A 144,179-nucleotide genomic window follows, 5' to 3' on the forward strand; every position below is an offset into this window, starting at 1 on the left:
ATTAATCGGTTGTAAGATGCACTTTTTTGCAATCTGCTGCCGTTACTTAGAATACAGGAAATTAAAGTACGGTGATGTGGATGTACTGTAGGTAATAGGACTGATAACAATAGGTAAAAATTCCTAAGTTTATCCTCACTATATTCACTCACTACCATTTTTATGATGATGTGTAGCACTGCATGTGGCACATTTCAGCATTTTACCTTACTTTGTAATTTATGAACAATGGTCTGATGTTATCATCTTTTTTGCACATTAATAATGCATTTTAGTTTTACAATTTTCCACAGAAAAAAAGTTTTATTCAGCATAAAGTATGTGGGTACATTCCACTGTTATTTATATTAACTTCATTGGCATCATCAAAGGAAACTTGGCTTTTTCTTTCAACAAAAAATGCTCATTTATGCTAATTGCACTTATTATTAAACTGGCTTCAGATCACTTGTATCCTTCACCTTGCTTCTTTTTTAACTCCCAACTTTTTTCTCAGGCCTTTACCCCTACTTTCCATCTGTCCTAAGCTCTCCTCTGTCCAATTCTTTTGCTGCTTGTGTTGTACTTCTCCATCCATATGCCTCCCTCCTACTCCCTTTAGCTCTCCCCCTGCTGTCAGGCCTGTCCCTGGAGTGACCTTGCCTTAATGAGCTCCTGATCACGAGTCAGGAAAAGAGCTTTCAGTCAGGGTGTCTTCACAACAAAACAGGCATTGCATTGTGAGTCTGGTTAAAGGGAGAAGAAGGAACTGGGGAAGAGAAGGAAAATCACTGCAAGTTCAAAGGCACTTCTACACCTTTCAACTCAAAGTAAGTGCTGAAGGTACTTAGTGTGTTCTGTTCACAAACATGGAATTGCAGAAGCAGTTGGGGAGAGCTAGAAATGTACTTCAGCACTCTGATCAGCTCCTTCTGAGCTGGGAATAGAGTTTGGTGTGTGTTCTAATGTTCACTCAGCTGTTGGGCTGTGTGACTGAAGCATACTGTGATGACATATAAAAAACAAGAGGTGAAGAGGTTTTGCAGTGGTGAAATTAGCATTTATATGATTATTTTCTTTACTAATATAAAAATGTAAAGATGTATGTATGCAAACTCAGAAACAAAAAACTGACAATAAAGTTGAATAGAATTGATTATATTAACCACAACTGAGCAAGGGCTGGAGTATTTTAACAGCTAGCATTTTCATAATTTGTGATAATTGTGAGATCTCACTTTAAGGATCTGAATTAGTGGTTGGAGCTCTTTTTTGCCTGAGTTTATGCAACAGGTGTCTTCACATTGGCTTGATCATACATAGTACTTTGTTTTAGTGTTAGTTGAATATTTTAGTAAGAAATGTTTGAAAAACTGTTCATTAAAGTAAAAATCCTTATTTATATTACATTTGTTATATCTTAATAGTAAATTTTAAAACTTTACTGTCATTATTGTGTAACCAAATCTAATTAAATACAATACCTCACATATGATTTTCATTCAGTACACAGTTACAGTATAATTTTGTTTCCATCTATAACCCATTTGCAGGTGGATTTGGACAAGCTGGCAATAAAAGTTGTACCAAACACAACAACGAAAATTTTATAGGCAACAGTTACATTGTCCAGAATTGAATAATAAAACTATGCATTTTACCACATGGTCCAAATGTTTTCAGATATCTATTAAGAAATATTATTTTCTTTTTTGTGGTAGACATATCATTTTTTTGTATGAAGCATTTGTGAAATCCTACACAGAAAACCTTCCTGAAATACATTGAAATCTGTTGAAAAATGAGTTCAGATGAGCCCAGTTAGAGAGTATTTATTTTTTTTACTTTATTATTGAAGGCTAATAAATACAATTGTTATATTGATATTGAAATAATTCAATTGTTATGCATTTCTAAGTCAATTCCAATACAATGTTCTGTACAATTAATTGTACAGGATCTTTCTGCTCAGGAATGTCATCCCAAGTTAGAAATTGGCATGAATTGCAATGCAATTTCGTCATTAAATATTGCAGCTGATGCTGATTAATGAATGAATACAAACGGTATTTCAATGCATGGTATTCTGAGTCTGGCTGTTGCTCCTGAGGAAAGAAGTAATTTACAATTGAGTTACAATTTTCAAAGATCTACAGGAGCTTGTAGGAATTCAAGTGTGAGAACTACTGGTTCTAATAAGAAAAAATGAAATATTGGTTGCTTGTGGATTAACCTTATTCAATTGCCTTGGCATAGCTAGAGCCAGAAAATAGCAGAGCTGTGTATGTATTTGGCTAGGGAGAGTGGGGGAGTTATCACACAAGAGAAGAAATTGGGTCAAACCTGACAGGAATAGGAAACCAAGAAACCTCCAACAACACTCATATTGATTAGGTTAGATATGACTCATTAAACAAGTAGCCCATGTGGTTAGGTTCTAAAATAAAATAGAAAACATTAAATCTGTTCTTTCTACATTTCTCCATTGAAATCTGTTTATAAAAAGCATTTGAATTGAGAAGCAATTATGTTAATTTGAATGTTATGCCATCATACTGCGATACACCCAACATGTCTAATTGCTAGAGGTAAATTTAATCTTTAACATGAATTATTCTTCATATGATGAAGGAACCAGACAATTAGACAAATCCATGTCATCGGCTGATTTTGCCATCTTTTTACTCATTCAGTTTCTTGCAATCTGTGCACAGAGAAATTCCTTTTGACGGACTTCATTTATTTCCCATTTCCCATTCCCTACAAACAGATCACAGATGCCTTTGAACAAATGATCAAAAATACACCAGGCTTCTTCTGCTTAATGTCATTCCAAATGATATCTCTTTTTCTGTTTTCACTTGCCCAGTTGTTGTAGATTTCACCAGGCAATACTTTTAAAAGGATAGGAAGTGAACTAATAAACTGGTAAACTGTATCATACTATCTTTCTATCTTGCATCACTTAACAACAAAACTGACATTTTTTATGGGTAGGTGGACTTTAACCAGTTTGCTAGGCAGGTTTAGACAAAGGGTAAAAAAGCATGTATCAATAGAACAATTGTACATGCTGGTAATTAAAAACAGTATATTTGCCCTGAAATGTTCTGCTTCCGCTTTCCCTCTTGCTGAATTAATTTAAATATTATTAGTGACCATTATACAATACAAACAAATATTGTGTGAATAAAACAGAAAATATAAGAGGAAATATATTTCATGAAACATTTCCTGCCTCCTTTGTAAGTTTACACCAATTTTTTACAAGACTGCATTGTCTTAAAGTTCAGTAATATTTTTGAGCATAGTCATTTACCTTACTGTATAAACAGTGTCAATATCTTTAAGATGTGCATTAACGATAATATGTTTTTTCTTTGTCATGCAATCTGTTTTGGGGAACATCCAATAAATATGACCTGCATCCTTGATGCATTGTTTGATCATAAGAAACACACCAGCAGTGAGAGGTGATTGACTGTAACTCTGCTGTGTTTCAGTTATTCTCAATGAATGAGTTCTGAATGGAAAATAAGTGTTAAGCCTCCAGCATTCATCCTGTGAATTATTATTCTTCTGAAAACATTGACCTTTCGCTTGAGAACAGAAACAGCAAAAGGCCTCATAAGCTCTCTGCCATCCTCACACTTTGCTTTTCTAGACCAAATCAGGCCCAGTGCCAGGTCATACCACTGCCAGTGGCTGATAAAATGAAATACACTCTAAAGCAAGTGCTATGGTGAGGCACCAGGGTGACAGTCCCAAGATGAAAGAATGGCAGTTTCAGATTGTCGTGGTTCAGATGCCACACACAAATTCAGAGATTACACAGTTCAAACAGTTCAGGGTAAATTAATTGAGGAAGACAATTGACTTGAGATGTACAAAAGGAGTCAAAGCTTTATTTTTTCTGATTTTCCAAATTACTTTTAAAAGAAATGTTACCTATTTATCCAAAAAAGATTAAAACATGTTGTTTTCATTTTTTCAATAAGAGTTTTGACAAATATAAATATTGCTGTAATAAAGCTGGAAGTACTGAAACTTGTTTTAAATATTATTATGTGATATTGCTTATGTCTACAACAACTATGGTTTATTTAACAAAAGAAGCAGTATTTGCATTGGGTAGTATTCACATTAGTCTTTTTTTCTAACGATCTTTGAGAAATGTTGCAAAATATATATACAGTAACTACTGTATATAGTTATGTCTGGTATTACAGTGGGTAGTAAAGAAAAACAGCAAGTAATCTCAGTGACACAAACCACTAAAATCAGCATCAAGCATTTGCAGTTTCACCAGTTACTGTAACAGTCACACCACACACATTTGTTCTATTTTGTTGGTGAACAAAGGAGATCACACACACTAGCTACTGAACTTCCAGAACATGAGAGGTTGGTGTGAAGTGGTGTGGACAATGTATAGAACAAACCTGTGCACTTAAGTGGTGAAGCATTGAAGCCTGGCAGGTTTTTTGGTTTGAATCCTCAAGGAGTCTGTGGCTTGATAGATTCCACAAATTAGCTTTGCTCTACTTCAGAAGACTTTCTTTTCTTGGTTACTGCATTAGCAAAAAACAAAAAACAAAACAGGAAGCTGCAATTCATATGGGGTTGGAAGGGTTTGCATTGCAGGCAGCATTAAAAGTGAGGGGTCTGGAAACTGAGCACTGCCTGTATTGCAATGACAAAATATTCCTTAAACAAGCAAAAGGGATACAAATTTAACTCATTGCTGTGTAAATTCTTTGTTTTTCAATGAAGACATCCAGCAAGCTGTCTTTTGTGCTTTTGGGAGTAACATCAATCACAGGATATCCCAGTAATCAAGAAAAAAAACTGCACTTGGCTTATTTTCTTTATTATGGCTGAGTCTTTGAGAAGTGGAGCTGGTATTGATACAGTACACAAAGCAGTTTTATTGTTTATTGTTAACTTGAGAGTTTCTGGAGCTGTGGTGCACAGAATGGCAGGGGAACATAATGAGGTCTGTGTTTGTCCTTAAGTTATTTTTACATTGGGTTTTCTCAATTGTGGCTTGAATAAAATAACATTATTTATATGAATGCTTATTATTTTCATTAAGGAAACCACCAAACGGTATGCATGTACTGTAGTTCTATTTGTGTATAACATTTAGAAACAAACAGCAAAAAGCTACAAGGTACACAACACAATTTTCTGTAATTCAAAATAATATTGTTTGGCTGACAGCCAATATGTTTGTTCAGTTACAAGCTTTTATAAAATTAGGATTGCATTGGATCTGAAAATTAAAGTCACTTTAGGAGAATATTGTTTAAAATTCTGAGAAAAAAATAATTATCTGTGTACCTTTACAAATACTTTTTTTACAGTAGGACATCGCAGAAAAAGCAGAATATAATATATAAAAATATAAATAAAAGTAAATAAAAATCACAAAAAGAAACTGTCAAGCTTAATGGACACACTAAGTTAAATTAAATATAAGTATAATGAAACAACAATAAAACTGTAAAAAATGAAATTCAAGAGAATAAGCTTGTCTTTGAGGAGGCTGTCTTTCTGTGCAAAGGTTATTCAGTTTTTGCATTTAGGTCTTTTTAAATAGTTTGTTCTAAACAAAAACTGACAAAGCTACAGTTATATAACTTTGATGCAATTGCTGCCCTTCCAGAGTGGTAAGCCCCAAAGGCTAATGGGACCTACTTACGTATGTGTACAGAACACAGTCCAGCCTCACTCAGAATAAAATGTGACCTAATTTTTGTACACAATATTGTATTTGAATTAGTTGTGTGGGCTTACTACATTATAATGTAAAGTGATAAAACAAGCATGTTTGATTGGATTTAACTCTATGTGCTATTAAGAGCTAATACAGGGGAATACGTTTTTTTTATTTGCAGAAGAAAAAGTAGTTAAGAATATGAAGATCACAAAAATATAAACAATGCATTTTTAATAAGTATTCTAGTGTTATTGCATGATGAAAATGACATACAGTACACTGGCATTTATCTTAAAGCCTTAAAAAGGCTTTTCTCTAACGAAATTACCACATTTGTATACATGATAAAAGTTGTATCGCACTAAAGCTGGAAAAAAAATACTACTGGTGTTTACCTTGTTAGGAGTAAGCGTAACGTATTCGTTTTTATAATGAAGGGCTTGTAAAGTAGCAACTTCATATATTAAAACCACAGGTTCCACAAAGCAGAACAGATATGTTTTGTTCAGTTTAAGAGTTAAGTAACCTTCTGATCCCAGGCTGCAGTTAAAAACTGCTATAGTGTAACAGAGCTGTGACCAAACATGTCAGTTTGGTAGCTTGGGTACTTCTAGACTGTGTACGGTTCCTCAGAAGCTACTGTATGAAGTGTTTACAGGTTAAATTGCTAGATATTCAAGACACTATTGAAACTACCTGGCCTTTAACACTGATCAATTTGTGTACATTAAGATTCCATTTAATACTAAATTTACCATGCACTCGAGTTTATTTATGAAGCTTGCAATTCAAATCAGTTAGTAACTTTCACGGTAACAAAATTCCTGGCATTAGAAAAATATTCAAGCAATTTATTTGATCTTATTTGTGTGAAATAATCAATGTGAGAATTTGTTATTAAATGGGTGTGCAGCCAAATACTGTACAAACCTTGGCAAGCAATAGTATCATTTTTGTCAAGTGTAAGTGAATACTGTAAGGATTGTGATTTTCTTGGAAATCAGGTATAATTAAGCAAGAAAGAAAAAATACTTTTCAGAAACTCTTGAAATTCAGACTCAGAGACTCAGAAACCTATGTTATTATGCAATAGGAAAGAGCTGGAAAGAAAGAGTGCTACAAAAGTGTGGTAGAACAAATTTTAGTTTTTGTAGAACAAATCATTTGAGCATTGCTATTTTTTATGAAAGTACGCACATTGCAAGAATAAAAAAAACAGTAGAAAGGTGCCCTTTGGAATTGCTATCAGAATTGGGTTCTGTGAAGTGCACAGTTTAGGTACAGTACTTCACCTATGTCCAGTCAAGATCAAGTTCCCCTCTTGATACTTACAGGTATTTGTATACTTGCTCTCTCTGTTTGTTTCTCCCTTGACGTTACTTTCCCCTAGGGACAGAAGTGTTTGTGCTTGTTGTTTGTGTTTCTGTAATTAACACAGTCTCCTGTTTCTCTCAGCACACCGCAGAGAAAAAGAAAGTAAGGGGAGGGTCTTTTGAGACAAGAGCACAGGGGAAATGTATGATCTGTAGGTATATTTTGGTTGTCATTGCTTCTGAAGCTTTTGTGTTCACATCTTGGTTTACAGGCATGTTAAGGAAAGGTTTACTATAAATTCTGTCAAACATAAAATCATTTCAAATGAACTTTTTTTCAAACTACTTTTAACATGGAATTTATAAAACCTGAGAGAATCAGAGATTATAGACCTTAAAGATGACGATGAAAAGCAACATTAAGTCTTTTAAAAGAGATTGATAAATTTTATTCAGATAAATTCACAAATCCCATATTGTAAAAAGGCAAAAGAAAAGGGACCCTGGAAGAAACAAAGACATTTCTGTAGTCATATCTAAAGTCCTCACACCTACAGTGCTACAAACCTTAAATGAATGTCAAATACTTTATGCGGTGACATCAACCCCCATACTGTATGTGAGAGATTTGAATGCTATGAAAGTTTCAAATGTTTAACATGAAACTTGATTCATGTTAAATTTAGGTTCTGTTTATCATGTCACACTTATCATTATTACATATATTTTTGACCATTTACACAATTCAAAACTGATCTATCACTGCCTCAAAATTAATGGAACAACAGCGAAAGAGTGAAGAGGTTACAGTGCACCATATAATCTAATTCATGTGGTAGTATTTTGTTGATGACTGGAAAACAACATTTGCAGTTTGCAATTTGGATTGCTTATTAACAGATTGGGAGATATGCCAGTGCCTCAGCCTTAAAAGAACTCCAACAAATCCCAGATGAGATAAAGAGTAGAACATGTTCAACACTTTCTCCTTTTTAAAAACCTCATTAAACTGATACCATGCATACACTTCACATCTCAAAGCAACTATGACCCTATCAAGTAAACTGTCACTTTGTATACACATGTGCAATCTGTTATGTTCATTAACTGCTGCTTACCAATTCCCAAGTTGAATGGCTTTTATTATTATTTTTCAAAGAAGAATATCACTGAAAGTTACGAAGAAATTATATCTGCCAAGATGTAGTACTTTATTACTCACAGTTTCTTCCATACAATATTTAGGACATAGGGGAATAAGAAGCTTGGTCAGCAAATCCCTCTAACTCTTCATATAAACCAGTTTGAAATAATGAAATCTTGTGTGTTGGGGGTTATTTTGTGACTGTCCCGGTTTTATAAAGGGCCAATGTAATAATTAATGGTGTACTATTGTATGTTAGAAGTAGTAGAAAATAATCACAATCTTCAGTGAATCACTGCATTAAAAGCAGGTGTTCTGTAAGAACAAACATGTCTGAGTTATAGGGATTGGGTATAAAAAGTACTGTGCATTTTCCCATGGTGGCAGAAACTGTTTCTGTCTGTAATTGGGCTTTTTTCCAATTGAAAGAAAGGTTTAAGTCAAAACAGTTCTAACTTTATAAATACAATTACAGTAACATTACATCAGATTTTACAGTCCATTTCTGGTGCTCAAATATAAGTAAAACCAGGGCTCCTACACTGGAAATACAGTATGTACAATAACATGCAATAAACAATAACATGCAGTATGTGCAATAAAATGGTCCAGTGCTAGTGGAGAGAATTATAGCACTCAGTAGGTATGCTATAGCAGACTTTATGACATGTACTGTATATACTGAACAGAGTAGAAAGTATAGATGCTAGAAAGCGTAGTCCTGGCATTAATGTGTGGTTAATTTTAACATGAGCAGTTTCTGCAGTTTCTGTGAGGAGAATGAAGACATACAGGAGATTGTACAGCCAGGAAAAAAGTGTGGTTGTCATAGGTCATTTATCAATAGCCAATACATGTTGTTATCACAAATAAAGGACTTTGAGGTCAGCAAAAAAAGCATCTGAAATTGTTCTTCTGGCCTTAATATCTGGTGTTTATTTCAGCTGGCTAGTACTTAATTATAGGTGGGAGAATTACTTGTCTTACAGTTTGTGAATTTGATGGTGTATCTTTTGTTTTTTATCATTTTGTCCTTTTCTTGTGTATTGTGAGAGTTTTTATGGTAGCTGAAATAAATTTACTGTTTAGTTTTAATATAGTCAATGATATTATTGTTCTCTTTATGTTCTCACATGTTTTAGAGCACATAGACCAGAGCACAGCAGCAGCCAAGGTATGCAGAACACGGCCACACTTTGTGAGGTGTCAGATGGAAGGATGAAGTCAGAATGAATTAACACTGTTATCCTTTAGTTCGTGTTGACTGGCTTAGCAAGGTTTCTCAGGGACTTCAGTTCGATGAGGTATTCTCAGAGCCTGGCGTGGGAGGACTGATTAGCATTGTCACAGTCTGCCCTCAGAAAATAGCCTTCTAGGCTCAGAACTCCCAACTTGTCTAGAATATTTGCATAGATCTTGGTACTTTACTCTCATTTTGATGGAATTACCTCTAATCAAAACTAAATTTGGCAGCATTAGATTTTCCGGTGCAGAAACACTGACCTATAAAGAAGTGCTGTTTAGAAGAAGTGTCCAAGATTTTGAAGAATCAATACGGATTTTCTGATTTAGAAAATAAAATACATTGCAATTCACATTAAGCAGCAGTTTTAGAGTATTCTATGTGTTCTAAACAACTAAGAGCTAATTTTACCAGAAAGTAAACTAAAAAGGAACCTGACAGTATAGCATTATATTCATCATTGTCTCGGCCTCCACTAAGCAGACACAAGCCCCTGCTTCTTTCCACAGATGCCGACACACATTCTAATTATCCAACCACGTCCCTAGTCCTGCACCACACCATCCAGCCACCCACTACTTAAGGGCTCCTCACCTGCACCTCCTCGCTCAGTATTAAGTCCGTACTTATAGAGCTCCCCTTCATTATAAACTCTTCGTCTGAGAAAACCATCGTCTTGAGAAAACCCAGCTTCTCGACCTACACATCCTCCTGACCACGACTTTTGGCAACGCGACTCGGCTAAGTACACCCGGCTTCCCCTCTCCATAAAATTTCCTTGTCTAACATCTTTGGCTCAGCACCGAACAGGGTCCAATCCCCTTGCTGTACCCTCCGGCGCATTACAATCATGTCCTAGGGCCTCAATTCCTGATCTTACTGCAGGGGTATTTTTAAGTGACAGCATTCCAGCAGGTCAATATCCTCATGTAATGGTGGCTGTCATGTGAAATAAGAATACGACAGGCAAGCCATCGACACCTTACTTGTCAAAGAAAACCCCGATGATGATTTTGAGTAAGACTAGGATGACATGTGGCATCTAGGGCTCATAGACCAGTGAACAGGCATATGCTTCTCTGAGCACTTTTAAGTGGAACGGCTTTACAAGACAGCGCCTACAACCTGGCAAAAAGCATGTGTCACTGATATAAAGCTTTTATTGATTACAACACTGGCCATATTTAGCATGTGACTTTACCAGTAGAACTCCTGTTGATCATTCCATTTAATGACAAATGTTAATCAGTAAAACATTTACCTCAATCGTGACTTTCAATGAAATGTTAGAACACCTACAGAAAAGATCATCATTTTGCTGATAGACATCTTTTACAGAGCAAACATCTTTTATTAAATGTTACTGTATGTACAATTGCTCTCACTACATAAACAAAGAGAAATGTCAAGGTTTCTTTTTGGTATGAACAGTGCTAGAATTATTTCAGGTGTTGTGAATGTAAACCTAATTCAATAATTCATATATTGAATTATTATATCATTTAATTTTATTTTGTTGATAAAATTAAGTTTTACAAGGCTTTTATGTCACTTACTTAAGATAAGTAGGTGATGTAAAGCTCTGATTAGGTAATGGACTGACTTTGGCCTCCCACAGTTGTCTCTTTCAGTATTAAAGTATTTCATTAACAGAATGTAGTCTGTGTTTTGATCTGTGCTTGATCTGTTTTTATAATTAAGGCTCCTAGGTATATCTGCTTGCCACTGTGTCTTGTGAACACTTGTATCTTGCTTTTAAATGTAGCCCATAGATAATTCGTATTTCCATATATCATGGGAGACATAAAAAAGTTGTCAGCATGTTAAAGTATGTCAGTAAGCAAAAAAATTAAACAATACAAAAAAATACAAATAAGGAAAATGTGAATCTAGGACTACTGTTTGTCTGTGAAGGATATTATCAGAAGAGCCACAAATGCAGAATAGACTGTTTGGTCGTGTGCTTGTTTGGTTGTACTTTTCTGTTGTGCCATAGCTGGTAGTGGGAACAATTCACCAAAGCATGATATCCCCTTGAAGTTCCCCTTCCCCACCAAGAAAGGCATAATTTAGAGTAGCCAATAAAACTTAAATTGCATGTGTGTCACATATGAGAGGAAATCAAAGCATGCTGAGAAAACTTACATTGGGAAAATACACAACTTATACAAATTCACAAAAGTAAGACAGAATATACAGAAGAACTTCACAAAAAACCCACTGATGATTTGTGAGAAGGACTGGGATTACATGTGGCATATATACAGTAGGGCTCATAGACTAGTGAACACCATACTGCATGCTTTTCCTACAGGCTCCCTGATTTTGAACTAAAACAGGAGCCCTGGACGTGTGAAACATTAGTGAACTATCATGTTCACTATCATGTCTCTGTGCCGCCCCCAATGCATAATGTATAACTATCCATCTATTATCATGATCATTTATTTCTGTTAAGGGTTGTGACGACCCGGAGATTATTCCATAAGTAGAGAGTGCAGGACTCTTACATGGATGGGACACCAGTCATTATCCCCTAACACATATAATATTCTCACATGGAAAAATTAGAGCCACCAATTAACCTAGCCAGCATGTCTTTAGATGGTGGAAGTAATGGAAAGGAATTATGTGAGTAAACTGGAACATGCAGAGAAAATCCATGTAATCACTCAGAGAAAAAGTAAGGAGAAAGTGCCCAAAGCTTTAATAGAACCTGCTGTTGTATCAAAAAGCTGTGAGACAGAGGCATTAACAATCCCATTTAAAACTAATAAAGTGGTTCTTGTTTATCCATTGTGTGTATGCTCTGCTATTTTATTTTTTATTTAAATATTTTATACAATTCATATTACTAAAATTTATTTACATCATATTACATATTACTATTTTAAAATAATTCTCCACTCGGATAATTTGCTGTGATTTTGGTTTTGGGAGTGGGACAGCATGTTATTTCAATATGTACATAACCAAGATGAAATACAGTATATGTTTAGTCAAAAAACTCTGATTCAAAATAAACAATGCCACCTATGATCCTCCAAAATCACATACAACAGCAAATCTGGTGTCTCTTAGAGGTCTCCTATCCTTCTATTGAAAAGGGCCAACCTTTGCTTAGCTTCTGAGAGCAAATTAGTGGTGAAGTCTACTGTCATACAGACAAATCGAGACAAGCCCAACAGCAATCATTTTCAGTTTAAGTGAGAATGCACTTTCTTTAGCTTAATGGATGACTGATACATCATAAGCATAAGGAACTGCAACGATAGATGTGGTTGTTGGAAAATACTGGGAGCTAAAGTCTATTTTCTCATATCTTGTGAGAACACGTTTTGGCTGTAGTTGGGGTTTGTCTTCCAGCTGAACCTTTGTTCTGAACTCTATTCCATCTGAATTCTATTTCTAACAATGAGAAACATGTGCTGTGCTTTAGGAGAAATGAATGTTTTCACAGGCTGTAGTCAAATATCAATATATACTGTATTTACAAGAGAGATGGATTAGGACAAAATATTTTGTCTACAAATTCCACAAAAAAAGTCACCATCAGATACTAGGTTTGACATTTCCATTTGGGTAAACATTTTGATTTAATATAGATTTTAATGTAACTGGCATAGATATAACTGAAAGTGGTATATACAGTAAATAACCAGAAATTAAAGTATATATGGATATGATATATATATATATTCTATATGTTTAGATATTTTTTTCTCAGTGTAAATTTAATTTTGAGGCAGAATAAAACCCTCACAGGAGTATCCAGTTATTTTACTTTAAAAACAAAACAAAGGGGAAAAGGCATCACTTCTCAGTGGCTCAGTTCTGTATGTCATTTGCAGTTCTCATACTGTATCAAGTATTCACCTGGTAGCCATATGCTGCAAGAATTGTTCATCACGTCCCCATCACAGTTCTTTAAAAAAGGTGCAAAATCATAGACGTTTCCACTTATTTGAGAAATAGAACTTCTAGAAATTCTTTCTAGATATGGAAAGATATAATGTAAATTTAAAAATATCTTTATAATTATTTATTCAGATGTAGATCTACCGTTATTCTCAGTACACTTTAAGTGCAGAAACGTTCATATAAACATCTTTCATAAAAAAGGGATCATTAATTATATTAATTAAGTATATAATTAAGCTAATTCCACAAGAAAATGGATTGAAATAACTAAGTCAACAAACAAATGTTGCTATTTACATATCGGGAATGAAATACACAGAGATACGAAAGAAGTGTTTCAGCATTTGCAGAAGTATACAGTAGCTTCCTCTGCAGACTGGTACATTAAAAACCACCTCATGTTGATAAATCACTAAGGGACTTTAAGTAACTGGTGCCCACACAGAAATTGGTGATCAGTTGGTTGTAATTACATAAGACCTGTGCTATCTGAAGGTCATTCTTTAAACAGATTTTCCAGGTTGTCCCATTAATAAAATCTAAAGTTATTTTCCCATGATTCACAAAAGCTGTCATGACTAATAGACTGATAACTTAGTTTTACCCGTGCATTTATGGTAAGTAAAAAATTAATTGCAAATTACAAACATTTCAAAGAAGTTTGCTTCAAACATAATTTTTACCATTCGGAACAGATGTTAAAGGTTACAAAGTAAAAGCTTCATAGATTAAAAACGACAACATCTAACAAAAAGTACTATTATGATTTATTTTAAAAAAGCACCATTTTGTAGCAATATTGTACTTGTGCTGATCATTTTGTTGTTTTGTCAGTAGTTGATTGTCATATACAGTACATGCTCTTTAACCCCTGGAGCACTGGTTTCTTTAATCGTGCCTTTTTGTACCCCAAATTAAGAGTGTTCCAGAGTTACCAGAATTCTAGGTAGAAAATTTAAAAAGTTATACCATGGAAAAAGCAAAATTGAATAAAACAATATCAGAATTCATAACTATAGAAGTTATTCATTTAAAGTATAGCTATTGTCTGCTCTTAACCACTTCTTGTATTTTTCAGCTGTTACATTAGTATCCAAGGCAACAATTTTTAGTAAATGCAGTTTGTGTAATTCAAGTGAAATTAATCAAAATTCTTTTTAGTCCACCTAAATAGATTGCAGCCTATTTGAAGTTAAAAACTCCAAACACAAGCAGCTTATTTTATTCCTCTTGAGTCAATTTTAAATTATTTCAAATTAAAATGTTTGAATCACCATTTAACTTTATACTCTAATGTATTGGAGCCATTAATTATCTCTTGCAGCATATCTGGTGCCTGTTTCATTAGTACAATCATATTCAGTATCAGCTTAGATTTAATATATTTACTGTAATATTTATTTTTGCGAGGTCTTAAATTTAACTTACTATGTATCTATACAGTGATGCAGTACTCACTGTATTTACCATGTCTTAATTAGTACCAATCCAAGATACAGTAACTGTAGGTTGTACAGTATATACATATATATACATATGTACAATATATAAAGTTGTACCTGTTACGAAGCGTTTTACAGGACCCTATGCAGACAGCAGAATCCGGAAGGGTGTGAAACAGACATGGGGAGGAGACAACGAGGAACTGGGCTGGTAGATGAACAGGGGGATGTGACGAGTGTGCACTGGTCCAGGGGAACAAGTCCAAGGGGGTCCATAGGGGAAAGTCCAAAAGTTCAGAGCCAGGTAATCCAAACAAGGCAAAGACAAGGTTAGAAACCGGAATGGGATCCGGTGCAGGGATGGGGAATAGAAGCGGGGGTGACGAGGCCAGGCGCTCTGAACCATGGACTTGGCTATGTCAGGACGTGGGTAGGAGGCCTATGCCCTCAAGCCGCAGGCGTAGGGTGACTTGGTGGTAGGAGGGCCTGTGGGCCTGCGGGCGTTTATCTTCCAATGCAGAACCCGGAATAGAGTGAGCGTCTGGCTTTTAAGGAGGGGCTGGATTGGAGGCAGGTAACTAAATGTGAAAGAGCTGGAGCACCCTTAAGAGGAGGGATTACAATCGTGACAGTACGTCTTTATCTTGTCCTTTTTCTAAAACTAATGCCATTCTTATTACCAGTGCTAATATCCATCCCAGGCCCAGTGGTACAGTACATGAAAGAAAGACTGAAAATAATGTACTACTGTAAATAAGACAGTTTTGGTGTCGTAATCATATGAATGAGCCATAATCAGGATGATATTGATTTGTCACTACTAATGTTTTCACTGCAATGTTTTTACTTGTGTAATTCTGTATCTGTAACATACAGTATACAGATTTTTATTAGTTTATTTATGTTATACTTTTATCCAAACCAACTTATATTCATGAAGTGTATTAAAATAAGTCATTTATTTAGCCTTCACCTAAATCTATACAGTACCTTGCAAATGTATTCAGCCCCTTTCAATTTGTTAAATTTTAAATGATGTACAGTATACACATTTTTAAATTAATATTTCTAATCAGAACTGTAATGCTCAAAACTGATTACGTTATCAAACATTTCTCTGAGAGAGAAGCCAAATATCAGCACAAAGCTGAAAGAAAAATCCAACACTAAAATATGTTTGTACTGTATACAGTATTTATTCACCCTCTTTTCTATAGCTAACATAGGTATACATCATCAGTAGGTATCACTAAAATATTGAAAACATGAGCTTTATGGTATTGATTCCAATTTAAGACAAATTTCAATTTAAGACAAAGAAAAGATATATTTTAAATTTTGCTGGATAAAAAATAATGCGTTTTCTAGACTTTATTTCTATACTCTATTTTTCTTAGTCTTATGATTCTGATCATTATTTCTTGTTGTATTTCATGAAATAAATTACAGGAAATGCAGTACCTGGCCCACGGTCACTAACCTCCTAGTAACATTATGTATTTGTTCAAAGTTGGCTGGCCTTGGCAGGCATACTGTAGTCCAACACTGAGGTGCTCAGCATGATTTTATATTAGATTTTGTGTCCGGGGGAAATTATATTTTCTGTACAGAATAGGATTGAAGGCATCTAAAAATAACAATTTATTTAACAAGAGAGTGCTGTATCACTGCAAGCATGTTGGCTATTACTGTAGATAGACTCCATTTCTTGTTGAACTCTCCTCTCTATGGAAATCAGTGAAAACATTCTGTAAATCTAACATTCTGTCATAAATAATACAGTAACTGCTGAAAACGTTCAATAAGTGCAGGACAGAGGTACAGTATACGCGGAGCAGCAACTGAGACATTCAAGCACCTCCACCACAGATGATAATTTCGATTGTATTGAATGTGCAATTGTGAAAGACCAATGGAAAATAGAGCAAATAAACTCAACATTAACCTGTGTACTATGCACAACATATTCTATGGGTCATCGAAATACTGCAAATTGTTCACTTACTGGGTTCCGCGGAATCTCAGACCATCAGAAATCTGGATGGGTCTCTGCTATATTAATGCTATATTAATATATTAATATCAGGCTGCTCACTGTTACCTAAAAGATTTTACAAATGGGAAGTGCAGTATTAAACCTCCTTGACTGGATACACATCGATTTCCATATCTTGGTCTCAAAGAAGTATCTATTATCCAGAGGAATTGCTACCAAAGGTAGGTCTTGATTTTAGGAAGTTGATGAGAAATTCTACTACACTGAATCAAATGTATTGGCATAACAGTGCTTACTAGTTGCAAACAACTTTAGTTTTCACTATATTTAGATATATCATTTTCATCAGTTGCAGCTAACAAAATAATAGAAAGATGCTATGCAAATCTTGAAGAATAAGAAACAGCAAATTCCATCCATCCATCTATTTTCTAAACTGCTTTATCCAGTACAGAATAGTGGGGGAATAATAATAATAATAATAATAATAATAATAATAATAGTAGTAGTAGTAATAAAAAATAAACTTTATTTTATATAGCGTCTTTAAAGGTAGCTTCTTGAAGCACTTTACAGAACAGCAACAACAACAATTAACAATAAACAATAAAAAATAAAAAATACACAAGATAAATATGATGAGAATATGCAGAGGAGACAGTAGATGCTGGTGCTAAATACAGTGAGAGCAGAGGGGTAAAGAATGGAACCAGTTAAGTAAAGGCTCTTCTAAAGCAGAAGATTTTGAGTCTGGATTTGAAGGAGTTTAGAGAAGCTGAATCTCTGATATCCTTGGTGAGAGAGTTTGTGAGCTTAGGGGCATAACATGAGAAGGCCCTGTCACCCAAAGAGTGTAGACGGGCTTGGGGGACAGTTAGGAGACCAGAATTAGAGGAACAAAGGTTGCGAGATGGGGAGTGGGGTGATAATAGCTTAAGCAGGTTCTAAGGTGCAAAACCATGCAGAGTATTATAGGTGAGCATAAGGATTTTGAAGTTGACACGAAACTTGACAGGAAGCCAGTGCAAGAACTCCAGGATAGGAATAATGTGATCACTTGCATTAGACTTGGTCAGGATTCTGGCTGCCGAATTTTGGACATACTGGAGTCTGTTCAATGTGGATTTAGATACCCCAGCAAGTAGAGCACTACAGTAATCAAGACAAATGTGTTAATCATCTTTTCAGCCACTGTTAGCGATAACAAAGGGTGTAGTCTAGCGACATCTCTGAGGTGAAAGAAAGGTGTTTTAACAATGTGCTGCACATATGGGTCGGATGTTAAGCATGAATCAAATATCACTCCAAAGATTTTCTATTTAGACTGAAACTCAAGTACAGTACCATCCACAGACAGGGTTACAGGATTGGGTTCATAAAGCTGATGGGGGTGCCAAGAAGCATGACTTCAGTTTTGCCACAATTAAGATATGATTTATTGTTCCTGAGGAAATTTGTGGACACACAGCGTTTCTGTACATTTAAATATAATGCACCCCCCCCCCCCCCAGAAAAAAACATTGCACATCACTCTATTGCACATGTATAACACATAACAAAATCTAACATTTATAACATTACAAAAGATATTGCACACAAGTGGATTGTAAAGGTCACAAATTGTGTTAATCCTTGCCATTTGCATTGACAGCTTTAATGGATAGTGGAACAAAGGAATGTTTGCATCTGTTTGACTTACATTTGGGAACTCTAAAAGGTTTACCAGAAGGAAGAAGTTGGTATTCAGAATTGAGGATGTGGGAAGGGTTTTTTCTGCCTGTTTGATTATGGCTTTTTCAAAGATTGTCTGCAGGGAGGGGTGCTGTTTCACTCGCATGACCTTCAAAGCTGTTTGAATGAGATGGGTAATTTGTGAAATTTTGAGTCATCCAAGTTTTTATGTCAGAGATACAATTAGATAGAATAGAGACAGCCATATCAGTGTCAGGTTTGGTATGGATGTATATTTGAGTATCATCAACATAGAAGTTGAGGCCATGTGATCTTAAAAGCTGATCAAGTGGAAACATATAAATGCTGAAAAGTAGGGGACTCAGTATTGGGCCCTGAGGAACACCAGACCAATTTCAGACCTAAATCCACCAAGAGAGGCAAAATAAAAGCGATCAGTGAGGTAAGACTTGAACCATTTGAGAGCAGTGTCAGACACAGTCTCAAGACGAGAAAGTAAGATGTCATGGTTAACAGTGTCGAAAGCAGCACTAAGATCAAGAAGAATGAGCATAGAGAGAGAATCAGAATCAGAAGATATTAAAAGATCATTAGTAACTTTGACCAGGGCAGTTTCTGTGCTGTGAAGTTGATGGAAGCCAGATTGGAGGGGTTCAAAAAGGTTATTTACAATAAGGTGGTTATGTAATTGAAATGTGACAGCACGTTCTAGAATTTTTGTAAGAAAGGGTAAGTTAGGGATGGGGCGAAAATTGTTTTGATTGTACAGAGCCATGTTTGTTTTTTTTGGCACTGGGGTAATTGCAGCAGTTTTGAGGACCACTGGTACAACATCAGTGCTCAAGGATTCATTTATTATATTGAGGACAACTGGGGAGAAAGAAGTGAAACAGGACTGAAATAAAGTGGTGAGAATGGGCTCTAATATAGAGGTGGTGGATTTCATTTGTGAAACTAGCTTACTGAGGGAGGTAGAATTGAGAAGAGAGAAGTTGGAGAGAAGGGAACCAGAAAAGTGCGACAAGCTGGGGGGAGGTGTGGGAATGATATGTGTTGTGGAGAGAATGTGATGCCGGATGTTGTCGATCTTGGAGCTAAAGAAATCTAAAAATTGCAAAGTTGTGATGAGGGAGGTAATATGGTTGGGCAGTTAGGTCTTAGCAGTTTGTTTATGGTGGAGAAAAGATGCCTGGGGTTGTTGTGGTTATTTTCAATAATGTGAGAGAAGTAGGTGGATCTAGAAGACTCTATCGTATCCTTATATTTAGACAAGTAATCATTCCAAGCCTGATAATGTACGTTTAGGCCAGACAGATGCCACCTACGATCAAGTTTCCGGGAGACTGTCTTCATAGATCACAGATGGTCAGTGTACAAGGGGGCAGAGTGAGATAAAGAGAAGGTGCAAGTTTTTAGGGGAGCAAAGGTGTCGAGGGTAGATAAAAGAGCACTATTAAGCAAATGTATTTTGTCCTCTGAAGGATCAGAGGTAGAGAAACAAGATAAGGAGGACAGAACAGAATTTTCAAACCTAGGCTGATCAATTGATCACCAGTTGTGGAAATTTACAGAGCGTAAAGTGTTAGAAACAGGTCATTCCAGATTAAAAAGAATAGCTAAGTGGTCAGAGAGGCCTAGATCAAGGGAAGAGCAGTGGAAAACAAAAGAGTCATTTGCAATGATTAAGTCTAGGGTGTGTCCTTTGTTATGTGTAGGGCTACGAACAAACAGAGTTAGATCAAAGCATCCCAATAGAGCTAGAAAATCCGTAGCCAAACTGAAAGACCTTGAGTCAATGTGTAGATTAAGGATACTCTTAAATCTGAGGCATACAAATGAAAGTAAATCAGCAAACTCACCTAAAAAGGCTTCTTTAGGTTTGGGTGGTCTATAAACTGTGGCAATGGGAAAAGAGATATTTAAAAACAAGACACTTAAAAGAAGAGGGAAGAGGTACAGTAACAGGACTTAAATTGTAAAGAAGATTGTAAATAACAATGATGCCCCAACCTCTGCCTGAGACACGCAGAAAGTCAAACAACCTGTACCCAGGAGGTACTAGTTGGTTAAACAGGATACCATTGATTTGTCTGTGCCAGGTTTCGGTTAAAGACAGAAAGTCCAGCTTTTTATCTGCAATAAAATCACATAAAAAGAGTCTTATTGTTCATGGGTGTTTAGTAGAACTGATCTGGCTAGTCTCGAGGATCCAGGGGGAAGGAGAGTGGGTTCCAAGTGCAGTAGTGAGAGTAGATTTTTGAGGTATTACAACCCCAAGCTCTTCCCAAGTGCTTTTCAATTTTGAGCATGGTTTGTGTTTCTGTATATGCAATGTCTTTCTTACACCAGCAGTCCTAATGCTTTGGTCTGTCAAATCATGTTTTTACTCTTCCAGTATGGTAAAATTATAGCCTTCACACCTTGGAGACTTTGGTAGAACAGCACTCTGCAACTGACACAAGGTGTTTCCATGACTGGAAAATGTTATTGTCAGTGCTAGTAATAATGCTACTGCTATGTAATTCACAGAAGCTGGGTTGTCATTAAAATAAAATGAACAAGTAATAGGTTTATTCTATGCTGAAAAAAAGAAGAAACGTTGTGTTTTCTTTCTTCTTTTTTTTAACATGGAATAAACCTATTACTTGTTCCTTTGCAGCCTACGCATGCTGACGCAGCTACCCACCTGAACAATTAAAATAAAATAGTCTGTTAATTCAGGTGCCTAAGTTGATTAATGGGTAGCTTAATTGGTGTACTTTCTAAAATAGTGGTAATGATCTTAAATTAAACTCTAATACCCAGCACAGCAATACTTTAAATTTTAAATTTATAGAATATGAAGAAGTTAAGAAGTTACACCCAGGGTGTATTTACTGTATTTGGTATTCAATTTGCATTACTACTTCTTCAACTGTTTTCATAAAATAAAATAATAGTATGTTGAGGATACTGTATTTCTCATTTGTATATCTATTCTGATTCAGAATCTATTTACTAAGTAAAAATAATTCCTGTTGTGGTACGTTCTAACTTATATTGCTCAGTCCTAGTTTCATGTTGTTGTGTGGGCCTATTGAAATGATAAGTCACTGCACTATGATGAAAGATACAAGATATTTGATACAAAACTGAAAAGTACCGTACAGTATGTGCAAAGTCCTCATTTGTATTAAAGAGTGTACTTTTGAATTCAGTTTTACTTGATCCTAAAATAAAATGTACTGTAATGCATTCTCACTAGACATTGTTTTACTATAATTCTGCCTACAAGATTCCACTCTAATGCAACATTCTGGAATTCTGCAAGTCAGAAGTGTGATCTTTTTCGTTTTTTAGTTGAAGAATTGCTCTTTACAAAGTTTGGTGACACCCAGTCAACCATCATTAGTGACAGAATTCCAAAAAACACTTGTCAAATTCACAATTTTTTCTTTAAGTTCATCCTGAATTCTTTCACACAATCACTGTTTAGCATGCATTGATAAATATAGGGAGTAATTTGTAACAATTAAAACCTAGAGCAAAATTTTAACACCTACTTCTAGACCTTCATGTCCAATTATGATTAGTCAACTGCTGCATATGACCCACATTACAAGACAAAATGTTAGAGCTTTTTGTCCTATGGTGCTTTCAGTTTTCGTGCTAAAGTACTCTAGCATTGTTTCTGATCCATGATAAATTTTTCTAAAAAAAACTGCCATTAAAATCTCTGATCAGTTCCACAGTTCCACAAGCTGAATAATCTTTCATAGAAACAGTGATAATATAACACCTGTTAAAAAAGTATTACATTAAGGACTTGAACATTTTTAGTTGGGATCTCCTACTTTTATATTTCCTTTTAGTGAAAAAAATATTAACAAAAAAAACTTGATAAATTAGATATCACACCTTATGGGGGAATGTCAGTCTGTTCCCCAAAATCTAACTTACCCTCTTAAATACAGACAGGCGAGGCTGAAACACTCAATTGAGAAAGAGCCCCCTTCACTCTCCAATGATCCCCTAACCATCTACCCTTCAACCCTACCACTATGGTTGCCATGGAAATGAAAAGCTTCACCGAAAAAATGGGGGCATCCTACCTCTGGTCTTTTCATTGACATCTGAAAGCAAAAGAAAGAAGCTCATTCATCAGGGAGAGAAAGGCATGCTGGGAAAAAAGGGCTGACCTGGATTTAAGAGAAGGAGTAAAGAGTGTGGCAAAAGAACATCTTTATCATGAAATAGAGAGCATTCAGCCAGCCAGAAGAGAACAACAATTAGGTATGGCAGTGAAATATAATTTGTTACCTGGGCCCCCACTTTGTCATATTTAATTCATGAAATATTTCAAGAATGTTATTTTTTTCTTTATCAGTACAGTTTTCAAGGCAGGTATGTAGACTGCTTCATATGGTTCCCTTACGCATTGCATTGAAGAATTTTTAAAATACTAGTGTTACAAAATACGGAAATATAGAAATACACAAAACGGATGGAATGTGATTTAAAAATAAATAATCATAACCCCCTAAATTGTAAAGATTTTGAGAAGAATATATCAGAGCAGTTGGAGTAAATAGAGGCAAAGGATTCTTAGTGAGAACTTTAGTGAAAAGACAGCTTAAGTGAAAACAGAAATAATTCAGGTACACTGGGTTAAACATTTATTTATGACACAACACAAACTAAACAACACACAACATAAAAAAAATATAAAAGTTACACTATTTACAAATAAGGCATGTCGAAGGCCTATGTCCTGACAACCAGAGATACCCCAGACTGCTACCAAGCATTCGAATCCTATATAACAATTAACAAGCTCAAAAATAGAGATATAGCCAACAGAATGCAGCCTAGAGTTAAATCTCTCTCTATATAAACCCAGATGCAAAATGAATGGGAAAAATATCTCCCTATTCCAAAAACGCATTAAGTAATCAGGGAAGGCCATATTTAACCTAGGGATTCTCTATACAGGAAATCTGAGCTTCTCAAAAACCAAAGAAGGACAAGTTCTCTTAAACAAGGTTCAAATGCTTAACTGTAATCAGGTCTTAAAGGTTGATGTGAACAAGGACCCACCCCGCCTGACATTGGCTCCTCTCCTCTTCCTTTGTGTCTTTTTCTCCTTTCTCCTTCCTCCGTTCCTCAAGTATTGATGACTCTTAATCATTTACACAGAAATTAATTAACAAAGGTTAACAAAAAGATTCCTTTAATCAGTTTGTCTCAGACCCTCTCCAGTCAATAAGGTTGAGACCCACTTTGCCAGCTACTGTATCGCCCTGCAGCTCCCAACTGATGTCTTACTGAAGCTAAGCAGGTATGAGACTGGTCAGTACCTAGATGGGAGACCTCCTAGGAAAAACAAAGGTTACTGCTGGAAGTGGGGCCATTAGGGGGCATTCAATCTGTGTTCTGTGTGGGTCCTATTGCCCCAGTATAGTGATGGGGACACTACATGTATATTGTAAAAAGATGTTCCATTTTGGATGAGACGTAAAACCTATGTCCTCACTCTCTGTGGTCTTTTCTTGAAAAGAGTAGGGGTTTTACCCTGGCATCCTGGCATCCTGGCCACATTTCCCATTGGCCTTTTTCAGTCACAGCCTCCTAATAATCCCCATCTATGAATTGCCTTCATGTTGTTCCAATGAAAGCTGATGTGTGGTGAGCATATTAGTGCACTATGGCTGCTGTCAAATCATTCAGGTGGGTGCTGAACAATTGTGGTGGTGGAGGAGAGTCCCCATTACCTGTAAAGCACTTTGAATGGAGTGTTATACTGTAAGTATAAGCAATTATTATTAATTATTAATACCCAAGGTCCTTTCTTGCTTTGAAGCTCCTGAGAACTATAAATGTTAACACAAGCTAGATGTTTGACTATTGTCCCTAGATTCTTCTCAGTAGTCACTTCCAATAACTGTAACAATAGATAGCTATATTTATTTATATGTGTATGTTTGCTATGTGTTGAACAAGCTCTACTTGAAATCCTCTCCAGTTTGCTGTATTGATTTTATCTCCTCACGTTTTGTTTTTTGCGGAGTGATAAAGTATTTTCTTTTTTAATATGTTGATTGAAAATTTCTAAGCTTTTTGCTACATCTTATTGCTGTAGCATTTGCAATGTTCATTTTTTACAGGTCAGTAAGTGTTTCAAGTATAGGTTGCCTCAGATAAATAATAACTAAATAACACGTAATGTAGTAACTTCTACACTCCTACATTTCTACACTATTTTTTTGTATATAGTGTATCCTATTCTTATCCTTTATAAAGGAATATATTGTCCACATTCCTGAGGACAACGGAAACCACATTTTAATCAAAACATAAAGGCTCAAACTAAAAACTTCTAATGCTAAGATTACAGTAAATGTCAATACAAACTCAATAGTAAAAAAAAATCAAATGTGTTGATTGCCTATATACTCAGACCCTTTAACTCAGTTTTTTGGTAGAAGCACCTTTTAGAGCAATTGCAGCCTTAAATGAAATCTTTCTGGGTAAGTCTCCTTTTGTACACTGCCTTGGTGCAATTTTTGACTATTCTTTTTGGCAGATTTGTTCAGGCTCTCTCAAGTCAATAGGACTGACTTAACAGGATTTAATTAAGCTAAAATGAACCTGTAGTAAATGTAACGCTCAGCATTTAAACCAAAAAGATCCAGTTTAGTGTAATCTGCCCAAACGTTTTGTAGAATCACTCAGGTGCTTTGTTGTAGACTCTGTAACAGGGTACTCTGAGGTAATGAACAGACCTGTGGTGATCGTTGACTGCTGACCGCATATCTCCATCAACAACTAGACTGTCAGCAATGAGCTCTCTGGGGAATACTTGTTTGCTTTGTAACTATCGTCTTGAAATAGGAGAAATGTTTTATTTCTTTTCTCTTTTTATAGGAGAGAACAGGATTGAGAGCTGTGATGAACACTTGATCAGTCACTTGTGCACCCCATATAGGGGTCTCTCTTAAGGAGAGAATCTGTAGCTAATGACAGACTTGTTGCTGTCCTCACAGTGGCATCCTTCATGAGTTTCCTTTCCTGGCTGCTCAGTTTGGAGGGATGACCTGATCTAGGCAGTGTCTGGGTAGTACAATGCACCTTCTACTTCTTGATGATTGAGTAGACTGTGTTCACAGGAATATTCACAAACTTCAGCATTTGTACCCCTCTTCTGATCTGTGCTGTTCAATAACTTTATGCATGAGTTGTTCTGAAACTTCTTCTGTCTGCATTGTTGACTCTTTGCTTGAAATTCACTTCCTGACCATTGAAATCAAATTATTTTGTTCACCTTAATTAACTTAGGTTTTCCCCATCAAAAGGTTAGAATGATCATACAAGCATGAATGTTCAATTTTGTGATATGAATTATTAATTTACTTCTTTCTTTTTGTTTTCTTGCCTTAAATGTGTGGAGTAGATTGTATATATAATAAATATTAATTGATAATTCAAACTGCCCTGACTTCAAGCTTTAAAGCTAAAAAATGTGCAAGAGTATGATATATTTGCAAGTCACTATAAATACATATTGTGATGTTCTGGGGTTCCAGTAGATTGCTAGCCCAGATACTTTTAGCAGAGTGACAGTCATAGGTTAAGTGTTTACAGTATGTGCTGTTGCCATGGTGCTTTTATCTTCACGAAGCACCCTTAGAAATAAAAAAAAAAATACATTTTCAGTTAATACAGTAGGTCTATCTGAAAGCCTGGGAGCAACACCATTAACTAATCATTAAATAATGGCAACCAAATACCTCATAGATCCTTTAAATCGATCTCTGCATTTTCCCCAAAATCATTCTGAAAGTACTCCTTTCCCAGTTAGTCCATTGGTTATAGAAGCTTGTCTGACAATAAAAGCTCTATCATAAGACCAGGTCTCACCCAGAGCCATGCTTCTTCCTTTTTAAAGTCTGAGAAACAACCTAAATTGAAAGAACTGTGATCCACAACCTAGACTTAAAGCTCATTTTGGATGTCTTCTCTCAAAATGCCTTCTTAGATCCTAAGATTGTGTTTTCTACCTCGCATTATATGGGAAGATCCTCAAATATACAGTACAAATTTTAGCAAGCAAGATTAAAGGGTTTAGAAACGTACTAGTTCCATTGTCCATAATTCCTCTGTAACTTTGCCCCATAACGTTTAACAGTATATTAAATAATAAACTAAATGTTTTCTTAATTATATTCATTGTTGAAAATAATAGTGAAATATGTAGACTTTCAGTGATAAGCAATGTTTTGTAGGCTTGGGAAGCACAAGATAGACTTCCCTGACCTAACTGCCTACAATCCCTACATCTGAATCTGGTGGAATGTACAATTCAGTCCTACATACCATTATCCTTAACACAAACTCAACTGAAGGCTTAGGCTAAGAATACAGCAAAGCTCTTGTGGAATGTATGGCACATTCTTTTCAAGCTGTGCTTCGATTGTTTTTCTTTGCAAATACAGTATGTTTGGTCAGAAACCAAAATGAGTGAATTCTAAATACTAAATTATACATTTTGGTCAGTGAATTTTTAAGGGTCAGTACATGGTCAAGTACATCAACATAAAGTCTAAAAAATCAGGCGAATACAATAAAAGTATAGCAGCTGATTATTGTGCTTATTTACTGTAGAGCAAGAATGTTTGGCAAAAAATAAATGGTCTATTTGACTTTTTACTTTTTTTGATAGCCTAAAAATTCATTCAGATCTTTGCATGTAATGTCATACATTTCATTGCCCTTGTGTGTGTTTAAATCTTGTTGAATGGGTTGTAAAAGTCTCTTCCCTGAATACTGGCTGACACTGAAAAAAAGGCTACAGGAGCTCCGTAAATAAAGAGTGTTGTGTGTGCTCTTGGTTATTGCTGCACGAACCCCACATTCCCTACAGTGCAAAGTGGAGCGAAACAGACTGGCCGTGACAAACACGCTAACAGTTTCGTAAGTTTGATTGCCTGTTTGATAGTTGTAGTGTTTGAGTGAAAATGATGAAGCAAAGAGACCGAAATCTTACCGTTACCACAAGGAATGATTATTTTTGTGTACTTTCGCATTCAAATTTGCAATGCTAACGTCTACGTGAAAAAGAGAAATATAGAACAACCTTTCAAAATTGTACACAAAACATATAACGTGGATTTTCCTGCTAAAAGTGAGTTATGGAAAAGAAAAGTGAAAAAAATTAAATCTCAACTAGCAGCAGTTGGTTTTCACGAGGCCTAATAGTAATACGAGGGAAAACGGCAATAATCGCATCGTTCCATGTGAGCCAGGTCCTGGCTAAACACAAAAAGTCATTAAGGGATCAAGAAGTAATTTTAAAAAAGCGTTTGCTGAGGCTGCTGACTTGCTGTTTGGAGATTTCAAAAACAAACATTTTTGGGAAGGTTCAGACAGCTGTTGCCTTAAATCAAAGAGTTTCTCAAGTTGTCTAAACATGGTGAATATGCCCAATTAGAGGATGACCAGTGGCTTCTGGATTTAGTATTCCTCACAGACTTGACTGAACTGCTGAATGAGCTGAATGTTGAGCTGTAGGGACAAAATAAAAATGTCATCGACATGATCAGCAGTGTCAACACGTTAAAAAAATTATAAGTGTTCTCAAGTAAGTTTCTCAGTGCCAATGCTCACATTAAGGTAGGATATTTTTTTTTTCGAAAATGGGAAACATTACTTGTTCACTGCAGCATGAGTCACTTGCTTTTATTTGCTGTCATTTTAGTGATGGGTATTGTTAACTGTACTGATGTGCCCACAGTCTGTTTTTCCTATATCAGAGCTTCAAATTCACACTGGTAGGTCGCGCTGGACTGGCAAATGAAAAAGTAGATCTTACGTTAAATAAGGTTGGGCACCCCTGCTGTAGTATGTATGTACTGTACAGTGTAAATCAAATAATTGAACTGTGCTGGTTTAAAGTTGAACATCAGTTTTCAGTATGGGCATTGAGAATTTAATATGATGTAAACAATGGCTTTAAAATAACACTTATAAGGACTTGTAGTAACATGGAACAGCAACTGGCTATCCTCTTAGCATGCTGAGGCAAGGATTTCACAGTGGATTTGATCTCACCTATCCTCCACAGTGCTGCACACTAGATCCTAGCTGTGGTTTTAAATTGTGGGAGTTGTGAGTATTGTGACTATAGTAGGCTATTGGCTTTACTTTCAGGCAATAAGGAACATTTTGGACTGCATTGGAGCTTGATTTAATAAAATGATTCAAATCAGCATTTGCTTGGTAAGTATCAACAATCAATCATTTGCTGTACATAAATTACAAAACAAATGGTAGTTTTCAGTGTGAATTAAATACATCCAGAATATAGATTTGATCCCAAAATGTTCAAGCCTGGGTTTGAGAAAATATTGAATTCTATCCACAACACATGGAGAACCCTTCAGTGTTATATAGCTTGGCAATGCACGGCTGTGTGAAGCATCATCAATAATATGCTTGGAATGATAAATAGGTTCACTAGATAGGTAATACAGTAACCATTATGATTTAAACTCTAATCGTAAAATTGAATTGTTAAATTCAAAATGTAGTTGAATACTAAAGTTCTGGTAAGCGCCATAGAGTTGGTTTGGACGCAAAGTGATATTAAAACGTCAAACTTTAAGCTGTGTTTTTATGTCAAACACTGTCTTATTTTGAGCCACCAGAGGGCAGTGTGTAATTAACAAACAAAAGCTTCCACTTGTAAACTATTTGCTAGCATAGATTGTCAATATTGGTCATCTGTGACCCCCTTCTTCTTACCTGGGTAAAATTGATTAATTACAAATTTATTTAAACAGTCACGCGTTTTTAAATGCTAGGAATTAAAAAAGAACACATATATAATGTCTGACTACAAAATCTGTTACAGAACTTTATATTTCACCATTTAAAAATTCCATTTTATAGCATTATAAGCTATATTTTTCCATACAGTAGGCCATTATGCCCTTCCAGTGAGTTTGACTTGTATACTTTTCAAAGGATTTGTATTACAAAAAAGTCCCAATGTGTCCCAATGCATTTCAAAAATCTTCTGGAGGGTGTACAACTTGGTCTGGTGTTTCAAAGATCTCTTTCTGTGAAAACCTTTAGTTTACCTACATAATGCCACATATCCAGGTGTCTAGGATCATGAAAACTAGAAAGAAAGGTATTTCTTTTTGTTTATAAAAGACAAAGTAATTGGCTGGTGAAAATGCCAGTAGTCTGACAGAAAAAGAACAAGATGTCTTGGTTTTAAACATCAGAGATATCATGATGGGGTTCAAGAAGGAACTCTCTGTTAAGTACTGTAATAGGAGGTGGTGAGAGAAAGCCCGCTGCCTCAGAGAAACAACAGCAGATAACATGAAAGCATGAAGCCTGAAGTATAATTACAGAACAGCTGGACTGAATAAAAGCCGGAAGAGTTATGGATCAAAAAGATGCTGGCTGACTTTGTTTCAGATGTGATATATAGAGAAAAACAAATAAGTATTCTAGAGAGCACTTGACAAATGCTTACAAAAAAATAATTGACAAGATTTCTGCTGTAGCTTATTTGTCAATTTAAGTATTTTCTGCTTTTAAGGATTTTTAACATATAACTCATAATGTACAAGTCTCCCTTTTTTCCTTGAATTGTGTTGATGAGTGGAGAACAAATCTGTAAGAACACTAGGTTGAAAGTTCATAGGGGATTTTTGCCTTCAGTCTTTGACAGGTGTGTGTTAATTGCTTGGAGAGAGCATAACATTAACTAACACTCCATGGGGTAAAATAAAGTACTGTGAGATTTCTACCTCCCCTCTTTTTATTGGGAATATTACAGTAACTCTCCAGAGGAAGGATGAATCTAGCATTTCTTTCACCTGAAAGCTTCAGTGCCCCTGGTTGAGTTATGGGCCTGGACACTGAGTCCAGAGCACCTATAATGAGGTAGGGCAAGCAGCTATTTCATCCCAGGTAGGGTGTTACCACTGGAAGGCTTCTGGTAGCTCTAAGTCTGTCTTCTTACTCTTTTCCAGAGAGGCATAGACTCTGTGTAGTGTAATCTGGCAACTCATGGGAGAGGAGGTCCAGCTTTCCCATCATTACTGTTTATACATTAATGAATAGTGGTCTCTTTGCTCTTGATTCAAGCCTTTGGTGCCTCTTTCCCACAGAGCACAGACCACTGCATCCCTGGTAACCTGGTCCTGGAGCTACACTGCCTCTTAAGGGACATTGGTTGCTGTGAATTGCAATTAGCTTGCTGACCTTACATGGCCTCTAGTGATCCTTGCACTTTCCTTCAGGAGAGGAAAGGGATACAGAGTATAAGGACTGGGATTGTACCAGCCTGAACAGCTCAGGAGGGACAATCTGGGAGACAGGTGGTACGCAGGCAGAGCACTGAATCTCTCAGGAGGGAGACTGATGACTGTTAAAGATCAAACTAGCTCCATACCTGCCGAAAAAAATCCAAGCCATGAATATAGGACTCTTGGATGGCAGCAAACCCATCGAGGTTCTCTAAAGGATTGTTAGCACACCTACACAGCTGCACACATGCACACGTGGGCCTTGTCTCCAATAACTGTGCTCAACTTCAGGTCAATTGAACCCAACTGAGTGTCTTGTGGGAGGGGGTCAGGATGGACAATAGTCAATTCATGTAGCAATTCAATAGCAACTGCCATGACCAGCTGAGCAGAAGGGAAGCTTTGTCTGGTTTGGTACTTGGTCCTTCTTGTCAGACTGTGTTGGAGATGACTAACTTAAGATTCCTTCAGCCTCACGTGCCTACCCAATGAAATAGCCAGGCAGATGTGGTGTCTTAGACTGTTGGTGCTTAAGTATTGATGAAGTAAAGCCAATTAGCTCTTCCTGGGCATCCCTTGAACACAAGGGGTAAGCTGTACACATGAGGTACTGTAGCAGCGGTCTGCTTCAAAAGCCCAGAGGAGTTTCTCCCCTGTTTGACAAAAGCTACACTCAAGCTGTTCTTGCCACAACAGTATGGTCTATTGTCCCTCCTGAACGGCAATCCTGCCATATACTTGCCAAATTGGGATTTGTCCATCTTCCTCCCTTCTTCCATGTTGTACCTTTGTGGGACAAAGTTGATGAGATTTCCACTTGACTGACACCAATGTAGCAGTATACTTTTTACCCTTGAAGTGTGTCATTGAATAGAGAAGGAAGCGGGCAAAACAACAGATTGCAAGGTCACAGGGTTTTATTGTCTTTAATCTTTAAGCACTGAGAGAGACAGTGAAGCTTTGTTAACACCTCATATGATAAACTAAAGTTATATGTCTACCACCTTTTTCATATGGCAAGAAGCAGGAAGAATGAGCATGTGTCGGGGGAGGGTAAAAGATCAAGGAATAATATGTAAATAGTAGATAATACATTACCTACTTAAGATGTATTCCTTCAAGTCACAACCTGAGTTTCTGATCAGTGACTTGATGATTTAATTCTTTTAATTAAATATACAAACATTTCTTTGATACCAAAGTGAATAGACAAATAGAAATAGAACAGAATGCATATTTATATCAAATCCGTAAGCAGTAGTAATGCTTCCAAAGACTGGTTTGATAATTATTCATCAGTTTTGGCATAATCTTTTGGAAATATATTAATTGGCACTTGAATTATATAGTAAGCACGTTGGCAAGGCTGTCATGACACAGATTCATTGAATGAGGGAGGTTATTCCCTCATTGCTAAAAGGGAGGCAGACAGGCTCCTAATACCTTTGTAATTTGGTATATGCTGTACCTACTACCATCTGCAATACTATGTGCAATGCAGCACATTTTCTACTACTGCTCCTGTTGCATTTTCCTCACAATAATAAACCTAAGCCTTGCAAAGAAGAACAAAATGAAACATGCAAAATTCATTTATAGGCAGAGAATGAAGCATTCAATTAGGTAATTACAGCATTAAAAAAGCTTCTTTCTATTCAACTTGTCCACCTGCTTAATGTGATTACATGAGCAGTCACTGTCTTGGGCCATTGTTCACTCTATTTCATAAAGATCTGCTCAAGAGGATCACTGATAACTAATTTCAGAAATACTAAATATAAACTCTTTTTGGTATGTAAAAATCTGACACTCACGGGTGGGGGGAGCATCTGTGATTGATGGAATAGAGATAATTTTAGCAGCATCAGAAGCACCAGTCCAATTCTGTGGAATTATGACAATTCTACCATATCACCTAATGATGGGATTTGCAGCAGAATGTAGTCTGTGAATCTGGGCACAGGTTAACAAGATATTTCATCTGGAACATCTCTGTGTAGAAGCATAGGATAAGATAGGACAGCAAGTTTTATTTTTTATGAAAGGAATGATTTAGAAGACTGAAGAGTGAGTTTTAATCTTTATGCTCCTTGGTGTTAATTTCTAATTAAACTACTGTGCTGCATTATCATTTTAAGGATTTAAGCTTGAAAATTAATATGTAAAATTAATGAAATTTCAAATAAAATTCAAAGTAAAAAATTGAAGTAAAATGATGAGGCTTTTATCAAGCCTTTCTTTTAAATTTTGACAACTTCTCTGGCAATCTCTACAGCTACTTGGGGAAATCCAAGTGTTCTTTGAACTATTTTTGATTGATGTATTAAGTGTCTCCTGAATCACAAGTTAATCATTAACTGATAAAGTCAAAGTAAAGTAGCCCAAATATTTTAATATTTTTTCATTGAGCAATGCAAACTTCTTCATCATGAACAGGTGCTGTAAGAAAGCCCTAAAATATTTCAAATAGGTCTGAAATTTTCTTCTTTCTTACATGTTCTGATAACATGACTTCCAGCTGTGCCCTGCACAGAAAATAGAAAGCTTAAATTTATACAAAAATGAAACTCATACTGTATATTCACAAAAAGTGAAATCCATTATTTTTCTCTTTGTGCAGTGATACAGCTTAGGTCCATTATTAAACAAAACCTAAAAAGATTTATGAGAAAACATGTTTATTGTTTTCATCCCAGAGGGCAAAAATAAAACTAAAAATAATTTAATAAAAATGCCCTCAAACTTTGATAGTTATAAATATATGTGTAGACTTTCTTCACAGATGCAAGTGTGAGTGTAGGAAGATACCTGCTCAGGCTTGAAGGCTAGCCCCAGGTTGCAAGACAAAAACGGAATTGGAATTCTAAGATTTTTTTAAAAGAAAAAAATATGCTCTCTCTATATCTAAAAAATAAATATAATACATATCGTGCATTTTACCTTTAGATGAAAAACTCTGTCATACACCTTCAGACCTTTAGACAGTAATACAACTAACTGCCCTGTTAGTTTTATATGTCCTAACTAATTTACCTCACTAGACTGTCAAATATGTAACTACTGGCTGGCTGACAGTTGAGATAGGAAAATTATTAACCATGTAATAATGGTAGATATGAGACATGCTTTACAAATGTTCACTCACTTTTTTAACTTTGGATAAAACATAGACACCACAAAGGGAAAGAAATGAAATTAGTATGTTGTGTCAGACACCAAATTTATGGATGTGGTACAGCAGTTTAAAAGCTTTGAAATTATTGGCCCAATGGTCTTCTCTCTAAGAGCAACAAGCAACCTCCAGTAGTCAGTGGAGGAGACCAGCAGGTACTTTCTGACTGAAGTTCCTCTTCAGAGACACATTCACGAACTGTAGGGTACAGACTGGGGGAAAGAGATCTTAGCTGGGTAAAATGACAGACATTTGCACAAACTGCTTTCAGTGCAACAAAGCTTTAAATAATCAAGATATTATATATATATAGTTTTCATCATTGTTTTTTATCTAAGATGTTAACTTCCATCCTTTAACAGAAATCTGTATGTCCCGGGTAAGGTTTGTGGCAATCAAAAGTTTATCCTGGAAACATAGAGGGAGGGTTTAATTTCTGGACGAGACACCCGTCACCAGGACACACACATATGGACAATTAAGAGATACTTTTTAACCTATCTAGCATGCAATTAGATGGTGGGAGGATACGGGAGTATCTAGAGATCTAGAGAAGATCCACATCTCAGAGGGTACATGCAAACTCTACAAAGAAATGTCTGAATCCAGTCCAGCACTTGAATACTGGAATCAAACCTAGTTTTGGAAGAGCTGTGAGGCAGCAATGCTTGCCATGATACCACTGTGTTAACTCAATAAAAACATGTTTGTCACAAATAATCTTGTCAATTCTCTACAATTGATAAAATAATCATGAATTAATTAATTTCCTCCTCTTCTTCTTCAGGCAAGATGCACAAGGTATCACAATTTCACAGTCAACTATAACTAAGTTACACAATGCAATAGGTACAATAAAGGTTATATTTATAAATCATCTATAACCTATTGCAATACTGTACAATACAAGGAATGAAATGAGTAGAATAGCAGATAAACAGCAAGGTATAATACAAAAAGAAAAGTAAGTAAGATATCATGTGAAAAGTGAAAAAATCTATACAAATTGACAGCATAAATATAAAAAATACTGCAGAAAATATAAAGCAGAGCAGTACATCTGTAGGTTTGTAATTCCATTTGAGTAACGTTCAGTAACTCATCAGGGCAGAGCTTATCCTGTTCTTTAGGCATGAAGTGATCAGAGAGCACATGACTCCCACCTGTATGAGATACTCATCCATCACAAATATAACCCCCAGCAATGGTGGTGCTTATTTATACAGCTAGATGAACTGAAGCAATTGGGGTATGCTAGCAATGTGTGCAACAACGACTTGAACTCTAAACCCATGGGCCATGAGTCCAGAGACTTACCTAGAACACTACACTGCACCCAGTGTAGTACATTTAAAAGAGAGTTCAACACTCTAAAAAAGTATATCTTAAAAAAACACATTCACAAAAGCACATTCACAAAATGCACTTAATGTGTTTTTTCATTAATATTCTGAAATAAATATATTCTAATGGTTGAAAGACAGGAAATAACATTTTCCCTGGTAAAAGTGGCAAACTTGTGAAGTAAATCAAACATTAATCTGGAGAACAAAATAAAATGGGCATGGTCTAGTACACCCATGCCCATTTTAATTAATTGAAAAATATACAGTACATTTACTTCAATGGCACCTTAGGGTGTGAGTCTTTTGTAGTTAGTAATATTCTAGTTTTGTTTTGAGTACTGCTCAAGAAACTCAATGTGCACACATGGCACTTTTATGTACATACTGTACATGCTATACATGTACAGTATGTAAGTATGTATGATGTACATATGTTTGTACATACAGTACATACATATGTATGTACATGTATGCATTCTGTGCATTATTTACTGTATATAACAAGTAAAAGGAAAAGTACATTGAACTGACCAGGTAAAGCTAAATTAATTGCATTAAATATTTTAGTGGAAAGCTAAGTCTTTAAAGCAAGATTTAAAAATGTCAACATTCTCTAATGGACTTGGGCAGTGAGTGTGATAGACATAGGGTTGATACAAGTCACTCTTTCCTATTGTGTGGAACTTGATCCTCAGATAAGCAAGAAGGCCGCCATCGGTTGATCAGTGATTTGAAGTAGGATTTTGCCCAAGCAAGAGCTCCTTAAATGAACTTGGAGATTGACTGCTCAGTGCCCTACACGTAAGCAAGAAAACTTCTGCTTAACCTCTTAATTTCACTGGGAACCACTGAGATGGAGTGGTTATGGACTAAAGCTAAGATTTTAGATATTAGATATAATTAATATTACAGATTTTGACTAAATAAAGACAGATATCCATTTAAGCATTGATCAATGTTTGCACATCAAATTAAAATACCCTTTCTGTGTTCATAACATGAGCTTCAAATGACCACACAGGTTTAAAACTGTATGGGTATGATTTCAGCACTATCAATAACAAAACTAAGATTATATCCTGTGAGTCTGATATTGGTTTATTACCATAATCTCAGTTGTGTTACAATTTAGATTAAAACAGTGAACAGTAGGCAAAATCATGTAATTAATTTAATATGAAATGGACAGTCAATATGTAAGTCAAATAAGGAGAAGTTTGCATTTTTATTCTTTGAGAATGAATAAGAGAAAAATAAGGGAATACTTATTAAATTTATTCTCTGAACCTCTAGTTTTAAATAAAATCAGAATAAAAGTCATTCACATAGGAATTATTCTTTAAAGATTGTTTTCTTATAACACAAAGGTAAGCAGGAAATTAAAGACAAAATAAATTATAAACAACATTTTTCCCTTCACTTCCAAATACTTTGCATAACTATTCTTTCTGTAATTGACAGCTGCACATTTTAATGTCCAGTAAAATAATACAATAATTTTCTAAGTCATTTTAGTATTATCACAAATAAAATGACAAAACAAAAATAGAAAAAAACGAGAGGGTAAGTACTATTTTAAACAATGTTTAAATTGTAGCTTCATATCACTTTCAGTCTCCTCACAACAATTTCATTTTTTTAAATTTGACTTGTTAAAACCACAATATGAATTTGCAGATATTTTAAGAATCATGACAGGACTATCTACGGCCAAACAGTATGATTATAACATATCTATCAGTTCTTCGTCATATACAATATGGTACATACAGTATTCTGAAACCTGGTAAATATAAATTGTGAGATTGTATTCAGCTTTCCAGAAATGTGCTAGACGTACAGTACAATGGGTAATTTCAATTGAACAATAAAAAAAAATTATTTATGATAATTTGTTTTCCAGTTTCTTATTACTCACTATAATTTGTATTGCAGTATGATAGAGATGGGATTATGAAATGATTAGGGATTATAAAATGATCATGTAGTATTAGTCAGGCTCATTGGTAGTAATGGCTCATTGTCTATGTACTGTACGTTAACAATAGCATTGTTTATGTACTGTCATGGAGGTCAGAAAGGATGAACCGTGGAATGGCAGGAGAGCGTAAAAGACCCTATGTGTAGCGGCGAAACGGGAGTTGCCCGTGCTCAGCTGTTCAGGGAATGCTGTATAGAAGCCTATGCCCTCAGGTAGCGGACGTGGAGCGACCTGGTGCTAGGTGGGTTTCAGGACATCTGAATGTCAATGCTGAGCGTAGGCAAATGAAAGACCCAGGAATATATAGCCCCAGAGAGAGAGAGAAACACCGGAAGGACAGCAAAGCACCGGAAACAACAGACAGGACAGAGTAGGAGCGCCCTCTGGCTGCAGAGGGCGTGACAGTACCCCCCCCTTAATGGGCGGCTCCTGACACCCATACAAATAAATGAGCTGCACAGCACTGGAGGGAGGAAAAACCTCATTTAACTCTCCAGGAGTCCACGGCTGAGAGCTGCCCCCTCCTCCAGGGTATAAACTTTTATTGGGTAGAGGAAGGGGGGGTAGAGTAGAGCTCTGGAGGCTTAAAACAAAAAAGACAAGTACATAAGCACAAACCACAAAAACATAAACCTGGGAGACCAGGGTGACAGACAACAAAAAAGAGATAGGAACCAAAAGTTCTGAGACACAGGGATCAGGGAGACCAAATAGAAGGGGAAACAAGGAAGAGAAAATCAAAACACCAAGCAAAAAACAAGAATAAAAAGCAAAAAACCCGGGGAAAAATACTGCAGACTGGGCAATAGGCACGTTCACATTCTAATACTGATATCGGAATGGAAAACCAGAGGAAAGCCAGAGCGTAGTCCGTTCACAGGCATGGATGTCCGGAGGGATATCCAGCGAAAAGAATGGAGGAACGGCAAAAAACTCACCAAACTAATGCTGATATCGGAGTGGACAACCCGAGGAAAGCCAGGCACAGGACCTGCTCACAGACACGGATGACCGGAGTGATATCCAGCAATTAGAAAGGGAGAGGAAAAAAGCTCAGCATCCTATCACTGATATCGGAGTGATCTACCCGAGGAAAGCCAGGTACAGGACCCGCTCACAGACACGGAAGACTGGAGTGATATCCAGCAATAAGGATGGGAGAGCCAGCTCAACATTCAATCACGGATGCCGGGAGAGACAACCCGAGAAAAACCAGGTATTCAGGGGTGTATGTTGGAACAGCATGAAACAGAATTACCTGCTCATAGACACGGAAGTCAGGAGTAGCATCCCGCGATTAGAATAGAAGAACTGGAAAAAAAAAGCCCAGAGAAAAAGAAAAAACTGCGGAAAAACAGAAGGCGCCGCTTGCGGGGTCGAAAATGGCTCAGCATTCTGTCACGGAGGTCGGAAAGGACGAACCGTGGAATGGCAGGAGAGCGTAAAAGATCCTATGCGTAGCGACAAAACAGGTGTTAGCCCAGGCTCAGCTGTTCAGGAAATGCCGTATAGAAACCTATGTCCTCAGGTAGCAGACGTGGGGCGACCTGATGCTAGGCGGGTTTCAGGACATCCGAACGTTAATGCTGAGCGAAGGCAAATGAAAGACCCAGGAATATATACCCCCAGAGAGAGAGAAACACCGGAAGGACAGCAAAGCACCGGAAACAACAGACAGGGCAGAGTAGGAGCGCCCTCTGGCTGCAGAGGGCGTGACATGTACATTCATATCAGTTCCAAATGAAGTCCACCTCTATGAAAAAAGAACAAATGGATATTGTTCCTCAATCAAATTCAGATAATTTGAAGTTATAGAAGTTAAAAACTACAAGACAATTACTTTTGAACACTTTCCAAATACTATTTGGAATAACAAATTAACTTAAAGTATACTAAGACATTTACTATATTTGACAGTTAATAATGTACTGTAGTTTCAGTGTCCTGTGCAATTACTAGAACATGACATTTAGGGTGTAGCACACCAAAGCATAGTGTTGAGGAGTCTTTATTTCAGCAGTCATCTAGGTTTTTATGCTAAAGAAAGGTTTCTACTGAGAATTGACCACTTGCATGATACCAGGAAATCTGCCTCAATAAAATATCTGAACAGCTTTTTCCAGACCTCCACTAGCAAACGCTCTGGATTGCTGCAATAATCACTAGGATTAAATGGCTTTCTGTTAACAGATGGATGGACAAATGATTCCAATGCAATGACCACAGCCTGTGCTTCTTTGGAGATTGTACTCAGAGCTGTAGGTTTCAAAGGTTTGAAATGGGACACATCCAGAAATCTAATCTGGACTGATGCATGATCTGTATAAGATGCATGATCATCTTATATTGAACACATTTATTTTAAAAAGAATTTCGATAAGTGCATGAACAAACTTTAGTTCCACCCACATGCTTTCAATGTCAACACATTTTTTATTGATTTTATAACCCAAATTATATGTCTGTGGATACTTGTGTTATGCTGTACGTATTTTGACTCCAATTGATCCTTGTAAGATGTGAAGTGGTGAAAAAACACGAGGTAGCATTGTGAAAGTGAATCAGATGCAATGCATAATTTTGAAATCTTGGTTGCTGTGCTTTCCTGTACATCTTATCAGTTTATACACAGATGCACATTCTGAATTTTGAAGTCACTAAATTTGTGTGTTGCAATGGACTGTATCTAAACTGTAAGCATTCTATAACCAGCTTTAAATGGTGTCCTTTGTGATTCAATTGCATTTGCAGCACTCAGACTATCAGTGTGAGAGAGGTGCTTAAATTAGAGGCTGACAAAGCCCCTATCGATTGGCATACTATATGGGAACAATTTTCCTGGCACATTTTAATGAACATGTATCCCAAGGTGCCTTAAACTATGTCTTCTCCAAAACTCATTCATTTAAGTTGCTCATTCATTTAAATCACAAGCTTTTGAAGACACCTTTTAAAGATTTAAAAAGAAAGTGTGAGAGGAAGACATAGATAGGACAAATGCAGTCTGATAGCGCTGCCTCCTGCAGCTGTCAGCCTCATGAAGAGATCAGAAAGAACGGCAAAATTAGATGATCTATTGTAAATGAATAAGAATAAATATCTCCTATATGCCAAGAAGAAAGAAAAAAAAACAGAAACCATTTCAAAAAGCCATGGGCAGCCAGCAGGTACATAACTCAATCCTGACTTCAAACACTTAGTGGTAAATGTATATTATAATAAAAAAAATATTTATAAGCACTTTTCAACAAACTCAAAGCACTGAATAAAAGAATGCAAGAGTGCTGGCTCTTACATAATACTACTTCAGTTGTCTCTTTCTATGGCATTTAATTTGATGATGGTGGCAATTTGACACAATAATCATAAATGTATAGCCTATGTATGTTAAAGTAAACTGAGTTCAAGACATTAGAAAGTATCATATAAGCGGTCATTACCTTGTCAATATTATTTTTTTTCAAATAATTCCAAATGTATTAACATTTAAAGTGAACCAGATTCAGTTAAAAAATCATACATTCCAAAACTTTTCTGGTCATACATTTGTCTAGCATGCATCAAACCAACAACTAAATTTCCTTTCTGCCACTTCTGAACTTTATATTATATTCTTGCCATTACATTTCAGATCAGGATACATCATCTGTTTATCTCTGAAATCTGAATAATTATCTCCTTATTCATCAGCTCTTGATGTTGCTGATTACACTGCTGAGTGTTCTTACAAATGGCTGTGGAGTTGCAGGTTTTATGATGTTTGATGAATGATTTGATGAATTGCCACATTTTTATTTTTAGCACACATTTTTGAATTAATAAAGTACTGCAGTGTATGTTATTTCACCCATTGGTGAAAGCCTTCATTATAAATACAGATGATTCAATTTCCAGTTGAGAATGCTGCACATTATACTCTTTAACAATTTTTACATTTGTTATTTTGTTTTTTTCACTTGAAGGTTCTGAAAGTTATTTTTAGAATACAAGAGGTGATCATCCTTAAGTGATGCAACGAAGCAAAAATGTAAGACTTTCATCGAAGTAAGTAGACCGAGTTAAGCAGAGTTTTAAGCTGTATCTCTCTAGAGTAATATGAACCCTCTTAACTGTCCCATGACAGATATTCCACCATCCTTAAAAATCTTCTAAGTACTGGCTAATTTCTGACATTTAGGTCCAGGTCCCAAAGAAAAATCCTGTGATCCAAGGTGATCATAAAAAAAATGTTGTTTATGTTAATGACATAACATATTGTATAACATTAAAAATGACTTACTATGGTATATCATATCATAGTAAAGCATTGAGGGGATATGATAACAGACTTTGGACAGTCTGTTGAAATTACAGGAAAACCACAAAATTGCTCTGCAGATGCCATTATGAATCTTTTGTACAGAAACATAAAGCACAGAAGAGAAACTGCTTCCCTTTTTCTGATATATGATAACATTAAATACCAACAAGTTCATTATGTATACTCCAATTGGTTCTGTGCCAAATGTGTACAAAATCCAAGCAACAACAGCCTAGCCCATCTAAAGGATTTCTGCAGGAATTACAGACATAGGACAGTAATTTCTCATTGACCTTCCTGTGTTGATGAAAGATCCTGTACAAGGTAGCTTGAGATGAAGACTATTCAGAGGGGGTGAAAGGCACAGCTGTGCAATTTGTTGGAAGAAATGGAGTCTTTTATGCACAATTTGATGCCTTCAATTCTAACATTTAGGCTCTAATGCACTTTTGAGCTGCTGTTTATCATTTTATTTTATCATTAAACATGCCGTTCTGCTCCTCAGCAGGCACTCCAAATGAATCTAAAATTGTGTATTATTATGCAACATGTTCAATGTTCAACTAACTCTGATTAATGGTGACACCATCCAGGGTGCAGCAGTCCACAAATAGGTTTTAATTGCTTGGCCTTTGGTGAGCACACTGGGAATAGCTGATCCTCAAATCAGCTAACTTAAATGATTAGAACATCCCTATGGGAGACTGTGTGTGCAGTATGTACATATGAATGCTCTGTTTCTTAATAAATGCTAAATCAATCAATTGAACAAAGAAAATGGTCTACTTTTTTGTTGTTTAATGAACAACAAAAAATAACTACATAAATGGCACTTATACTGTACTCCAAAGATGATTTTTTCCATTGTAAAAGGTCACAGAGTATTTTAGTGGTATTATGTGACAGTGCAATGCGAGCCTCCTGAATGTGTGGTTTCTCCCTTGGAATTCAAGTACAGTATCTTTGGGAATACTTTTTTTCTCTGAATGGAGGACAGGTATACCCTTCCTTATTTTCTCCTGTAGTTCTCGATTTACCATTCTTACCATTCAACTACAGTACATTACATTTGTGTACAGGAAGAACTACAAATAATCATACACGATAAAGTGTAGTGAATAGTAGTAGTCTTTGAGAGCAGAAGTATCTGCAATTTGTTTTTCTGTATTTTTGTGTCTGTATGTCTATGGTGCACAGTCTATCGACTTCTAAAGGTTTTTTCATATTACCAACAGCCTGAGAATTTGTGAAAGGATTTAACTTTTTGAATGACCTCATTTAAAGGTCAAAGAAATAAGAAACTGAAAATAACAAAGCTTTCAACGACTAGGGGTTGTGCGCTCACTCCTGAACTGTAAAACATGATTCACAACCAGATTTCTGTTATCACTGAGCAAATTAATGCTGATGTAAAGAGATCAAATCATAGCTCTTTCACACAGGCTAGGATGGCTATTAATTGTGGGTCCACAGTACACACTTTCCATAAAGATGGGATGTTCAACAAATGTACTGCCTAAGGCAATTAAAACTAGGGACTAGAAATGCAATACAGAATCAGAAACAACATCAAGCAAAATGGGTTGATGCTTAAAATGTTTAAAAGTTTTTATACATAATATATTAGGGCAGCTTCAGGATCAATCCAGGAAACTAATTAATTCTTACAATACAGATTTTTAAGTAAATGAATAAAATACATTTGATACATTTGAAGTACAGTACCTAAGGATGTTACTGTACTGTAAGTCAATGAATTAAATCAAATAGATAGAATCAAATGTTTTATACTGTATACAGATACAAGCAACATCACAGAACACAAACAACACAGATAAAATAAAAACACAGATCAAAGAATCATGATACATTTTCAGTGTGAAACATGGGTCCCTGTGAAATAAAAACACTTCAAATTTAGTAAACCCTCAGCATTATCACAGCCCTGACTGAGATAACATATATAATCTTGCTTCTGGACACACTGCTGTGAGATGTTTCACCTCGTGCAGCCAGCTGTTGATGGCAGGGCAGTAGTAAGAACATAAGAAAAGTTACAAATGATTTGCAACCAATTAGCCTATCCAGCTTGTTTGGTTAATAGAAGCTAATTGATCCAAAGAGCTCATCCATCCGTTCTTTGAAGAAACCAGGCTATTTGCTTCAAGAACTGTGCTTGGTAGCTTGTTCCACACTATCACTATCCTTAGAGTAAAGGATTCTGTCCTGTTCTCTGTTTTAAATGTATTTCAACATAGGTCCTCTGGTTTGTGTTTCCCTGTTTATTTAGAAGTTCTGTGTTCTCACCTTTCCTGTTCCATTGAGGATTTTTAATAATTTGATCAGGTCCCCCCATAGTCTTGTCTGTTCAAGTTCTTTAGCCTGTCAGTGTAGAACATTCCTTTAAGCCCTGAAATATCCTGTTGCTCTTCTCTGGACTGATCTTAGAACAGCAATGTCTTTTTATAACATGGTGAGCAAAATTTTACACAATATATTAGTACATTGGTCAGTTTTACTATTAGTTTGCTCCTTTGTGATCCAAAGTTTGTGTGGTATTGCATCATCCTAATGGAACACTCGCTTGCAGGAATGGACAAGATTTTGGCTCAAAGACTAAACATTTTCATTGAGCAGTAATGTTGGCCTCAGTTTGCTCCAAAGTTTTTCTTGGGGTGGAAGAGCTCCTCTATGCCATCCCTCTTCCACCTCTTCAGTGACATTTTCCAGGTCTGTGAAGGCCACATCGGCATTTTTAGTGACTTAAACACTTTGTCACTCTGTTGCCACATCATATGTTGTCAGTCCCACAGCGTACAGAATTTTGTCTCTCAACTTTCGACATTACACCACAACAATCTCCAAGCAAGCAAATAATTTCTGTACAGACAGTAAGCCACATTATCACATTTCATTTTGAAATATAATTCCATATTCCAGACAGCTGTCATAATACTCTGCTGTCTGGATGAAAATTACACAGACACACATCAAATGTTTGAGATGGTTCCTCCCTGCTTTGGTAATCCTCTGCCATCCCAGGAAGTGGACTGTTCCTCACAGAACCATTTACGTGTTTTTTTCTAGATTAGTCTTCTGAATTTTTTAGCGGATTTAAATTCTCAGGGAAAATTTTCCCTAAAATATGCTTTCAGTCATGGAATAGCAACCAGGGCAGGTTGTGTCTCTCACTGTTTCTGTTTGACTGAAATCTTTCAATTAGTATTTCAAAAAAATAATTAAAACATTTTAGCAATTGTAACTAAACTCAAATACAAAATTGAGCACACTAAGACTTAATGAAATCCTATGATTTGTTATTCCAGGCAGCAATGTTACTTGACCTATGAGCAAACCATTCTTCTATTTAAAATGTACATAACATTATGGCTGTGCCCAGTGAGCTACTGGTGCAAAATGTAGATTGTTGTGTTTTTATGGGGCATCTGTAGCCCATTAAAAACTTGAATAAAAGTGTGGAATAGAACTGCCAAGGTGTCTACACCTGGGTCATTCAGTCACCTGGAGAACGTGCACAAAATAAAATGAGTAAAATGAACAAGGGATATGCCTCACTTAAAGGAAGAGCATTATACACCAAAATACCATAATACAGCTATTACTATCAACAAAATGAAATTGTGAGACACTTTGGTGAGGAATCCCAATGAATATTTTTAAATGTCAATCAGAAACCTACTGTAATATGCATTTACAGGATATCTGTGAAAATCAGACTTTGATAGATGTATAGCAGTAAATGTCGGCATCTATTTGTCATGCATTTTTGGGTGCAAAAGTTAAGCTTTTTTTCATAGAGATAATTTGCAAACACTGAGGATCTTTCTGTGTTGGACTGCAGGAGCTTCAATGTTGTGTACTTAGATAAATTGCTAAAAGGCTTTATTTTCTCTAAAATGGACTCTGCTATCCACAGACAAGCATCAGATGGATTTTTAAATCAGACAATTGCTTATCCCTTTTTCAGTTTTTTCCTAAAGCTCACCTAAATTCATCTATACACTCCATTTCTGCCTCGCATGTGCCCCCGAGTGTCACTCCACTAGAAAATAACAGCATATTTCAGTCAGCTGTGGACAGGTTCTCCTCTAAAAACTATTTTTGTTCATAACAAAATAAAACACCTGTCCCCGATAAAAAAACAAACAAATAGAACAGCCTTTCCCTGGCACTATGGGATTGCTAAAGGGAACATCAAAAGACTCCATTCATTATACTCCTGAATGCTCTTCTTTGGCCTTATTTCTAAAAACATGGAAAGTGTATATATCCTCTAATCTCTGAGTTACTTTGAATCATAACCAATAACAAGTGGCTTTATCTGTTCGCATCCCAGAGTGAGTACATTTGGAGAGAGATGCTTTATATCTCCATTAAAAACATTAAAGGATGAAGTGGATTACCTTCAGAGACGGGGAACAACTGTATGGACAGCAACAATAATAAATTGAATTAAATGAATTGTTTCACTGAGAATGCAAAGATTTTAAAATGTTTGATTGCAACAGGTGAGTTTGGAATAAATTAACAAAATCAATTGTCACAGCTACATGTTGTATGGTAAAGTTCAAATACCACAAAATGTGAATTTTCCTGCCAGTCGTGTTACAAGTGTACCATAGAGAAGGACCCTGTTCAGGCATATGAAAATAGTTTAATTTATGATTAGTACAAATTGAGCTACAGTACTCTCCAAACGGCCTTCTCAGATTATTTGGTTCCAGTTCTTTGTTACAACCAACATTAACTGTTATAAGAACAGGTATTGTTGTATACATTTGTATAGCATTATAGTACAATATATACCGGAAGCCGGAGCAAAGTGTTTTAGTTTTTAAAACACTTTTAAAAACACATACTGTAATTTCAACTTGAGTGCTTTGGTTTGTGTTTCATTGTTCATTCTGACGATGTTTGCTGGGTTGACTTTATCAATGCCTTTGAGCATTTGATACTTGTATCAGTTCCCCTCTTAGTCCTCTCTGTTCATGAGTAGAAAGGTTCTGTTCCTTCAGCCTGAAAGTGTAGGACATTCCCTTAAGCCCCAGAAAATATCTGGTTGCTCTTCTCTGTACATATTCCAAAGCAGCAATATGTTTTTATATAATACCAGTTACCAGTATTATAAACAATATCCCAAATAAGCCCTAAAACCGAGTTTTACAGTTTGAACACAACATCCCTTGATATAAATTTTATGCTTTAACTATTTCAGTTGATTGGACATTTCCAATAATGGTGAAATGAGCTGATGAATAAAAAGTGCTCAATAATTTGGATTTAACTTCTCTTGCTGAGAACATGATGGCACTGAGCAAGGATCAGCACCATCACCCCAACAAGACACAGATTTCTAACTCTGAGCTAAAAACAAGTTGGTTGGACTGTGGTTTTGTCAGAAGCCAGCATAATTTGTGTGTAACACATAAAAACATGTATAATACAGGTTTACACTTGTCTGAGTTAGTGGATTCGGATCCAGTGCCTGAGAAGCATGGATGCTGTGGATGACAAGACACAAATCAGAAAACAGGTGGTATCATTATCAGCAAGAAGCCATAGCAGGACTGCCTAGTTTGGATTGGAGCTCTGTGGAGGGTAGCAGAGGACACTAGGCAACTAGAAGAGTAGTCTGACGTGGAATCAGAAGAAGAGCTACCAGTTAGTAGGTAGCATGCTACGGTAGGAACAAGTAAGGGTTTATTCCATGCTGAAAAGAGAAGAAACGAAACACAACATTTCCGCTGTGGAGCCTTCTTCAGGTTGTGTTTCTTTTCTTTTACAGCCTACGCAGGCTGACGCAGCTACCTACAGTACGTGAACTACTTCCGCATGCTACAATAGTTCGAGACAGGAACTCTATGGGCAGTGGAAGATGCTGAGTCACCAGAAGAGTAGGCTGGCATGGAATGTGGAAGAGAGGTGCTGCTTGCTGAATTTAACTAGATGTCAAGAACATATTTAAGTGGAGGTATATCAGGCTTGAAGCTTAAGGTGGCAGAAGAGTCAAATATTGATACCAACCAGTTGGATGCCATACAAAAGGAGGGGTACGTGGATATGGAACCCATCGATGTAGCCTTGTCCCAGCTTGGGACTGTGTGGGAGTGAACAATGAGTGGACCTGGATTTGGTGCAGACAGGCTCCATGCGCTCGTACCTGTGGAGTGGAGTGGGAGACAAAGAATGGGGTTCCAGCAGTGGACAGTGAAATTAGGATTGGGGAGAGGGGAGAGACAAAACAACATATACCTGTACAAGATGGGGCCTTAGGTGTGGTGAGGCTAGAGAAGCGAGAGAGGCTCCTGTCCTGGATGAAGGCGATGAATGTGAGCTGCATCAATTGACAATGAATCTGTTTCAGATTGTATGGTAGTTTCTCCTTACTCCTTTCCTTATTAGTTCAAAGGTCTTGTTTCTTCTTTGTAACCCTGCTGTTTTTGTAAGGGTGCTGTTGAACCCTACATGACAATAGATATAATTTATTCGTATTTTTGGACTGGAAGGTGTTAGTACTCCTATTTTAATATTAGAATAATATAAAACTACCGGGGTATTGGTGGAAACAAGAATAATTATATACTGTTCTGTGTCATGTGAATGTTATAATATTTCAAGTGATCATGTAATGAACTTCTATAAAATCTACATGTATGTTGCTTTCATGTTCTCTGCACCAAAGCTTCTTCATGAGAATTCAGATTAAAATCCTTCAAGGCTTCGATTATTATGCTCTAGGTAACCAAGCTGGTAAAACATCAAAAGCAACAGTGCTAAATCTCAATTTTAACACTTGCCTTGGTGAGATCCTGCAACAAACTGTCCAACATTAATCCAAATTCCATTCACCCTGAATGTGAGAAAAATGTGAGAAATTCCATCTGCCCCAGAAAAGAAACACTTCTTTGGACAGCTGATTGAAATAAGCTACCAAATACAGATAAGAACCGTAGTCCTCCTCCTAATGAAATTAAAGCAGTGTGGTGGCACAGCAGTTAGGATTGCTGCTTCATGGCAGTGGTGCCCAGGGTTAAATGTTTGGGGTGCTATCTGCATGGAGTTTATATACTCCCCCCAAATTGTGCGGGTTTCCTCTGGTTGCTCTCGTTTCCTCCCATCTACTGATCAAACATACCAGTAGGTTAATTGGCTTCTGGGAAAATTGGCCCAACTGTTAGCATGTGTATGTTTGTACCTGTGTGAGCCCTACAATGGCCTGGCATCCTATCCAGGGTTTAGTCTGCCTTGAGCCTGTTACTTGCCAGGATAGGCTCCAGTATCCCTGCCACCCTATATTAGATAAAGTTAGAAAATGGATGAATACTGAAATTAGTCACCATTGTCAATTGCATGTATTTGTAGAAAAAAACAAGACGCACTGGTGAATTTACTAACCCTACTTATTTGCTTTTGCATTCTTATGTTCTGCATTCTTATTCTTCTGTATTTAAAAACATTTTATTATATTTTGTATTATCAGACTGAACAATTCTGAATAGTTTCTTGATTGTGTTGGGGTTTTCTGCTTTGGGTCCAATAAATATTAACCCTCACACTTCAGTCCAGAACTTGAATCTCTCATAGTTTTAGAAATCATTACACTGCTTGATTTTTCTTAACATTTCAGATCAGAAATGTCAACCTTTATATTTGCCTACAGGAAGAATGGGAACGAATCCTGCTCTTCACTATCTGTTTTTTTCTGTGAAGTTACAATTTTATTTGCAGCTTCTAGACCACAAGGGTATGATTCATAAGCTTATTGCTTTCTCATGAGTACAATATGTGCTGTAGCCGTGGAGCTGATTTGCTTTGTGGCTTCCATAGGATAAGATTGTAAATCCACTCATTTCTGATCATTGAATGTTACTTATATCCTTTTGGAACAAAAGCTATTGCTAGTGCATTAATCAGTAGGTTTAGTAGACTCATATCAAATAACTCGAGAACTGACTGACTTGGAAAAATGTTCAAAGGCTGCACAAAGTTTTATCTCTATCATTTTGTGAAGGTGACATCCAGCCTCTCTTTAACTATAATCACAACCATATTCTAAAAATATGATCAAGGACCATTAACCCTTCCTGCGAGGTGCTGTATATTCTGCTTAAATCATGATTCTAAAAGAAATAGCTTCCATTTTATGAATAAAACAACATGTAATTTACAGATGAGTTAAATGTGACATGACCACTTTTTGTATTGCACAAGTCAAGAAAATATTTCTCATAAAATCACTTAACAATTAGGGACAATTAGTGTACAGTATATGCAGCGCCATAGTAGTGATGCTCATTAGAACGTCTAGTATCCACCTACACATCTTAGCAATTATAAGATGCTAGGATGTTTGTCCTTCCACATGCTGTCATATCTCCCAGAACCACCTTTAAAAGGACATCTTCATTTATCTTTTGTCTTTCCTCTTTGCCCCTCTGTTACAGGTCTGATTGTAGTCTGCTTAGCAACCCCATACACCCAATGTGTCACCACTGACTGGTTGGTAATTGATGGGCAACTACACAAACAGCATCTCATTTAAACTGTGATGATTGTCACCTGCCACATACTATTCATTACAGGGACAAACTGAGAGAGATGCAGACACAGAAGAGAAAAAAATAAACTGACAAAAGTACTGGGCATTATATACACAACATAAGTAAACATAGTCCCAGCCCTACACCCACTTTTGTCATCCCGTGACTTTACAGTATACTGTAGAGAAAGAAAGCATTCTGTTTAATAAGGGATCATTACTTGTCCAATTATAGTTAATGTCTCTCCACCAGGATAACAGCATAGAACATAAAACAAATGCAATGGCTTTTAAACTATACAACATAGGAACTAATTCTTCAGTTTCTGTTTCAGTTTCTCCAGTGGTTTCACAGGCCCTGACAGCACCCCACAATTGAACATATTATGAAACAAGTCCTTAATCATAATTATACTAATTGTAACATCAATTTTAATAACTGCCTATCCAATTTAGGCCCAGAACAAATCCCAGAAAGCATTGGGCACAATATTGGATACACCCTGAACAGAACGCTAGTCCATTGCTAGGCACACTACAGATACAAACATGCAAGCACTCATGTCTGGACTAATTTTTACAGAAGCCAATTAACTTACCAGCATGTCTTTAGACTGTTGGAGGAAACTGGAGCACCCAGGAGAAACAGTATGTGAGCATGGGGAGCACATTCAAACTCTACGCAGACGCAGAATTGAACCCAGGACTCCAGCAGAGTAAGGCAGCCATCCCAAACATTGTGTCACCATGCTGCCCAGTACTAGTTATGTTCTTTCTGATTTTGTCTTAAGTAAACAAGTATATGCCTAAATCTTGTAAATCTTGGTCTGCAACTTCAATAATATAAATCATTGCTCAGCTTTTTCTCATGGAAACCACATGCAAACTGTCTATTTTCACCCCTACCATGAAAACTTGTTCTAAAAAATAAAAATAAATAATTGAGCAGCTAATGTTTTTCAGATCTTGCTGCTTGTGCTCTGAAGATTATTTTTAATGGTTATATAACATCTATATTGATGGCTTCATTTTTCAGTAGTGGTAGTCAAATACAGGTTCACAACAATTCATTCTCTTGTTTCAGTCAATTAGAAATGCTTCTCTCAAAAGAACTAGAAGTCCTACAGGAAATTGAAACATTTAAAATAAACAAATCTTCACTTTTTTCCTTAAGTACCCATTGTACTTAAGGAAACAAAATGAAACAGACCGTTTATAAAACTCTCCCATCAGTGTCCTAAGACAAGGGTCATACCCACCGACTGGAAAATTGCTAGTAACCAATCTAAATACATTATATAAATGATGAAAAAACAAACCAAGTAATTACAGACCAACAGGTCTTACGTCTATTAAATGAAAGCTTTGAAAAAGATAATTAAAACTAAACTAGTAACAACTACGGCTATGTACATTTGAAATGGGAACAGGAGGGTTTTTATAAAAAGGGTTATTGGAGTTCAGTATGGAAGAAGCTACACAGTCATATTGTTGAAGTTAACACCCAGATTTCTGTAAAAAAACTGCTGGAAAAGATTGCTATTTTCAAATAGATACTAAAACCAAAGTGTGCTTCATAGACCAAATGTCCTTGTCTGAATTGTAAATGTCATGTCATGTCATTCGCCAAACCGCTTTATACCATATAGTGTCGTGGGAAGCCAGAGCCTATCCGGCAAGCAACAAGCACAAGGCAGGGTACACCCTGGACAGGGCGCCAGTCAATCTCAGGCCATGTGCAAGCCAATCATACATGGGGACAATTTGGAGGCCACGGTAAAGGCCGAGGGAGAAAATTTGGCCCAGACACTGGGATTACTCCCTACTCTTATCAAGAAATGCCTGGGGCTCTTTAATGATCACAGAAAGTTAGGACCTCGGTTCAACGTCTCATCCGAAAGACGGGATTTATAAATACATGATCATATTCATGGTGTTAGTGAGAGCTGAACTGATGCTCTGTATACAAATTAAAAAGTGATGTGCTTTAAAAAGTGAGAAGTATAACACTATGTTTATGATTAATGTCCTGAAATTTTTATGCACTCATAAAACCTTAATGTCACTTTCACATAAAATTGTTTAATAGTATGGTCATACATTATACTCACTAGTAAAAATATTAAGAACCCCTGAGAATACTATGTTTTCCCCTTCAAGTAGCATGAACAGCACATGCAGAATTACATTTTACTGCACTTGCCAGTTCCCCATGTTTTGTTGACTGTTTTCCTCGCACTTCCAAAGGACAAGCTGTATATGTTAATCAGTGTCTATAAATTATCTCTATATGCATGTGGATGTTTGTTTGTCTTGTGATTGGCTGCCTTTTACCTTGTAATTTCTGGATAGACTTGAAGCTACCACAACCCTTGCCAGGAAAATTTGGTCTATGAATGTACTTGAATGTAGCAGCAGCCATATCACACTGCAACTCACAACTCGCAACCCACTGAAGCTAAGCAGGTATGAGCCTGGTCAGTACCTGGATGGGAGACCTCCTGGGAAAAACCAAGGTTGCTGCTAGAAGAGGTGTTAGTGGAGCCAGCAGGGGGTGCTCACCCTGTGGTCTGTGTGGGTCCTAATGCCCCAGTACAGTGAGAGGGACACTATACTGTAAACAGGTGCCGTCCTTCGGATGAAATGTAAAACTGAGGTCCTGACTCTCTGTGGTCATTAAAAATCCCAGGGTTCTTCTCGAAAAGAGTAGGGGTGTATCCCCGGCGTCCTGGCCAAATTTCCCATTGGCCCTTACCAATCATGGCCTCCTAATAATCCCCATCTATGAATTGGCTACATTACTCTGCTCTCCTCCCCACTGATAGCAGATGTATCATTGTGGCGCACTATGGCTGCCGTTGCATCATCCAGGTGGATGCTGCACATTGGCGGTGGTGGAGGGGAGTCCCCATTACCTGTAAAGCGCTTTGAGTGGAGTGTCCAGAAAAAGTGCTATGTAAGTGTAAGCAATTATTATTACTTGCATTTTTTCCAGTGCAACCTTCACCAGGGTAAGTGGGCTGAATAATGATGGATATATGTCTGCTTTTCTTTGCAGTTACACAAATTGAAGTATTTGCCCTTGATAAGGGTGTTTCTGAAGTAATTAAATAATAATGTAATAGTATTTTGTGGACCTAATTATTAATTAATTTTCATGCTTTTACAGATTTATCTTCTATGTTCAGTACTAAAAGATCATATTTTAACATCAAACTCTATACTTTGAAAACACAAAGCATATGTGTTTAAGTTTTTTTCCTATGTGTTGTTTGTCCCCATTTAAATGGGTTTATATGAGAATTGGTATCACCAAGAAGCTGTTTAATCTATAGTCCTTATGTGATTATAGGTTTATTCAATTCAAGCTTTAAGCTTTATTGTCCCCCAGGGGAAACTTGTTTTACGTAACAGTCAAACACAACACAATGACAATTACACATCATCAAAAGGGAAGAGAATACAAAAGTGTTAGAGGAGAAAATAAACAAAGAGACAAAGTAGTTACTTTCCATTGTTTAAGAGTGTAATTGCAGTGGGAATGAAAGATTTCCTGAGTCTGTTGGTTTTACACCTGGGGGCACAGAGGTGTCTCCCAGATAGATGAAGTGTGAATTCACAATGAAGTGGGTGAGACACACACTATTCACATATATTCACATTTACTGTACATTTCAAGGCTTACTAAGAAATTAGCTTCCACAACATGTCTTGGAACTCATTTTGTGAAGACATTGCTTTTGTTTTCAACCCTCATTACACTCAATTGCACTCTTTGAATATCAAACCTACAGTATAAGGTAGTTTTATACTTTGTGAAAAACCTAACATTATCAGTTCTTGTGGCTCTGACTTAGACTTTGTGTTTTTCTTTTTCATTTATCACTTTTATCACTGTACAACAGGTTATGTACTGTAGGGACAAAGATCTTTCTGGAAATCCAGGTACATTGTTAAAGAAATGTATTTTGGTTCTTGTATAATCTTTGAAACTTATGTTTCCCATCTTGTTTGATAACATTACAGCACATATAATTAATCTACAGATAACCTTTGGCTTCTATGAAAGATGCCATTTTTTTACACATAATGAAATAATGAAATGTAATGAAATGGATATTTTTGTAATTATCCAATTCAATTTAGCCCTCATTCTTGAGGATGGCTTTTGCATTTGCATTTAATTTGATGTAGAAGGCTTAATATTCTTTTAATTATTTTGTTTTAATTGTATCTTGAAAAGGAGAACTTGTGCCACAATGTAAACAGCATCTTGAATGATAATAGATTTAAACAAACTGTTTTCATGTTTTGTTTTTTTTGGGTAGTGTGGTTTTATACTCCCCTTAGTGAGATCCCTTTGTTTTAAAGACAAGACAGATGTATCACAATCTTATGAGATGTAATTCAATTACTGCCTCTAATTCAGCAATTGATCTGCTCTGAATATAAATTGGGATTTCTCATTTTATAGCTGAATGGATACACATCTCAGTGCACTGCTAATCTATTTGACAATTAAGCTGGCTCTACTCCATAACTTCTCAAGAATCAGATTGAAACAAGAGCATGTTTCCTTGCCAACTTTTCTTATGAGAGACTCAAAGAAACCCTCACATATTGTAATGCTTTTCTCCAAATTCTCACATAGTTATAATGATATCCTAAGCTGTGATAGAGAAATGAGAAGGTACTAAAATTTTCAGGGTTTAATTTGCTGTATGCTTACTGTCTCTCTTTACAGTCCATCTAAAATCTAACTAACGATTTGTAGTAATTGATAAAGGAGAAATATCAGCTATGCTGAGGAAACTGGATTAGGTATAGTAATATGATGTGTTATCAGTACACTATCTTTTTGTAAATACATTGTAAATATATTTTGTAATGAACAAGAATATATGTTTGTAAATCTAATGAAATTTATTGACTAGAATAAAGAGTTTGCATAAGAATGGTTCAGGCGGGCTACAAGAACACCTGAAACCCATTCATATTGCATTAGCATACAGTACATTATCTCATCTCCAGCTTGAGCTACTAATAATAATTAAATAGAGTAAAACAGCACTGAATGAATGAAAGAGACCAAAAATTTACCATTTTATAAAATTAACCCATTATGATGTTGGTAGTGGAGACAATATTGTCTCTTCCTCCTTAACATCTTCTTGCCGTTTTACTTAATGTTATTATCATTCCAATGTACTACTACTGTACTTCAGCAATAAGTAAAAGATAGGTTACACAAGAGACGATGCCATTTAACCCATCTTGTTCTTTCAAATATTACAATCTTATTGATTACTTATTTCTTGAAGGATCCAGGTAATTGTCATTAGCAGCATTGCTGACACTCAGTCCTTTGCACAAAGGTGGGTCTCCTGTTCTCCATCTTAAATGCACTGTTGAATATGAAACAATTGTTGAATATGAAGTGGTAGACAAAGTTAATGTCTTTTAGGATGTTTAATACTTTATAATGACCTCAGGGGTATCACTTGCAAAAGGAGATTCAATTCAGGAAAAAGGTAGGCTTTTTTCCTCAACTGAAGAGCGAATAAAAAAAATCCATGGAATCCATTTTCTTGTAACTTCACTTTTTTACTTGACTTCTGTCTCATTGCCAAGAAGCAATGTTAGTGTTAGAGCTGGTACTGTGACTAAGATTAACCTTACATTTTGAGATGCAGACATTTTAAAAACATCATAGTCATTAATTATGTATCTATTTCAGTTTAGAGATAAATTAGAAAACGTATTCCATATAAAAAGTAGCTGATTAATCTTTAATCAGATGATTACATACTATATTTTGCTTCAGGTCATTTTGAAATATTCAAATTTGCAAAAATCCTTTCAGAAGGATTTATAATGTGCTATATTTTATATATTGTATAAAGGTAACATTTTCAAGTTTACCTTGCTTTTTCTTTATGTTCTTTACTATATAATATTTTTAAATTGTTTATGTATTATGTATATATACTTAATACAATACAATATTGTATTTTGCAAAGCTCATGCTTGAATCGTGATTTCACAGTTTCATCTGACTTTGATATGTTTTTACTTGAGTATACTCACAATAAAACTGAATATATAACAATAAGCTGTAGAAGCAATTTACATTGCAATAGTTTCATTTCAAACACCAATCTATAAACAAACACTACATTACAGAACAATATTCTGTGATGAAACCCAACAAATAATGAAAAAACAATTCAGAGATTATGAGTTTGTTATATTATTATTATTTCTGACTACAATAAAAACAATGCATATGTTCCTAATGTGAATAATTACAAATAGGACAAAATGACTTGTGTCCTGCATTTGCTGGTGGCATTTTATTCCATTTCTGTCTCTCATGCCTCCAACAGTGGTGGTGTACTGTTAACTACAGCTACAAAATGAAATTGCAATTAAAATAAAACAAACTAGAAAGTAAACTAGAAAGGGAAAAAGAAACCCATTTTTCACAGACTATATAGTATATAATACCAGCACCTTAACTGGAAATCGATATGAATGAGGCAGCATGCCATGGTTGATTACCAATTAGGGGAGGTAAAAACTGCTCCTCGTCTATACCCAAATGGCAGACTCTTTTGTCCTGGTGTGTTGAAGCACGCAGGCATGCTGAGATTTCATTGATTGGCACCCATCTCCCTCTCCTCATTCTAGTCTACTGTTATTCTTACCAATCAATAGAGAAATGGACCGTTAGATTGGACTAATTTCTGGTTGCTTTCAGAAAGCAAGCTCCACATTATTCCTAAAAGCATTTGTTTTCTCCTTGAGAACCACCTACTGATACCCTCCCTGTGATTTGTTTACTGTCAATCGCCACAATAGCCCTAATTTGTGTAACTAGCATATTAACATTCGTTACCAGCACTGTGTAAAATAAAACATCATTAACAAAGAATCTTCACAATCCATGAAAATTGGATAGTTGTTCTTAAAAAAAATTATCTGTTTGGGCAGTTATATGTGGGCAGTAAACATATTCTCACGTAAAAGTGCACAAACTTCACATCATGTTGATGACATGTCCATTTGTAAGATGCATGCTAAAATGTTTTTCAAACTCATGTTTAAAACACTCACACTGTACGCAGCATGTACGCAAAGCAAATGAATGAAGTTCAAAATTCTAGACGTGTGTGTCCAGAATATGCTACTCTTTGTGCCAATAAAAACTATAACAAACTTACAATTATCAATAAAAATAGATACTTTATTGCTCACTACAGTGGAAATTTGTCTTTGGCTAAAACACAGAAGCAAAACATAAACATCACATAAAGTACATGGAATCACAACATCAGTACATAATTCACTGAGCAGCTTCATTGCACAGGGGACTTCTTACAAATGTTTTTTGTTTAAATTTGATATCCTATACTGTCTCCCCGATGAGAAGTTACAAATTGAGAATAGAGTGGATGGGTGGAATTTATGTGATGTTTCTTCCTTGCATTTCTGAGAGTATTATGAAATAAATCGCTGAACTGGGACTGCTGTTTCCCAATTATTTCTCCTGCCATTTTCACAATCCAGGACAGTCTGGTTTTACTTTTCAACCCCAGGTTTCCATACCAAACTCTCATATTAAATGCCAGGATGTTCTCAACAAGGTTTTTATAGGCCTTCTCTAGGACATTTTGACTAAGACTAAAGTTCTTTAGTCTTTGAATTAAAAGCAACCTCTGATTTGCTTTCTTAAAAATATTGTCTATGTTCTCAGTGTAACTCAGCCTCTGGTCAATATGTGTCCCTGGTAATTTAAATCTCTCCACAACCTCTGCAGACTGATTGTTGAGTACTATTGGCTGCAAAGGTTGCCCACTGTCGGTTTTAATGTCGGTTTTAAACCTTTGCATATGTGCATATGTAAGAAATCCTTGCAGCTCACTGTGATGAACAGTGCAGGTTTTTTGGCACAGTGGAGTTAATCTTCTGTCTAGGGAGTGGTGCTCTGTGTACTCTTAGCCCAAAGGTATTATATTGTGGTGAAGGCAGGAAGAGCTGTGCTTGTTTTGCATGCTACATATCAAATCCTTTGCTGACCAATGTACTGGAAGACTTCATACAGTTACTCTTTACAGATCCAAATACACTCTGAGATTATGCATAGTGTAAATATGACTTTCTGTGAGATGAAAATCTTTCTGAAGTGTTCTACTATTCTGAAAAAAAAAAACATAATTCACAAAAGTTTGCTGACGTATATTTGTCCTTAACTTTTCCATGGGAGGGAATGTCAAAAAGTAACAAATTTGCAACAACACAGAATGGTTTATATTACCTTCACATTATCGTATTCAACTGCATTCATGCAGTGCCTTGACAATATCTCCATTCCTCTCACTTTTCTGTCATTGGTTTCCAACCTATCTGTGGGAGATTTAGGGGATGGATAATCAGTTCTGGCTGTAGTGTCTAATGTATTTGCTGAAACAATTTTGTTTCCTTCAATTTTCATCATGTTGATTTTGAACAAAAATGTATTGTTCTGACTTTGCCCCTCTCTGAAGGACAAACACAGAGAAAATGAACCTCTTTGTGATTTGCAATATACTAGAATAATTCCATCTTTTAGTATAGTCATCAACTGTAAACAACGTTTTTTAACATTACATAGATCATCAATAAAATGTAAGGAGTAAATCAAAACAATCATGGCTTATTTTACTGATTACTAATTATTTTTGTGGTTGTGGATTTAATACTTCATAAGCATTCTTCTCTTTAAATACTTCAATCCAATGTTCCTGATGGAACACAATTCTAAGAAGATGTTAAAACAGGCCTCACCCCACTGGGTGAACAGGCCCATCTGTATGTGATCTTCACACACTTGTAACTCAGTCTCAATGTTACTATTTTATTTTACATTTATATCACCCAAACACAGTTCTCTCACGTTACTCACCAGTTCATAATTTCACAGTGTGGTGTTCACTCAGCATAATGTTATGGGATCCTGGACCGGCTCACATTACACCCATCATCAGTGTCTACGTAGCGTAGTTCAGGACCCAATGCAAACGGTATAATTCAGAAGTAAGTGGAGAAGGACAACAGGGAAAACATGATGAGGATCAGGACGGGAGGACAGACAGAGGGGGCGGGACGACGGTAATCCGGTGCTCGGGGAGCGTGGTGCAGGCAAACAAGTCCAAACAGTCCAAGGGGGAAATCTGGGGCACAGTCCAGAGTCCAGGTGCTGGGAGATCCATCCAAGACAGGTTAAAATCTGGAACAGGATCAGGGAACCAGGAAGATAAAAAGAGGATAACGAGGCCAGGCCCTGAGCCCCGGACTCCGATTGTCAGGACACTGTGATGAAGCCTATGCCATCGGCTCTCTCCTGGACCTGCTGGTAGGCAGGCTTTCGGGCGTCCATCTTCTAATGCTGAGCCAGGAATAGCGGGAGCACCAGGCTTAAATAATGACTGACAAAACAGGGGGCAGGTGCACGTAATAAACTAAAATACGAAAGGGTTGGAGCGCCCTTAAGAGGGGGGATGACAATCGTGACAATGGGCCTGTGGTGGTTTATTTTGATGAATGGTGTAACAACTCCTTCTTTTGGTTTCAAGTGTCAAAAACCAGATAGGTGATCATTGATTGCAGAAAGCAACCACCAGCTGCTAAACCAACAGTAGCTGAGGAGCAAGAAATTGAAACTGTCAACAGTTACAAAAATCTATGCACTATTGTTGATTACAAGTTAACCTTTTAAGAAAACACAGATGCTATATATAAGATGACCCAGCAGTGATTGATCTTCCTGATAAAACTCTGCTCTTTTAATGTGTACTACAACAATGACTTTATTCTTTAGAAGTTTTATTGAATCTGTCCTAACATTCACTGCAGTAGCCTCGTTTGTTTACCTTTATACATGCAATAAATACAGATTGAGCAGGATAGCAGGTAGCCAGCAAAATTATTGGTGGATGCTAGCTACAGCTGTCAGACACCTACGTCAAACAAGTAGTGCGAAAGGCCAATAGAATCATTGACTATCGTGACCACCCCTTGCCCAGTGAATTTGAGTTCCTTTCATCTGGACATTTAGACTACGCAGATTCAAGTCCAATAGAACTCAGTTATACTTTATTCCCATGGCTATTAAGCAGCTTGATCTGGACAACTGATTGTATATTTTATTTAGATATTTTATTTTCTTTCTCATCAGACATATATGTCTGTTATTTCTTAATGGGTTCATGTTTTATTAAATGCAATGTGTTATATCTTTTATCTGCCTGTAAAGCAAATTTACCATCTGGGACAATAAAAGTATCTACTGTATAAATGAAAATGGTGCATGTAAGGTTAAGCCAGATTTTTACTTTGTTCTGTAGATGAATCAAAACAAATTTGAAAGGGGAATATTTTTCCTTTCACACACAGAATATTAAATTCAAAAATTCATTTAGAAGACAAAATTGCCTAAGATTAAACACTGAGCTGTTCAGAGAGTAAGAGGAAAACTGTGCTTTGCCTTTAGGCTAGTGATGTTCCAGCAATGGATAGGTCTCTATGCACCTGAAGACTTGTCTGTTTTCTTCTATTTCTTATCTTCTGTAACCCATCTTTATCTATAAAATACTTTATTAGTGATTAATTTGTGGTTACAGAGGATTTGGCATGTTTCAATATGACACTTTGTCACATATTGTAGTGGTAATTAGGGCTTTAGTGATCATTTACAGAGCAGTGTTTAACTATAACATGAAAGTTAATAAATAAGAAAAGCAGATTTGAAATTTATTGCACTAATACTCTTCAAACATGACAAACTTTAATTTGTCACTATTGTTACACATCCACATAATTCTTTCATAAATTTAGAAGGTTATGGATTTCCACATAATAGAATAATGTTGGTTAGAGCATATGAATACTTATAATAAGAGCAAATTTGACCAGTTTTATTCATTTGGAGTTTAGATATCAGGATTTCATTCTTTTCTTTCCGGATCTGTAGGCATAGTAGTATGGAAGTGGAATAAGGATGTACCTCCTGTTTTCTGTTTTGAATGCATTTAAATAGTTTATGCTTGTGTCCCCAGGTCTTCATATTGCTGCTGATCTTTCTTTTTCTCTTCTAATTATCTATGAAGATTTTACGATTTCTCTAATATTATGAATCTTTTTTGCTGATTGGCAAATCTAAATTAATTGTGTAATTATGAGGCCAAAACATAATCTATAATGTCTAACAGTATAAATCACATCTAAATTATGACCCACATTTTTCAAGTGGGTTCCAAGACATAGGAGTGTCAGGGAAAGTTTAAAATTCTAAAGTGCAATCTATCCCAGTAGCGTTACAGGAATCGTGTATTTATAAAAATACTACAAGGAAGCACATAATCAAAAGTATCAAATTTTGATATGAGACAAAGGTATAGGATTACAGCTTTTGTTTCAGGATATTGTTTTGGATACTTGTTTGCTATATTAGAACAATGTCATTTTTTATGCTCAATCCCCCCCATTTCAGATGAGCTAGCTGTAGCACAATACAATACTTACAGTAAGTATAATGTCAAACAAATAAGTACATAAAAGGGGGACAAAAAGACAACTAAAATGTATAAGAGATAAGATCACTTTATTAGCCATATACAATTTAATGTATTAGGAATTAGTCTTTTCACATACCCCAGCTTGCTCTCCATGAGACACAGACAGAAGCTTGGGGTCAGAGTGCAGGGTCAGCCATTTATACAGTACCCCTAGAGCAGTTGGGGTTAAGGGCCTTACTCAGGGGCCCAACAGAGTAGGATTCCTCTGCAGGCCACAGGATTTGAACCAGTAACCTTCTAGCTGCGGGCGCACATCCTTAGCCACAGTGCCACCACTGCACCCCAAGGACTGATCATGCCCTAGAAAAGCTAACTCCTTTTCCTAAAATTATATTTACGTAGTTGTGCAGCTATTAGAGTAGAATTATCCTTTATGAAGCATTTGAATATGTCTTGTACAACATTGTGGTTTTGTAGTGGTACAAAATGGAATAAAATGTAAAGATAATAAAATACCAGTAGGGGCACGCAAGGATATATCAATTAAAACATATCTGAAGAAACTGGCATGGTGATCTGATAAAGACATGGCAGTATCTAGGCTTTGAATGCAACAGAAAAAATCACTTGGAAAACAGATATAAAGTCTGTTCTTCTATACAGTTTACATCTACTGTAGCAGAACATATTGGGCATTTATCTCTTTCAACTTTAAGGGTCCAGTATGTGATGCATGCCGAGGTTAATGTCTGCATTCAGAATCACATCAAAGGCAGTACAGTATGTTCCAGCAGGGGTTTGGATAGGAGATTAAAACAAATGTGCTTACAAGTCAGTCTAAATCCATAGGGGAATAAATGGGAAACAAAATCAATTTTTGTCTGATATACTAGTTCTTAAATATATCACCCTTCTTAGTTTGTTATGCCCTGTTCCCAGTGTAGAAATTCCAAAAACTCCTTCGCAATGCAGTTAAGGCCCCCTTTGTTTTTTTCTCTGCATAAGACGAGGCAACCACATGGAAATAACTTAGAATGTATCTTTATATTATACTGCAATAACAAACGTACAAACAATATAATAAAATATATATTTTACAATAAATCTTGTTTCAAAGTAGACTTGGTTCATGGTAGTTTATCATTCACCATATCTTCCTCTTAACAGTTAGCATATTTTAGAGTTTCCCTCTAAAAAGAGAGAATAGACAGTTAAAAGTAGATAGTTAAAACAAACTCATCATGTCGGTAGAGTTTCTAAGGGGGAAATTGAAGAAATCCAAAGGGTTAAGAATTTTGTGCTTTGAGAAAGGAACAATGGGCTCTGTTCTCATAACTATCCTTGGTAAGTAGCTGGCTGATCGCTCATGACTCTCTATTATCAGGTAATAGACATCCTGTTTTGAAGCTAAATGTTCTCTTGGTATACAAACAACTGAAACTGCTTAAGAAAATATATTCTAGATGTTTTTCAGCTGGAATATCTGCTGTTGTTTTGGCTTCCACTTCTATAACAGATAAGATCACTTTATTGGCCATATACAATTTCTTGTACTAAGAATTTGTCTTTTCCCAAACCCCAACTTGCTCTCTATAAGACACACAGACAAGGAGAGAAGCTTAGGGTCAGAGCTTAGGATCTGCCATTTATATAGCACCCCTGGAGCAGTTGGGGTTAAGGGTTTTGCTTAGGGGCCCAACAGAGGAGGATTCCGCGGCCAGCTGCAGGATACAAACCAGCAACCTTCCAGCCACAGGCGCAAATCCTTAGCCACAGAGCCACCACACTGCCCCAGCGCCAGTCATATACATATGACTGAATTAGTGTGACTCTCACTGTATAAAAAGGGTAACACTGCTGTATTTAGTTTGAGCTACACTCAGAACTGTATTCTGTACTGTGCTCCTGTATGTATACATAAAGGTCTGCTTTCCTGCTCACTTCAAGAACCTCAAGTTCAAGTTTATTGTCATTATACTCATATACAGGTATATGGTATAACGAAATGCTATTTAGCTAGCTCTCAGACGATACGTAGTACAAAAACAACAACAACAATACAATTGTATAATAAAAGAAAGAAAGAGACAGCAGGCAGTGTGCAAAACAACAACAGGCAATGTGAACTATCTTGTAGCTTCTCTATATTTGATGAAAAGGAGTATCCATACAGTTAAATAATGTCAGTAATTTTTAAATGAACTGTTAAGCCTTAGCCAACCAATTATTTGGTATTTTTTGTCTCAACTGAACATTTTTGTATTTTTTGTAAGAGACTTTAAAAAAAGGCTATTGATTCCATAAATTGTCTCAGTATAATCATTGTCACTGTGCTCATTTATTTGCTTTTATGGATTGGATAATGTCTCTTGCTTAAATTATTTAAAAAATGTAATTGTAATAGGTGTACACATACAGCAGCAAAATCACATGTATCATAAAGGCCAGAAAACATGAAAATGATGTTTCTAGTATTTCTAGCTCCTTGTATTTCTGTAAATGACTTCCAACAAAAGCTTTTTAGTTTTTATTTGTAGTGCAGATTCTATACTCACTTTTGAAATTCACTCTGTCACTGTAAATCTCTGCAAAGCTTAATAGTTTATGAGTTTACTAGATTGTTAATGCTATAGCTTCTAAATCCAATATGTTATTTTTATGCTCCTAGCATTGAGGTATGTGTTTCTACAGGCTTGGCTGTTTAAGGCTTTTGCTTTTACTTTCATTGTGTTTAGCCTGCTTGGTCTTAAAAAAGCAATTACCCTCATCACCAATGTTTCAGTATGGGCCATGTCTAATACAACTGATTTCCCTTTAATTGAGCACCCTGCCCCAAACTCTGTATATAATTCTCAATTACATTGCCAGTATACCTTTCCATTGCATTTACTCCATATTGATTCAGATGTTGACTGTTATCAATCAATCAATGTCAATTTATATTCTTATATACAGTACTGCACTGAAATCCAGAGCACTCTCAAGGTGCTTTACATAAATTTTACATGTGAAAAAAAGTACATTAAGCTGAAAAAATAGTAATAATATTACAAAAAAGTAAAAATCTTAAATTAAATTAAATTTAAGGTTTTGAGGCGATATTTAAAAACACCAGCAAAGAATGTATTAGTAATATTGTTAGGAAGAGTATTCCAAAGATGTGGATCTATTGTTGAAGAGTCATGGTCCCCTCATGTAATTGGTGGAGTCCTTGGATGGTTGAGGAACCTGGAATCAGCTGAATGAAGTGAGTAAAATGGGGTGTGTGGGTACACAGGAGACAGATCAAGCAGCACCTTTTAGGCCAACAAGAGAAGTTTGAATCTTGTAAGAGCAGCCATATCACTCTGCAGCTCACAACTACCAACTAGCATGTGGATGGGAGACCTCCTGGGAGAAACTAAGGTTGCTGCTTGAAGAGGTGTTAGTAGGGTCAGCAGGGGGTGCTCACCCTGTGGTCCATGTGGGTCCTAATGCACCAGTATACTGACAGGGACCCTATACTGTAAACAGGTGCCATCCTTCAGATGAGACATAAAACCCAGGTCCTGACTCTCTGTGGTCATTAAAAATCCCAGTGTGCCCCTTGAAAAGGCCAAATATCCCATTGGCCCTTACCAATGATGACCTCCTAATACTCCCCATCTATGAATTGGCTACATTACTCTGCTCTCCTCCCCACTAATAGCTGATGTGGGGTGAGCGTTCTGGTGCACTATGGCTGCCGTCGCATCATCCAGGTGGATGCTGCACATTGGTGGTGGTGGAGGGGAGTCCCCATTACCTGTAAAGTGCTTTGAGTGGAGTGTCCAGTAAAGCGCTATATAAGTGTAAGGAATTATAATTAATTAAGGAGAGTCAGGACCTTGGTTTTATGCCTCATCCGAAGGATGGCACCTTTTTACAGTATAGTCCCTGTCACTACACTGGGGCATTAGGTCACCCACATGGACCACAGGTTGAGGGCCCCCTGCTGGCCCCACTAACATCTCTTCCAGAGGCAACCTTAGTTTTTCTCAGGAGTTCTCCAATCCAGGTACTGACCAGGCTCACACCTGCTCGGCTTCAGTAGGTTGCCAGTTCTGAGTTGGCTGATGGCCTTGTAGACACCAGGATCTCAACCATGTGATAAATCTTGTAATTTCTGCCTGACACCCTAGATTATGCATGTGGTACCTCAACTATTTCAGAGAAAACTCATGGAGAACTAATGTTCTCCTGTAACGTTTTGATTGTTCCCTTATCTAGTCTTACCCCAACACTTGAACCTTGTTGTTATAACTGAGGTTTTCACCTTGAAGAGTTTTCTTCATTGTGTCAAAGAGATAGAAATCTGTCATCATGAGATCGTTTATATTTTTTTTCACCAAATCTTCCCTTTGAGTTTAGGAAATTGTCAAAGCAAGAAGATGTGAGCAAACATGCTTGTCTGATGTTGCATGTCATACCTCTCACCACAGAAAAGACATTTGTTCAGAAATACTGACAAAATGTCAATTAGTTTAATTTTTTAAAATTAACCTCTAATTTCATTTTAGTCTCACAACTCACAATAAAACTAAAAATTAAATGCAGAAATGTCAAGCCTGTTATTTTTTATCAAAGGATAGGAGAATACTCTCAAACAGGACTGGAACCGGATTTAGCAAGACCATTACAGAAATGTCTGTTTGAAATAATCTAACAATTGGAGGAGAAAATAGGCCAAATGAATTCATAATCTGCTTTATGCTTTTCATAATCTACTGTACTCTATGTTTGTTGTTGTATTTTCATGGATCTGATGTCCCAACTAATTGAAAAAAGATAATTACTTCTTTACAGACTTAAAAAATCAAAAGAAACTACAAAGTGATGTGAATACGAGGGAGTCAACTCATAATTAATTGAAATTGAGCAACAGAAATGAATTCCCCAGTGTGCTGTACCTTTACAGTAATTTGAGCACAGCAGAGCATTTAAGTAACAAGATTGCTCGTAATTGCTCCAGTCTCATGCTGATTCTCTTTCACCAAATGCTGTACTCCTTTTGAGACTTGAAAGTAAAGGAAGTCTCTGTCCCTTTCTTACTGAAATTATGTTAATGTCTCGTCATCATGTGGGACCTATAGCAATGTGCATGATTAAATCTGTCCATTCTTCCAGGGTTGAGGAAATTCTCCGAGACACCACACAGAGAAAAGTGTTCTTCCAGCGTTGAGTTACTGAGCTGCTCTAGAACAGACCTGGAGAATGGCTCTGCATGCCAATCCCTATCAGTAAAAAATTGATGTAATGGTTCTATTACAATCTGTTGAATTGGTCACTTACTTTAACTGATGTTGCTCTCAGGGATACTGCATGAATTTTTTGCCCATTTTTCACTCTTTTCAAATATTTTGCTAACATTCCTTCTCTTAAAACATTTTGTAACATGCTGGAGGATGTATAACAAAAATTTAAACTTTGTAATCCATTTGTCAATCCTCAGAATGAAAGTAACTGAAGTAACTGCTTCATTATGATATGAGCAATATTGTGACAAGATTTACATTTAAATTCACTTTTTAATTAAATAATCTTAAGCTTTAAGTCAAATAGTTAAATGAATAGCTGTGCCTTTTTTTTAATCCATCCATTTGCAGTCTGTTAGTCCTATAGAGAGTCTTGATGGTTTTTAAAATGTAAATACTATACAAAACACAAAGATGAATAGTGCTCAGTGCAGGAAAGTAGTGAGAGAACGTAAATTACAGCTTTTTGTATGATTTCCATTCATGTTTAACTACAAATCTTTGCTACAGGCAATTTTAAACCTCTTCTCTCATTCTCTAAGGCCATCATGCTCTTGCCTGTATCAATCCAGTCTTAGCCAAGCCCATAACTCATAACATAAAAGATTTGTGCATTGAGCATTCTCAATTGTTCATTTAATGAATTCTGCAAAGAGAAGGGGGAGAGAAAGGAGACAAATTAAAATGTATTAGTAATTAAAGTAAAAATAGTAAAGCAATGGCACTGTTAAAATAAGGGTCTTGTGCTGTTGCAATTTATAAGAGCATAAGAGAATTCATCTTCTGGTTGTTGTAATTGCCATTTCAATGAATAGAGGCATGAATGCCCCAAAAGGTACAATTTTAAGTTCACAAGGTAACTTTGAATAATAATAATTCCTAGTAAAATAAAGACTACCAAGTGCATGCTCAGTTGCCTTCACATGTTCCTTTCATTGTGTTAGATTTCAACAGTTAAAGAGTTAATCCACTAATAAAATGCACTTAATCATTTTTATCACAATGAGCAAGAGATATAAATAGTCTAACATTTTGACAGAAAAGAGTTTTCACCGGGATAAATGCCATATGAATTCCAGGACTACTAGCTTTGTATTTCAGATGCCACTGAACAGTGGGTTAGTGGTTGTAAGGCTGACTATTCAAGTATGTTCTTATAATTACATATTCCTGTTGAATTCCACAGCAGTATAATATCTAACTGTGGTCCAGGATATTCATGATTATTATCTTGTGAGTTTCAACTGCTTTAACTGTTTGTAGTATCAGAGCATACTGTATATAGTACAGGGATCTCTGAAATGTCATACTGTATATAACTGCCATAGGGAAATGGTATGGTATGCTCTAGATAAAGAAAATCGATGTACTGTATATAGAAATATAGGCCTCATAAAATAGTCTGACACTTTGACATGAGTGTTACTGTATGCTGATGTGAAGTACCAGTGCTTGAATCTCAGAGCCATTTGACCTTTGTTACCAGAATACCTGTTACAATGCCTTGCAAAAGTATTCACACCCCAGCCCAGTATTCACATTTTATTGCTTTACAGCTTGCAGTCATTGCAGTCTGAAGTAGAAATTAATATCTGTTATATATAAACATAACCTGCTCTGTGCATTCAAATAAAAAAATAAAACTTAAGATGTACAGTAAAAAGATAATTCATTTGAAAGTAGCAAGATTGCAAAAGTACCGAAACACTTGCTATTGCAAAAGTAAATTCATTAGGTGCACAAAATTACCTTAATGTGCCACAAAATTAGAAATAGCCTCTGTCTATTTGCAGTAATAGTGGTTCACATGGCTCCATACAGTACCTTTGTCACTGTTCTTTAATCAAGTAGTGAATTTCAAGCAAAGATTGAACTGTGAAAGCTAAGGAAATTTCAAAACAACTCAGGGAATAGAGCTGTTTTAATTAACTTTTTTTTCAAAGCAATTACATTGAAAAAGCTACAGCTCATGAGTGAAAGCTGGCCTGCATGGTTGAATAGAAAGACAGAAACCATTACTGAAAATATAATCTCAAATCCTGCATGGTGATTCTAGCAAAGCATTTAAGTGACTATATACACTGTATATACGGTAACTGTATATTGTACATGTGAGAAAATTTGTTTAAGGGTCAGATGACACAAAATGGGAACATTGTAATCTGAATGCAAAACAACAATCTAGTGCAAACAACACAGTTCATCATCCAGTCAATACAATCCCTACTATCCACCATTGTATAAAATATAAAATATATTAAGTTTAAAATAATAGTCACCCAACGGTCACTATTATTTTATACTGTAGTTTTGCTTTCTCATCAACAGTGACTGTGAGAGGGATCGGATTATGGTGCAGAGCTGAGCAGATGTTAGTCAGAGCCCTGCTATAATATTTTGAGTTAATTCTTTGAATAAAACCACTTCACGACATTCAAACGTATATATCACTTTATATAACGGACTTAAGACCATATGGCATCGAAAATGATCAAACAAGCTCAAAAACAGCCGAAACTGGACTCACAGAGCAGGCTAAAGGGAATGCCGCCAAAGAGGGAGTAATGGAGGAGAGTCCAAAGTGACAGCAAGAATCAAATGAAATTCTGAACACCATTCGCTCTGTGAAAGAGGACTTTACTACGAGGTTTGATGGCATCCTAAACGCTATCCAAGGAATTCAAGGGGAGCTGAAAATTCACACTACACAGATAACTGAAGCATAGGAACGAATTAGCACCAACGAGGATGACATCAGTGCTCTGTGAAGTCAGGCAGAACGGCTGGACGAGACTGTTAAGGCACTAACTGTAAAGGTGAATGATTTGGAAAATTGTTATCGCTGATCAAACCTACGACTTGTAGGCCTACCAGAAAAGAAAGAGGGTAAAGACGTGTGCTTTTCTACAAAAGTGGTGCTGAGCGACGATGTCTTTTCTGTCCCCCTGTCATTGAGAGGGCACATAGAATTGGCCGAATCAATGAAGACCCATCAAGATCCTTCCCTCTCTCTCTCATCCTAGCGTTAATTCCGCATCAGCAGGGTCCGCTTGTCGGCACGCCCGTCTCCATTTGGTGGTTTGAACCAAATTAAATGCGACCGAGAATACTCCAACCGGCGCGTCGGGGGGGGGGAGAAAAAAGTAATCTAGCAAATTCATAGAGGGGGATTATTAGGAGGTATGGGAAATTTGGCCAGGACACTGGGGTTAAACCCCTACTCTTTTTGAGAAACACCCTGGGATTTTTAATGACCACAGAGAGTCAGGACCTTGGTTTTATATCTCATCCAAACAACGGTGCTTCTTTATAGTATAGTGTCCCCGTTACTATACTGGGGCATTAGGACCCACATGGACCACAGGGTGAGCACCCCCTGCTGGCCTCATTAACACCTCTTCTAGCAGCAACCTTAGTTTTTCCCAGGAGGTCTCCCATCCAGGTACTGACCAGACTCACACCTGCTTAGCTTCAGTGGGTTGCCAATTGCAAGTTGCAGGGTGACATGGCTGCTGGCCTTATCAAGATCCTTCCCAAGGGCTGTTATAATAAAATGTTTTAACTACAGTGACAAGCAAGAGACAAGGGGACAATAATGGTTGGAAATCAACGAATAATATTCTTCCCAGACATTTCAGCAGAACTTAATCAAAAACGGATGAGGTTTGATGCGGCGAAGAAGGAACTTTGGGTTCTCGATATCCCTGGTCTCAGATAAGGAATCATCTACCCTGCAATATTTTGTGTGACATACAGTACAATAAAAAATGTAGCACCTTTGATAGCCCGTCAGAGGCACAGAAATTCGTTCAGAAGTTAAAAAATGAAAATCGGGAAGTGACAGATGAGGGATGAGTATGGCTTTGCAGTTTCTTTTTATAGCCTTAATGTATTTTATTGTACGGTGCTTAGCTACTGAAAGAAAGGTTCTTTGCTGATCTTAGTTCAAGTCGGACTGACTACAGTATTTGCTTTCTTGTTAAATTTATAATGCTGTATACTTTAAAATTCTTTGTGTTCTGTGTAATGTTCAAGAACTGGTGTTGAACTGGTTTTCATTAAGATATTGCACCGAATTATTGATCTGTTTCATTTAGTGTTTTTTTTTAGTAAATCTGATTTATAGGGGCTCAGCCCAGACTTTTAAAACAGTCTAGAGTTGTTCCTTAAGAACAAGGACCAGACAGGCTCCATAGCCAGGTCTTGCTGGAAAAGGAATGGGTAGGGGGGAAGCATCATGTAGCTCGATTGGGGAAGTATTTTTTTTCTATGTTCCAATGTTTTTTTGTTTGGTTGTGTTTTTCTTTCTACGGGTGTTTGCAAGGTTTATTTTGTTCTTTGTTCTGAATCTGAATACATCTTAAAATGTAGGATTACTATTATCGGCAGTGAGCGTAACACAGATGGTACAATTCTTATAATAAATTATTTATGTTGCTGCAATGGCGGTACCTTTTGAAATACAGTTTACATCATGGAATGTTAGAGGCTTAAATAAACTTACTAAGTTAAAGCAAGTTATGAATAGAATAAGACAATTAAAATCTAAAATATTTTTTCTCCAGGAAACCCATTTAATGTCTGAGGACATAGATAGAGTACACAAGAGATGGCCTGGACAGGTGTTTTTTGCTTCATGTAACTCTCAGGCAAGAGAAGTCATTACTCTTATACACAAATCAATTCCTCTACAAGTAAAAGATACAATATGTGACCGCTTAGGGAGGTATGTCATTATCCAGTGTGAGCTGCTTTCTGTTAAACTTAATCTAGTAAACGTTTATGGAACAAATGATGATGATCCCAACTTTTACAGAAAATTACTCCTCATACTGGCCTCACTGCCAGGTCATTTTATCATAGATTTTAACTGTACCCTCTGCCCTGAAAAAGAGGTCGACTGGTATCGATACTTCTCATCAGCAAACAAAGAAAGAGCTACATCACTGTATAGAAGATTTTAACCTATTGGACATTTGGAGATTTAGAAACCCTGAACTCAAGGCTTTCTCTTGTTATTCAGACACTTAAAAAACCTCAAATAGACTATTTCTTGATATCTGAAGATTTATTACCTAAAATTTCAAAATTCTGGTATGACAACATAATTATTTCAGACCATGCATGTGTTTCATTTAACTATCTATGTCCAAGCTCTCTCAAACAACCTTCTAGGTGGTGTTTTCAAACAACATGGTTGAAAGATCTGGACTTTTTAAAATTTCTTGAAGCACAAATAGATTTCTTTTTTTGAAGTAAATACAACTCAAACTTCAGCTTGTGTGAGATGGGGAGCATTTAAAGCTTTTCTTATAGGTCAAATGATTGGCTATACGAGTTCTAAATTTAAAACCTCCCAACTTGAAATGAAAAGATTAGAGAACAGAGTAACTAGAAGGCAAAATATTTTCAAATAGCTCCTTTGAATTCATTTTTGAATTGAATAAAGTAAAAGCCCTCTATAATGAATTATCAATGAATCAGGCAGCAAAAAGTTTACTGCAACTGAAACAAGCTTATTATGAACAGGGAGAAAGAGCTGGCAAATTATTGGCTTGGCACATCAAAGAGATACAATCAGAGAGAGCAATAAGTGCCATTCAGTCTAATGACAGAAATCTTACAGCTGAACCAACAGAGATAAATAATACATTTAAATGTTATTATGAGACTCTATATACTGTAATTCAGAATATTCAGAGGCCTGCCAGCCCCAGCAGTCAGACTTTTTAGATACTCTGGAGTTTCCTCATCTAGAGGAGGATTTAGTTGCATATTTAGAGGATAACTTAAAGGTTGATGAACTGTCTGAAACCATTGTCAATATGAATGGAGAAAAGACATCAGGGCCCGATGGCATCCCTATAGAAATCTATAAAATATTTAAAAGTTAATTAATTCAGCCGCTTATAGACATATACTGTAAGTACCAAGAGTCATATAAAAATGGAACTCCTTTATTAAATCGTACATTACTTACACTGTTAATAAAACCCGGATAATCACCATTAGAACGGGGGTCATACAGACCCATTTCACTGATAAATAATGACACAAAGATTTTGTGTAATGTTTTGGCAAAAAGACTAGAGAATCTTTTGCCTCAATTAGTTTATAGTGATCAAAATTGATTTGTTAAGGATAGGCAAGCATTCCACAATATTAGAAGGGTACTCAACATTGTATGATAAGAGAAAGGGGTACCTGACAATGCAATATTATCATTAGACACAGATAAAGCATTTGATCGGATTGAACATCAGTATCTGTTTGAGGTTCTATCCAGAATGGGGATAGGAAAAGGGTTTCTCAGATGGATTAAAGTCATTTATGCTAACCAATCCGCTGAAATTCTAACCAATGGTTTGATATCTACCCCTTTTAATCTCAGCAGAGGAACATGACAAAGATGTCCCTTGTTGTTGTTGCTGTTTACACTAGCCATTGAACCATTGGCCATGGCTATTCATAAACATACCGGCATTAATGGTATAAATATAGGTAATGTAGAACATCGGATAGCATTACACATTTATGACATAATTTTATTTCTTACAAACTTAAATCATTCAATAGCCTCTCTTTTAGATCTGATTAAAACGATTGGGTTTTTTCAGGACATAAGATAAATAACAATAAATTAGCTTTCATGTTCTTATATGAGAATGAGAGAAGTCATCCACCAATTCAAACCCCTTTTGTGGTATGCAAGGAGGGTTTTACTTTTTCAGGCATTAAGGAGTGGTGGCAATGCGGCTAAGGATCTGCACCTGTGGCTGGAAGGTTGCCGGTTCAAATCCTGTGGCTGGCAGAGGAATCCTACTCTGTTGGGCCCCTGAGCAAAGCCCTTAATCCCAACTGCTCCAGGGGTGCTGTACAATGGCTGACCCTGCACTTGGATCCTAAGCTTCTCTGTCTGTGTGTCTGTGTGTCTGTGTCTCATGGAGAGCAAGTGGGGGTTTGTGAAAAGACAAATTCCTAATGCCAGAAATTGTATATGGCTAATAAAGTGATCTTATTTTATAAGATTACCCCAGAAGTCAACAAAATAATCCCAGAAAATTATAATCCTTTAATAGAATCAATAAATAGGTGGACCAAAATGCCCATATTAATGATTGGGAGAATCAATATAATTAAAATGTCAGTTTTACTAAAGTTTTTGTATATTTTCCAGTCAATCCCTCTTCACCCACCTCCTTCCTTTTTTAATTTATTGAAGAAAGCATTCACAAATGTTATTTGGAATAATAAACATCCGAGACTCAGATTGTCTTTACTGTATTTACCATATGATAGTGGAGCGCTACAATTACCAAACCTAAAATGGTACTGCTGGGCAGCACAAATCCAGGCTGCTATGTTTTATCTTAACACAGATTCACCACCTGCTTGGATGCTGATGGAATCTCAATCAATAGCTAAGATCCCAATGAATCTATATCTTTTTTTATCTGATAGTAGGAACTTGAAAAACAGACAAAAAATCCTTTTCTTAAAAATACATTATCTGTTTGGCATGAAACCCTTTCATATCTAGGGGAGGCTTCGCAGATATCTCAGTTTACTCCTATTTTTGGTAATGAAGATGTTTGTCCTAGGAAGTCTGATCCAGGATTTAAATTATGGCCAAATCTAGGTATTAGGCAGGTATCAGATCTTTATAAAGATGAGTATAACATGACTTTTGAGGATCTTAGACACACTTACAATATTCCAAAAACCCAGTTTTTTAAGTATCTACAACTGAGAAGTTATATCCTGTCAAAGCAGAATCACTCATTGAACCAACCTCCGTTATCCACCTTATCCATAACTTAGATTAGTTATGCCTTAAAATACTCAAAAGGAAGGGGACAGGTTTCATTGGTGTACAGGGTACTAGTTGAAAAATCGAAAGAATCGTTTGATTGTAGGCTTCAATCTTGGAAGACAGATATACAAGAAGACATATCTGAGGAAGAGTGGAGGGAAACTTGTTTAAAAGCTCAGACTAAGACTTAATACTAGCTTAAAACTCTAACAGTATAAGTTGATAGGACAATTATATATCACACCACATAAACTTAATCAATTCAATCCTAATATTCCTGACTTCTGTATTAAATGCAAAGATAACAAAGGCACATTATTTCACTGCACATGGGAATGTCCAAAATTTCAGGGTTTTTGGAAGCAGGTATTGCATGTGGTTTCACAGATTATTGGTAAGAAATTGCCTCCTAACCCTAAGTTATGCATTCTTAATATATATCCAGAACAGTTTAGGATGACTAAAAAGGAGTGTTCGTTGGTAACCATCTGCCTTTTGGAAGCAAACCGAGTGATAGCCTATGTTTGGAGACAGGAAGAAAGTCCTTGTGTGTCACATTGGTTGAAGGGGATGACTTCATGCCTTGCATTGGAAAATATTACTTATCTCCTAAAATCAAAAATGGGAGAATTCAGAGAGATATGGGATTCATTTCTAAACTTTCTAGAGAATCATAGGGGTAACATCTAGAGATAAGGGGAGTAAAGGCTTAAATTAAGGGAACTACTTTATGAAAGGTAATACATTTAAGCTATATACTGTATACAACATGTATCCATGTTAAAAAATGTGTCAAGGCACAGAAATATTTAATAACACTTAATTCTAAGTGAAATAATAGACCTTGTCCCTACAACATGCAATAAAGCCTATGTAAGTGTTTAGCATACCAAATACATTTCATATTTTTTGTTGTTTTACATTAATGTAAAACATATAATACATATGAAATCCATAGGTCATATCATTCCTTGTTAGCACAAATGCCTCATTTAAGGATTATAAAGTTTAAAGGAGGGTGAAAAAATCAAAATATAACCTAGAACAAAAGTTAATAACATAAAGATTCAAATTAATTATTTCTTTGTCTTATTTAATTTAAATTTAGTTTTAATTGTATTATTTTTGTTGTCCACTATTTAAACATTTGGTTTTATCTGCTCAGTTAACTGATTGTACTATAATTAAACCAAACATTTCCCAATTCTAATACAGTAGGTTTCCCAAAATAACATACAGTAAGTATGGTTTTGTCTATTGCTTTTACCACCTTATCGTGTAACCATGTAATATTTTCTCTGCTATTTCCCCAGAATGCAGAACCATCAGCAGTGGATGATAGGAGCTCTGGTGGTGGCTTTTTTGGTTCTCACAGCAATGGCAGGAGACATTGGCAAAGCAGAGAAACAAGGTGAAGTTGATTTATTTACCAACACAAGATGCAAAGAGTCACAACTAGTACGAAGAACTACTAAATATTGAACCTTAAAGTAGAAGCCTCAATGCAAAACAGCACTCAAAGTTCCAAAGGAAAATATGTACAGTCCTCACCACAGTTATGCCCAGTATGAGTGTCATAGTACAGAAATGATGTGGTTAGCAAATAGTTAATGAAATGGCAGAAAAATAATGTTACTAGCAAAACATATACTGTATTAATATCTGGAGACACAGATGGGACTGATATGAAACTAGTAGTTTATAACAAATGTTAAATGTACTGTATGTCTGTAATTCTAAATTAATTAAAGTAGGTGGCTCATCAGCATACATAGGCTGCAAAGTAACAAGTAAAGGTTTATTACATGCTGAAAAGAAAAGATGTGAAAAACAATGTTTCAGCTGTGGAGCCTTCAAGTAAAGGTTTATTCCACGCTGAAAAGAGAAGAAAAGAAACACAATGATTCGGCTGTAGAGCCTTCTTCGGGTCACCTGAAGAAGGCTCCACAGCCGAAACGTTGTGTTCCTTTTTTTCTCATTTCAGCATGGAATAAACCTTTACTTGTTCCTTTGAATTCTAAATTAATGTCACTTCTATATATACTGTTTCCCTTTCTATTGTTCTTTAATTTTAACAGAAAACATTTTCTCCTTTTAACTGAATTGTATCTTTACATCTTAAAAATACAGAGTTCAAATATTTTTGCAGGGGAACTTAATTCTATATAAATATGTTGATATATTCTTCTTGAGAATGGATTTAAATATTTCCAATTAGTCTAATAAGAATGTAAGCTAAGACAACCTAACCAGAGCAACTGGTTCAACAGGTGATTTAATAGGAGGGAATGAAAGACTATCCAAGAACTCTGTCTTTCTACAGACTTTACCTTCTGAAGCTAAAGTATTTTATAAGGTGGACATACCTTGAACTGGAATGGACGAATTGCTGGACACAAGGGCTACTATGTAATCTATACTGTGTTATATACTGTAGGAACGTGTGATACAAAACTAAGTGAAAACTGAGACAGACTCTTGACTGTCTTTTAAGGGGAAGCAGAAAAAATGATCCACCAACAGATTTACTCCATTTATTATTTGGGATAAATCCCAAACTGATATTCAAATGTTATGCACAGTTCCAATTGCAATATCAGTTTATTTATCATGACCAGAGGAGTACAGCAATAAACTTATATTTTTTCTTAACATCTGAGGTTAAGAAAAATAAATGTAATCATTCTAACAATTGGCACTTTACTTGTGAAAAATACTGTATGAAACATGACCTAGAGCTACAACATAGAAGAGACTCTGAAAACTTTTCTTAAACAGAAAAAGATTGATCTCCATATTTACTGTATACACAGGGAAGAAGGAGAGGAAGTCAGACTGTGGAGAGTGGCAGTGGAGCGTCTGTGTGGCCAACATTGGGGATTGTGGTCTTGGGACAAGAGAGGGAACCAGGACAGGAAATGACTGTAAGCAGACTATCAAAACTCAGAAGTGCAAGATTCCTTGTAACTGGAAAAAACAGTTTGGAGGTAAGTTTTTTTCATTAAGTCTTTGTATATTTCTGGTCCAATGTCAGTCTTGATAGGAATGATAGGAACATTGCCTTGCAGAAGTATTCTGAACCCTTGGATGCCATTACAGCTGCAGATAGGTTTGGATCTCTACAAACTTTGCACTCTTTGGTGCAATATTTGCCCATTTTCTTGGCAGATTTGTGCAAGCTTTCCCAAGTTGCTTAAAGATCTCTTACAGATTGCAGTTTCGAGTCTTTCTCAATAGTATTCAAGGCAGGATTTTGACTGAATTACTCAATGACATCTGCTGTCTTATTATTAAGCCACTCCAGTGTAGCTTTGGCTTTGTGCTATGGATCATTGTTCTGCTGAAAGGTGATTTTTATTGAATTTTATTCATATTATATTTATTAGAAGTTTGCTACTTCTGTTCTAATCAGTCTTGAGAAGCATAATAGGATGGATAGTGTTGACTGAGTGATGTACTCTGGGTTGTTTGCACTAGACAGCACATTTTGCATTTAGAACACAATTCCTATTTTACAATTCTGTATTGCTGACCTTAAAAATATAGTCACATGTATGCAACATCATTTAAATGCTTTGCTAGAAACTCCATGCAGAATTTGAGATAGGTTTTTTTTTTAGTAATGGCTTCCTTTTTGCCACTTTGTAGACACGTTAGGTTTGACTCACAAACATTATCTTCCCTCTCAGTCATTGCACTCTGTAGTTTTTATAAAGTAGCTGCTGCCCTCACGGTGTCGTCCCTAACTGTTTTCTCCTTGTATGGTTGCTCAGTTGGGAGGGACAACTTGATGTAGGCAGTTTCTGATGTAGTGCAATACACCTTTCACTTGTTACTAATTGACTTCACCATTCTCAAAGGGATATCAGTATCTTTGAAATGTTTATACCCTTATTCTGGTCTATGCTTTTCTGCAGCTGTATTTTCTGCATGCTGTATTTTTTGCAGCTGAGTTGTTTTGAAAGATTCTTGGTCTTCATGGTTGAATCTACTACCTGACTGAAGAACCACACAGAAGCAGATGTATTTATTCTGAAGTCATGTGAACCCCTTTTATTGCTCACAGAGGCCACTGAACTATTTTTGTGGCTCATTAAATTAATTTTATGCACCTAAATTAATTTAGGTTTGCCACAGTAAATGGTAATTGAATACTTATGAGATCACGACTTTTCTATTTTTTCTTCCATATGAATAATGCATTGACTTCTTACTTTTTGTTTTTGTTTTGAATGTGTGGAGTATGTTTTGCATATGAAAGCAAATACTGTACATACTTTATACAGTATGTCCGTATACCCCAATATTCCAATGAATTTTCACCATTGAACACTGCAAAGTAAGTGAGAAGTAACAAATTGAGTTGAAAAAATCTGTATTTTTTTCATTACATTAACACTATAATGCTCAGGTTTTAGAGTAATAAAATATCATCACACCTCTCCAATGTATAACACCAGATTTAGATCATTTAGACAGGCCAAGAAGGGTATACTAGTCTTACAGTTTGTTAGAATAAAATGAAGGCTGGCAGCCACATGGTAAGGCAATCATGCAACCCTTTCACCCAAAGTATGCTTAGTGCTCTGTCTAGTGACAAACTATAGGACTAGCTCTGCAGATTTGAGTGTGCAACACTAAACCTAGGATGCCTTTACTTGTGCCATGGTGGCGGAGCATTCACACACATTAATTGCCCTTTATGTGGGGTCTCTGTAACATTTATATTGCAAAACAGAATACAACTGTTCTGGGAATGTCTGTCCAGAGGAAGAAACTGAACCTACTGTGCTGTTACTAATTCACTTTTGCAGTGCTAATCTGGTTCATAACCCACTTTACCTACCCATTTTTCTCTATTGTCAATAACATAATGGGGTACCTTCCTCCTGAACGGGTGGATGAATTTGCGTTGCCCATCTGAGAGCTAAACAATTTCAATGTTTGCTATATAACCATGCTGGTTGATGAGTGAACATTGTACTACCTGTATCTACTTTGATGCCAACACTTAACCTGCTCACTTACTGCAGAAGAAAACCATTGCAGGGCAACCAAATTGTATTTTTTAAACCCACAAGTAAGCAGGCTGCCAAATATTGAATACTCAGTTCTGACTCTAAATCATATCCAACAGAAGGTCTGGTCTCAAAAAGTCTGGTCTTACTGAAAGAAAACTTCTTTCTTCTTTACCTTTTATAGAGTAAAATCTAATTGAATCATGTGCATCAGATCCCTCTCTTGGACCCCTGCTGGCACTTATTTTCTCTCTATTTTTTTCTTACGTTGGGCCCAAGGGTTTTAACAGTTTAAGTACAAGGGCATCTCAAAATGACAGTTTCTGTCTTCCAATAGATTTGGTACGCTAGAGCAGGGTGAGAGCTTGTAAAATTTTCCATGCAGTACTGATACCTGTCACTGCCCTGGCAGCAGCAATATTAAGATTTTTTAGATAAAGTTGTGATCATTCCTACTGGTGTTCAACAGTTAATGACCTGCACTTCTATTGCCACTGGATTTAATTGCCATTAGAGTGATATGTTTATGGTTGTTTAATTCTTAATGAGAAATATCAGGAGCAAAAAGAAAACATTAATATTAATTTTGATTAATTTTAATACTAATATACTGTACCAAAATTCTATACTAACTTTCTATGCTAACTTCTGCATTACATGCCTTCAAAATTAGGCTCTTCTTCAAAATACCTCTATCTTCTTAAGGTGAAAGTAGATTATAAACAATTTTTGAATGTCAGTTTAACATGTTCTTCTACCAATTTCTTAAAAAGTAGAATATACTGGTACACATGTAGTGCATTCAAACTGTGTGGACTGATTGCACAAAGATCCTCTAGAAAACAATGAAGAGTTAATTCCTGGATCTGTACAGTACTTAATTTTACTCCTTAAATAAGTCATACATAGAAGAAGCCAAAACTAGGCTTATAGAATTTAAGAGACAAAAAAAAAACTTTCTTGGAGAAGTTACTAAAATTCCAAACAACATACAGTATATTCTTTGTGATGGTATACATGTTTTTTGGGACTTTAAGAAGGAGACCTTAGAGAACTTGTAATGCGTGGGCTATCTCTTCCCTTGGTATTCCAAGATTAAAGGGTTAGCTGGCTGCTTGGCAATTTGAAAATGAAGCAGATGTATTAGCTTGTGGGGACTGGGAAATTGAGAATTCAAATTAGCCCATGGGGCTGTAAGAATCAAGTGAGCGGCAAGGCTGTGTACGCCGTTCCTGTGGAAACCAAACATCGGGAAGCAAGTAAGCATGACAGCAGCAAGGTGGAAATATGAATTACTAGGCAAATTAGATCAGCTGCAGAGAGGATTCATATGAACTGGGATACAAGGTCTTTAAGAGTTATGAACTGAACTGTGGGTCACTAGCGCTGTGTAAAAAACAGAGCTATTCGCTCCAGTGAGGCACTGCATGTGCATTTAATAATCATGCTGCTTTTCCTTCATTGCCAAATGCTTTATTATCAAATATTGAAAATATGGAAAATAATAAAAATAAAAATGTCTTCTTTGTCATTTTAAAGTATAGCAAATGATCTATCCATTTACCAGGCAACATGAGTTTGCTTCAGAATGTCAGAAGACACTTGGAAGGTTATTATCCCACAAACAAGGATTATGAAAACACCCAGAAAAAAACATTACTTTAAGATGACTATAGGAGTAAAAATCTCTTTCTATAAACAAACCGAAGCATTTCAATTTGAAATAAAATGACAAACAGCATTCTCAAACTTTACAAATCATATATTATATTTTAAAATACCAGAAAGCACCTCTTTGAACTTTCGTACTTCTGAAAGGGTCTCACTTTTGGCTACTCTTTTTAAATACTTCACTTGACATGTAAGGTAGTCTGCTGAAGAAAGACAATCTTAGTTAAGCCTTAATTTGATTGAACTACACATTCAGGAGTATCAGTCATTATAGTATCCTAGACTGTATTATATGGTATGATACAAGATAGATTTGCTTCTCCAGTTAATATTTCTTTCACACCATTGTACAAACTACACTGCAGAAGACATAATTTTGTTATGTAATGCCTTATGGCTACCTCATAGAAAGAAGCTTTATATTCTGTCCCTCAATGAGAGGACTTGAATGAGTCAAAATTGTTTGTATCCATGAAGTGATTTCAATACACTTATCAGCACTTATTTAAAAACACTTCATGGATACTTGAATACTGGGCTGATTTCAAATCAGATAGGTGTAATTTCTGAAAGGTAAACTATAGTACTTTTTGCGTCATTCTAACCATTCTAACTTATAAAACAAATGAGAACTTACTGTCTGAAAATTCACACTTTTCCTGCTTCTGGAGCAGGGATAATAAGAATCCCAGAGTAGCAGTTAACTGTTGTAGGTTATGTAAATGAAAGAGGAGAAATTGAAATATATTGTATTATTTCTCTTGGTGCTGCTAATAAAGACAAATTTCCATAGCAGAGGACAATAAAGTATCCATGTAAGGATTCGAATATGAACATTACAAGCCTTACTTAACTCACTAACTAGCCTCAGCAATTCTGACAAAACAATAGGGAACTACAGTAGAAATTCCCTAATACTCACCCACATGGGAATCACCCACCACCCACATACCAAACACAATCCATGAAAAGAACCTGTAGACACCCACATCTCAATCACTACCTACTTAACTTGCTATCGTTCAGCCCCTTTCTAGAGACAGAAATGTACATTGTTGTATATCTGTACAATATCTGTATCTCTGTATATGTATTCTGTACCAATGTCATAGAACTTCTTTTTCCTGCCCCTGGCAGGTGAATGCAAGTATGACTTCCAGGCATGGGGGGAGTGTGACATGTCCACTGGCAAGAAGAACCGTACGGGAGTCCTGAAAAGAGCCCTTCCAGATGCCACCTGTCCTGACACCGTCAGTGCCACAAAGCCCTGTGGCAAAATTGTCAAGACAAAACTACAAGGTGAGACACTAGGTATAGTGTCTTAGTTTAGAATCAGGTTTATATTGCAAAACGAACACTGGAAAGTACATTTTCAAACAGTTTAGATTGGTTTCCTGCTTAAGCATCATTTAAGATTACAATTATTTTCAAGACTAAAATGAATGGGGACACGGTTACTGCAATTCAGTACAATACAACAAATTAATTAATTACAACACATAATACAACCTTCTTTCAATTCATTTTTTCATGGGTCACACATTATGTGATAGTGATATTTAAAACATGGATATTTCTTAATTTATAAATTTACTTGACTCTTTTTTGCCATAACAGTGTGAAAAGTATTTTAATTACTTTTTTGACACCTGAGAATCAATTAACTTTGGTAGACCAGTTTCCGAGGTAATTGTGTAGATTATGGCAAGTAAATTAAAGTGAAAAGTCATAAATGTGAAATGATTTATAGTATTACAATGCTAGCAGAAAATGTCATAATCTAAATTTAATTTATTGGGTGGATGCAATTGTTTAATTTTCTTAGCTGTTTGAATTAAGAAATCCCTATGTTGATCCTTCAGAACAATGATCTTTTCAGGCTTACGTAGCAGTTTTAGAGTCATTATTTTCATCTGAGATTCTCCAAGTTAAAACTGTCTTAAAAGCCATTAGAAGTAAATCCATTGTATTGCTAATGTAAGAAATCAAATATTTAAAAGCTGCATGCAGCATAATAAGCAGAGTCAAGTCATCTCTGTACAAAATCTTTATAAAGGGCTCCTGTCCTCCAGCTTGTAGTGTGTACAGTCTCCCTATAGGACATGCCAACTAACTACTCCAATTCTCTTAGATTTATGTTGCTGTTATAGTCAACCAGCCAACAATGCTCACAAATGACATTTTCTTGGATTAGAAGGTCAATCATCATACTTCATGCAAAATTTGATTTTGCTAAGTTTTGATAATGAAACAATGTATCAAAAAATATTATACAGTAAATAAATTAATGCTTGGCGAAGAATATGTGACATATTGTATATTAAGGAAACATTTAAACATGGGTGAGAATAAAAGTGTGAATTTGCAAGATCATCTTAAAACAGTTAAGAGAATTTGGTAATTTACATTAAATCAATTAATTAGCCACATAGTCAGATTTAATACAGTATAACAGCCTAGGCAATTGTGAAGTATATAAAATATTTTCATTTTAAAATGTAACTATGCTAAGATATTTGATTTATTGAACAGAATTGAACAAAAAGGGCCCCAGCACTGTATGTCAGCAATGATAACCACTATGCCACCATGCTTGCCCATGTTTTGGTAAAATAAACCCATTTAAAAGGTTAAAAATGGCTTAGGTTTAGCAGGTTTCTTTAATACATAGTTAATGAAAACTATTGTGACAGACCCTCCACCTTTCAATAGGAAGTCACAGAGATCAGTGCACTCAATGACCATCAAAGTGAAGTAACAGAATTTTTATAGTAATCTTTTTTCTAGGCTTAGCACAAAGGATTTTGCAGCATGCAAAGTCATGCCCTTTGTATACAAAATGCACCACTTATTAAACCCAAGTGAGATCATACACTTTTTAACCTATCACTAATTGCCTTATAATCAAATAGACATCTACTGAGTCTATTTACAGAAATCAGAGGTTCTTCTGGTGGCACAGTGACTGTAATTGCAGTTATTTCTAAGGCTGGCCAGACAAAAACACAATTTTACTTTCTATCAGATAAAAGGATTCAAAAAGAATTCTTCATAACATAAAATACAGAATGCAAAAAAGACTTTCTGTCACCATGCTTGTTTTTAAAGAGAGCAGATTTGATCAACATAATTTTACAAGTGAAATGGATATTAAACTGACTAAACCATGATCCTTTTGCCTTTTGCTTTGCAGAATAATTACAAAGAATATCTAAACCATGGCATGCTTATTTTGCAAAGTAATTACACTTTGTAGTAAATCAATAATTGCTTATGTTCAAATTAGCCCAAATTATCTTTGACATTTTACATGTAAAACCAAACTGAGTCAGAGCTACTGGAGCAAAGCTAAAAAAAAAATTGAGATTACACTATTCACACACACACACACACACACACACACACACACACACACACACACTATATATATACAGTACATACTGTATACAGTATGTAAGCTTTGTTAGAAATCATTCAATGGCATATTTACACTGTTTTGTCCCTGTTACTCCATTAATCCACCATTCTATTTCACTGCATCACATTGCTGTGATACTATGTATAAAGAGGTATACTGCTGTCACACATTGAATTAGATGCTTTATTTCTTACTTTTACGTTTCCTGATGTCATTTCAGTACAATTTCTTTTGTTATATAAGTGATTCAAAGAACTGTTTTAAGTAGAAGTGCCAAATATTTATGCTGCTAACATAAATATTAAAACATAAAATCATGTTTTACCACGAAAGCAATGATTGAGAAAATTAATATTCTTCCTTATTCATGTGATAAACTGGCTTAATGAAAAATGTCAGAGACCCAGGCTAGTAGTTGTTGTTAATCCAGAGTAATCGATGAGGTTGCAGCTTGTGTTTGTTTTGACTACTTGTCTTGAAGATAGGTACAGTATTAGTTTGCATCCTGACTCTGCAGTTGTGCTAACAAAAACCAGGAACAAAAAAAAACATTTAAATTATAACCTCTCACCACAAAATATATAGTTGAGCAGTACAGAATAAGACAGAGGTCAAGCAGAGATTAATCAGGCCAACTCCAGCCTGAAGGAATCAAGAAATTGCTGAATTACCCTGTTTCTAGAAGGGAAGAAAACAGGATGTAAAAGAGCGTTTTCTCTGATAGGCTGACAAAAATGAGGAAGTTTAAGTTGAGGTTATGATTATTAACACTCTTCATTTCCTACCGTGAATCAATATCACAGCAAACTGCATTTATTACTTTAAATCCACAGTGCACAGCCTTGTTCCAAAATACAGTGCCATAACGTAGAATTATAAACATACTGAACATACTGTAAGAGTACATGGTCTGATAAGAATCTGACAATTAAATCATAAACCATAATCAGAATTTTGCTTTTTAAAAATGGAAACTTGAAGTCTTCTTAGTGGTGGCAAAAATGAAGATGTAATGCAGAATTTAGCTGCCTTATGTTTACATTTACTGTAAGTATAACCAGAAGCATCGGTACCAGGGGAACTTTTTTTTATGAATGACAGAACTATGTAGTATGTAAGAAGGCTTGGATGATGGGGGCATGTAGCAGTGTGAAGGTTTTTATTTTAATGTATAGTAACAATTAGAAATTACAACAGTACATTGTGAGAATGCAATCTCACAACGACTCTTAGGAATCAAATGTAATACTTTACAGTCTCATTTACTTTGTTCTATTTGTGAATAGAATAGAACTGCTGTGATACTAAAGGTTGATCCTTCATTTAGGGATTACAAAGATAATAGTTGATAGCATCAGAGTTAACATATGTTAACTTTTCTCAGCAATGCTAGGCAAAGCTCTCCCCTCTCTCCTGTCCCACAGTGCAAATCTGACTGCAGACTAACCCACCACATATGTTGGCTATAACGAGTTACTGAACTATCAAACATGTTTAGAATATTGTAATAGTTCAACTCTTAAGAATTATAATGTGAATAAAGAAATATAATATTTGAAGATCCATTTTACATATGTTTCTTGATGAGTTTGCTGCCGAATCAGAGCTGTGCTGGGTTAGTCTGCAGTCAGATTTGTCAGTCGCTTGCACTGTGGGACCGTCACTGTGCAGACAGGAGAGGAGGGGAGAGCTTTGCCTAGCATTGCTGAGAAAAGCTCTCCAAGTAAGTGCTATAATATGCTTTGCCACTACATTAGACATAATAGACATACATAGAGTTGTGGCAATGTGTATCTTGGAAAAAAAGGTCAAATACTTTATGGCAACAATAATATTTCCAGTGTTTCCTGTGTTGTGGAGAAAAGGTCATCTGGCTTCTGGCTAGACCAAGAAGTCCTGTGATGTCATTTGCACTTCTAAATTGTAACTCGAGGTGACAGAGATACAGTAGGCTTCCCCTCATTCTACATGTTTAAAACACCCAAACAAATGTAGTTTTTAATAAGTTGACTTATTATGTCAGAGGTATGAGGCATTCAGGGATATTGTCCTTTAAATTAAAGAATTAAAAAAAGGGCAGAACCCTACATTTGAAAAGGAGCTCTATTCCTCCTTCCTGGTGTTAGTAAAAAGCATCTATGGGAGCAACTATGAATATCAAAGATGATTCTACAAAAAAATGCGATATAATTGTTTCCTTAAAGAGCTCAAAACAGGTAATGTTTTTCAATGTCAAGACATTTCTTCTCAGGAGGCTCTTTGCTCCTATACCAGAACTCCTATATAAACACATGGTACTGTAATTGCATAGCAAGCTTTGTCACAATGGGACCACACTGCATAAATATTTGCACATCCAGGACCCCTGCTGATGAACAGCAGTTGTTTGGTAATGAGAATGCATTAAAAAATGCCTACGCTGCAGAAATATCTTGAGATCCCAGCTGGAAATGATAACAATAGTCCACTCCAATATGAAAATAGCCCGGACTTGCAGAATATTTAGATATCTGATATATCAGTACATATGAAGAAATGATTTTGAAAAGTGTGAAGGCTTCTTTTAACACATTTTAAAACTCAGTGATTATGTTGTGGCTATTTAGTTTTGGACCAGAATTGGCTAAAAACAATGTTTTAGGTAATTACAAAAACAGAAATAATACTGTAAAGGTTCTCAGTGACAAGAAAACTGTCTACTTTGATAAACATCTTAATTTAATAGATGCCACAAAAGACAAGAGCTTAATTCTCTCTTACCCAATGTGCTTCCCAAATGATGGAAAGGTCTTTGGGTAAAATAAATGTTAGGTCACAGTACAAGTCACATCCAAATTGTTTTTTAAGTGTTTATATCAGTGGATTCACATTAATGTTAACTGGTTTATTATAAAAAATGACCTTCCTTATATTAATCAAAATTAATTGAAATTTGAATTGAGACACACAAGGGGGTTAAGGTGATGTCACTCTCTTGGAACTTACACTGAATTTCCTGTAGTGGAAGGCCTCACCTTTTAATCTATCCGAATCCTATGTCTGGGAAGTGCATGCCTCTGAAGTCAGAGGGGGGAAAGCTGCACTCTTTCCATTTTCAATATTGAGCAGAGAAGTTTATTGGCTATTATCTTGAGATAACAGAATACTAAGCTGCGGCATAAAATTTTGTACAAATGTCTGGCACTCATTGTTTGGTGCTTGAGTTGAGTTAAGATTGTTAAAGTGAGTTGATTAAACATCTGTATAAATAAACATTCTGAAGATGACTTTATTCAGTTTCTACTGGTGTCATTGAAGGTATCCTCTGTGAAAACAATTCTCAGAGAGAGGAAGCCTTCAGCAGGCAAATTCAGAAAAAAAAACAGGAAATATATTCTGTGAGAGGAAAAGTCACATTTTTGGAAGGTTCCTAGTACAGGCCAAGACAATTACATATGTCTGATTTATCAGCAACCAAAGAAGTAAAACCAGAAATAGAAATAGCTTACTTTCTGTATGAAAATGATTTGCATGCTTAGAGGCTATTCAGAGATAACATTGACATCTAAGAGACAACTCCACCTTCAGTGAGTCAGAGTATATCTGACATGGTGACAGGGAGAGTAGTGCAATGCTTTGTTGTTATTTTTGTTCAAGGCAACTATTGGGGCAGTGGAAATGTGATGATGTGGGGAGGAATCAGCTATCTAACACAGCAGTTTCCATCAACTTGAGACTTGTGACTTGCAGACCCTCACCAACTAAAAGGAAGTGGTGAACATTCAACAATAATCAGTTCAGTGGCTGATCATGTTTATGTAATAGTGCTATAGTACCAAGACTATTGATAGCCTTCTTAAACAAAAAGTAGTCTGAATGTACATATACAGTGGGATTTATAGTTACCAACTGCATGTCTCCTGAAACAAACATAATGTATGAATTCAACTTTCATTAGCTCCATTAAGGAAATAATTAAAATCAGATGTTTAAATAATTAAGTAGATCATGGAAAGTGGATTTTGAAGATAAAGATGAAGTGTTATTGATGCTCACCAGCCCGGAAAGGGTTCCAAAACTATTTCTTAGGGCTCCACCAATTCTATGTCAAACAGATAATCAACTAATGGAGAATGTTCCAGACCACTGTTACACTTACCAGGAGTGGTCATCCTACCATAATCTTTTCAACAGCAAACCAGAAAATCATGAAGTTATATGAACCCCAGAGTAACATTCAAGGAACTTCTGGCTACCTTCACCTTGGTTAATGTGACTGTATATTACTCTGGTATCAGGAGAGGACAGAACAAAAATGTCATTCATGGAGTGATAAGGAGAAAAGCATTCCTAAGCTTTCCTAAAAGAACATTGCTACACATCTGAAGTTTGCCTAAAAAAATAGATGGTCCACATGGCTTCTAGAACAATGTTCTCTGGACAGATGATTCAAAGGTAGAAATCTTTGGCCTCAATGAGAAATGTTATGTTTGGCGAAAACTAAATACTGCTTTTGGACAAAAGATCCTCATCCCAACCATCAAGCATGGTCAGAGTGTGATGGTTTGGGGCTGCTTTACTGCCTCTGGAACTGGATGACTTGCCATCATTGACACAAACTTGAATTATACATTCTATCAGAAGATTCTAGAGGAGAATGTCAGGCTATCTGTACATGACCTGAAGCTGAACTGAAAGACATTGATCCTAAACATACTGTACATGCAGCTCTTTTTAAGATGGCTTTCAACCCAACCACCACTATCACTGTGTCCACAAAATTAAAAAAAAAGTTCATGCCTTTCTAATGTAAGCACACCACAGGCATGTTTACTAATTCCATACAGATCACCTGTTGTTTGTTTTAGAAAAATCCAATTCATGTTGATTTAACTCATGTGCAAACACACAGGACTATGATAGAGACATGTCTGCGGGCTTGCTGGGCAATGCTACAGTTACCTAACACAGCTGGAGCCACAAACGAAGAGTAATTTGTTATTCTGAATCAGCTTTCCCTGAACTATAACTAAAAAGAGAGAAAGATATGCTGTTTAAAAGAAATGCCCAGCTGGGATGTGATTTTAAGATTTCATCTTACATGGTAGATGGCAATGCATTAAACAGAAGATTCCCCAAACTATCACACAATCTTTGAACTTTTAAGAAGGGCATATTTCCTGTCTGTGCTCAAGGTCTAAATACATTCCCAGTGGCTTGATTTTCAGGCAGAATGGAAGAGCTGAAACCCTTTGTTTCATCCAGTTGGTACATTAAGCATGAAAAAAAAAGAATTTCTTTTGATTTGCATTTTTCTCAGTTTAGCTATGGGGCACTCTCATGCAAATGTGCTCTCAATCATTCTCAAAAGGTCACATCTTCAAGACAGAGGCTTGTGCCAAAGGGAGAATAAACTATTTGGACAGTCACTGTACTATGAAATTATAATGTCTTTTCTGTGTAATGGCCTTGAGCATGTTATGGGTTGTGATGTTAGCAGGAAAGATTGACATTGCTGGTTTGTAGTTCCAAATTAACTGGGCACTTTATAAAACCAACACAAAAAACAATGTAAGGCAAGCAAGTTAATAAAAAGTCATGGTTTTAATCTCTGCATTACTGCATACAGTCATGTTTTGCTAAACACCTGACAGATGACATTTAAAGAAGAGTAATACATGTAGAGTATAGAGTTACATGCAGGAAGGAAAAAAATAAACTGTGAATAAAAGATGGGAAACATATCCAAGACTGAAGAAACTATGTAAAATATATTAAAAAGTATGAAAATGAATTAGATTTCTTTATTGATACATCATTGTTACTTTCGAAACAATGAATACGTTATAGTGTTCAAATATATATTGCAGAGCAGTTAAAGATGTAGAATTTAAATCAAGTGATATTGTGTTAGAATTGTTTAATGTATTAATCAGACCTATATTTTCTATGAACCCAGTTTTAGTGAATTTAAACTTGGGTTGCTGTCTTGTTTGTTGTGTTGAGTTTTTATCTCCATGCACGTGTCTAAAATTATATACTTATTATATACTCACCCCTGTATATTGGAAAAAAACAAGAGCTCTGTTATAGCCTGGTCATTACAAACATGGTTGTAAATTGTTTTGCACTCCTGAAACCCACTGTAGGGTTTCAGGAGTGCAAAACAATTTACAACCATGTTTGTAAAGCTGATACTTCTTTTCAGAAATGTTAAATTTGGAAAACTAATCTACTAAGCTACTAAACTAAGCTAATGAAAAGCTGAAATGGCAGCTCTAATTTGCAGCCTTGTTTATGTTACTGTAAAATAAAATGTTCTAATTAATTCACAAATTATTTATTCATAAAATTATATATACACTTTACTGTATACAGTAACTTACTGTATATGTATGCAAAGTTTTACATGAACATTAAAACAATGTAAAAACTTATTGTTGTTTTTGTTATTGATTGTGGGCTACATGTATCCCTATTTCTTAAGCCTAAATATAAATATATTTGCTTTTGTTAATGGTCAGTCATTTACTGCAGATTTATTGAAAAGGTGCATGATATTCCATGCAACAATAGTGGATTCTTTTCAAACAGGAAACATTAGATCTTGTAAAACTAATAAAATACACAGCACAGAATCTGAAAACCCAACCTCAGAACAAAGGCAAAAATAAGCTTCTCTTTTGACAACTTATCCTTTTCCTATTCTGCGCAGATTCTAAGAAGCCGAAACGAGAGGGAAAGAAGAAGGAGAGAACTCCAATGGACTAGTGGGGCTGCAGGCTAGTTGGGAAGAGCCTTTCACAATATTGACCATTCTATTTCTTTTCTTTAACTCTTTCCCACCCATAGTAGGTCATGAATGCACCCCTTATCATGATTGTAGCACATACAGTATAAGACAAAAAATAAAGTATTACTTTTTCCTAAATACAGATAGAAATTTACTTGTATTTCTTTTAGAGACTTTAATTTCCAATTATATTAAAATACAAAGGGACTAATAATAGGCACTATAGTGCCTTGCAAAAAAAAAAACTTTCAAAATGCATGCTTGTAAAATCATAATAATAAAGACTTAACACTATGGAGTAATATTTTTGTAGGTTTCAGTCTGGGCTGTATATTACATAGAGGGAAAACTGTTAATCCTTTTTTACACAATTATTTTTATTATTATTACAATGTATTTGGGAGTGGTTATTATTTTTTTCTTTCTGAGTACTGTACTGTATACTTTTTAAACCATCTGAGTCCAGATTAAATAAAAAAATTCGACCAAGCTAGATCTCAGACCCAATACTTGACAGTAGCTACATACAGGGAAAGATGCACAAAGCTACCATGTCTGGAATTTCCCTTTGGAATGTGGGTCGAATACTTTTTTAGGTCTTGTTCAATTTGATAACTATTAGTCGAACTTTCATGATCAGGTGTGAATTAATTTTATTGGTATAACATATCTACATAACAAACTGCAATGGATCATTTCCAGTAGTTCTTACTGTGAGCAAAATTATGTTAAGATTAAATATATGTTACCTCCTCATCCACTGTCTCACTTCAGTGTTGTAATAAACACATGGATCAGTATCTTGGCAAATCATTTGAAACAGTTGTTGGAACTATTTTAATTGTCTGGTGAAGAAAGTTTGGAATAAAGTATTGACCCTCCAATGAAGCTTATCATTTTTATAAAATATTGTATTTATATACAACAACATGAGAAAAGGAAAGACAAGTAAGTTTGTAGTAGCTTAAGAGATACTTTATTGAATGGATATGACATTGTTAAATTCATTAATTTGATGAATGTCATCACCAAGGTTGATCAGAACAGGTTCTACTGTTAAAGTCAGAGGCTAGTAGCAATTCTGGTCACCATTGCAAGTAATACAAGCTGTACATACAGTATGAAATGCATGTTTTCCACCATGATACAAGATATTTTACATCTGTCTGATTTCCTACTGGCCTCAGCATCCTTAAATTTCACACAATGAGTCTCATGCATGTTAAGTAGGACATCTATGGCATAACTTTCTTTTTGTCAGTGTGCAAGAGAGCCATTTTTATACATTCAGTATGAGGAAATGTGTTGTTACTGTACGTCAGGATTAACGCCCTGGAAAGATCAACAAATGAGGTCTGAGGACTTAAACAAGGTACCTCTGTACCGTCAGGCTGCCACTCACTACACTACAAATGGAGTTCTGTCTACACCACACTTGCTGCTGTCCATCGGGGTGGTCTTCATAAAACTTTGATTCATTACTAAAGAGAACTTGGTACCACTGGTTTTGCTCCAGTATACTGATAGCCTGAAGGTGCTGTTCTCTTGTTAAGAGGGGTATATCGTTTCCTATTTGTGTTTGTCTTACATTTTTATTGAGAATGCCAATCAATTCTTTTACTAATGAGGTGATTTTATGCTTATGCAATTGTTAAAGTCAGTCTGATCGGTCTGGCATGAATGATCAACTAATCTAAATGACATCAAAAACACATCAATATTGTATAAATATATTTAAATATAAATATCCACATGAGCATTAGAGTCAATTTATGCCTGCAGACCAAAACAGTCTAGAACACAGAAATACTTCACATCTTTGTGTACTCTGTCATTCAAAGTAAATTAAATTCAAATTAAAATGAAATGCAAAACATTTCACTTCTGTGTCTTAACAGAGCCTACTGTGGAATAGCTGATTTTCCACACAGCATCTGGACAATTAGGGATTCAGGCTGTTTGGGATCTAAGGCTTGTTAAGGACTCAGATCACTTTCAAATTCATGCTAAACGAATGCCCTTAATCCAATCAGTCTCTGGCAAAGCTCTGTTGTTAAAGATGTGAATTTCTTTAATAACACCTATGGACAAACTTTATTAAGCTTGTAAAGTTTCTAATAGCTGAAATAAATGTGTACCCATAAGTAAACAGGCTTTTATATACTTACCTTATTGCACTGTATTATGTATCACAAGCAGTACCCTTTTTTCTATTGAGGAAAAAACGTAGAATTTAAAACCAGTTATTAAGCCATTGGAAAAAAAATATTAGGATTTAATATTTAAATATTAAATGCAAAAAATGGCTTCAGATTTATACATTGTGTTTCACAGCTCTTATAAATGAATTATGAATATGTTCCAGAATGGTCTAGCATTTATAAAGCAGACTAAGTACTACTGCTATCTTTTTTCTCTTTCTTCATTTTAGTCTACATATTGTTACAATTGGGGGGTTATGACACTGGTGAAAATCAGGAAATGAGTCAATCAGTGAAATAATTATTCATAACCCCCCCCGACTTGTAAGTGATTTCTATACCCGAGCAGCTGGTATAACTGAAGGCACGTAAATTCTTTATTCTCTGGCACAGCTTTGTTGAGAGGAGTAATAATCCAGGCACACTTGGCTAAAACAAATATTTATTACAATAAACTACAATAAAATACACAAACCATACAACACACCAAGTTACATTATATTGTTACAAATGGCGCTGGACAGATATTTTAAAACAATGACACAACACACAACAAAACACATAAAGTTACATTACATACAGTATTTACAGACAAGACGTTTCAGAGGCCTAGTATTCTGGACAGCCAGAAAACCCCAGACTGCTGCTAAGCACTAAACATATGCCTACAGAGGCCACACAAGGGATGAGCTGCCGTCTAACTTAATATAAAGTAACCTGCAGTTAAATTTCTCTCTCCCCACCCTGGATGCCACAAAATAAATGGGAGCCTATATCTCTATCCATAAAATGCACCCTAATCAGGAAAGACATTTCTAACTGAGTTACCAGGAAACCCAAGTTCCCTAAAAAAACAGAGAACAGCATGCTCTCTCTATCAAGGTTCAAATGCTTAGCTCTTGCCTGGTGCAAGCTTCAAGTCCCAACCTCCCTGGACTCCTCTGTCTTCTCCCTGCTCTCCTTGCTTCTTCCTCCTGCATCTACTCCTGCTTTTTCCTTTCTCCCCGGTGCTCTTAAGGTTACAATTATTATTCAATTTAATTTAAGATGCTTTATTGGCATGTCTGATGAGCACAATCAGTGTTGCCAAAGCAAATGAAAATAAAATTAACATTAAAAAATCTACAGACATTTACAACAAAGACATATCATAATATATTTACATATACTGTAAACATATGAAGCGTTATTGGGAGACAGGCTCACTGTTCCTCAGGCTGTGACAGGAGAACACATACTGGGCTGCAAGTTCCCTCCTCCCTCTTCCAGTAGGATTGGGACCTGTTGTGATTATGGCAGGTGTGGGAATTCAGGGATAAGATTTGTAAATTTAGGGAAGAATGTTTCTCTAATCCCAGAATATTTGTCTCAGTGAAGTAGGAAGTGCACCTCTGTGTCTATTTCTCCCCACTGGCAGTGGGAGCACAGCCTGTCCTCTCTGGAGAACACAGAACTTATACTGTGTCTTTCTGCCCTGCTCCTTTGCAATCATCAATACACAACTTGGCTAGGCATACTAAGATAAACTTTACTATTGTTTCTGCTCAAGGGACCTCAGAAAACATCCTCTCTTCTTTGAAATTAGACGTATTTACTCTTCCCAATGTCACAAATATTATCTGAAATCTGAGAGACACTTCTCAAGTCACCCAAAGCTGTAACAATTTTATACCATAAATGCACTTCCACAACTGTGGATATATAGTATGAGACCTGGTATTACAGTATTAAAGTTGTCAGAATATAAAAAATATTATTTAATTATATACTGTATAATGTAAATGTGCACTCCAACGGGAAAAAAGGCTTTTCAAAATTTTAAATAAAATTAAGGATATGACATCAAAATAAGCCATTATTTGGATAAAATAGTATATGTTCCATTTTAAAAATCACTTATTTAAAAGGCAAGTGCAAATGTATGTAGTAAACTTTATCTATTATTATTAATAATAATAATAATAATAATAATAATAATAATTGCTTACACTTATATAGTGCTTTTCTGGACACTCCACTCAAAGCGCTTTACAGGTAATGGGGACTCCCTTCCACCACCACCAATGTGCAGCATCCACCTAGAACTATTAGAATTTAGCTTCAGATCCAATAGCATATTATGTTTCAAATATGTAAAAATCATGTGAGTTCAATTTTTTTTCTCAGCATTTCATAGAGAGAAAAACACCATTTCTCTTTTAGGCAATTTAGACATACTGTTATAAATATATTGTCCCATATCCCATACTCTAAATAAAGAGCAATTATCTAAAAAATAATTGACATACTGTATCTGCACACTCCTTCATAGGTGATCACCTGTTTGTCAGATTAAAATTCAGTCTGACTGAGAATACACATACTGTATACAGACGAGATACCATGAATATTTTCAGACAAGACATTTCTTGAATTTATGATCTCAAAATAAACTCCCACCTTTACTCAATAAAGACAATAGATGTCACAGTGCTCATGCTGTGACATCTTGTTTCCTCAATAGGGTTAAAATTTGTATAAAAACCACACCACTTTAAATAAAAAAGACACATCGAATCTAATTGAAATTCACTTTTCCTTTTTCCACAAGGACTCAGATCCTTGCAAAGGGCAATTAAAGTCCATCTCAAAGGGGAAGAAGAGTTACGTGAAAAAAACAGGAAGTTTGCTGTGGGAATTTCACTCTCAAGTACCTAAGCTTAATGGTAGACCCAAAACTGGGCTGAAAACACTACATTTTACATTCAATTTATAAAAATTTAAAAGATAATGACAATGACTTATAAAGTAATGCATTTAAAATGCTTGAAAAATGAAGTAGTCAACATCCTCCTGTGAGGCAAACAAATGGGCGGCTATAAGACTGACAACAATGTTGTGTTACAAAAACTAAGATGGAAAGTCTAAAGCCTCAGATTTATACCCAATAAGAACTGGTAGTTTGTTGATTTGTCGAAGGTGTAGCGAAGCTACCATCTGTAGTATTATGACTGAACACCTCTATGTTAGAATCCCCCCTGAACGGTTATTTTTTATTCTCTTTCAATTTTTGTTAAAATCTAAATTTGATGCAATAAAGATGCATATGATTTAGTGGCTATAACCCCGCACACATATGTACAGTATATACAGTGCATGTGTTTGTGCCTTCTAATTTGTTTAAAAGTCAGTATTCAACATTAAGAAATGTCTTCCATGTTAATAAACCCCATATGTAACCCATAGTAATAACAACAACATTAAGTTTTATTTATGCAAATTTTAAAATATACAGTTCAGACATTTCAAAATGTCTGTAGATCAGTTTTCAACTACTATATATATACCTCCATCTTCACAGAAAACATACATGTTTTTCTCAGACATTATTTTCACTGATCTCGTGAATACTGGCATGATTTAATGGCAATAGCAACTTAAGTAGGGTGTGAGAACCTTACTGGTACAAAAACAACACTTATTCTTTGATCATAATTTTCTGGGTATGGTCTATGTGTCTCTTCTTCCATTTCCAAGCTGTGGATTTGCAAAAAACACATTTTCCAACCATGGTTTTAAAAAAAATCATGCATGTTTTGTGTATCCTTTTGGACCTGGACTTACTGCCTACTTGTATAAAAAAACTGCCCATCACAATTGCTCACAAGTAAACTCTCTGTCACGATCGCTACTCCCCCTCTTAAGGGCACTCCAGCCCTTCCTTGTTCTGCCCCATTACCTGCACCTGTTTTAGTTCTTGCCCCACCTTAAAAGCCAGACGCAGGCGTCACCCCGACGCTTCTCATTGAATCCCGTTTCGTGAGAGCCCGGGGTCCTGCCGTGTCTGGCTCCGTTATGGTTTTAGTTTCCTGTTCCTGATTCCCTGCCCCGCTGGTCCTGACCCGGTTCTGGTTTTTAATTACTTTGGATGTATCCCCTGGTCTTGGACTCTGCCTCCGGTGTTGGATTTCCCTGTTGGATTTATGCTTGGATTGTTTGCCCCGGACTCACTTCCCCTGGACACCTGCTCACTTCGGACACACCCCCCTGTCTCCTGACCCACTCCTGCAAGATATTTTTCCCTATTGTTTCTTCACCTTCCGGATCGTGTCGTCCGCATAGGGCCCGGAAAGAACTGTTCCCGACACTCTCATCTTTATGGGTCCCTTGCAACATAGAAAAAGAGATTATCCCACAGTTAGTATGTAGCTCTGTATGTTAGGTTAATACCAATTGCAATAAACTTCTAAAATTCTAAAATTACCAGATCCTGAAATATTGCAAAGAACCCAAAGCTGATCACATGAGGAAGTTATGAATATACTGTACTAGAGGCTTAATATTGAAATAAAATAACTAATATGCAACGATTTTAAGCATTCCGCACAGAGAAATTAATTGTAATATTCAACTAAAATTGTATTCCAGCCACAATACACTAAACCCCATGTTTCTTTTACTGATCATAAAGAAAGGTATTACGGCATTACACTATTAAATGTAAAGCCTGTGGTATGTGATACTGTTCTGAAATACTGTATATATTGAGAAAAATATTATGAGGGGGAAAGAAAACTGGTATTCGAGATTCAATTCCAGTAATAATGTTCACAAAATCACACATAACTATAATACAGTGGTCAGACAGGCACTTGATGAAATTGCCCCATTAAAGACTAAGGTAGTCAAAACCACTAGACACTCTCCATGGTATAATGATCACACACCTTAAACAGGAGTGCCGCAAACTAGAGCGCAAATGGAATTCTACTGGTTTGCAAGTATTCAAGTCAGCATGGACTGATAGCCTGCAACAGGGTCGAGTAGAGCTCGTTCAGCTTACTACTCTGAATTTATAGAAAGCAATAAAAATAACCCTCGCTACCTATTTAAGACAATAGCTAATCTAACAAATAAAACCGATTCTATAGCACCATCTAACTTTAGTAGTGATGACTTCATGAACTTCTTCAACGATAAAATTAACACCATCAGACTTCAAACACAATCAAATAAGCCGCAAAGAAGTCTGGTACAGAAACAATATGAGTACCTCTTTAGTGTTTTTCAATTAGTTAATGAACAAGAACTCAAGAAATTAATTATTAAGACAAAGTCAACCACCTGTCCGCTAGATCCCATTCCCACTCAGCTATTCAAAGATGCCCTCGAAGTACTGGCAGGACCTATAGTTAGTATGATGAACACGTCCCTTGCATCAGGCAATGTACCTGATCAATTTAAGGTAGCGATTGTTAGACCGCTCCTTAAGAAGCCAAATTTGGATCCACAAGTTCTTAACAACTACAGGCCTGTCTGAAACGTCCCATTTCTACCTAAAAGTATTGAGAGAATAGTTGTGGCCCAACTCCAATCGTATCTGGACTCAAATAATATACCTGAGAAATTCCAGTCTGGTGTCCGCCCAAGCCACAGCACTGAAACTGTATTAACAAGAGTTGTAAATAATATTCCGTTAGCTACTGACACGGGGAATGCAACAGTGCTTGTGTTTCTTAGTGCTACCTTTGATATGGTTGACCACTCTGTTTTGTTACCCAGGCTTGAGTTTGAGGTTGGCTTATCTGGAACAGTCCTTAAATGGTTTACTTCATATTCAGCTATATAATTTTCATTATGTTCAAATATCTAATAATTGTACTGCTTCATCAATGTCACCAGCTCAGTTTGGGGTACCACAGGGATCAGTGCTGGGACCAATATTGTTCTCTTTCTACATGCTGCTAGTAGGTAGGATAATATGAAAACATAATATTAACATTCATTCACAACTCTTCTATTATCACTTTAGTAAATTGCATTAATGAAGTAAAGTCTTGGATGTGTGAAAACTTTTTGTTACTCAACTCTGATAAAACTGACGTTCAGTTGTTTGGAAGCAACAATACTGATAGGACTACTATAACTTTAGCACTTAACTCAGAGGATTTAAAAATTTGCCTCAAAGACTCAGCATGTAACCTAGTCGTCATATTAGACACAAGCCTCTCATTTAACTCTCATGTTAAAACAGTATCTAAAACATGCTTCCTACAGTTATGAAATATTACAAAACTAAGCCAGTATCTCTCCACTCAAGACAGAGAAATGATTACATGTTCTTGTATACAGCAGGTTAGACTACTGCAATGCCCTACTATCAGGGAGCACCCACCACTCTTTCAACACCTTACAGCGAATTCAGAATGCATCAGCTAGAATTGTTACTAGGAGCAGAAAGTACAACCATACTTAGCTCTCTTCATTGTCTTCCTGTCAGGTACAGGGCGGACTTTAAAATCCTTCTACTTACTTACAAGGCTCTCAGAGGTCAGGCACCTGTCTATCTAAAGGAACTTATTAATGTTTACCATCCAAGTCGCCTGCTTAGATCACAGAATGCAGGTCCTCTTCATATTCCATGCATTAATAAAAAAAAACAGTCGGCGGTAAAGCCTTTAGTTACAGGGTCCCTAGCTTATGGAACAGTCTCCCTCTCCATATTCGGGATGCCGAGTCAATCTCAGTATTCAAATCCAGACTGAAGACCTTTACTTCAGCTTAGCCTACTCACACCTTACATTATAGCCTGCTGCAACCGTGGCTGCTGGTGCTGCTGTACATGTGTGTGTCTCTATGTTGGCCCACCACATAGATACATCTGTTCTGACCAAACTATCCTATTCTCCTCCCCACATGCCCAGATGGCGTCCGGGCTGGGCACCATCTGAGTTGGATGCTGCATCACTGCCATGGATCCAAAAGGGACATTGTGGATCTGCATGGAGTACTGACATACAGAAGACATGATGGATGGATAGATTAATACCCTCATTCATTTATTTCCTTTTTTAAAATTATATAATGTTAGCATGCCCAAAGGGGTTGGGCAGCCAGTTGTCCTTGGGACCCTAGAGGTTTTTTTCTCCTTACTAAGGAGTTTTTTGTTCCTCTCCTCCGTTGTCTTCTGGTCTTCTGTTCTGTATTCACAAAATGTATGGTTACTTGCATTGTTAAGCACCTTGGGGCAACCTTGTTGTGAAAGGTGCTATACAAAAATAAATTGAATTGAATTGAAATTGAGGCAGATGCATATAACTAAAAGGAAAGTAACTATTAATAAATGTTTCCAGTCATATCTAGACACATATTAGTCGCATTCAGTCAGTATTTATTCTGCTATATATTTTGAAGGTACTCCACAGTGGTTCTTAAAGGGCAGCAGGGATACAGTATAGAGGAACATTAGTTCACTGGGTACAATGCGTCATTTTATTTATTTAAATGTAAGGGTGTATAAAGGAATGGATTACATTAGAGGCTCCAGTTTCATCTTCAGAAAATAAGGATCATTATCAAAACTATAGAAACCCAGCTACTCTGAACAGTCAAGATCCACAGAAAATTTACAAAACACTTCTAAGTGCATCTTAGTACTAATGTAGCACATGAAAACGTGTGAAGTTTACCTTTATAATATTTTGCACACAAAAATGTAGACTAAGCCTCTCCTAAAAAACGATTGATTGAAACAATTAACCCTTCAGTCTTAATGCAATTATAGTCTCTGCAATGTCGACTGAAGAATTTGCACACTGTCACACCCCACTGGATATGTCTTAACAGGATCTTTCAAAAATAGATGGGTCCAGAAGAACAGATACACTAATATACAGCTGTGTACATATACAAACACCAGTGCAATTTAAACCAACAAAAGCTTAGTTCAACTTGAACTACTGACTAACTTCTTTAGTCCACACCTATTGTATCTAGCTGTAAAGCTGCTTACTGGCTTAAAAACAAATGCTAAAAGCATTTCAATCTAACCTTGAGACTCTTCTCAAAAACTTCAGTGTCTTCCTGTTCAAAATTCTCAAAGGTCCTCCCATTCCCACCATTGTTGCAGTGAAAGGAGGCATGACAAGTTATCGAAGAGAGCTGGTTTTGGAGAACAGCATTGCTGAACTGTTCCTCTTGGACATTTGATTCTGATAACTGAGGATCGTGGAGTTCTTGTATTGTTCTATGAGTAAGTTATATTGTGTTCTGTGCTTTGAGTGGGCAGTCGTAGGACTTGCTGTGTTACAGGGATACTTTTAATTGATGGTAAAATTGAAATACCATAAATAAATGTGATATTATGTAGGATAATGATCTTGGTCTGTGGGTGCACTGGTGGTTCTGGGACATAAGAACCTGTGGCAAGGGGAAAAGGAACCTAGCACCCTTTAAAATTGTTAGGCGTAAAATAGCTGGCTACAAAGCAAAAGTAGTTCCTGTATTTAGGGGTCACCATGTCTGTAACACATCCCATTCCACACTCCTGATGTTCCTTCTCATTCCTGTCTCTTCCTTATTGTTCCATATCAAACACCAGGTCCTTTCAGCTACTTCGTTTATAAACTTGGCCTTCCTAAATCCCTTCTTTCTCTACCGTTGTTAATTGCCTCCCACTTCTCAGGGTTCTAAATCTCTCCATATTCCTTATTTCACTCCCCTCAGGATCTTTAATCACTCTTTATCTCTATAACAACTTCCTATTTCATGTTTCATACTGTCATATGCCATAAACCTTGTATGCTTGCCCCCCCTACCATCACCTCTGCTGCTCTCTCACAACTTCTCCACTATGTACAATCTCATTCTACTGTGTCACTCTAGACTTTTTGCCCCACACTCGTCTTCCCTTTACCTTGATTCAGAGATCCAATCATCTCTGAACATACCCCCTTTTTTTGCTAATTGCTGAATTTGCTCATATTCTTAATTTTTGATTCTTTCTAGGTTTTGCTTCCTATTTACTTTCCTTCATTGGCATTTTTAATACTTCTCTATTCCCTAGATATTTTGATTGCTTTTAAACAGGCCCATGTCATCTTGCTTCTTTAAACACGAAATCCTTGATCCCTTTTCCCTCTAGAACTGCAATATGGTAGCACTTGAGCTGTGCTCAACATATGGACAAGGTCAGAAAGTTGATAAATATATACATTCATTATTATGAGAAGTCATGTTACACATACTGTACTGTACAAAGCACAGAGACAAGACATGAACAAACGCCTTTCAGTAAACCACAAAAAAAACAGCTTTCTTCAGAAAATGCAAATGTTTGTGAATATTTAGACTGACATCTAATGTCTAGTTGGTTATAGTAAACAAAAGGTTAATCTTTCTTCCATCAATAATACACTTTATATCAAAAAACCCAAAAATATAAAACACTCCAAGACAAAATTTAGCTAACAAGCAGTCATTTTAGTGAGTCATTATCACTTTCATTATCATTATCACCTGAAGAAGGCTTCACAGCCGAAACATTGTTTTTTCTCTTCTCTTTTCAGCATGGAATAAACCTATTGTTCCTTTGCAGACTACACATGCTGAGACAGATACCCACCTGAACATTATCACTAGGTACTGTCTACTCTACTTACTGATATCTTCCTTTCACTTAGAATCCTAAAGCAGTAGATCAATTACCAAAATGAACTTTATCAAAAGAATCACATTTTTATTATTGCTCTGATTTTTTTTACCAATGTAAGTTACACTGGATGTGATCAAGTAATAACAATAGCTTGCAAACAGAAGAACAGTACAGCCACACCTTCTTCAGAAAAAAACTGTTACTATGTGATCTTTGGAAAGCTTGAAGTTTTAAAAAAAGCTTGACAGACACTTCAGCTGTATAATTAAGTATTACTGTACTTTTTGCTGAACATCTAAAATTTACCAGAGAACCAGAGAACGTGAGTGAGGAGGAGTAAAGACCATGTGACACAAATATAAGGATGCAGTGAAAGAAGAATTATTTTTTTTATTTTAAAAAGTTCTGGTTTAGCTCTTAAGCTACAGTACATATGCATATGCTCACTGAAGAGCTCAGAGACCAGGGACAAGAATTCTATTGTGACTTTTTAAAAGCTGTCATTTACATGCTGAAAATTTACCTTGAGAGTTGTTTGATTTTAAGATAAGATCACTTTATTGGCAATATACAATTTCATGTATTAGGAATTTGTCTTTTCATATACTGCAACCTCCTCTCCATGAGACACACACAGAGGGAGAGAAGCTTAGGGTCATGCCATTTATATGGCACCCCAAGAGTAGTTGGGGTTAAGGGCCTTGTGCAGGGGCCCGACAGCATAGATTTCCTCTGGCAGCCATGGGATACAAACTAGCAACCTTCCAGCCACAGGCGCAGATCCTTAGGTACAGAGCCACCACAATGCCCGTTTGTTGTGAAGAAGTATAAACAATACATGTCATAATTATCAAGATTTTGTTGTCTTAACTTAAAAGGTTTGCCTCTTAATGAGGAATACAGATGTTCTTTTTATTGAGGTTTGATCTGTTTCAAAATTCAGATGGTGTCTTTTAAGAACAATAAAACTCTTTCATCTTTTTGGTGTTATAGTACTTCTGCTCAGCTTCTGGCAACTGAGCTTATGTTTGACCCATTGACCTCATAAATGATATTTTCTTGTTGATATCTAATTACAGTACCTTTTGCGTAATATAATATACTGTATGACAATATTACTGGGGGAACATTTGTAATCAGTGAGTAGCTACTGTGTCATAAACGATCCACCATTACTAGAGTCGTTCAGTCCCATCCATTCCATTCATTTTCTAACTGCTTTATCCAATATTGGTGACGGGCAAGCCAGAGCCTATCCTGGCAAGCAATAGGAAAAAGACTGAAAGCACCCTGGATGCAATGTCTGTCCATTTGCAGGACACACAGTAACACAAACACACACACAATTAAACCAGGGCCAAATTTCCAAGAAGCCAACTACGTATGTAAGTACAGTATGTCTTCAGACTGTGGAAGGAAAACAGAGAACCTGGAGGAAACTGACACGGACATAGTGAGAACATAAAAAGTCCATAAAGAGAGCACTCCAGGAATAAAACCCATTGGCCCCAATGCTGTGAGCCAGCAATGCTTACCAGGGTGCCACAATGCTGTCCTCTTTCAATATCTTCCATTTTTATTTCAGATTTTTTAAAATATGGGTAAATAAAGACCATGATCACTTTTCCATTTCTCCCATTTTCCCAACACAGAATTCCACAAAATGAACTGTTATCAAAAGGAGTAGCAACACAACTCTCATTAATACCAAATCAAATTTATAATGCACCCAGTAAAGTCTGTTGCACATACAATCTGACATACTGTATCATTTATTATCCATTATCCAGAAGGTGAATTTGAAGCTGATTGGATATCGTCTGTGATAAAACCGCATTCAAAATAATTCAAAATATTCTAAATGTTAGGGGAATATTCAACTTCTACAAACTTACTACAAAACTAAAAACACAAGAAAGGCAATATGCATCCATCAAAGAAGCATAGAGCAGGGGAAATATCAAAGGTTTATGCAAAGAATGTTTCCACGTTTTCAAAAGTATATACTCATTTTAACATTCATCATAATGTGTACTAATATTTTATACAATTGGAATCTACATCTATTGTGTTTATACAGTACCTATATGATTTGGAATTGATAGTTGTTTTAAGACTTTGCTTTCAAGCAGAATGAGACATGCAAGAGGGTTCCTCTGAGCATCTACAGAGTCATTTGTCATTTTACGCAACGCGATCAGTTCAGCACTGCCATCAGGGAATCCCAGTCACAATTGGCTAGTAACATAACCTAGGCTTAAACACACAACATCCGAATCATAGACCATTAATACAATTATTGGTTGAGTCACTTGGGGGTCTGTAATTATTGTTAGAATTTGTGTATGCAGTCCAAGGGATAGTACACCTCTGTGATTAATGTGCTGTCTTGTGTTTCCCTGTATAATCTGCATTATTGTTAATTGCTTTTTTATTACTCTTTTCTTTTGCATAAAGCTCTCTTAAAACATACATAAAGCCTACTGTCTTTTGCTTCTTGCACCACAGGTTTGTATACAATGTGGTCTGCAGCATGTAAAATGCTGTGTTAGATTATTGATCCCAATAACTCATTAGTCAAGCTTGTGAGGTTTAACTAGAAGATGAGCACTTGACTATCACTAATTGTCCAGGAAATTAGAGAACGTAATTTACTCTTGTGCCACAAATATCTTTTGTTTACTTGCAAAGTGCGTAAATCTATTATTTAGATTTTTCTTCATGAAAATTAAGCTTCAGAAACTTTTTTCAATAGAATTGTAAAAGACAACTGTGGAAAAATTGCAAAAGGAAACTTTGTTTAATGGCATGTTGAAAAATGTGATGATTCACCCTACCTTGTAAGTTTCCTGCTGTGGCTGTTTTTGACAGGTTTGAAGAGATGCAGACATTGGCACAACAGGATTATAATGTTTCCAGGTGTTTTCCTTTTTATGTTTATAGTTCCATGGCTGTAATGAAGTATCATTAAGAAATGTAATGGAGCAAATGTTAGCAGTGTCATGCAGATTTCTCTGCAAAAATTAATATGATCCCGCAGAAGGGCTGCCATTCCTGTTAGAAGATTAAAAATGTTTTTTTTTCTTTTTTTATTCATATATAATCAGAGTTAATTTGTGTTGTTAAAATTGTCACTATGTGCTAGGTCTTCATATATGTACTTATATGTGTGTACAGTACGCATCCTCTGTGATGGAGTAATGTTCCTTCCAGAACCACTCTCCGCAGACTTTGCCTCACCCTTTTGTTGTGTTGCAAAAAAGTAAATAATTTTACTTTACACAATTCTTGCTAATATCAACATTTTGCTCTAAGGAAGTTTACTTTACCTTTAGAGTGTTCGGTTTTTCTCTTTAACACTACTTGAGTCAACGTTACCAGTTTTACGATCCTCCCTCAGAATCAAATACTGCAGTTCAGGTGTGTAGCTGCATCAGAAGGTGTAGTCTGCAAAGAAACAAGTAATAGGTTTATTACATGCTGAAAGGAGAGAAGAAAAAACATAAAGTTTCGGCTGTGAAGCCTTCTTCAGGTGTGAGAAAGACAGGGCAGACAGCAAAGATTAAATAGCACAGAAGAACAAAAGCTGGGCACAGTGGAGAGGGGTGAAGAAAGGTGTGAAGTCAAGACTGGCATGAGAATAGAGAAGATTACACAAAAATGAGTCGGTCATTGAGAGAAGGGGGAATGTGTGAACCTAGTTTCAGGATGAGTTTCGTTTGTGTAGTCTTTCTGCTATGGGAGTTGAGAAACCCTTGTTTGAGACCAGAGACAGACAGTGTGATCATGGCCGTCTGAAGTGAAATGAGAAACTATGGGCTTGGGGAAATCTTTAATCTTCACAGCCCTAACATGTTCTCTGAAGTCTCCTTCCAGTTTCTCCAATGTAGGTAGCTGGGCATTTTTTGCAAGAGATAAAGCAAATGAGGTTGCTGGAAGTACATTATGTTGTCTGGGTGATCTGAAATTGACCTGAGGGGCCCTGAATGAACGTGTTGTTAGATATGCATTTTCAGGTGATGCAGCGAGTTCAGATGCAGAGGCAGGTGTCTGGTGGGGATGATTGCCGAGATGATTGCTGGGGTATCCTTTGTTGATGAAAAAGGAGTACATTTTGAGGGCTTGGTTCTAGAAGTCGATGTAGTCGCTGCATAATCGTCATAACCGAAGGAACTGTGAAAAACAGCCTACAGCTGGTGTTTTGCGGGAGCACAAATTCACTTTACACCAGGTGCTGTATACAGTATTTGATTTATTCCATGCTGGAAGGAGAAAAGAGAAAACTCCTCTTTCACCCCACTCACACCAAAAACTCTCTCCCTTTTTTACAGTTCCTCAGGCTACATCGACTCTGCAGTAATGACATGGATTTCCAGAACCAAGCACTCAAAATGCATGAGTTTTTCAACAGAGGATACCCCTTCCATGTTATCGATAGGGCCCTCACCTGCCAAAAACAGCCCTAGGATCATCAACTCAGGAACGTCCGGTCTCACAACTGCATTAATTTGGTGCTTTCCTACCACTCTAACGATCTCTCTACCACCAGGACCATTATTAACAGCTACTCCATTTTACAGGATGATCCCTCCATCGATTCCCTTTTTTCAAACCGCCCAATCATCTCTTACCGCTGACCACCCAATCTACGTAAACTTCTTGTTCACAGCTCCCTTGACCACTCTTGGCAATCATCCCCACCAGGCACCTTCCCCTGCAACAGAACTCGCTGCATCACCTGCAAATACATATCTAACAACACGCTCATTCAGGGCCCCTCAGGTCAATTCTGGATCACCCAGATTACATTATGTACCTCCAGAAACCTCATTTACTGTTTCTCTCACAACAAATGCCCAGCTATCTATGTTGGGGAAACCGGAAGGAGACTAGGAGACCACTTCAATGAACATGTTAGGGCTGTGAAGGATAAAGATTTCACCAAGCCCATAGTTTCTCATTTCACCTCAGACAGCCATGATCACACTGATCTCTCTGTCTCTGTTCGCAAGGAAGGGTTTCTCAACCCCCATAGGAGAAAGACTACAAAAACGAAACTCATCCTGAAACTAGGTTCACACCTTTCCCCTTCTCTCAATGACCGACTTATTTTCGTGTAATCTTCTCTATTCTCATGACAGTTTTTACTTCACACCTTTCTTCACCCCTCTCCACTTTCCACTTCCTGAGTGGCCTCTCTGCCTCTCCCCCACCCCCCCTTCCAGCTTTTGTTCTTCTGTGCTATTTAATATTTGCTGTCTGCCCTGTGTTTCTCACACCTGAAGAAGGCTTCACAGCTGAAACGTTGTGTTTTCTCTTTTCTCCTTCCAGCATGGAATAAATCAAATACTGTATACAGCACCTGGTGTAAAGTGAATTTGTGCTCCCGCAAAACACCAGCTGTAGGCTTCATTAGCTAAAACGTTGATTTTTAATGTTTTTATCATTTTTATTTTTGCTTTCCAGGAGCCACCTTTTTTCACCACACAGTATGTAAAGTTCTGTTTAGGTTTATGTCGTCCCCTTCAAATTTTTGAGGTGCCCATTTTACATTCTATTACATACTTCTGTTAAATATGACTATTTTTTCTTCACTGTTGAATTGAAAGGAATGCTGTTAAGGGTGTCAAGAGAGAGTTCTAGGGAGAATGCAACTATGAGCTGTGAATATTGATTTTCTTCTAACAATCTAGTTAGAAACAGCAAAATACCTCAGAAATATAATTAAAGGTTTGAATTCTTCTTTTTCCATTTAGACTATAATGTAAAAAATAAACAAATTATAAATGAAATGGGACCATTAGGTCTATCTAACACATTTGGTTGTTTATCAGTTTTAAAATCATGACTTTCACAAACTCAAAACCCATTACAATATGTAAAAGTGACAATACAATACAAACATGTGGTAAAATTTGTTTGTGATCAGATTTAAACATTTTGGTCTGTATCATTTTCACTGTCTAGTAAAAACAATATGGTAAGTCACTCAGTCAAAACAATTCCTACAGTCAATCATAGTGGCAGTATGTTTATGGGACAGCTTCTCATCATCAAGGACAGAGAACTGTGTAGTCTGAGGCGAAATGGTTGGATCAACGTACAGTTCCCTTGCCTTCTTGGCAAATCAACCAAACTTTGTGATAAAAACATAAGACTTTATGTGAAAAATAAGGTTAGGGGAACCAAAGTCACAAGTGAACCTTTTAAAGCGTTTAAACATTATTTTTTGCATCTCCAATAAATTATCCCAAGAACACCAGTCTAAATATCTAAAAAACACATTACAAAAACTATATCCTAAAATTAATTTGGCAAAAACTGTATAATATCTTTAATATTTAATATTAATATTTTAAAAATATTTTTACTTTGATTGGGGTAGTATTGGGAGGTAGAAAAATCACTTCAAAATTTGGGTGAGCAAAACTTCAGGACACTCAAGAGCATTATAAATAAATATTATCTTGAATGCCATTTTTTTAAATAACACTCTAGTTCATGAACAAAACAGTAATGAGGCCATTCCATTGAAGATAACACCTTCATACATTTACATTCATTTTCTATGTACTCTCCAGAGAACAGGATCATTATTGTTCCTTAAGGGAACATGGATTAAAAACTGTATAAAAGCATAGACTTCACCATGGAGTCACATATACCTTAACCATTTTTCTCAGGATTTGCAATGAATGTGCAATCAGGCACACACTTTCAAAATAGCCCACTTTCATCAGCATGAAGACTTGATCAGGCAAATAGACATTTACATCAATCAACTTCTTCTTTTCAGCAAGAAACTAAGATGATTTCTCCTTATCTGCCGATGCTGCCACCCATGCTACAGTAGCTTCTATGTAGACTGTAATGATTTTTAAAGTTATCAAACCACCCTTTGCTAAAAGGAAACTTTTCAAAGTCTCCCTGTCCTAAACTTTCAACAGGATGCTTGTTAATTCTCTTATCTTTATTACATATTATATGCATACTCAGAGGCATTTTTTCTATGTCTGGTCTTCTATCAAAATATGCAAATCCTGCTCTATTTTATAAGTGTTTGAGTCACGTGGCATTTATGAAACTTGAAACTTTAAGTGAAGACAGCGTACCACTGGTGACACTCACTCTGATAGAAGACAGGAGGAAAGTACAGTATAACTATATTGTAATCACTAGAACTACAATCACCTATCCATGTAATTCACTGTACAACATGAGAGGCACTTAAAAAAATGTATACATGTGATAAGTAATGAGAGAATGTCTAAATATACATTACTGTTGCATAATTATAATGGGTCATGGTACACAAGCAGATATACAGAAATTTGTACACACTTAAATTCACATTTGGTAAATTCAAGGTTGGCAAGGGATTATTCTACAGGGAAATGGAAAACCCACTTCAATCTGCTAAAGACCTAAAACTAGGACAAAAAACACTTTTAAGTAGGAGAATGACCCAAAGTACAAGGCCAAAGATACACTGGAGTGACTTAAGAATAAGAAATTGAATGTCCTTGGAAAGATTAACTAAAGTCCTGACTTGAACTTTGCATTGCGAATCTGTGGAAATGCCTGAAAATTGTTGTCCTTAAGTGATCCCCAAGCAACTTAAAAAAACTTTAGCAAATCTGTCAAGAGTAATGGACAAGAATTGCACCAAACTACAAATTGCAAACTTAACTGAAACTTTCCGAAAATGCTTGAGATTGTAATTGTTAAAGAAAGTGCTTCCACCAAATATCCAGTTCAGGGGCCTGCTGTATACACAATAAATATATTCCTTCTTTTTTCTCTTCAGTTTTTGCTATCATTAACTGTAACACATTTTACCCTCTGAAGTCTTCAGCAAGGCTATTTATATTTCGAATGAAATATCTAGTTAAAAATATGTACAGTACACATTATTTTGTAATTTTATAAAATAGGAAACTATACAATGGGTCTGATTATCTGCAAGGTACTGTATATGCTCCGTAAAGCAAACAAACAACTTTTTTTAAATGACTTTGTCACTTGCTAGTTTTGTGGGATGGTGTGTATCAGTGTTTTTTTTAAGTTAAAAGGGGCTCATTATGTTTGATGATCTAGGAAACTCCAACTAAATCCATACTATTCCTCCAACCCCAGCAATTCTTAGTCAGCTGCGCACCACTCTTTGGGAGCCCCCAGTCATAGACTGTTAGCTTAAATTTTTCCGTAGTTCAAGTAGGTAGCTGAGTCAGTATTCGTAAGCTGCAAAGAAACAAGAAAAGGTTTATTCAACGCTTAAGAGAAGAAGAAAAGAAACACAATGTTTCAGCTGTGGAGCCTTCTAAAGGTGTGGAAGAAGACACTTGAAAAAGGCTCGTAGCTGAAACATTTTGTTTCTTTTCTTCTCTTCTGCATAGAATAAACCTTTACTTGTACCTTTAAATTTTTCCTGGCCTCCTCCAGGCTAAAAAACTCAGTGTGCACTCTAAGCACCTCAAGGCTAACACTAATAAATTTAGAAGATGTTCACATTTTCACTACAATGTATCATCTTCCCTTTTTGATGTTGTGTTAATGTTATAAGAAATAATTATAAGAAAATTATTTTAAAATTATTAGAAAAAATACCAAGGTAATAGTATGGTATCAGATTATTGAACAGGGACATTTAAAATTAAATAGAAATTCTGCAACAAGGTAAGTGAATATTAACTCTTGTACAGGTGGGTACAGTAGCTGCGTCAGCATGCGTTGGCTTACATCTGAAGAAGGCTCCACAGCCGAAACGTTTCTTTCTTCTCTTTGAAACATGGAATAAACCATGCTACTTGTTCTTTAACTCTTATACACTCATTTTCTGAACCACCTGTTACAGATACCCATAATTGTAGAAACAAGTATTTCCTTTTCTCCATCTTAAATGAATTCTGTTTTACTTTCAGATTGTTAACTTGGGTCCTCTGGGTTCACCTTATTGTAATTTCCTGTCACTCTCCTTTGTTCTAGACTGAATATATATGAGTTCCTTTAACTTGCTCCTGTATGATGAAGAATCATTCTTTTCACTCATCTTTGGACTTTTTCTGAGGCTATAATATCCTATATGTGATATGGCAAGCAATAAAAAACACAATATTCTAAATGTGGTATTACTGATGAATTGTAAATCTTGACCATGTCATTTATTGACTTAAATTCCACTTTGTTCCATAATTTCCCTGCATTGACTATAATTTCTATAATCACTGCTTTCCCTGCATAGCTCCTGTAGTTCAGACTCACTCAAGGGATATGTATAGTTCACCTGTCTCTTCACAGGTTTCAGTTTAGTAGGAGAGAAATGCAAATCATGTAACTGAAAATATTACTGATCTTTGAATATAACTTTTTAATTTAAGTTTTGAGGCTCCAGATTTGGAGTGGATTAGTTTGATAGTGGGTGGTTATAATTAAATTATTATATGGGATTGATTAAATTAACTGGGTATTGTAAAAGGGCGGTGGGTTCAGACAAGATATTCAATTCAATTTATTTTTATATATTGCCTTTCACAACAAGGTTGCCCCAAGGCACTTAACAAAGCAAGTGTCCACAAATGTTTGTGAATACAGAACAAAAAAGACCAGAAGACAACGGAGGAGAGGAACCAAAAACTCCTTAGTAAGGAGAAAAAAAAACTCTAGGGGTCCAAGGTCAACTGGCTGCCCAACCCCTTTGGGCATGTATACATTATACAAATAAAAAAAGGAATAAATCAATAAGGGTATAATAGAGACATTTGTCTACTGTATATTCCACAGAAGGCCATGAGTACCTGTTGTCCTCAGTCACCTGTCCATGTGGTGGAAGACAATTGGTTGGGTGACATTTAAAAACCAGGAATCTGAGGTTTACAAGAACTTGTTAAACTCTGCTGACTTTCAGTTTCGCGATGTCACCAAAGTGAAAAAGCTGCTTCTCGACTTTTTGGATTAGATCAAGTGTAGTATCAAAGGGAAAAAGGAAACAAAGAAGAAATTGACCAACCAATGAACCCACGAGCATAAAAGTATAAGTTTCTTTTGATCTCAGAGAGTAGCTGGTTTGGAACCAGTAACGAACTGCCAGTTGTGTTTATAGAGAGGGACTGAACAAGTATTGCTATCATATGGATGAAGAGATTGTTCTAAAGGGTGAATAAATGTTCTTTGTTACATCTTTGTTGAAGTGGAATGTTTTCATGTACAAATATCTCTGAGGCATACTGCTAGAAACTAGAATGTTTCGTAGTATGTCACAACAATTTCTAACTTATTCTTTCAGTGTATTACCTTGTGTGATATGCTTTTTTTAATGTGTGTCAAACTCTTCATCTGCTTCATGCAACACTAAAGACTGTTTATTTTTCTTGCTATATTTCAGTGCTGGTGTTACACTTGTGCACTACACATGATTTCAGCTTTTCAGTCTGCACCCATTGGGACTGACAGATAGTGAAGTCTGTCGTGTGTGAAATTGGTTTCATGAACACACTTCACTGACTTTATTCATAACAGACCCAATCAATTTTGCTCATAGTAAATTGCAAAGTTGTAGTTTTTGAAAAGTATTCCTATTATTTATGCACATTACACAGTACTAACTAACATATTACCTTGGTGCACTGCAGGGTTTCCACTTCCATTTAAGAGAAATATTTTTGCCAAATACTATTGAAAGTGTAAAATGTACATGTACGGTTTTTAAAAACCTTCATAAATATTGTTATTTGTTGGGTATCTCAAGACATTTTGGACATGCACGTTTGTTACTTGTATTGTCTCTCATTTTAAAAATGTTGCTGTTGTAGCAGTGGTCTAATTGGAATTGTTTTAAACATATAGAGTCAAACTCTTTTGAGCTGCTTTCACAAGTCAAGGATAAACAAGTCAAGCAGCTGCCAATTTATCAGAGACAATCAAAATTGTTTCACAGCTTTGATTGTTTGGACCTGGAAACTAGCATATTTTGGTAAAGGCAGTTGGGAGGGAGCACTACTCAGCACTACTAAATTTGATTTAACATTCATTAAGCCTAATACTGTATATTGGGCATTTGGCATTGAAATGACTCACGAAAAAGGTAAATCAGGTAAAGTTTGCTATTGCTCTATCATGTATCCAAATAAAAAAAATAGCAAACTTTACCTGATTTACCTTTTTCCTGAGTCATTTCCATTGGATGCTTTCAGTCTATTGTGAATTTACCTGTGGAGGATTATTTTCTGAAATTAGTTACAACTAAAGATTTGTCTTCTTCTGAGTACTATACATGAGTTTGTCAATTAATTACCAAGTGAAAGTTTAATGTAGTGTATAAGTTATGGGACCAACTCCAGTGCTACATAAGTTTTAATTTTTATTTGTGCATTTTGTGTGCTTTGTCATTTTTAGCTGAAGTCTGTATTCTCTGAGGGATTGTTACTATTACCTCTATCACCTGTAGTATTAAGGAAACAATGTCAAGATTCCTTACATCTTTATATTTTGTGAAATTTTAAACATTTCCAAGAGTTAACAAATAATAAGATTTTTCAAATGTAACAAGAAAACAATTTGTAAAAAAAATAATTAATTGGCTTAAGTCATGGTGCCTGACTGCCCTAGTGCCCTAGTTTCACGCCAGAAGATGGAATAAGCCTTTTGTTTTTCTTTAGACAGTATTTTTAATGTGCATTCTCAGGACCCCACTATTACCACTCTTCTAACAGCTTAAAAGTGATGCAAACAACTGACCTAGCGGAGGGGAATCCAGCCAAGTACATTAAAATCAACACTCAGGGGACCATGACTGAAGAAGCAAGCCTATTCAACCACCTGTGAATAATTTCAGCTTCTTTGTCTGTTTTTGCACAGGTGAGCCATGGTTTCATCTACTCCTAAACAATAAAGAATGAATACAAGTTATGCTGAAGTTTCTTATATCTACTTACTTAGCTATGCATGTGTATAAAAAAATGATTGTTTTAGAAATGAGAAGAAAGAAGGATACTTCATCATACTGGGAAAAAACTGTTCCAACAATTCTAAGACTAGCCAAGAAATAAACCGACATTTCAAAAAGGAAACATCATTTTAGTTTACTAAATGTTTTAAAGCTGTTTTAGTAAAGTCTAGGTTAAATGTTTCAAACCCCTGGTTATTCGCACCATAACAAATCCCTTAATTGTTTTATATGTCGATTTGATTAATTGGATAAATGCAGCACCTTTTTTAGGATTGCAAAGATTTAAAGCCTGTGTACCCAGAGTGAGTTTGATTTCATGCTGTAAGTGATCATTTCATGGAGAAAATGTACAGAGATACTGAGAATTTAAAGCACAACAACTATGCACAGAAGGGTGGATGCTGACAAAGCTCTTATTAAAGGTCCATGGTTCTATTCCATGCTGAAGAACCCTTTGTGAGAATGTCAATGTTCCTCCAGTTTTCTATAGGTTTTCACAGGGATCTTTGGTCTCCTCCTAGAAGCATGCAGGTTTGACATGGATTTTATCCCTTGGCCCCAATAGCCAACTGAATATTCCTCAAAATACTGTAACTTAAAACAATTTAGCGAAGTACGTTATTCAGAAGTTTTTTAAAAACAAGATTAAAACAAAATGGTTAAAATTATGTTTTAAACAACATAATTTTTTTCTAAACTTCTGTATTTAGTTAGCATAAAAATCATTCCACAGACCACTGTTCTATTGTTGTAAGAAAATATAGGAGTTAAAAATTATAACTATACAGTGCTTTAGAAAGCATTTTTTCACAAAGGTTATGAAATTGCAATTTGTTCATGATTTGTTATATTCCATACTCAAAGAGAAATACATTCATGTGGGATTTTTTGTCACTGATCTACACAAATCACCAAAGTGGAATGAAAGTTCCGGAAATTTGTTATACTGTATGTAATTAAAAATTAAAAAAACTGAACTGTCTTGATTTCCTTGTGAGATCACTCTAAAACTTAAATAGAGTCCACCTCTGGCCAGTTCAATTTGCTGACATGATTTCAGAAAAATACACCTATACTGTATACAGTATACAGTATACAGTAGGTTGGCAGTGCATGTCAGAGCAGAAACTACTTTGAAGATCAAGGAGCTGTCCATGATATCATTTTGAAGAGGCATAGATCTGGGGAGGGGGTATATAAAAGCATGTGTTGAAAGTTACAAAAATATTTTTGTCCTTTTTGTCCTTTGTTGCTTATGTGTGAATCAAGAAGAAAAAACATTCAATGCACTAAAAGTTCTGACCATACTTAAACAATATTTGAAAATGTTTTGGAAAGGGGGTGAATAATTTCTGAAGACACTGTTTTCAATTCAGTTCAATTCAATTCAACTTTATTTATCATTATACTTACATGGGTGCATAGTATAGTGAAAAGTGTTTCTCATTAGTCTCTCAGGTGCAGTATAGAACAGAAAACAAGACAATAGACAGTAATACAATAACAATAACAATAACAAAGTTATTGTGCAAAATCGTCAAAAACTATGCAAATACGCAAACAGAGAAAAGTATACAAACAGGACAAAAACAGTACAAAAGGCGAACACTGCGAAGATAATACGGTGATTAATAAATAGTACAACTAGTACAGTTTTAAGTACAATTTCAGCTTACATTCAGTTGTCGTGTATGTAATGGTGTTGGAGTACAGTCATTGTGGGTACAGGAAGAAGTGAGGAGAGATCATAGTATGATGGGAGGGAGTGGGGGCCAGATGGCTCTGGGGAAGAAGCTATTTTGGAGTCTAGTTGTGTGCAACTGGAGCGTCCAGAACCTTCTACCAGATGGTAGGGGAACAAACAAGTTATGACTGGGGTGAGTGGGGTCAGACATAATTTTGGTGGCTTTTTTCAAACTTCTGGTGTTGTAGATTTCCTGGATGGATGGTAAGGCACTACCGATGATGTGTTGGGCAGTTTTGACCACCCGCTGCAGTGCCTTATGGTGCAGTGCAGTGTGGTGCAGTTGCCACACCACACCAGTTGCAGTGTGATGCAGCTGGTCAGTATGCTCTCCACTGTACATCTGTAGACGTTGGTGAGGATCTGTGGATGCAGGAATATTTTCTTCAGCCTTCTCAGGAAATACAGCTGCTGTTGTGCCTTCTTGATGAGACTGGAGGTGTTGAGTGCCCATGAGAGGTCCTTAGAGATGGGAACACCTAGGAATTTGAAGTTATTCACCATCTCCACCGCAGACCCTTCGATGCAGATGAGGGAGTGGACTTTTCCTTGTCTCCTGAAGTCAACAATCAACTCTTTGGTTTTGCTGATGTTGCGACATAGGTTGTTGGTTTGGCACCAGTCTGCAAGTTGTTTTATCTCCTCCCTATAGTCTTATGGTTGTCAGTGATCAGGCCCACGACTGTGGTATCGTCAGCATACTTGATGATGGTGTTTGTGCTGAACTTGGCAGTACAGTCGTGGGTGAACAGGGAGTAGAGCAGTGGGCTGAGCACATAGCCTTGAGAGGCACCAGTGTTAAGGGTGAGTGTGTTGGAGGTGAGGTTGCCAATCCTGAAAGTCTGGGGTCTGCTGGTGAGGAAGTCTAGGATCCAGCTACAGAGGATGGTATCTAGACCTAGAGCCCTGAGTTTGGTAGCACATTTTATGGGTATGATGGTGTTAAATGCTGAGCTAAAGTCAATGAACAGCATTCTTGTATAGGTGTTCCTTTTATCCAGGTGGGTTAGTGTGGTGTGTAAAGCTATAGAGATTGCATCCTCCATGGAGCAGTTTGTATGACAGGCAAACTGGAGAGAATCAAGTGTTTTTGGATTGCTGGCTTTAATGTGTGGAATAAGTAGTTTTTCAAAGCACTTCATTATGATGGGGGTGAGTGCAATAGGGCGGTAGTCGTTCAGGCATGTGGGTGCTGATTTTTTTGGTACTGGCACAATGGTGGTTGTCTTGAAGCAGCTAGGTACAGTAGCCTGGGCCAAGGACAGGTTGAAGATGTCAGTACAGACATCAGCTATCTGCCAAGCACATGTTCTGAGTTCCAGGCCAGGGATACCATCAAGTTCCAGCAGCTTTTTGTGTGTTCACTCTACTTAGTGATTTCCAGATATCTAGCTTGGATAGTGTGGGGGTGGGGTGGCAGGGGAGTCAGAGGTCCAGGTGGCTGGTTCAGGGTTTTGAGCTTTCAAGCGTGCATAGAAGGTGTCAAGCTTATGTGGAAGGGAAGGGTTAGTAGCGCTTACAGGGCTTGTTTTGTTCTTGTAGCTTGTGATTGTATTTACAGTATGTCTTGCCACATGTGTCGTGGGTTAGGGTTGGTGTTGTAGTGGTGTTCTATCTGGGATTTGTAGTGTTTCTTGGCAGATTTTATGCCAGCTCTTAATTTTTTCCTTGCCACTCTCAATTTTTCCACATTACCAGATTTGAAGGCTGCATCGTGTGCTTTGATCAGGGAGAGGATCTCAGTGTTCATCCAAGGTTTTTGTTTTGGGAGTTTGCGTATCTTTTTAATGCTCGCCACATCATCAGCACATTTGCTGATGTAGCTGGTGACTGATGATGCATACATGTCAATATTGGTGTGGGATCCATGGGAGGCTGCATCTTTGAACACACTCCAGTCTGTGGACTCAAAACAGTCCTGAAGCATTGATTTTGCCTCTTTGATCTATATTTTTACAGTTATAACTGATGCCTTGGTGCATTTAAGACATCGTCTGTAGGCTGGGAGTAGGCTGGCAGTTTTGTATTTGATAAGTACATTTCAATTAGTGTTTCGAAATGTAACATACAGTATGCACCAGATTTACCATACAGAACAGTTCTTTGCTCTAGACCAGTCAATCAACAATCACTGACTTGCTGGTAATAGATTCCAGATTGAGTGGTGACTCTTTGCAGAAGAATTTATAATTTTAATTTTCATAAATTTACCATCCTCATTTTCATCCTCTTTTAATGTTGCACAGTTGGTCTTGTCTCCAAAATATTTCTGTTTTGCAGCTGGTAGGCACATTTCTGTGCATAATAAAGTCTCTTTCATATATATATTTCTTTTAGGGATTATTGTGTTGTGTATTATGTATAAGGGCAGTGCAGTGGCTCTGTGGCTAAGGATCTGTGCCTGTGGCTGGAAGGTTGTTGGTTTGTATCCCATGTCCGGCCGAGGAATACTATTCTATTGGGCCACTGAGCAAGGCCCTTACCCCCAATTGCTCCAGGGGTGCCATGCCCATGTAAACACAGGGAGAACATGTGAACTCCACACAGATAGCACCCTAGGTCCAGAACTGACCTGCAAGGCAGAAATGCTTACCACTGTGCCACCCAAACTAAGATCACAGCTCTTCTTAACTTATATCAATGGAATAACTTCTGGAATAGTTAGTAAACTAGTGAAGATGACTGGTCTAGTGAAGATAATACCAAATTAAGAAGGTTATCAAACAAAGTAGAAGCAAATTAGTTTTTAAAAGATTTAAATAAAATTCTGGACTGGGCAAAAGACACCTAGCAGATTACATTTAATATAACAGGTGCAGGGTACTACATGTAGGTAAAAAAAACATAAACTCTCTCTCTCTCTCTCTCTCTCTCACACACAAAATGCTAAGATATACTGTATAGTTAAAAGTGTAGAATTTTAATCAAGACATGTTATGTTAAAACTGTATAACGCACTAGTGAGCCCTCATTTGGAATATTTTGTACAATATTTATCACCATGTTATAGAAAAGATATTCCGCTCTGGAGTCAGTCCAGTTTAACCAGATACATTCCAGAACTTAAGGGAATGTTCTACCATGATAGGCTGGAGGAACTTAACCTTTTCCATCTTGAACAGACCAGTGTATGAAGGGCCCTGACACAAATATTTAAAATCCTCAAAGGCATTTTCAAAGAACCCAGTAGAGGTTTTCAGAATGAACAGTGAAGCACAAATCGAAGGGCACAAATAGAAACTACATGGAAGTAGACCAACTACAAGTACTAATCCAGGAGTGACTAGTATTAAGGGTTGCTACAGTTCTCTGTATAGTTCAATACATCTGCTTAGAAGACCAGGTGCTGTGAAGAAACGCATTTAAATGTTGTTTCAAAATTGTGTTAAGTTGCAAAACACGAGAGTATGAATGGAGGAAAAAAAACATAAGAACCCAAAATTTAATTTCAAAAGTAATGCAATACAGTTACAAGCTACTGTATGCACATAAGAGATTTACTTTTTAAATTCACAGTTTAAAAAATGAATATGGCTACTCAGTAGTTGGGGGAAATTGCTTTAAGACAATATATTAATTTAAATAATAGCTTTACATACTACATAAATTAAAGCAACTGATTATTTTTAAAAAAGATTTACACCATTCTAGTTGTTCCAAAACCATGAATGAGATTGCAAAATAGAAGGGATTGTAAAATTGATGACTGCAGAAGTTTTGTTGTCAAAAGATTTCCATATTGAATGGCAATTTGTGTGTTTATTTCCCCAAAATTAGAAAAGATTCTAATCTTAAAAGTTCATTCCCAACAGAATTAATTGTTTGTTGTTCTTAAATGTTTCTATCCTCTTTCTGGTATACAACAGCCAACATGAGTTTATGAGATACATATAGTAAAACCCAGAGTTTTTGAAAGCATGCTTCCTCAAACTGTAAGAGAAACATTTCAACCAGTTTCAGCCAATCTTTCTAAGTGCAACATAATTATAGAGGCTGTGCAGTCCAAAAAATAAAAGGAAGTACTCTGTTGCTCTGCACTGAAAATGAAACTGAAGGGTCACCAAAGAAGGGAAAATCATACACAACGTTTTAGAGTATGTGCAAATAAGGGAGAGAACATGAGCCCAAAAAAGCAAAGAACAGAGCATAATGTTTGTTTCAAAATGAATCATTAGGAAATAACTCAGTTACTGAAAACAGTTTTAACATTGGTACTCATTACTTTTCATGATAATGACAATTCTTCTAGTAGTTGTTCATAGTATCTAATGGTCGTGTGATAAAACACTCATATCCTTAAAGAGTCTCTGCTAAGACCTAATTGTCAAAAGAAAATGTTTCTTGAAATGGACCAGGTAATAGGTTTATTCCATGCTGAAAGAAGAAAGAAAACACAACATTTTGGCTGTGGAGCCTTCTCCACAGCCGAAACGTTATGTTTTCTTTCTTCTCTTTATTACTTGTTCCTTTGCAGCCTATGCATGCTGACGCAGCCACCCACCTGAACTGTTTCTTTAAATTATACATATTTAAAAAATGTGACGCATTCTTCTTGGTGTCTCGCTTATTTTGATTTGTCTTTGTCATTTTTTTACTTTACCTAAGGACTCCTAGTTTTTTTTTTTAAGCTTTTCCCCTACTGTACCCTTAGATGGCAAAACATATCTCACAGAGACTGGATGCTGGCAAACACCAGAGCAGGCATCATCTGTGTATCCTGCTTCAAACCCCAAAGAGTGCCAAACCAGTAAAATGCAAAGATGAAGTCTAAGCATGCACTTTGCAAGATCATTACGTCAATCTCTTCCCTGGCACAGGCTGAAATACTGCTAATCTAGCCTCTGGGCTGATGATATTTGCCTAACCGCTACAATCCCAGCCTCAAGCACAGGCTGGCTGCATCTTTTTTTACTCTTCAGCTGAAAGCTCAAACCCCCTTAGTGGGTTTGATATAAAACAAACTTGGGGCTGAAGAAAAACTGTACTTTTTTGCCTAAGTTGTTTGGCCACCATTCAGGCTGCTAGTACACCAACACAGCCACAAGGGGAAGACTACTGTTCTGTGGCAAATCACAACCTATTCTGCTACACCCTGGACTGCATCGGAAATGACAATGACCACCCCTGTGGCAGGAACAAGCCATAATCCACACAATTTCAGTCAATAAATCGCAGTTTAACTTGTGTGTGAGGAGTGTCTGTACTCAGCACCCTGCCGCTTAACCTGTGCCCCGATTGTGAGCCAACCCAAGCTACATCACCATGTTTTGATCTTGAGTGATTCCTCTAGCATGATGATCTGGTAACTACTTCTCATTCACCTAATATCCTTTATCTACTTGTATACTAACTTTCAAATTTAGAAACAAAGTAGTCAGATCCTCATCATTCTGTCATTCACAATTTGAGTTTTTCGTCTAGGAGGGATGCAGCTACTCCCACTGTAATAGTTCCCATCTTTTTTTCCCCCATTTCCAGCTAAATTTTAACTTTAACATAAAGGTTTATACTGTATGTGTTCCTTCATTTTATTTTATAAATACAGTTCATGTTGGTTTTTTGCTGTTTCTTAGTATAGGCAGACAAGCCTGTTATTTTACAGTATTTTAAACAAAAACATTTTGCTCTCCCATAATCTCCCATAATCACTCTCACTTTTTAAAACCAAACAGATAAACAAGTTATGAGTCATATAATATTTGGTCTCTGTCAGCTTCCATACATGGATTGAAGAACATCTAATGATTTAAAAGTTCACTGTGACCTAAACTCAACTCTCACCGAATTTGAACTGGAAGATAATTTATTACAAAATAAACCTCAAAAATAAATGTCCTTTATTTTACTTTATTTATATCGGTATTGAGACTAGCAAATGTCCAGTTATGAAAGATCTGATTATAGATCTAAGTAATCCTTACAACTCTGCCTTTCAGAGCATTGCTAATCTTATTAGACTAAAGCTTTTATCATATGATTATGCAGTACAGACATTGCCATTAAACTCTGTACAAATGCTGGCTAAGGAGCACATCATTTGAAAATCAGATATCTTAGAGACCTTCAAATACTTTTCCATCTACTGTTTGTCATTCAAATAATTTGTGATACTGTATACACATTTAAATAAGTCAAATGTCTTATTGTGAAAGAACAAGGTTGCAAGGCTTTGTGCACATTCTTTGTCTATTACTGTTTGTCTAATACTGCTCATCTTTTGTTTTTGATATTTTCTGAATTCTATTTCACACCTTATTCGCAGATACAGTATTAGTTCAATTTTCTTGACTTCCAAGAATACTTCTGTAAGTTTTTGTTCAAGTTAGATTAGAAAGGTACTGATTCATCCACTACCTTCAAAAAGGAATACTAAAAATACCATAAACAAAAATAAAATACCATCTTATATTTTGAGAATAGCTTCTATGAAATAAACACAAAGTACACACAGCTCTTGCCCTCACAAAGATTAGAAGGAAGAAGTGTAAACAGATTTCGCCAACATCCCAGCAAATCATTTACCTTTCATCACCCCACAAGCAACACAGCTCTGTACCAGAGATTCAGCTCGGATTGGAGGAGGGATACTACCTCACCTATAGCACTACAAGGACAAGGACATAGGATTGCTGTGTTGCTGACAGCCAAGAGAGGTTTGGCAACTATTGCCATCGTACTTTTGGCATGCCTACCAATTGGTATTGAAGTAAAATAAAGGAAATAATCATACTGAGAATGAAATGGGAAAGCAAACAATAAGTTAGGTAACCTACACATAAAAGAAAAACCAGGAACACAGAATATTAGTCATCATGATAAACAGTACTGTGCATCAAAAAGAAGGTTATCACTTTATTAAGGTATGTGTGTTTGTTGAAAAATGAAGCATATGGATTAAGAATATTGACTAAATATTTAAAATATATGTCATCATTTTCATTAATTGATCATTGAAGATTGACCAAGTGACTTTGACTGTCTCTAAATAACCTCATTAGTAAGAGAGTTGATTGATTAGTCTATTGAATGTCAAGCCTGGTGAAGTATGCTCTGATTCCCATGAGAACACTATTTCTAGATTAACACTGTTCCCTTTTTATTTCTGTACTTGCACCCTGTTACTGCAGCAAAACCACAGTCCAGCTCCTTGAGCCACAGCCAGCAGCCACATCACCCTGCAACTCTCAACTGGTGACCCACAGAAGCTAAGCAGGTGTGAGCCTGGGCAATACCTGAATGGGAGACCTTCTGAGAAAAACTAAGGTTGCTGCTGAAAGAGGTGTTAGTGGGGCCAGTAGGGGGTGCTCACTCTGTGGTTTAGGTAGGTTCTTATGCCCAAGTATAGTGACTGGGACATGATACTGTAAAAAAAAAAGAAGGCACCCTTCGGATGAAACGTAAAACTGAGGTACTGACTCTCTGTGATCATTAAAAATACAGGGGCATTTCTTGAAAAGAGTAGGGGTGTAACCCTGGTGTCCTAACCAAGTTTCCCATTCCTAATAATCCCCATCTATGAATTGGCTTCATTACTCTGTTCTCCTCCCCACTAATTGCTGATGTGTGATGAGTTTTCTGGCACACTATGGCTGCCGTCACATCATCCAGGTGGATGCTGCACATTGGTGGTGGTGGAGGGGAGTCCCCATTACCTGTAAAGTACTTTGAAAAGCCAGAAAAGCACTATACAAGTGTAAGCAATTAATATTATAACCATACACAATCATGTACTTGGGCTTCAGTCTAAATTGACATACCTTAGGGTGATATTTGATTCAGGTTAACATTCGACCCACATGTGCAGCATATTGTTAAAACATCTTTCTTTCACCTCAGAAATATCGCTAGACTACACCCTATGTTATCACTAACTGTGTCTGAAAAGCTGATCAACACATTTTTGTTCTCCCGAATTGACTTCTGTAATGCTCTACTCACTGGGGTATCTTAGCTATTATCGCCCTTCTCCCCATCTTGCAACCTTTGCTCCTCTAATTCTGGTCTAACTTTCCCCCAAGTCCATCTACACTCTATGGGTGACAGAGCCTTCTCCTGTTATGCCCCTAAGCTCTTGAACTCTCTCCCCAAGGATTTCAGAGACTCACTTTCTCTAAACTCCTTAAAATCCAGACTCAGACTTCTTCTTTAGAAGAGCCTTTACTTAACTGGTTCCATTCTTTATACCTCTGCTCCTACTGTATTAAGCACTACCATCTACTGTCTCCTCTGCGTATTCTCACCATGCTTATCTTGTGTATTTTTTATTGTTTATTGTGTATTTTTTATAATTGTTGTTGGTGGTGGTGCTGTTGCTGTTGTAAAGCACTTTGAGAAGCCACCTTTAAAGGCGCTTTATACAATAAAGTTTATTATTCATTATTATTATCAGGTTTTTACCTGGATTTATGCATACATTCCCTGCAGTTCCCAGCACCTGACAGGGCCTTTTCCATGAACCTGAGAGACAACCACTTCTTTCACAAAGAAGTCTTACTTTCAAACTTAGTTCACAGTCACACAAACAGGTACCCAGAAGTATACAGGTACACCATATCTGTGCTTCTGTTGAGTGCCAGCACTAGCGAGATGTCCATGGACAATGTGTTTCCATGAAGCATGTGCTTACACACAAAATCCAAACCCCATACCCACCATATTTTATTCTTTCTAATTGAATTTAGTTGAGGTGTTAAACTTTTCAAAGAAACCAGTTCTGTCCATTTAGTACTCCTGCAGTAGAAATGACTGCCTATTGGAAAGTTCTATGTCTAGTTAGAGACCATTTAGAAATTATCGTATTGTGATATAAATGTACTGGGAAGGGGCCCACTTTTATACAGGGAGGCAGACGGGAAATGAGCTTGAAAAAACAGGGGGGAGAGGTAGGGGTTCAGTGTCTCTTAGACTGCTTTTGTGGCGGGATGCTACTGTCAAGAACCGCACTCAAGCATGCAAGCGCTCCCAGATTCCTTCCAGCTCTATTCACTCTAAACATCCAAGCACCAATTAACATCACACACTATTTAAACCCTCACTCTCCTCTTGTACCTCGCTAACAATCAAGGTCTCCTCCCTGAGCTCCGAAACCGGTTTTTAGTCTCATCTTTCGTTGAATATTACTTTTTGGCTACCGACTCAGCGCTATCCTTTTGACCACGACTTCGCCTCTCGTTTAGGTACCCTACTGGCTTTTGACTCCTCACTTTCATTTAAGACCACGATGTCGCCTCTCGTTTAGTACAATACTGTTTTGGAACTCTATCTACCTCCCTACGGCTGCATCTCTGTGACAGAGAGAATATATTTTGATTATTTAATTAAGAAATAAATGTGAATACATATATTAACTTTTAGATTTGGTAATTGGTGGCACCTACTTGAGCAGCAATGGCTTCAACTAGGTGTTTACTGTAACTGTCAGCTTCTCACATTGGCTTTTAGGACTTTGGGCCCATTATTCCTACTGGCAAAGCTTCAAATTATAAAAGGATAACATTTTCCTCCAGAATTAGATAATATGTGGCAGCATTTGGTTTTTACCATATAAAATGTTTCACATTGTATCCAAAAAGCTCAACTTTTGACTTTTCAGTCCAGAGAACATTCTTCCAGGAATCTTGAAAATCGTGCAGATGCTCTTTAAGAAACCATTCTCTTTCGGCCCTTTCCTGAGAGCTGAGGCATGGACGCTCATATTATCCACAGGAAGAGAAGCCTACAGATTTTTAGATGTTACTGTAGGGGTCTTTCTGAATTCCTGGATGATTTTATGGGAAGCTCTTTGGGAGATGGCAGGACAACCGGTACTCAGTAATCCATGGTCTTGACTGTTTTTCATCTTTATTACCAAGTCCATGATTTTTATTCTTTTTCTGAGCTCCTCTGAAATCTCCATTGATCAGGGCATGATGTGTTTTCAGTAATCTACAGTATATGGTGACCACCAAACTCAAAGTTTCTGACCATTATATAGGACAGACTGGCCCAAAGTCAGTCCTACTTCATGTGTTACTTGATTACTTAACTATCCATCAATTTTCTAATTGCTTTATCCAATACAGTGTCATGGGGAAGACATAGCCTGCCCCAACAAGCAATGGGCGCAAAGCAAGGCAGGACAGCTGTCCATCATAGGATACACACACAGATATGCACACATTCACACCAGGACCATGGGAACATGGGGAGAACATTCAAACTCTATGCTGAGGGCCCCAGCACTGCAAGGCATCATGCCACCCCAATTATTTAAACATCTGATTCTAATTAACCTCTTACAATAATTGTGCAATACCCAATTACAGTAACTGTTATTGTTTGGGTTACCATGTGTTTGCTGGTAGCAGTACAGAGTGCAGTTATGGTGTGAAGTGAATGATAATATAACAGTAAAACTCATATCCTTTTAATTTTCACACCTGAAGAAGGCTCCGCAGCCAAAACATTCTTTTTCCTTTCAGCATGGAATAAACCTTCACTTGTTCCTTTGCAGCCTATGCATGCTGAGACAGCTTCCTACTTGAATTCTTCCTAAATTTCCCAAGAAAAACTTGTTGCCTTTGAATATCACATACTACATTATCAACTGGTCTTTTTTGTGCATTCATTCATTCAAGTCACAGATCATGATTAAACAAAGGTGTTTCTGCACAGGCCATTCATTTTGAATAACACTTCTTCAATATCTTTTGTGATTTGTTCAAGTCTCTTAGTTGTTACTGGGAGTGATGCTGCAATTCACCCAAATGCGTAGTTCACTTTCCTTTTGGCTTTCACCCCTCACTATTCCATCTTCTGGCAATGTCAGTGCTGAAAAAGACATGGGTGTTTGTTTTCCCTTTTGTTTTGACTGACCCACAGGCAGTCAGAAAAATATTTTTTTTTCTTGACTGTTTTCAGCTAGTTACCAGAAATGTTCATTCCAGTCACAGGAGTTCACATTTTTATTTTAATGTGTTTATTATTGTGTTATTCTTAGTTTGTCTTTGGTTTTTTATGTTTTTTTGGGGGGGATGTTTATCAGCTTCCTGGTCTCATGTCCTCATTATGTAATATAAGTAATGAATTTGCTATAACTACACGACACAGAGAAGGGGTGGCGATAAGTGGGGAAATGGGCACAAAGCAGGTGTGAATGAGTGTCCAAACTCCAGGAGATCAGTAGGAGAGGAGTGGAAAGCTAAAATATGTAGATAAATAGAGAGGACATTGAAAGAGATGAGTCTATCATTGAGAGAAGGGGGAAGATGTGATCCATGTTTAAGGATAATTTTGGTTTCAGATGTCTCTCTGCAAAAACAGTTCCAAAACAGAAAAATCAGAATCATGAAATCAAAAATAAGAAAGTTTGGAGAGATCTTGATCCTCACAGCTTTCTGACATGTTCCCTGAAATGGTCTGCCAGTCTTCTACCTGTCTTACCAATGTAAAAGTCCAGGCATTTTCTGCATGAGATGAAGTAAATGAGGTTGATGAAAATACTGTGTTATCTAATGTTATCTAATGTCAAATAATGTCATCTGGGTTACACTGAATTGTCCAGAGGGGCCTTGAAGTTCAAGTTCAAGTTCAAGTTTATTGTCATTATACTCATATACATGGTATATGGTATAACGAAATGCTATTTAGCTAGCTCTCGGACATAAGTAGTACAAAGAAAAAAAACAATAACAACAACAATACAATTGTGTAACAAAAGAAAGACAGAGACAACAGGCAGTGTGCAAAAAAACAACAACAGACGATGTGCAAAAATAGCAACAGGCAATGTGCAAAAAAACAACAACAGGCAATTTGCAAAACAACAAAAGGTAACAGGTTATGTGCAAACATATGCATAAACAGAATGAAATAAAGGGATAGAAATTATGGGGAGTGAGCCTTTGACATGTATGGTAGAGGTAGATTTTCAATGTGTGTTTGGGTTTTTGGTAAGAAAGAAAGAAAGAAAGAAGGCACTGTGAGGTTCAGATCATAGGTGAGAGGTGAGGTGAGAGTGAGAGAGGCTGGGAGTTTAACAGTTTGATAGTGCGGGGGTAAAAACTGTCTCTGAGTCTGGTAGTCCGGGCCCGAATGCTCCGGTACCGTTTTCCAGATGGTAGCAGATCATAAAGTCTGTAGCTGGGGTGTGTGGGGTCTTTGATGATGCTTAGAGCTTTCCTCAAGCACCGTCTGTCATAAATGTCCTGGATAGATGGGAGGGTAACCCCAGTGATGGACTGGGCAGTTTTCACCACCCGCTGTAGGGCTTTGCGGTCAGCAGCACTGCAGTTGGCATACCACACTGTGATGCAGCCTGTCAGTGTGCTTTCTGTAGTGCATCTGTAAAAGTTAGTGAGGATCTGGGGACATATCTTAGCCTTCTTCAACCGTCTTAGGAAATACAGGCGCTGTTGCGCTTTCTTGATCAGACAGGTGGCGTTGAGAGACCATGTGAGGTCCTCGGTGATATGGACGCCAAGGAATTTAAAGTTACTGACCCTTTCCACTTCAGTCCCGTTGATGTGGATAGGGGCATGTCCGGTTTGCAGTTTCCTGAAATCAACGATCAGCTCCTTGGTTTTGCTCATGCTGAGGGTGAGGTTGTTGTCATCACACCACGTTGTAAGGAGATTGACCTCCTCCCTGTAGGCCCTCTCATCATTGTCTGTGATCAGACCTACGTGGTTTCATCGGCAAACTTGATGATGGAGTTGGTGTTGTGTTTGGCCTTACAGTGGTGGGTATAGAGGGAGTAGAGCAATGGACTTAGCACACACCCCTGGGGGACCCCAGTGTTCAGAGTTAGTGTGCCGGAGGTGTGGTTTCCAAGCCTGACAGCCTGAGGTGCCTGCCTGTCCCGAATCCAGTTGCAGAGGGTGGTGTTGAGACCCAGTGCACTGAGTTTCGTGACTAGTTTCTCTGGGATGATAGTGTTAAAAGCTGAGCTGAAGTCGATGAATAGTAGTCTTGCGTATGTGTTTTTTTTGTCCAGATGGGATAGGGCCATGTGTGTGGCAATGGAGATTTCGTCATTGAATGTGCTTTGCATTAGATATATATTTGGAGGTGATCTGATATGAGATGATGGGGTTGTCAGAAAAGAGGGTTTCAGTGGGAGAGTCATGTTGTATTGACTGGGGAAGTTATCATTGATGGTCCTGGGACTAGAACGGGTGTTGGGGTGGTAGGAAAGCACCAATGGAATGTGGTTGTTAGTCTTGGAATTCGTATTTGAGTTGATGATATGAAGGCTATTTTAGTTAATAAGGTTTCTGTTAACTGTTTCGGGTTGATGGGCTGCTGGATTTATACAGTAAGCATGACACAACTGTTACATTTTTCTTATCTCGTTGTATTTTTTACCAACCTCAAATAAGTATGATGTTTTAATACATCAATTGCATTATTGTTTGGTACATTAGACTAAATGCCATAACTGAATAGTTTTTTTCTGTGTAATATATTTGCATTTTATACGTATCTTAAATTTTTCTAGTTTCTTTATTAATAGGTTCATATTTTCCTTCATCATATTATCAGATTTTAATTTTAATTCTTTAACACACAGACCTTCAAAGACCAAACTAAATCATGGAGCATCTCCAGCATTATAATTTACCACAACTTTTACTATAACATATGCTGGTAAATAATGAAAACTAAAGGATTTATCTCCTTCATGTAGAATTTATTTGTTAACTTGTCAGCCATATCACCCTGCAACTCACAACAGGCAATCCACTGAAGCTACGCACGTGTGAGCCTGGTCAGTACCTGGATGGGAGACCTCCTGGGAAAAACTAAGGTTGCTGCTGGAAGAGGTGTTAGTGGGCCCAGCAGGGGGCGCTCACCTTGCGGTCCATGTGGGTCTTATTATCCCCAGTATAGTGACGGGGACACTATACTGTAAACAGGCGCCGTCCTTCGGATGAGACGTAAAACCGAGGTCCTGACTCTCTGTGGTCATTAAAAATCCCAGGGTGTTTCTCGAAAAGAGTAGGGGTGTAACCCCGGCGTCCTGGCCAAATTTCCCATTGGCCCTTACCAATCATGGCCTCCTAATAATCCTCATCTATGAATTGGCTTCATTACTCTGCTCTCCTCCCCACTAATAGCTGATGTGTGGTGAGCGTTCTGGCGCACTATGGCTGCCGTCGCATCATCCAGGTGGGGCTGCACATTGGTGGTGGAGGAGTGGTGGAGGGGAGTCCCCATTACCTGTAAAGTGCTTTGAGTGGAGTGTCCAGAAAAGCGCTATATAAATGTAAGCAATTATTATTATTATTAATTATTAACTCTGCATGTACAGTAGATCACATTGGAACTTTCTGCAGTGAAATATCTGCTGCACAGACATTTTGCTGAATTTGCTCTTACATCACATTAATAATACTAAAGACTTGTGAGAACTCAAATGCGAGTTTGCAGCAACATGGCAATTTACAGTACTTTCTCAAAGTTAATGATTTTATGCTTAATTAGAAATTTGTATTTTTTCTATAGCATCAAAAATTATTTTGTTACCAAGTTTTAATAACTTGTCTGAGAAATTGGGACTGCAGTTCCCCTTTAATTTAGGAATTACACATACATGTAAATAAAGAAAAAAAACTTAAAGGATCCAGTGTCGAACATATATCTTCCTACACCTCAAAGACCTACACCTCAAAGACCCTTACACAGAAGTTAACAAATCTCAAGATTCAGAAGGCAGATTCATAGGAATAAGGGTAAAAGAATGTAACATGGAATTGGGTATAATTAGTATTTATTCCTAATAGTGACCAGGTCACCTTTTTGAATTCTATTTTCACTAATATTACTTAATGGTCCTCAATTCCTCTCGTCATTGCAGGGTACTTTAATTTGGTTAAAGATGGCATTGTTAGATCCAAAAATAGTTCAAGTTGTATCACAAGATCTTCTTAAAAATTTTAATATTTTTTAACTGAATTGGGCAATGCGGTTTTATGGGGATTATTAAAACATACTGATTGAGATTATACATAAACTTTATCTAGAATAGAACTTCAAAATCTGTAATTGAAAAATTATTGAAACTAAAATTGGAAATATACATATCTCCGATCATGCCCCCATATCTTTAGTTAAATTTAGTTATAAATCAAAATATATGTAAAACACAATCTAGAGGGTGTTTTAACATTTTTTTTTGCCTATGATAAAGACTTTTTTTCCAAGCTGCCTTTGGGGATCTTTACTGGGAAGTATACATACTGTAATATGATTTATTATTCATACATTTCTTTTAAGAAATAAAGAGAAACGGCAAGACTGATGTGCTGTTAAACAAGTTAAATTATTACAGACATAATTAAATTCTATAGAATTAATTAAAGTCATTGATTCAAATTGAATTTATTTCAGATACAGAAAATCTTAAAATACACGGACTGAAAAAACAATATCATGAAAAGGGTGACAAAACTGCTCATTTTCTGTCCTGTACAATAAGAAAACTTCAACAAAATAAAATATTTCCTGCTATTAAACAAGGAGATGAGACCCTCAGCTTTGATCCAAGATGCATAAATCATTATTTTACAAAATTCTGTGCAAATCTGAACTCTGCTCAAAACTAACCCTTCTCCCCAATAAATTGAAGTTTTCTTGAAGGCTTACCCCATCTTTCAGAGCAACAGCAATTGACGTTGGCTACCCCAATTTGTGATTAGGAAATCATATCTGCTAACAGAAAAAACCCAGGACATGATGGATTTACAGCTGACTACAACTACTGTATACAACTATACTATACAACTATGGTTGCACCTTTACTTCAAGTTGTTTAAAAATATTGTAAAATTATGTTTTCAACCTCTGTGAGAGGTTGCTTTAAAACATGCTTTAATACTGTAACTTTCCTACCTAAAAACAATAAGGACCTCTTACATACAGTACTGTATGTGTAACGTCAAGCCTATTTCAAATTTCAAAACTGATGCAAAAACTATTTCTTTATATGATTCAATAATAAAATGTAAAAATCTGCTAATTATATAAAACAAATTAATTAATATGTTGCTACAGTATACTGATTAGTTGATATTTTGTCTTTTTTCTACTTTTTGTATGTAATTCATACAAATTCTGATTTTATTTATTTGTATTATATGTAAATGAAATGTAAAATAAAAAATATTCATAAAGTGGTTTTTCAGCCTGGAAGCTTATTTCTAACTTATTTATGTCACGTCTGTGGTGACATGCCATAATTAGGATTAAGAGGACAGTGGGAAAAGTCTAAGAACATTCAAGGTTGGTTGTTGCGTGCGTGTTTGGAAAAATAACAGATAGCTGGTTTAACAATCACCCCTGTTTAATGTCTAATTAAGGCATTTAAATAAAGAAGATTTCCCAAAAGAGAACATCAACACTAACCTAGTCATTTATTTTCTGAACTAATTTGAAGGAAAAGGTTCCTTTGACATTTAGCAAACACCTCCAATTAATTTTGTGCTATACAGTACATATCTTCCTGGAAAAATAAACAATTAAAAAGAAAAGTGCAGAAAACACATGCATTACAGTATGCTGAAAACCAATAAAGTTTTTCAACTAAAAGATACATACAGTACATAAAACACAGATACACAAGTACCAATTAAAAAAATGTTTTAAAAATTAAGTACCAATTAAAAAAAATTGAATTATTAGTTGATTGATACTGTATGTATGTCTGGTCTAAATCAGGGGTTCTTTGGTGCTCATGAATTCTGCAGGTTTTCTAGGACTCATTGAAGGGTCTCCCTGGTATGCATTCAAACTTATTAGTCACCTGTTTCTAAAGACACCTCATCAGCATCTTTAAAACTGTGCTAAAAGTTTAATTAAAACTTTAATTGGATCATTTTTCCTTAAGAAAACCTAGAAAACGTGTTGAATTTTAGATCCTTAATATTTGAGTTCTTAAGGATCTGACGTTAGTAAATGGTTAAATATACTGTACGATGTGTAATTAATACATTCTTATATGGAAAAACCATATATTTTAAATAGTTCAGTTTGGGTAGGTGCGTCAGCATGCAGAGGCTGCAAAGGAATAAGTGACAGGTTTATTCCATGCTGATAAAGAGAAGAAAGAAAACACGTTTGGCCATGGAGTCTTTTTCAGGTGCTTCACAGCCTAAACGTTGTTTTCTTTCTTCTTTTTTCAGCATGGAATAAACCTATTACTTGTTCCTATATTTTAAATATATGTATATATATACTGTATATGAGTATACAGTACTGACTGGTTGCCTTTTGTTACACAGCATGTCCCATACTGTATATTGTACATACAGTATATGTATTTTATAAAAATATAAAACATACTTCAAAAGTTTATTTTATACTCAATATATATGAATTGAATTAAATGTATATAAAAAGACATTTTAAATTACACTGATCCACCTACTTTTATAGGTGAACATTATACATTTAATATATTAGTTCATATTCAAAACATATACTGTTCATTTATTTAAAATGTGTTATACAGTATAGTAATGATTTAAATATAAAAGTAAGTCCTGAAATATATGTTTCCAATACAATGTAAAATGCATGTACTGCACCACATATTTTAAATACATCTTTATTTTTTTCTATCCATAAAATTATTTTTGGTTATTCCATTTAAATACAATAGGGACCCATTTACAAAATAAGTACAGTATATGTTTAAATAAACTGTTACATATTTATCTGTTCCTTTAATATATCACTGTATATTTAGTTGTAAAATACACACCTAAGATAAAAAATGTTTGCATTTAAATTGCATTAATGTCAATAATAAGACTTAAAATAAACACTTAAAACGCGTTAAATTTCTGAACACCATAGGTCGAATAATAGACCCAGAGAAAAATCAACAAAGACATTGTGGCTACCAGGCCACTTCATACTGTACACCAAAAAAAGTTTAAATCAGCAGCAAAAAAATTGAGAAAACATTTTTTTTAAAACATACTGAAAAAATAATTTCTTATTTTTTGTTTATTGGGCTCTCTCTTCTACTCTCTTCTACTCACAGTATACACAATTAATTCTAATTTGTTATATGCTCATTTGTATGAAGGCATATGTAATAAATTATTATTAATAATAAATCTTTATATTAGTACAGCCCTTTTCTGGACACTCCACTCAAAGAACTTTACAGGAATTGGGGACTCCCCTCTACCGCCACCAATGTGCAGCATCCACCTGGATGATGCGACAGCAGCTATTAGTGGAGTGGAGAACAGAGTGATACAGCCAATTTATAGATGAGGATTAGTAGGAGGCCATGATTGGTAAGGGTCAATGGGAAATTTGGCCAGGACACCCAAGTAACTCTCCTACTCTTTTCAAGAAACACTCTGGGATTTTTTAATGACCACAGAGAGTTAGAACGTCGGTTTAACATCTCATCCAAAGGAAGGATATATTTTACAGTATAGTGTTCCTGTTACTATACTGGGCCATTAGGACCCACACAGACCGCAACATGAGTGTCCCCTACTGGCCCCACTAATACTTCTTCCAGTAGCAACCTTAGTTTTTTCCAGGTGGTCTCCCATTCAGCTACTGACCAGGCTCACACCTGCTTAGCTTGAGTGGGGTGCTAGTTGCAAGTTGCGAGTTCCAGGGTGATATGGCTGCTGGTTAGATTTAAGTTTCATACAGGGCTTTTTTTATAGCTGTAATGAAGTTCAGTAATCTTCCTACTGATGCTTACTCCAGTAGTAGTTTTGGTCTCAAGAATTTTTTAAGTGTAGCTCCTGGGATGAAAATGACATCGAAAATTAATCCATACTCAGACATTCATATACAATGTACTTGTGGGAAAAATGTTTGTGGCTTAATCAAAATAATCAAAATAATCACATAATCAAAATTTTTGTATTGCATATATCCAGCAGCCAAAAACATTAAATAATGAGGCTACTACCTGATTCACCAGTCATTCTTCAATGATAACCTGGTTGCTGTTTATTCCATTCTATAATGAGGAAAGCCATGTCACGTGTAGGTAACATCATTCAAAATGTTCAGTATAGAATTTATTGTTGCTTACCTACCATGTTTTAACCATTTACAGTTCACAAACACCAAGAATCAGCTTCGGCACTTCCAGAACTTATACATCTTATACATCACTCACTTTATACAATTTACCATATACAATTTCTTGCATTAGGAATTCATCTTTTTGCTTGCTCTCCATAAGACACACAGACACACAGACAGGGAGAGAAGCCTGGGGTCAGAGCACTGGGTCAGCCATTTATACTGTGCCCTTGGAGCAGATGGGGTTCAGGAAACCAACAGAGTAGGATTCCTCTGCTGGCTGTGGGATTTGAAAGGGCTGCCTCCAGCTAAAGGCGCAGATTCTTAGCCACAGAGCCACCGCTCCACCCAAGCATAAAGTATAAAGTACATGTATAAAGTAAATTTATCAAAAGTAAGAGATAAAAAGCCAAATTACTTGTTACTCCATCTAAAAAACTCTGGAATACTACAAGTTTAGGGAATTGTTTTAGATTGTGCTTTTTTCTTTCACAGTGCTCATAACTGAAACTGATATCTTATCAAAGATGCCACTATGTATGGGATTGTATAAGTGCCATAATGTGATGTACTTGGAAACCTATATACAGTATACAGTACATAGGAATGTAATTACAAAATATAGTCTTTAATTTCTCTGGATGAAGTGAATATTTACTTTTTTCCATCATTTGGCTTAAATTTGCAAGCTCCTCAACACAAATGGCAACTATTATAATATTATAATACACTGTACTGTACTTTAGCATAGTGTTTAAAGATCTCTTTCCCCAGTTTAACATCCATTTTGGAGTGTTGTCACTTGTGATATCCATTTCAAATGTGTGCTTTAGTGAAATGCGTAAACTGCAAAGATATTGGTAAATTGTTATTCCAGCCATTGTTACTATTGCAATACCATTGAAATTTACCAAACCAACCTTGCTACATCCAATGTACTCGTACCTTACTTTGTTCAGTGAAGTATAATCTTCAAATCTTATAAGTTTCAAAGGCTAAAGCACTTTAAAGATGACCACTGAAGATGTGGAATTTGGAGACACTTCTTCTGCAGCGCACAGGTCTGGATTTTATTTGCATTAAAAATAGCCGCCAGATATTTGCTCAAATGCAGCATCCGTCTTTTCAAAGAGTTGTGACATTTCTGCCAAAAAATGATGATAAACAATCACCATCTGGAAATTAAACTACAGAATCTAAATCATAGAAAGTTTACTATGGATATTATTTTACACCCTAAAAAGTATTATAATGGCTGCAGACAATTAATATACGCAGAGTATATCACTTATATGTACTGTCCACGTAGTAAGAGCTTTGGTGAAATTTTTAAGCAAACATTAGCAGGGGTACAGTACAAAGATAGATCGCCAAAACAGGAAAATGTTGAATGAATTGTGTATTACATTCTTGTGAAATTAACTGATCATTAATTTGATTTACCTTTGACAAGGTGATTTCTCGGCATTCTCGATTTTCTTTCTTAGCATGACAGTTTCAGAATGTTTCGGATGCAACTGCCATTTCATCTGGTTGGTTTTATTAATGTACAGACCTTTCTTTCATCAGCTTTTCTAACAATTGTTTATTTCCTTTTTTGGATTTATTTACTAAAAAAAGATAAAATAATTATTCTAAATAAGTAATTACATGTAAAAGGTAGTTTCTATATGTTTGCTTAAATCTACAGTATATAATGGCATACTGTAAATCACTGTAATAATAATAATAATTGCTTACACTTACAGTATATAGCGCTTTTCTGGACACTCCACTCAAAGCGCTTTACAGGTAATGGGGACTCCCCTCCACCACCAATGTGCAGCATCCACCTGGATGATGCAACGGCAGCCATAGTGCACCAGAACGCTCACCACACATCAGCTATCAGTGGGGAGGAGAGCAGAGTAATGAAGCCAATTCATAGATGGGGATTATTAGGAGGCCATGATTGATAAGGGCCAATGGGAAATTTGGCCAGGATGCCGGGGTAACACCCCTACTCTTTTCGAGAAACACCCTAGGATTTTTAATGACCACAGAGAGTCAGGACCTCGGTTTTACATCTCATCCGAAGGACGGCGCCTGTTTACAGTATAGTGTCCCCCATCACTATACTGGGGCATTAGTAGGCCAGTAGGACCCACATGAACCACAGGGTGAGTGCCCCCTGCTGGCCCCACTAACACCTTTTCCAGCAGCAACCTTAGTTTTTCCCAGGAGGTCTCCCATCCAGGTACTGACCAGGCTCACACCTGCTTATATTCAGTGGGTTGCCAGTTGTGAGTTGCAGAGTGATATGGCTGCTGGCAAGGCTGTAGCCTGTAGCTTTAGCTCTCAAGGCTTTTGTATGTAGACTAATTTGTGTCCCTCATAATAATTAGACATGTTATACTGCTTCATGTTTATTGTAATTACAATTTCAACAATAGTCTCTATGTTCCAGCTAAGATTTAAGTTATATGTCTAAAATAGTATACTGTTAGTCACACCTGTCTGTCCATTTTCAATAATTGTTTCATAAAACAGCATTTATAGAAGAAAATTGCGTACTTACCTGTTATACTGTGTAGCAGCAAGGCTTTTTAATAATACAGGAATTAAGTTTGCTTCTCCCTTGCCAGTCTTTCTCTTCCTCATCTTAGTGGTACTGGACACAGAGAGGCCATTCCATTTGGTTCACATTTAAAGTGTTTTCCTATCTGATAGAGTTTCCTGATAAGGAACAACTCCCAAGGCTAAGATTCTCCAGCCACCCTAATAAATGGTCATTTCTGGTGCCTTACTGTCTGGGAGATTCAAAGGGAAAGTCTCATCCCAGGTTGTTTACAACCCTAATGTCAGAGAGCATTGTTACTCATCCTCCACCTCGATCAGCCAATCAGGAACTGGTAGGGCAGGGTGACCATACGTGGGTCTCGAATGCCCACGAAACTTTCAACCAATGAAGTTCCTCCAGATAAAAGAGACAGCACAGGGCCCAGAAGGTGCCCCTCCAGGACATTCTCAGGCTCAGCTCGGACAATCCCGTGATGGCCAGTGTGTCCGAGTGCCAGGACTTTACTTTTAAGAGTTGAGACCGGAGGTCGCCCGTGCGTAACCAAAGGATCCACCCGAGGTTAGCCCAGCCGAAAGCCTCATGAACCGCCACTACCACCCCCCCACCCCCGCGAAAGCCCGCCTGATCAACAAGTGAACTATGGTCTGACCTGTCGACAGCTGAATCTCAGTATTCAGGACTAGCGCTACATCGAGAACGAACCGGCCTTCTTCCTGTCTAAAGAATGTGACTTGCTTGGACCCGCAGTCACTTTTCATTTGCACAAACTCTGTTAGTGTAGCCAGGACTAACTAGCCGGTCTTCAGAGAGCCACTGCCAGCGCGCTGCAGCAGGAATTTCTCCCTCCTTCTCCCACACCTCCAGCTGCACCAGGACTGCCTGGCACCGGGTCAGAGGACACCGATTGGACGCAGCAACAGCCTGTCGCTGTTCCCTTGTGTCCGCGGGAGATCTGAATCCACATAGATTGGATGAATATTCAACATTCTGCATTACAGTTCGAGAATTCAACTGTTACCTCAACCCCAGTTGATATCAATTTAATTCCTATGAGTGACATACTTGCTTTTGAGTATCTAGTGTAGAAGTTGTAATCAAACCTTATTAACAAAACGGTATAAATGAAATGGTATACTTAATGTATGTCTCTCTTTGTAACTCTTTGTTATTGAATATATACCTTTTGTATTCTGCTAACCCTCACTATAAGATCTGTTATATTTATATGCACATTTTATATATTAATAAATGTATTCTCATGTATTAGTATCCGTGTGTGTCCATTGCTGAGTTATTCCACAAGGTCAGTTTTCTAATAGCCATCAAAGAATCATTTTGTGACTTACTGCTACAATTAATAATTGTCCAGTAAATGCCCCAGTAAATGCCACAAAACCCCTACAACTCTAAGCTTATTTTCCTCTTTCTTGTAACTAAACTTGTGTTTATATGGAGGTGCATTTATTTATGTATTTATTCAGGTTTCAGCAGCATCACAGTGCTCAGTCTCAGCCTTTGATTGGTTACTTAGCACTTTGCTTGACTTCCTCCTTGTCCTTGGACCCACAATTCTTGGATTCTCCTTTTGCTTGAAATCTTTCCATGTCCTACCCAAAATGACTGACTTTGTGAACCCTCTCCAGCAATTGGACCTTGGTGCTTTTGCCTGTTTGCCTACAGTAGGTGGCATGGTTGCAGCTCTGCAACTGCTGCATGGCTGCCTGGCTGCATGGCTACACAGTTGTATCCCGCTGCCTTCACAATCTGCCTATCTCCTTCCTTGCACTCCCTTGCACTTCCTTGCACTCTGCACACGCTACTACAGCCTGGCAGTATGGTGTCTTAAGTTTAGCTAAAGTTTAGCCAATTTCCTAATGCATAATCCTTTCAACCACAGCCACTGTCCAATTCCGGTCCATTCCGAGTTCCATTACAAAAACACGCTGAAATTAGACAATCCATTCCTCATTTGCTCTTTTTTTTGTCAACAATATTAATTATTGTAATTAGTATCTCCCAATCTATAAACCACAATAGCACTACCATACTAATAATGTGGAATTTTACAAACATCAAGGTTACCACAGTATACTGTATATACAGTACAGATGCAGCCATTCAAAACAAGGGGGCGATACTGCATTATTTTGCGGTGCGCTTGACGCAGTGTACTGCAAGTTACCATATTAATACCGTAAATTCACGCTTAGTGCCGCATGATACCACGTGGTATCGCAAGTAAATTAATAGTATCCGGAATTTCCACAAGGTGGAGCTAACAAAGCTCAACCTCTCATGTTTGAGCTGTCGCCATCAAAGTCTTTACCGAAGATATTACTAATAGTATTAATAATGACCTTGGACAAGCTGTAAACTCAAAGTATTGCCCTGGTCCACATTCTTTTTTTCATTCACCTTTGTAACACCAAGTAACACCACAGCATTTCATTGATCCAATCACGCATTTGTTTCCAATCATGCAAAGTACAGTAATTTTTGAGAATCTCCGATTCACCATGCCTTTCACATGCTCATAAAAGATATTGATTTAGGAACATAAACATATTACTGTATGCAAACTGTACTGTATACAGTATGTATATGTATATATAATGTCTTTACTGTGCCCGTTTAAGTATTGAATATTTATATGGAATTTTACCACTGAAGGGAAATCTTAGTAGCTGAGCATAAAAAGAATAGGAGCATACTGTAACGCGTGTGAAGGCCATAAACGATATTAATTTTGGAACATAAACATACAGTATATGGCTGGTCTCGGTACTTTAAAGAAAAAATACACACCAGTATTCCATTTCTCCCTAAACATTTTAAGCATCGAAGTCTTTAACTAACATGTGAAATAGCGTGTATAAAAAGTGGTAGTTTTAAGCTTTTCTGCGAATATAATATAATCGCGTATCTAAAGAAATTAATAACGATAGAATTATATTCATATACTGCAACACAGTAGTACACGCTGTACAATGTCTGTTGATTCTGTATGTGTAGGGCTGTTTCACCACTCCTCACATGACCTTGTGGTTGGTACTGTGGTCTACATTCTAGGCTTCTGAACCACAGGTTGTGTGTTCAAATCCAGCCAGTGCTGTGACTTTTCTTTTAACAAACATTTCTTTAAAAAAATAAAATAACAATATTATGGACAATTAATTGACTTTTTATATTTCTAAATATCACAACATGTTCAAATTTAAGTCATTTTTAATAACAATGAATAGTCACCTTTCTTTCTGACAACTGTCCCTGCTTCTGCTTCCTGCTTCCTGCTTCTAGTGTGTGTGTGTGTGTGTGTGGATCCCTTTAGATCTCCCTTCAGATTTAAAAGGTAATTAATCATATCTTCAGTGTCAGATCTTCCCAGTGTAGCTGATCTTTTGCTGCCTGGGTAAACTATCACAAAGCTTTAGAGAACTTAACATTTCTATTATCAACAAATCGTAAATACGACGTTTACATTGGCATTATTAATTTTTCACTTGAGTGTATGGAGGATTGTCAGCTGTCACTGAGAGCAGACCCCCCCTCTTAGGCTGCTCAAACGATCTTTTAAATTTTTATAGAGAAATGGAGGCTGTACAGTATGCGTTACAATATAAACATTTATATTGATTTAAATCGTGTTTTGATTTAAATCGCAAACGCGTGTTTAATTATATGTATTTTTTGATTCACAATCAGACAAATGCAACATAAATTGTTATCTTTGTCTTCTAAGTATCTTAATAAACTTTCAGCATAGCTTTCTCCCCGTTTAGATCAAATGTGGAAAGATTAGATTGTAATCGTTTTTATTTTTTAAATACATTTTAGAAAAGTGTAATCAATACTAAAAAGCTGTATTTATTTAATACCACTCGATACTTATATTAATGGAGTTTAGTTGATACTGTTTAAACTTTTATTTTAAATTGTATCACAGCATTGTACACATGCTTAAAAGAGAAGAGACAAAACGCAAGCCTTCTTCAGGTGTGAGGGTTTCTGCTCAGAATGAAACGCTAAAATGTAATGTAGGCTCTGAATGGGTTCAATTCAGTGCGAATTGCAATACTAACTAAATGACTGCGGGCACTTTCCACCCCCTCTGACAACAGGAACTCCTACTCTTAGCTTAGCTCATTACAATATAGGGTGTTCAAACCGTTTTTTTTTTTACACAGTGACACAGCGTCGCGTTGTGAATCTGTTTTTCCGTGTTTACAAAGAAAGTGGAATACAGTGATACTTCCTGCTATATAGATACATATGTTTAGATATTTAGACCCGGCGCGGCACCGAGAGAGGGAGGAGGCGCGGAGCTCAGCAGTACAGAACGAACATTCTGCTGCCTGGAGCGCTTAATGGCACCAATCGTGTCTGCATTTATAACTTAGTTTTTAAAATTAATCAAGCAATATGAAGCACCTCTTTTTACTTTTAAGTCCCTTAATTATCATTAAGCACAGCTTTCTCACCACTTAGACTACTTTTTGATACCATCCTTAGACAAAGCAGAAACTTGTTGTACTTTCTAATGACATTACAAGTGGAAAGATTACAGATTTTAATCGTCTTTAATTTTGTTACGTTATACATTTTAGAAACGTTTCATCTATACAAACACCACAAAACTATTCTCGATTGTATTTCTGAATGTTATGTTACACTTAGTTCACTGTTTTAAATACATCTAATTAAGAAAGTTAGGTGTTAGCATAAACTATTAGTAATCAATAATATTAAATTTAGCACTGTAATAAGTTGTTGCACTTTCCCCCGCATCTTGTAAAAATATATTTTCATTGTTCAAATATACATTAAATCTGACTATCATATAATAAGTAAAATACAAAACTAAAGAAAAAATAGGGTAAATATAATTCAAAATATTTTGCTAACAATGTTAACTGTTTATAAATAATAAAATGTATTAACTAAGGAGTAGGATGGCACAGTTGTTAGTATGCTTTTTGTTTTGTTTCTTTTTCATAAATACAACAGTAGTACCTGATGTCTCAGTGGCTTTCAAAATTAAATTATGCATGCAAACCTGTGAACTAGAAAGATAACTAAAATATCCATCCATTTCTAATGGTGGCGAAGTGGTTAGCATTGCTATTTTGTAGCACTGGGGTCCTAGGTTCAATTCATGCTGTCCTGTGTGTGTGGGGTTTGCATGTTCTCTCTGGGTTACATGGTTTTTCTCTGTATGTGTGATATGACTCCCTCTCGCACTCCAAAACATACTGGCAAGTTAATTGGTTTATGAGAAAACTGGCCCTGGTGTGTGTGTGTTTGTGTCTGTCTGTCCTGTGATGGACTGGCACTATGTCAAGGGTGTATTCTGCCTTGTGTCCGTTGCTTACTGGGATAGGCTCCAAATCCTCTGTACTGGATAAAGAGATTAGAAAATGGATGGAAGTAAAGGCACTGTGTGGATGGAACTATACACAGTGTTAGAAACCCACTATGAAATGGCAGCATCTCACTGAGAATAAAATATTTTTTAGTGCTGGATTAAGGAAACAGCCTTTCCACCTCTCTTGCACATCAGTATCCATACCTAGTTATTTAAACAAATTGCCTCTAATTATAAACATCTTAATATGCTGGCTCTGTGGATCAGCATCAGCTATGT

The 144,179-nt window shown here is 36.5% G+C and overlaps 1 protein-coding gene across 1 annotated transcript; it reads left to right on the forward strand.

Annotated features, from left to right (window-relative positions):
• The first annotated feature begins 655 nt into the window (after positions 1 to 655).
• On the forward strand, positions 656 to 92,122 carry ptn (pleiotrophin). The gene is made up of 5 exons (XM_088922966.1): positions 656 to 809; positions 76,068 to 76,165; positions 77,568 to 77,741; positions 82,581 to 82,742; positions 91,556 to 92,122. Exons 2-5 carry the CDS (start codon positions 76,069 to 76,071, stop codon positions 91,609 to 91,611), a joined length of 489 nt encoding a protein of 162 aa, XP_088779092.1. The 5' UTR covers positions 656 to 809; position 76,068; the 3' UTR covers positions 91,612 to 92,122.
• The last annotated feature ends 52,057 nt before the right edge of the window (positions 92,123 to 144,179 follow it).

The sequence above is a fragment of the Atractosteus spatula genome, chromosome 8, assembly GCF_055471065.1.
Source record: "Atractosteus spatula isolate fAtrSpa1 chromosome 8, fAtrSpa1.hap1, whole genome shotgun sequence".
NCBI classification, from domain to species: domain Eukaryota; kingdom Metazoa; phylum Chordata; class Actinopteri; order Semionotiformes; family Lepisosteidae; genus Atractosteus; species Atractosteus spatula.

Coding starts and splice junctions, on each gene's coding strand:
- ptn (XM_088922966.1), top strand. CDS start 76,069: ATGCAGAACCATCAGCAGTGGATGATAGGAGCTCTGGTGGTGGCTTTT. Junction 76,166..77,567: donor TGGCAAAGCAGAGAAACAAG/GTGAAGTTGATT, acceptor CTGTATACACAG/GGAAGAAGGAGAGGAAGTCA. Junction 77,742..82,580: donor CTGGAAAAAACAGTTTGGAG/GTAAGTTTTTTT, acceptor TGCCCCTGGCAG/GTGAATGCAAGTATGACTTC.